Source organism: Lepisma saccharinum, chromosome 6, assembly GCF_977018435.1.
Source record: "Lepisma saccharinum chromosome 6, izLepSacc3.1, whole genome shotgun sequence".
In the NCBI taxonomy this organism is placed as follows: Eukaryota; Metazoa; Arthropoda; class Insecta; order Zygentoma; family Lepismatidae; genus Lepisma; species Lepisma saccharinum.
Window position 1 is genome coordinate 51,458,336 of NC_139234.1, and position 111,627 is coordinate 51,569,962.

General features: G+C 37.0%; 1 protein-coding gene across 2 annotated transcripts; it reads left to right on the forward strand.

Moving 5' to 3' along the window:
• Positions 1-11,271: 11,271 nt before the first annotated feature.
• Positions 11,272-83,897, forward strand: LOC145989386 (uncharacterized). 2 transcript variants are annotated; one of them, XM_083124728.1, is made up of 10 exons: positions 11,272-11,440; positions 12,330-12,422; positions 15,535-15,592; positions 27,269-27,366; positions 46,359-46,439; positions 56,613-56,748; positions 61,954-62,141; positions 76,003-76,128; positions 78,989-79,186; positions 83,352-83,897. In XM_083124728.1, the coding sequence occupies exons 4-10, from the start codon at positions 27,271-27,273 to the stop codon at positions 83,457-83,459; spliced, it is 933 nt and encodes a 310-aa protein (XP_082980854.1). In that variant the 5' UTR covers positions 11,272-11,440; positions 12,330-12,422; positions 15,535-15,592; positions 27,269-27,270; the 3' UTR covers positions 83,460-83,897. The 2 variants fall into 2 exon arrangements, with proteins under 2 accessions (XP_082980854.1, XP_082980853.1); XM_083124727.1 differs by having other exon boundaries at positions 15,535-15,583.
• Positions 83,898-111,627: the final 27,730 nt, after the last annotated feature.

Here is a 111,627-nt window from a genome sequence, read left to right on the forward strand (position 1 = left end):
ATCATAAAATTAAAACAAAAAGATTTCTCTTATCTAACATTTAATACTTCCATAACATTAACAACCATAATATTTTAATATAAGAGAAGATGGAAAATATTTTGCATAAACAAAAACCTACTCTATTAAATATTTACATTATTTATTGATTTTCAGGAACAGAAAAAATATTTTAAAATTCTCTGTGGTGTATTTCTACAGAGCTGTAAAGTTTGTTCACTTGTCCTTACAAATCTAAACTATTCTCGCATTTATTCTCAAAATTTTCACCTTCCCATACCCATTTATCAGAAGAGCACCAAAACATGCTTTTCACGCTTGATATATTTTCTGTCCCTCTTTTTAAGCTTTGTAGGCACCTAAAATAATAAAAATAACCCATGGTGCAACAGTCCTTGCGGGTCAGGGCCTACCTACTGACTGCCGGCCTCACTCCCACATACCTCAGCGTAGGTGTGAGATCATCCATTGAGTTACAGGCTGACATGTAACATGACCGTCTGATCATTGTTGTAGGTTTTCATGACCAGGTTACGCTACTTATTCATAGTTCCTTAATTTCCTCATGATGGTGGTTGGCCAATGGCCCCATACACTGGCTGAAATCTCAGGAGAAAAGTTGTGGGTCAGTGTGGTCTAGCGCAAAGTTAACGTTCCAAAACATCCCAGAGATGTTCTATGGGATTTAAATCAGGACTCTGTGCAGGCCAGTTCATTAGTGGGACGTTGTTGTCGTCAACCTCCCCCCCCTCAAGCTGTGCAGCATGGGCAGGTGCTCTGTCATGTTAAAAGACACAATGGTCATCCCAGAACTGGTCTTCGATGGTAGGCAACATGAAAGCAGTTAAAATGTCAACGTAAGCTTGTGCTGTGACATTGCCATGTAAAGCAACAAGGGGGTCAAGCCCCCTCCAGGAGAAACACGACTACACTTTAACCCCGTCACCTCCGAATTTCACTGTTCACTATGTTGAGTTTTGGGTTCTTTCTGTTCTTCGGTAAACCAGGTAATGGAGTAAAGAATACTACTGAAGTATGGACACAAACAAAAGTGTATAATTCACGAACACAAGAACAGAATTTGTACAACAACTTACATAATGGTATAAATCAGTGATCAGAACGCTACATTTTAAAAGTAGCTTCGCTACAGCTACAGCTACTCTTCCAAAATGTAGCTTCGCTACAGCTACAACTACATTTACCAAAAAGTAGCTCGCTACGCTACTCCTGTTCGCTACTCGCTACTTTGCTACTTTTTGCGCTACTTCTGCATAAAAAAAATGAAAACAAGCATATGGGTATTAAAAAAATCCCCTACTATAGATCCACCAACTCATCTGAAGCCCTAGCACGGGAGCAGTGGTGCTAGTGTCGCTAGTTAAAGCTACGGGGAAGCCTGTAGTTTGCATATTTTCCGAGGTTTCAGAAAGCTTGGTGGATCTATTCTGTTATTTATTATCATGATTCCAGTCATTCGATAATTTTGATAGCAGTGTTACTTCAGTTACTTATTTTTACTATAGTTTTTGAGAATACCATACCTATGCAAGTGGCATATCAATTCAAATTTGATATATGAATATTGCAATTAGGGTGTTACCCAAATTAATGATTACAACTATACACAAATAAAATTTGGTAGGATTACGTATTTATGTTCACATCAACATATTTTTCTTTAGAATAAATATTTCATTTTTTATAGACTGATATGAAGTCAGCATTTTGAATGAAAAGTACCTGGAGCCCTTTGACTACAAAAGGGCCCCAGGTTTGATACCCAGCGGAGGCACATAGTGGTTAGGATCCAGTCTCGATCAGCTTATCTATGCATAAAATGGACTCAAAACGAAAACTAGGAAAAACACCAAGTTGGGAGGATGAGATTCTCCATTCCCCACACTGCTCATCTTTCATCATTCTTCCTTGTTCTCACAATTTGCCGAAAGTGGCAGAAAGCGACTATAGATAAGAGAATAATTAAATAATTCATAATTGAGAGAAGTGGAAGAATAGATGAGGAGGTAAACAGAAGAGGACAAATGGGTGGTGGACTATATCAAAGCATTCGAAGAATAATATGGAACAGGGATGTACCTATGAAATGCAAGAAGGTAATATATAACACATACTATGTGCCAATAATTACATATGGAGCAGAGACTTGGACAATGCCATAGAGAGACAAAGAAAAGATGCAGGCAGTGAAGATTAAATTTTTAAGGAGTTTTTTGAGGAAGACTAGAAGGAATAGAATAAGGAATGAGGAGATCCGACAGACAGTGGGTGTGGTGAAGCTTCATGACAGGATAGATCAGACACAGATAAGGTGGTTCGGACACATGAAGAGGATGGATGCAGAAAGACTACCAGTAAGAACTTACCATGCACAAGGAGTGGGAATAAGGCCAAGGGGGAGACGAAGATGTCAATGGAAAGAGCAGATAGTGGAGAGTGTTAGGAAAAGAGGACAAGATTGGAACACTCTGGAAAGAGAGGAGTGGTGGGAGACCAGAAAAATGGAGAGGCTTGACTTCTATGCCGACCCAGCCAGAGGCAGGAAACGGCGAAGGATGATGATGTCATGATTAGCAAAAGTTACAGAAAAGTGACGCAAAAGTGGGAGAAATATATAAATTTGAAAACTATGTATATTAACTAAAGAAAGACCTCCCCGATGGAGCAGTGGTAGCGTCATCGCCTTGTATTCAAGGGGTCCTGGGTTCGATACCCAGTGGAGGCACATAGTGGTTCGGATCCCACTTTAAACTGTAGGTCCAGTCCGATTAACCTTACCGTGCATAAAGTGGACTTAAAACAATTTAAATTTGTGAACAAATACTATCGCGAAAATAATTGTAATTCCAGAATCTCTTATCATTCTTGTAACAATAATTTATTGCTGGTGAGATCCTATATACTGACGATGATCAATGCTGTTAACATACTGAGCCATTTATTGCTGGCACTATTCCCTTGTCAGTGCAGTGGAAAATTCATCGCTCGTTTCTGCACAGCAATTAATGACATTTTGGTGTCTCTTACACCATGGATATCCACAGGATTTGTTCTGGGGGTAACGCAAACGAGGCACTTTTTTCCGGTTGTGCAGCAAACGAGGCATGTTTCTCCCCAAAATAGCGATGCAGCTAAAAAAAACGTAGCTGTTAGCTGGAATATATTCATATATGTCAGTTAGTTATCTGGATATGTGAATTATTCAGATACTAATTAAATAAATTACGCAGATATCTATAATCTACAGTCTAGATAATCTGTATCTCCATGTAATAGACTGTCTTTATGAACCTCCTGCAAAATTAAGGGTTATTGTCGATTTTTTCTGACGCTGTTGCCACATTCAAAATGCTGAGAAAAAATGTAGCTGTAGCGAAATTTTCGCTGCAACTACAGGAATTTTGTAGCTTCGCAACCGCTACAACTACAATTTTCAAAATGTAGCGTCGCTACAGCTACAGCTACAAATTTTGTAGCTAGCTACAGTAGCGACGCTACAAGTAGCTCGCTACTTCTGACCACTGGTATAAATACACTGCCCTCCAGAAATTAAGCAACAACAAGAAAATGTGAGGTAAAAGAGAAAACAGTTGGAGAAAAGAGAAGAAGAGTGGTGGGCATGCTGAAAGAAAGCAAGGAATGCGTTAGGGAAAACAGGTGAGTCATAAAGTAGGAGAGGCAGGAACTCGTTACCATCCCTCCAATATTGTTGAAAGGGATAGATATGGTGGTGGAGGTGTGCTTGTATGGAAAAGGGGACACTGACTCAAGCCATAAATTTAGCTGGAAGTTTTTTTGAAGCAGGACAGCGGTGCCAACCCTAGCATAATAATGCTACACCTAGCAGTCTGTGATTGCATAATGGGAAAATCTAACATAATTTGCAAATTTCTATTTCTTTCCTTTTCTTTGTAAATACCAATAAATCTCTGCTCTACAGTACTTTTATATAATGTGATTTTTTCGACTGAGCATATTCTAGATTAGCATGTCGAATTCTGATAATGTAATCAACCACAAATTTACTTGTATGTGTGGAACATGTATATTTGTAGCTGTAACTTTTAAATGTAATTAGCCGGGACCTATAATTGGGCAGCTAAATGCCTGTTGGTCTCCCAAACTTCAATAAATAAATAAAACTTGCTCCTCTGGGAGGGAGAAATTAGCTTCAAAGAACGATATTTTGAGAATTAAAAATGAATAAAATGACATTTAGATCTTATTTCCGGTCATGCCGTTCCAACCACACCCTCTCCTCTTCATCTTTAATTCATTCTCCCGTTTACCTCGCGTCGCCAGGAACATTTCATGGCAAGAATCGGCAGAAAGTTGTGGGGCACAAATAAAACAAATATTCCGCTTTGTAGTCGACGAATGAATCATCTCAAACTTTCTCCAGCTTCAATGTTGAACTCATGTTGAAAAATTGATGCATAACTTAAAACTACAAGGCAGGGTCGCCGTTAGGGGTGTGCGACGCGTGCTCGCGCTTCGAAATATTTAATATTATTGACTCTTTTATTCACATTCATTTCTCGTCAAAAAATGATCAAATTAGAATAGATAAAATAAGAGAGAGGACGTTACATTAGGAATACAGCTTTATTTACAGTCATTCTATAGAAAAGCCAACCTCCCGATAAGAAAAAGCTGTTTAATCTGTGACTAGAGTTGCTAAAACCAGGCCCTGTTAACGTTAGCAGCGGCAGGCAGGTTGTTTTTAAGTTATGCATACTATTTTTCAAGCTGAGTTCAACATTGAGTTGATTCATTCGTCGACTACAAAGTGGAACATTTGTTTTATTTGTGCCCCACAATCATAATAATAAATTATTGTTACTAATTATCAATAACAATAATTCATTGTTATTATTATTTAGATCCTAGCACAATTCATCAACATTTAGCATAATTTCACAGATTAAACAGCTTTTTATTATCGGGAGGTTGACAACGCAGGGCAGGAGCCATCAGGCTTTCCTGCCTTCCCTCCAAGGCCATGGCGAGAAACCAGTGTCCTGCACTGAGGAGTAGCTAGTCTAGCAAAGATAGATTAATCAATCTCACATCCATAATTATTTTCAAATCACAATATTTATTGTCTTGTTAAAGCCACAGTTCATATGCAACACTTTCTTTTTCACGCGCTTCTCGTCCCTCGGTGTGATCCGCGTGCAAAACTGGCCTAGCTCGCTCTTCTTCCGCCTTAGCAGTTCCAGGTAGAAACGGTCGCCCGAAGGAAAAGGGAAGATTTCTGCCTCTACCTCCCTTGCCCCCTCGCCCCCGCTGCAATGGTTGAAAGCCCGTGCTTTCAGGTCCCCCAGTCTATGTCCTATAGAACAGATAGGGGATTGGTTTCCCTTGATTCTTTGTAAATCCTCTAAAGAACTCAAGGGAAAATTTTCTGCAGTACTTACGTATGTTCTCTGTATTTACAGAACCTTATGGGATGTAGTTTCATTATTTATGAAATGGGAACGTGTTATGTGCAGACAATAATGTTATGCTTTCTTTCTTTCTTTTTTTTTCAAATATGGAATATATAATGATTAAATTACAAATATTTGCTTAGGCTCTCTCTCGCTCTCGTTTTAGTAGTGTTTTATTTAAATATACTAATCTTTTGGCCTCCAACGGATGTACGTATTTATCTGTTCAAGATAAATTTGGTTTGGTTTGGTTTATTTTACTTTGCTTTTCTGCCACATTTGGTTATCACGAAAATGAGGATGAGTGATGATAAGATGAAATTGATGAAGGGACCTCGAACAATCCAGGCCGGGATTCGAACCTGTGATGAGCGCGCATTCTTGTTCCTGTGTTGTACTCTGCAGTGAATAATGAAATAATTTGAAATGAAAAATGTATCTCAGAACTCAAGAAGCCAAATGAATATTATTGAAGAAACTACAAAAAAGTGTGTTTTTTTACCTGTTTTGTTTCTGTGCATAAAGTGGACTTAAAACACCAAATCAACCAACCGTGGGGGAGTGCTTATCACAGCGCGCTACAACACCAGGAGTTCCGGGTTCGAACCCCGACCTAGGCATGGGTGTTCTTTGTGTTTGTTCCTTCATTAATTTATCGTATCATCTTCGCAATTAACCAAATATGAGAAAAAGCTGCGCTAAGTAACAAAAATCAAGTCAAATCATTGATTGATTGCTTGATTTGGTTTATTTTACTTCGCTTCTCCGCCACTTTTGGCTAATCGCGAAGATGATACAATATAATTGATGAAGGGACACACTCAAAGAATACCCATGGTCAAGTCGAGATTCGAACCCAGGATCTCTGGCTTAGTAGTCAAATCAAATCTTTTTTATTTCCGAATGGGGTTGGAGGTTACGTGTACTTTTTTTAGTACTCATTCATCATTTTGCAATCTTTTCCTGTTATGACGTTCTATTTTTAGGAATACTGTGTTCTAAAGGGGGAGGGTAGGACCCACACCAACCCCACCACCTTGAGTACGCCACTGATTGCTACCCCAAGTGTCGACGTCACCGCACGTCACTGCGAGAACCCCTATTGTGTCGCTGCGTGTGAAAAACACGCTGTCGGTATCAGCGCTGTCGCGGAAAACTACCCCTGCAAAAGAACGGTGTGTGTGCAAACGCGCTTAGGGTTGATAATGACAGTTTCGCACCAGGTGTGCATTTATTAAAATTTCGTCGCTACTAAAAGGAAACCCGACTATATAAGAGAGTATGAATTTCTCCCCATGTCGCAAGTGGAAGCGATTTTTCAAGTTGATTATTAAGCTGAACACAATGTTTGAAAAATATGATAAATAAGATTTCTCAGATTCCCATGCATTCCCAATGGAGAAAGAAAACAACTTCAACTTCAAGTTACGGCTAATCAAACGGGAGCTTCCTACGATAAATCAAATCTTCAACGTGTCCTCTTTCCGTTCAAGTGATTTTCTACGCTATCGGAAGTTTGGTATTCCCAAGACAACAAGTAAAATAATATTCCCATAAGCGCAATGCTAAGTTTTCTGCTCCTTGCCACGACCATCCAGCGCACCTTTCCCCAGCTCGCCGCCGGGAATAGTCGGTGGGGGAGGAGCAGTTTCGGGTCCTCGCGTCTGGCTGGACACAAACTGTCCTGCACAGGGTTGCCTTAAACTAATATTTAACACGATTAACATGATTAGACACAGGATTTTAAAGGGAAAAAAATTACTCTAAAAATGACAAAAAATGGGAAAATTATTACCAAAAGAAAGATGAAAAAGGACTAGAATTTATTTTGGCATTCCACTAAAAATATTATTTTAAATGAAAGCACAATAACAATTCATGGATATAAAGGATACATTAAGTTTCATATGAAGTAAAGTAAAAACTGCAAGAAATGTTTTGTTTAGGGAAAATACAGTCGTACGTACCTTGTTACATTTGTACTTGGTACAGAGTCTGAAGAAGACCTTGCTAGAAGGTTGAAACGTTACGTTTAGTTTATGTTTTATAATAAAATAAATTTCTGCCTTGGTCAGCATATTGAGTTTTTCATATCATGGAAACAAGGCTTAATGGTGTTATAATTTACAACGATGATAATACTTTCTTTGTTCTCGTAATTTTACAACGAGAGTCGCTCGCGACGATGATGATTGACTAACCAACTTTCAAGCATGATTTTTATTTTCAAGTTTACAAGTAAAACGCAGTTAAATGTTCACGTTTGATTGAAAACGCTAGCTTCTTAGATTATCAAATGAGGGAAACGGCTTGTAGTCGATCTGCTTAGAATCAATTGTGATTATTTAAAAAGATTTTTGACTTGGCACACAATTCAATTATTCGTCCCAGAAAAATTAAAGATTGTTCTTATCGTATGCGTTATTCAATAATAAGCTATCTCCATGGCCGTCCGGAAGGGGGGGCAAGGGGGGCCGTGCCCCCCCCCTAAAAAATGAAAGTCAACTAAAAATTATATATTTGACACATATAATTTCATTTCAGCCACAATAATATGTGTTAATTAATGAACGAACACGATAAATTCAAATTTAAGCAATGTTTTTTGAGGGAACAACATTATTATTGGGGAAAATGTGGCTTTTTGGCCCCCCCTGGAAAAAATACCATCCTTGCCCCTCCCTGGAAAAAATCCTGCGGACGTCCATGGCTATGTCTTTTCGAGAGAGCGGAATTTGATTAACGAGTGACATTCGTATTAAAGTTCACACGTGGCACTACTTAAACACAGTTCACTTTTTCACTAATTCACAAGTTCAAAAGATCGCAACACATACATGTAGATACCTGTAATTTGTAGTGTAATAAACCATTTGGGATTATTGCGAAAACCTTTCCTGCTAATTCTGGGAAGGAATAGAAACGCTTATGCAGCAATTGTTTCTCCGGAACAATACAAATGGCGTGTTCCATTTTTCGCCATTCTCCCAGCTTGTACGTACAGTGGGATCCATGAGTATTACCGTGCAAATTGTCCATGACTATTTTCATTAATTTTTATCTTACATCCTGTGTGTTTTTGAGCGATTGATCTTTATGTATGCTGGTGCAGAAATTGTCAACAGCTTGTTTTGCGTTTTCTTTTAATTCTTGAAGATCTTAATGGGTCAAATAAAGTGCACGAACATGGTGATGGACAATTTGCACGGTAATACTCATGGATCCCACTGTACAACGGTCGTTGCAAGTCACGTAGGACACTGCGTTGCCTCTCGAAACATACGATGTTTTCTGGTATTCACCTTGGTGCCGAGTGGGTAGGGAAAGCGATGCAAAAAGCAGCAAGCGAGTTATTTTAAGATTTAGCCACCAGGAGGTAGCAATAACAAAGATATCCGACATGCCTGCCATCTGGCGGCGATACCAAGAACTAGTTCAAAATGCGGGAGATGCTTCACATTACAACTGTACGGAAAGGTGTATTTTTATAAATAACGCCCTTCCGTTACAAGCCTATCATTGATTCTTCATGACCAGCAGCTTCACCCCTGCCACCCCCAGAGGGTACAGGCAATGGGTTCGTCAGATTTTGTACCACGTGTCAATTACTGTGCGTGGTTTCTACACCGTTGTGCGAAAGTTCCAGAGTATCCTCGGTTTGTTCCTTTTACCGATGAAGCGCATTTCACCAGGGAAGGTGAACAGCCACATTTGGGATGACGAAAATCCTCGTGCCATACATTCTCATAGATTCCACCAACTGGTATCATCGATGGTTGTCTGATTCGGCCGTACCTTCTTCCGGGCCGCCTAACGGGTCCGGGGTACTTGACCTTCCTGCAAGAAGTGTTGGCTCAGACGATGTGCCGCTGCACATTCGCCAGCACATGTGGTTTCAACGTGATGGCGCACCAGCACACTTTTCCCATGACGTCCGACAACATGTCAATCAAACATACGGGGACAGGTGGATAGATCGTGGTGGACAAACTCCTTGGCCACCACGATCGCCGGATCTAACTCCTATTGACTTTTTCGTATGGGGCCATATGAAGAGTCTTGTTTATGAGACTCCTGTAGTGTCGGAGGAAGACCTGGTTGCACGAGTTCTGGCTGTAGCAGACACGATTCAGCACACAACAGGTATTTTTGAGCATGTGTATGCTAACATCCTTCGGAGGTACACTGTTTGCAACGAACTTCAGGGTCGCCACATCGAGCAGCTCTTGTAGTGACGCAGGTAGAGCGGGAGATGTAAAATTATGTGATCTTTTCATCTCCGTAGTAACAAAACGGTACGTTTCCGGACATGGGTTCCTTCTCAAAACTTGATCTACTAAGTCCCCTCTACAGCCCCTAGAAGTGTGTAATAGGAAATCTGAATCACCCTGTATATATGTGCGTTCACATGGAGAAATAATCCACACGCACCAGGAGTAGGAGGTGGGGTGTACAGGACAGCTTAAACTTAAAATCCCTTCTTAAATATCTCCATACTTCCATACGTGTGACTACACTGCAGTAAAGTGCAATAGCCAGTGGCGGCGATTGGGTTCCAAAAGTAGGGGCCAAAACCAAAACGGAAGTGGGGAGCAATGACAGTTAACTTACCCTTGGTAGATAAGGTTTAGCATAGAGCGGGGGTAAAAGTGGCAAAAAGTTGGGGGACAACTGTTCCCCCACGCCCCCCTGGGTGGGCACCGGAGCCGCTTGAACAGGTGGAAAACAATTCCTGTTCTCACCCGCCGGGGATCGGACCCGGGTCTCTCCTTTAATAGCCAGACGACCAGAGACAGAACATTTGCTGAATTGATGTTATAGTAGGCTATATATTTTTTTGTACAAAGAGAGGGAAAGTAGAAGTATAGAAAAAGAAGGATATACAGAGATAAGAGGAGACAAAAGTAAAATAAAGAGACGAGAAAGAGAGAGAGGAAGGAAAGAAGAGAAGGGAAAAATAAGTTCCTCATTTTATGGGGTGAGAGGGGCACAAAGCCCTCTCTTGACGCTCCCTGCAGGAGCCCGTGCACACGATACGTCGCTTTATATAGGACTAAAGTGAATGCATAGCTCATGATGCATGAGGTATCATTTGGTTATATTAAACGATGACGCAGAAAAACCGAAGGTGACACTTCATTTCTTCTCATTTCAAAAATTCAAAAAGGTTCTTAAAGCAGGAAGTAAGTCAATGAACGATTCAATTTCACATGTAACAGAATGAATTTGTAGTAAGTCCCGAAGCTTTGCTGGCGACGAATGATGAATACATTCTCTCGGGCTATCGACCACATGAGTTCTGGAAGGATTTCCAAGCTTTCGAGAGCTAATGTCACTCTCGTCTTCATCTTCAGGGTAGAAGATGAGAGTGACTTCTACCCTGAAGTGACGTTAGCTCTCGAAAGGTTGAAAATCTTTACAGAACTCACGTGATCGATCGACCGAGAAAATCTATTCAACAAAGTGTATATGTTTATAGAGCATCAGGATGCTACTGAATTACCTATATGTATACACCATCTGAATTTATCTGAACGTTCTGAGTAATATATAGTTTTGAATAAATTAAGGAAAAGAGATTTTGACGCAACCATAAAAAAGTTTTCTACATTTGCTATGCAAAATACTGTAAATGACCTGTCCAGACCAACATGTAAACAGAGTGTTTGCACAATCCTTGTTATGTAAGAAGACATGATCAGGTTAGTCATCAAATAGTGCTGAATATCGGGAATAGTTCCACCTGTAGAAAATTCACCTTGCTGTGAAACAATATCAATTCTTGACAACACGTTGCGATCAGAAAGAAACAGTAAGGTTAGGGGAAAAGTGAATGGCGAAATTTATGTGCGAGAAGAAATTTGGGCAACTCTCCCACAAAGATAACTTCATCATGCGGTGTTCGTGTTGGATTTTTTGTAACTTTAAATATAACCTCTACTAAGTAAACAGAAAATGTTACCATTTACATTTTATCTCATAAGTGGGTAAGTAAAAATAAGAACATTTTCCTACACATTATCAAATATTCAAAAAAAGAAGATTAAATTTGAATGAAAGAGAAATAGTGCAAAATATTTTTTCACTGCGTAGTTGTTCTAACTATAATGTTTTTTTTACGTGATAATGTAACTAGTACTGTAAGTGTATTTGAATTTTTAGGAAAATTATTAATTTTATATAATTAAATTGCAAACTTAACCTAAAAACTAAGATATTCCTGATTTGGCTCCTAAAATGTTTTGGTATTATGTTCTGAAAATCTAATTGTATTGTTAATATTTCAAATTAGGCCACCTTGAATATTCATTTTTTCGGAAAATGATGTTGGATAGTGTAGTATACAAATTTTAAAGATGGGTGCATATGGTGTTAAGGAATTTCTAAAAATATTTTGTTGTTGAGTATTTACCTACATGCAGACTATCTTCCAATTAATAATTCGTCCTTCCAATCAAATAAAAGTTAATTTTTATCAATTCAATTTGAATTTGATACAAATCTTGTCATATTAGATAGCATATGGTATAATTATATAGATAGCATATTAGATAGCAATGGTATAATTCTCTTATACCATTTAGATTTGGTTTCGGCATTTCCACATGTATTTTTTCAAACGAAATATATATTTTATCCCACTTTTATAATGTTGTTTATCCTATATGAATCAAGAATATATGACGCACAAAATAAGAAATACAATTTAAGTTTCAAATAGGCTAATAGTTTTTCCTATAGTAAGAGCAGCAGTAAAAGAATTCCATTTTCAGAGAGAGCACTGACAAGTTGTTTGTTGTTTCTATTAGTTGCTTCTAAATCTTAATTTCTAAAAATAAACCCTAAGTTCTAAAGCACTTTTTTTTTAAATTTCAGGTTTCCACTCTGTGTCAAGTTATGTACTTCTTCTTAGTGTTTGTTCCCTTGATGTCCATGTTCACTTTGTGTACAGCAACTATTAACGTGGTGGTATGTTTTATTACACTTAAATGCTATTTATAGTAAGAGATAAACTGTTACATTTTTCATACGATATCGTACAGAGAGTAAAGTCAACTCTTTCTCTTGTAGTTTAAGGTTCTAACAAGCACAAAAACACAATTTTCAATGTAATATTTCTGAAGAACACACGCTTCCTTCATTATACATTTATTCTTGTTTGTTTATATGCTTGTAAGAACCGTAAACTACAAGAACAATTAATCTACAATGCAAGCGATAGAGTACATGCAGGAAAAAGTCAAAGTTCGAATTTTGCTTAAGAGAGCTAATAGTTTCAAAATTTTTCACGTTTTTTGAATAAACAATTGAAATATTCACAATACTATATTATTACAATGATCATAGCAATAAGTAGTCTGATTTTCTGGTTAGCGAAGTTCAGCATTGTTATTCCTCCATGTAATAAGTACCTATTTTATAGTATACAGGATACTATAAAATATTTCATAATTTGAAACTAATAGCACCCATACAGCTTCGTGAATACGCAAGATATATATTTATGAAAGAACAATAAATATAAAGATGAACGTATTGAAGTTATATAACTATACGCTGTGTACATGGTGACCCAGGTACAGTCAGCGTCACTTCTGGGTTGTAATGAAGCTACTGACAAGTGCATGTGGTAATGACAACCCAAATGTGTCCGTGTATGTACATACACTTACTGCGATTATTAACCTGAAACAGACCATTTGCCGGTTTTGCGGTCTAATACATTTGATTTCAGAACAGTTTAAGCAGGATCTAGAGTTTCGCGTGAATTCCATACAGCTAAACCAATGATGATAATGTTTCCTTTGTTGTACTACGACGAAGAACTCATTATCATGCATCACTTTGAAGCAAAACATACTTTTATTTAATAGGTGGAACTTCATGATGATGATGATGAGTTAAAATTTTTGAATGCGTCGGCACGTATGGTCATTTTGCCCACTTCGAAGTATACAAGGAAAAATCCTCTTAAAACACTTATCTTAAAGTTAAATAGGAACTGCATGAAAATAGTATTTTTATTTCTGTTATTTAGCGTCACTTTTCTGTCACCTTTGGCTAATCGCGATGATACGGATGTGTGACGATATGAAGAAATCGATGAAGGGGCACTCACATAGAACACCCAAATCCAGACCGGGATTCGAATCTGGAACCCCTGGCGTCGTAGCGCGCTGTGATAACCACTCCGCCACAGATGTCGGTATGTGATGATGATGATAATAATAATAATAATAATAATAATAATAATAATAATGAAGTTTAACACCATTTGTCCTTCTACTAAATGCACTGCTACTTGCTGTTATTATTACGAATTATGTAATGAATTAAATTTCTCTGCCAACTTAGCCATATAACCCATTAGATTTTTAAGAATGAAGAAAATAGTTCTGTCAAAGGCAGCTCAAATTATTTTCATAATTCGATGCCGACGGGGTAGACGTCCACTTTGTGGAATATATGTTAACGTCGACCCTCATACTTTGAGTGAAAAAAAAAATAGGGGGAAGTGTACGAGTCCGCCTTTGAGGCAAGATACATGGAACCCATAGGGAGTCCATCGCAGATCGTCTGCAATGATCACGCAATCCTCCTTCCCTTGGGCTCACGAAGCAAAATGTTATAACACAGTCTTCTTATTAGCGTCCTTTTTTTTCTTGGGCGGTTTCTCTTAAAAACAGAAAGGTTCTTATTGGGATGATTATTTTAAGAAGACCGACTGCATAGAGAGGTTGGGGAGAAGAGGAGGGAGCAACTTTTACCCAATTCCTGGCTTTTTCCTTTTGTTCCGGCGAGTCCAAATTGTCGTGTCGGGGATTCCAGCATATCACGAAATTACAGGGGTATTTGACAAGTCACGGAAATGGAAGAAAAGACCTCGGTGCATCTGGCTAAGAGCGCCCCAGAGCTAGAAATTCCGACAGAATTATCATCGACAGAAATCGAGGTTCGTCACCCCTAAGGATAATGAACAGCCGCCTGTAACAGAAATCCAGGTGGAAAATTTTGATAATAGATAGAAAATATTTTTAAAAGACGCGCTTGAAAATATAATTTACTAATAATTTTAATATGATGCACTCACACACATACATATATACACACACAGATTATTTATATATACCGGGTGTTTCATTTGAGGAGTTACAGACATTTATTGCAAGTAAACTATTGAACTTACGTTAATGAAACCAGTCCAGAATGAACGAGGAACTCAAACAGTTTGTTCGTGTATGTTCTGTTAAGCTGAGGGTTCATATTCCTGCCGCTAGGTGACTCAAATCACCCACATCACTCACAGTGTTTTGTGCAATGTTTGGTCCCCAAGTTCACCGGACCTTACACCGTGTGACTTGTTTTTGTGGGATTTCATCAAACACAGGGCATTCGTCTCACCGATGCCGCGTGATATCGCAGCGATAGATACTATCGACAAGCCCATGTTGATGCGAGTGTGGCAAAAAGTAGACTAACGTGTCGATGTTGAACAACTTTTAATTACTACAATTTTCAAGCATCGGTATAGGTATCGGTAAGAGTTTTGGTATCCATATGTGTATCGGTTCAAAGGGGTATCGGCTCACTCCTTATTAAAACGTCTTACAATACGTCAACGAAACAGATTTCTTGAAACGTGGTCATTTCTTTCATTTAACTCCGTTCTCTATCTCTTCAAGTTGGTCGCAACGATAAGGATGAATGATGATTATATGATGATGAGGAATAGATAAAGATACATGTGGAATGGACCATACAAACCTCTTCGGGGATTCGAATCCAGAATCTTCGGAGACCATTATCGTGGATCAAGCAATAAAAATCCATCAAGAAACTTGAAATATTAACAATTGTATTATAAAATTCAATACTTATAACCAAAGAAATTCAGCTTTACAGATATGGTGAATACTTATAGAATTTATGTAAAAAGTAGTACCTCATTTCAATTATAATTATGAAGTTAATAATGCAGTGTGTATTTCTACAAATGGAAATATGCTTCTTTGTTTTCACATACTGTTCTTCACTTACATTTAGTTTTGAAGCGTGTATTATTTTTTCATTTTTTTTTCAGGATTTTGGAATTCAGCCTCCAAGGAAAGACGACGTTGGTTTGGTACTATGTAAGTGATGTATGTAAAATATGCGTTCAATTATAGCTCTTTGGATTTGTTCATCAATTGTTTTAAATGTATGTATAAACATGTATGATAATGTTATTCGTGTATTTAAGTGTAATTAATTTCTAGTGCAGTCCGTCGAGAACTCGCCTCCCCCCATCTAAATACTGTTTGAATTCGAAATTCTGTTATGCACTTACTTGTATTTTTTCAATCACTTATATACAAGGGGTTCCGGGTTCGATACCTGGTGGAGGAATATAGTGGTTCGGATCCCACTTTAAACTCTTTGTCCAGTCCCGATTAGCCTATTGTGCACAAAGTAGACTTAAAACAGAAACTCAATCATCTACAATCAGGGGCGTGCATTTAAACAATAAAAGCAATGTTAACTAATAAAATATACCTATATTACGCGCGTAATCCTAAAGAGTGAAATTTAGAGTATTCAAAACGTTAATCGGGCCTCCCCGATGGCGTAGTGGTAGCGTCGTCGCCTTGTAGTCAAGGGGTCCAGAGTTCGATACCCGGTGGAGGCACATAGTGGTTCGGATCCCACTTTAAACTGTAGGTCCAGTCCCAATTAGCCTTACTGTGCATAAAGTGGACTTAAAACTCCAAATCAATCACTCAATCAAAAATCAAAATGTTAATCAGCGTCGTCAGCATTTTGTCGGCCTAGTATTCAATAATGGCAACAGGTGCAGTGGCAAGATACATGTAAGCAAATCACTTGCTGCTTCTGACAGATACGATAGCGGTCTTAGCTCTCTACTAGCCATCACCAGGTGGCTCAGTGGCTGTAACCTGCTGTGTAAGCTACTGCAAAAATAATTATGCTCTGTCTGATTAATGTGTTCAATATTTCGACAATGTCTTCATCCTTGCGAATAGTCCTTATCAACCAAAAATGACTGTAATTATGCGATTGAAGACTTGTTGATGGTAAAATCTTTTAGTGTTCGAGTGATTTACGTACATTTATGGTTCCTTACTGTAATTTCATCATAAGAGAGTAAAGTTATTATTGAACCTGACTGTATTGAAGAATTATTTTCCTGTTGTTTATGGTTATTACAAGCATAAGAAAACAGTAAACTACAGGAAAATAATTCTACAATACAAGCAATGCGTAAGTAGTATCTGACCCCGCCAACGTCTGTCGCTATTTAATATTCGCAATTCATTTGCACGTACTTATAACTAATTTGCACGGGTTTTAATTAATTTGCACGTACTTAGAATTCATTAGCAAGTACTTAGAGTACTTTACATTTATGTATTTGCATGTTTATAACTTTTTATGAATATATATTTATTTATTTTATGAAAAATATGTATATAGAAGGTAATTAGAGGTACTAAAGGCTATGCATATGTTTTTATATTCATTACTGCAAAGTATGTAATGTATGAAACTATAATAATTAATGTTTATAATATTGAAAATAAGTTTTCTATGGTTTATGAACCGCTATGAACGGTGGTAATGGCTGTAGGTACAGGTTCAATTACGATTTAGGACGGTCCCCGTACTCGAACCCGCGATATGTAATATTATTAATTAGTACTATGTAATAATTGCATTATATTATGAAACACGATGGTTTCACACGCTAGACAGAATACTGTCTCCGAATCTCGACTCGGCTGTGAAGGTAGACAGAGAGAAAGAATTAATATTCCGCGCAGGTAGAGGAGAAAGGAATTTAGGGAGTGTGCGTTCAAGGTCAAATGACGTCAGAACGTCAGAACAAAGGAAGAACCTGATTGACCAATCAGAGAACGCGTCGGTAGGTTTTCAGAACCGGTTTTTTCAAGGTTAACCAGTACGCAAGAACAGGGGAAAGCTATGCAATACTGTAGGGCAGGGGAGGGATTCAATCAGACAACAAAGGATGTCTGAGAATGCGCAGCAAGGTTCAAATCTCTGAAGCTATGCGGTTTCCGCCGCCAATTAATATTCCGCTCAGGTTTGCCTCCAAGGCACAGGACGCTTTAGCGCAGGGTTTTTTATCTGTACTATGAAGAAGGGAGAGCTATTAGGGACGGGGCCTACAGTTTTCACCATTTGCTTTTATCACGGGGTAACGAACCTAGGACCCTTTGATTATTGATTTAGGTAGTAAATGTATGTTACTGTGTGCTATTTAACTTAATTTTGAGTTTATTTTTTACCAAACTTTGACTTTATGTCAAACATTTTCACAGCTTATCCTTATTTTTACAAAAATAACACTATTTGTACTATTCAGGCAACATTTTTTATTAAATTTTAGACTCGCAAAGACATTTTTTCAACTTTTAATTTATTATTTTACAATTTTATGTTAATTTTTTACCAAAATAACACTATTTATACTATTCAGGCAACATTTTTAGTTACATTTTCGATACATAAAGTGCGCTTAGTCAACTTTTAACTTATTATTTTACAATTTTATGTTAATTTTTTACCAAAATAACACTATTTATACTATTCAGGCAATATTTTTTATTAAATTTTGGACTCACAAAGACAATTTTTCAACTTTTAACTTATTATTTTACAACTTGATATTAATTTTTTTACAAAAATAACACTATTTGTACTATTCAGGAAAGACTTTTAGTTACATTTTCGACACACTAAGTGTTTGTTCTCAACTTCTATCTGTTTATTAGGCTTATTATTACTCAAATAACACAATTTCAGCTGTTCAGGCAACAATTTTTATTAAATTTTGGACTCACAAAGATATTTTTACAACTTTTTAACTTATTATTTTAAAATTTTATACCTATTTTTACCTAAATAACACTATTTATACTATTCAGGAAAGAGTTTTAGGTATATTTTCGACACACAAAGTGTGTGTTCTCAACTTTTATCTGTTTATTTCACAAGTTTATTCTAATATTTACTCAAATAACACGATTTGAACGTGTTTTTTATTACATTTTGGACACACACACACACTTACACACTTGCACAGACACACACACACACACACACACACACACACACACACACACACTTACACAGACACACACACACACATACACAGAGAGAGAGAGAGAGAGAGAGAGAGAGAGAGAGAGAGAGATTTTTTTCCAAGTTTACAGGATTATTCTCCACGTTTACTCAAATAACACAATTCAAATGTGTTTTCAATTAAATTTTGTACACACGAAGTGTGTTTCGTCAAGTTTTACCCTTTATTTTTCAATTTTATGCTTATTTTACCAAAGTAAGACCTCTTAGTCTATTCAAGAAAGAGTTTTCAATTATATTTTGGATGCAAAAGTATGTTTTGGCAAGTTCTACCCTTTTATTTTACAAGTTTAGGCTTATTATTACTCAAATAACAACGAAAGTTTGTTTATTTTAGAGTTTTCTGAGTATTTTGTTACTGTTGTACTAGGTAAAAGTTTTCTAAATATATCAGATAGGGCTCTGTATATTTTTGTTTTTGCTATTTTGGAGATGATGCGATGAGATCAGCACCACTCTTCCTTCATCTGCTTTTTTATTTTATGTACCCTAATATTATTTTGAGGCTTAGTGAATTCTAGAGCCTATTTATGCAGGAGAGAGGGCTTGAAAATTTTGATCTCAGATAACCCACAACTATTTGTCAGAGTATTTTAAAGGATATTTTATACTTATTATGGGCCACTAGAATATCTAAGCTTGCTTAATTTTAATGCCTGTAACGCTGTTATTGTATTTCTAGCTAAGGCTTACTGGATAAAGTACACGAAATGTTTAACATTTCGACTATTTGCCAAATTTTTAGTGTAACAAAAATTATTGTGTGTCTATAAAGACTGAAATCCTTTTACCGAGGGGTCCACAACTGGACGCTTACCAACATTGTTTATTTTCTTTTTTAAATATAACCATTTATCAATATATTGACAATTCACAGGACAAGACGAAGTTCACAGACGACTGACTATATGAACCATAGGTCCACTTGCTAAACTTTTTTCTATGCTAGAAGAATAATTTAGCCTTTTTCAAGGTATTTTTGAAGTATTACTGGTGTTTTGGGTGCATCAACACTTGGGTTATTTCCATTTGGTTTATTATACGAGACTACAATCACTATCTGAACACTGAAATCCTCAGATTGAAACTAAAAGCTTAGGCTGTAACTAGGGACTTAGTATGTATATCGACAATTTATAGGACAACACGAACCTTACAAAGGATTGTAGGTGACGTAGATATTTTACATAAAAAATTCAAAGTACATTGTTAAAGTCAAAGTGTTAAAATTCAATTTTTCAAAGTTAAAATTTTAAAAATACAATTTTCTAAAATTAAAAGTTATAATAGTATATTTTTGTTAGTAGAAGTTTTTATACTAGGGCAAATTATTTTGTTGTTAATGTAAAATTTGTTAGTTAATGTAAAATTAAAGTAATTAAAAATCAAGTTTTCAAAGTTAAAGTTTTAAAAATACAATTTTCTAAAATTAAAAGTTATAATAGTACATTTTTGTTAGAAGAAGTTTTTATACTAGACTAAATTCTTTTGTTGTTAAAGTAAAATATGTTAGTTAATGTAAAATTAAAATAATTAAAATTCAAACAAATAAAAAATACTGAACAAATAAACATATAAAGATCTAAGAAAAAAAGCAAACAACCTAAGTCAAATTCAAGCAGCAAGAGGAATACACAGAAACCAACATGGCATCCAGAAAGAGAAATCAATAGTCACACCCATAGCACAGTTTAAAAAACTACATAGCTGAAACCTTAGAGAAACATAAAACTACAAACACAATATATCTAGATTCTTCCAAGGCATAGGATAGAGTAAAAATATGGCTTGCTTATGGACAAACTCAACAACATAGGAATAAGATAGACAAGCAATCTTTTTTTCAGTAGTATATTTCCAATTACTCAAATAAGCTACATCATACGTAGTACATAAGAAGAGCAAATTAACATCATCAGCAGTAAACCGTCATGCAACTTCTACCTGCTGAAACAACTAAGTGAGTCTAATTTATCAGAAAAATGCCTACATTTCAGCCTAATTTACCTCTACATTAATAATACTACCAGAATACTAAGGCTTCAAAAGTGAACACTAAGAATAATGTTCAGACAAGTATAGGGCATCTTGCAAAGGATTATTACTCCCTACATCTACAAGTCAATAACAATTATTCTAAATACTACGAACTTGGACAAAATATAGTCAAATACAAAACACAAGAAGGAAAATAATTACAAGTAAAACAGCAGACACTCAATATCTCAAAACAATCCGGTAAAAATATTCTACAACAAACTGCCTCATAACATAAAACTGCTAAGTCCCCAAAACATATACAAATACAATCAATAAAAACTACTTGAAAAGGGAAAACTGTCTGCAGTCTCACAGACTTGATGTAAAATAACAGCAAAACTTAGAAGCATGCACAGTCAATAGTGGTCAATTTGAATACAGTTCACATGCAAACTCTCATGAAAAGGTTCAAAACAGTCTCTCAGCTCAGTTCTCATCTATACTTGGACAACAAAATCCTGCAACAAATTCTCAGAAATCCTACCTTTCCTACCCTTGCTTGAATAGCTAAAGTGCAATCTTCATACTAAAATATTGAAAAAAGGCATATCTATGTACATAAAAGTGTGTACACATGTGTTTGTCTGTGTGTACTCTTAGATAAATTGATAAAAAAGCAATATAGTTATAAATCAAAGACTATACCTAATAATATTAATTTCAAAATAAGCTGATAGAAAAAGATATAATAACTACAGTATAAGCTAGGAACATAAATTGAGAGTATTTGAAAATAAGATCCTTAGGAAAATATTTGGGCCTAAAACAGATGAGGAGGCAGATGAGTGGAGAAGATTACATAATTTAGAAGTACATAATTTGTATTCATGTCCAGATATTATTAGAATAATTAAATCAAGAAGACTTAGATGTGTAGATCATGTGGTACAAATGGGAGAGGAAAAAAAATATACAGGATTCTTGTTGGGAAACCTGATGGTAAAAGACCAATAGGAAGACCAAAACAAAATGTAGGGATAATGTAGAGATGGACCTAAAGGAAATTGGTAGGGATGGAAAGGAGTATATAGATCTTGCTTAGGACAGGAACAGATGAGAGGCATGTGTTGCTGCAGCCATGAACCTTCGGGTTTAAGAAGGCTAGAGAGTTAGTTAGTTATACATTAAATAAGCATAATATTTGAATTGTAAGTAGTGAATATAACAAATGTACAAAGGATTGTGCGAAAACTATGTCAACTTTCCATTATAAGCAGAAAATTAAACCAGTTTGCCTTAGAAATACATTTTAAGAATAGCACAAAATAGCATGCATAATAGAAAATTAAGAAAACTTTCTGATGCATAAAAGTACTGACTAGTGCTGAATGAATCAATTACTGTAAAATATTATTCTCTGATTCAAGTAATTTAACTGTAAACATTATCTTTTGTGTGTAAAATATAATTGTTAGTTGCGCTGATAAGTGCAAATATTAACTTTATACGCCTTCATACACTCTAAATAACATAACTTTGATATATAAATTAGTAACAATTTGTTAAAAATTAAGTTAAACTGTAGAATTGTTTTCTTAAATAAATATAAAGTAGTAAAAATACTAAACAAAAAATTCCTTATTTTCCTATTTAAAGGATGCCAAACAGTGTAAACCAGTTGTTAGTGGCTAAATAACATAAAATTTGAAGGCAGTAACAATATTTTTAAAAAAATACTGTTTTTTACCTAACTTTGTGAATTAAATACTAGTACATTTTGTCAAATTATAAATAAAATATACCTATTTCTTTGGTATTTGTACTAAAGTGAAGAAAATGTTACTAAAACTTGGCTAGTACAGTAAATCTGAGAGTTTTAGCTTTATTTGTCCGTAACTGGATATAATTGTAACTTGTTAATCTCGTCAAACACAATCTTTGCCTCAATTTTGGAAGCTAGCTGAACTTTAGCGTTTCGAATTACATATAGTGAAGGCCTCTATAGTGGAAAAATACACCCAGTCTGTAAAAATTTGGAAATGTTGTCTCCTTCTCTGTCGAACCAGACCAAGAGTGTTCTCAAATGTTTCAATATATTTCTTAACATAACTAACTTTTCAAAAAAGAATACCTTGTGCCCAGATAGCTTAGTTGGTATAGCGTTAGGCTTTTAACCTATCTGTCCAGGGTTCGAGTCCCTGTCTGGGCGATTACAATTTTTAAATTTTGTCATCGGATCTTGCGCAGAATGGATATAAAATATGTTTACAGTCTAACAGATTATTATTTATCTTAAAATTTTGCAAATAAGCTTTTAAGTTTCTCAAATATCAGCATCTTTAGCTAACAGTACAGCATAACCATTATTATTATGATAGAAAAGTTCTGGTGGTAGAACCTACACCTACTGTAATATCTCTGTGGTATTAACTTACATGCAGCCCATAACTTTTGGGACTGTTTCTCCTCCGTTACATTTCCTCGCCATTTACCCTTAGCGTCGCGATTAGCCTCAGAAGCAAAAAAAAGCGAAATCTTATATTTGTTTTTTTATATCTCTGAAACCACCTATACTATAGAACTACATTTAATGAATTTTGCAGTCGTCCTGTTTGATCTGTTAAATAATCCAGTCAATAAAAATATACTTACATAGAAAAATCTGTTTTTCAGATACTTTAATCGGGTAATCTGCTTTTGCGTACTTCCTCAGAAATATACACAATCATAGTTCTTTATAAATTTAGCACCTGATATAGAATAAGTCGAAGTCTAGTTAGAGTTGGCCTGTAAGTACTTCTGGTACATGTAGTTACTTGAAAAAGCAAATATTGGTTGTGTAAAAAATAGCCTCCTTGTGAAACAGTAAAAATCAACCTCATTTCCTCGTAATATTAGCTGTAAATGCTTCTTGAAGATTAACAAAGCTCTGGCGTCTGGTCCTACGTCACCTACAATCCTTTGTAAGGTTCGTGTTGTCCTATAAATTGTCGATATACATACTAAGTCCCTAGTTACAGCCTAAGCTTTTAGTTTCAATCTGAGGATTTCAGTGTTCAGATAGTGATTGTAGTCTCGTATAATAAACCAAATGGAAATAACCCAAGTGTTGATGCACCCAAAACACCAGTAATACTTCAAAAATACCTTGAAAAAGGCTAAATTATTCTTCTAGCATAGAAAAAAGTTTAGCAAGTGGACCTATGGTTCATATAGTCAGTCGTCTGTGAACTTCGTCTTGTCCTGTGAATTGTCAATATATTGATAAATGGTTATATTTAAAAAAGAAAATAAACAATGTTGGTAAGCGTCCAGTTGTGGACCCCTCGGTAAAAGGATTTCAGTCTTTATAGACACACAATAATTTTTGTTACACTAAAAATTTGGCAAATAGTCGAAATGTTAAACATTTCGTGTACTTTATCCAGTAAGCCTTAGCTAGAAATACAATAACAGCGTTACAGGCATTAAAATTAAGCAAGCTTAGATATTCTAGTGGCCCATAATAAGTATAAAATATCCTTTAAAATACTCTGACAAATAGTTGTGGGTTATCTGAGATCAAAATTTTCAAGCCCTCTCTCCTGCATAAATAGGCTCTAGAATTCACTAAGCCTCAAAATAATATTAGGGTACATAAAATAAAAAAGCAGATGAAGGAAGAGTGGTGCTGATCTCATCGCATCATCTCCAAAATAGCAAAAACAAAAATATACAGAGCCCTATCTGATATATTTAGAAAACTTTTACCTAGTACAACAGTAACAAAATACTCAGAAAACTCTAAAATAAACAAACTTTCGTTGTTATTTGAGTAATAATAAGCCTAAACTTGTAAAATAAAAGGGTAGAACTTGCCAAAACATACTTTTGCATCCAAAATATAATTGAAAACTCTTTCTTGAATAGACTAAGAGGTCTTACTTTGGTAAAATAAGCATAAAATTGAAAAATAAAGGGTAAAACTTGACGAAACACACTTCGTGTGTACAAAATTTAATTGAAAACACATTTGAATTGTGTTATTTGAGTAAACGTGGAGAATAATCCTGTAAACTTGGAAAAAAATCTCTCTCTCTCTCTCTCTCTCTCTCTCTCTCTCTCTCTCTGTGTATGTGTGTGTGTGTGTCTGTGTAAGTGTGTGTGTGTGTGTGTGTGTGTGTGTGTGTGTGTGTGTGTCTGTGCAAGTGTGTAAGTGTGTGTGTGTGTCCAAAATGTAATAAAAAACACGTTCAAATCGTGTTATTTGAGTAAATATTAGAATAAACTTGTGAAATAAACAGATAAAAGTTGAGAACACACACTTTGTGTGTCGAAAATATACCTAAAACTCTTTCCTGAATAGTATAAATAGTGTTATTTAGGTAAAAATAGGTATAAAATTTTAAAATAATAAGTTAAAAAGTTGTAAAAATATCTTTGTGAGTCCAAAATTTAATAAAAATTGTTGCCTGAACAGCTGAAATTGTGTTATTTGAGTAATAATAAGCCTAATAAACAGATAGAAGTTGAGAACAAACACTTAGTGTGTCGAAAATGTAACTAAAAGTCTTTCCTGAATAGTACAAATAGTGTTATTTTTGTAAAAAAATTAATATCAAGTTGTAAAATAATAAGTTAAAAGTTGAAAAATTGTCTTTGTGAGTCCAAAATTTAATAAAAAATATTGCCTGAATAGTATAAATAGTGTTATTTTGGTAAAAAATTAACATAAAATTGTAAAATAATAAGTTAAAAGTTGACTAAGCGCACTTTATGTATCGAAAATGTAACTAAAAATGTTGCCTGAATAGTATAAATAGTGTTATTTTGGTAAAAAATTAACATAAAATTGTAAAATAATAAATTAAAAGTTGAAAAAATGTCTTTGCGAGTCTAAAATTTAATAAAAAATGTTGCCTGAATAGTACAAATAGTGTTATTTTTGTAAAAATAAGGATAAGCTGTGAAAATGTTTGACATAAAGTCAAAGTTTGGTAAAAAATAAACTCAAAATTAAGTTAAATAGCACACAGTAACATACATTTACTACCTAAATCAATAATCAAAGGGTCCTAGGTTCGTTACCCCGTGATAAAAGCAAATGGTGAAAACTGTAGGCCCCGTCCCTAATAGCTCTCCCTTCTTCATAGTACAGATAAAAAACCCTGCGCTAAAGCGTCCTGTGCCTTGGAGGCAAACCTGAGCGGAATATTAATTGGCGGCGGAAACCGCATAGCTTCAGAGATTTGAACCTTGCTGCGCATTCTCAGACATCCTTTGTTGTCTGATTGAATCCCTCCCCTGCCCTACAGTATTGCATAGCTTTCCCCTGTTCTTGCGTACTGGTTAACCTTGAAAAAACCGGTTCTGAAAACCTACCGACGCGTTCTCTGATTGGTCAATCAGGTTCTTCCTTTGTTCTGACGTTCTGACGTCATTTGACCTTGAACGCACACTCCCTAAATTCCTTTCTCCTCTACCTGCGCGGAATATTAATTCTTTCTCTCTGTCTACCTTCACAGCCGAGTCGAGATTCGGAGACAGTATTCTGTCTAGCGTGTGAAACCATCGTGTTTCATAATATAATGCAATTATTACATAGTACTAATTATAATATTACATATCGCGGGTTCGAGTACGGGGACCGTCCTAAATCGTAATTGAACCTGTACCTACAGCCATTACCACCGTTCATAGCGGTTCATAAACCATAGAAAACTTATTTTCAATATTATAAACATTAATTATTATAGTTTCATACATTACATACTTTGCAGTAATGAATATAAAAACATATGCATAGCCTTTAGTACCTCTAATTACCTTCTATATACATATTTTTCATAAAATAAATAAATATATATTCATAAAAAGTTATAAACATGCAAATACATAAATGTAAAGTACTCTAAGTACTTGCTAATGAATTCTAAGTACGTGCAAATTAATTAAAACCCGTGCAAATTAGTTATAAGTACGTGCAAATGAATTGCGAATATTAAATAGCGACAGACGTTGGCGGGGTCAGATACTACTTGCGTACATACAAGAAAAACTGTTTTGAGAACCCGGTGAATCGCCAAAAATGAGAAATTGTGCATATTGTGTAAGAATTGTCATTTTCTTTATGTGACTCGAAGTCAGCTGAGACCTCTCCGATGGCGTAGTGGTAACGTCGTCGCCTTGTAATGAAGGGGTCCCGGGTTCGATACCCGGTGGAGGCTCATAGTGGTTCGGATCCCACTTTAAACTGTAGGTCCAGTCCCGATTAGCCTATCAATGCATAAAGTGGACTTAAAACAAGAAATCAATCAATCAATCAAAAATCAATCGAAGTCAGCTGATTTTGAAAGGAGTACATACTACGGTTCTAGACTATTACTCTATTTTCAGGTAAATATGGATATAGATCTACATAATTTTACCTGTAATGTAGACTTTTCTGAAATTAATTATTTTTGAACTGTTTTGGTAGTTGAGTTGATGAACAGGCACTGGTCAATTATGGAGTAATTACTGTGATTGCTTACATTTTCGAGAATGCAGCGACACGCCACTGCTTATAATAATTAATTAATACTACATAATAATTTTTTTGATTGACATTTACTTACCACGGGCGTGTGGGCCTGCTCCCTCTTCTTACCGGATGCTTACGTTCTATCTATTTTTTGAATCCCCATTATTTTCAGATATGACAATAGTAAACCGGGATCAGATTGACTACAAGATTTACGGACAGATGGTAGAGTGTTGCCAGTATATCACCCCGAACGACAGAGATTGTAAGGTGCGTACACTATTAATTTCAAAATTTGATTATTTTACATTTACCTGTGCCATTTTAAATAATATGTTATTTAATAATACAATAATAGGTTTATGTCAACAAGAAGAAGTGTTGAGAGATTTTTTTATATATATAGCTCTCGAATAAACACGGATTGTTTTATTTCTTACGTGACTTCACTGACCCTTAAGTAAATCGCGGCGATGAGGGTTAATGATGCTTAGATGGAATAGATGAAGTGAAGTGGCACAAATGAGCTCCCATACCCATGCCAGGATTTAAACCACAGTATCTGTGTTTCAACCTTGAATTTTCCATGCGACATCGTGAGTCCACCACTCAAATGCCCTGCCACTGGGATGGTGAAATAGACTATATTTTTAGAGCAAAATTTTCACTGGATAAACCAATCTAAAATACAAATAAAGTTCGTACGATAACCATTAGAATTATACGAGGTGGTTATAATTTAAGTGACGGTGTTCAGAGTGGTACAGCACGGGCTGTAATGAGAGTAGCAGTCTGAAACTTCGTAGATATGCTAATGAAGCAATGCGCTCGCGAATTATGCAAAAAAATATAAAATGTTCCAATTCTCGCCACCAGGGTAAAAAATGGCGCTGTAAGCAGTCAAAACGTGGAATTTTCCGTAACTCTGACGTCAAAGTCGGTGACATTGCCTAACCATTGTGTGAGATCCCTGATTGTTGTTGGTGACGCTTCTTGCTTCTTTTTTTTTAGTGATGTGAATGTTCGCCGAACATTAAAAGTTTGAATTTTTCCGTGTAAGAAGCAATTGCTATTGCAAAGAAAGACCGTGCACTTCTAGTGAAGTTGTTTTACCAGAATGGGAGCAACAGCAACGCTGCGCTGCGGAAATATCGCCAACAGAAAGGGCTGAGAAGAGGGCCCATGTCAATTAATGGGCTGAAGAAGATGATGAAGAAATTTGAGGAAACAGGTATATAAATCAACATTTTTTCACACTTATGGAACTTACCCCTATTCGTAAGATATAAGTCAATAGGTGAAATGTTTATCAAGTAATCACTATGCAATCACATTCTGGGATGTTGAAAGAAGGGAAGAAGAACAAACAACAAACGCTCAACCGAATGTCATCGTAGGATTTGAACTCAAAGAAAGCAAACACATCTAGGCCTTTATCTACAATACTGGATAAAATAATTAACTAACTCTCTAGCCTTCTTAAACCCGAAGGTTCATGGCTGCAGCAACACAGCTTCTGAATTCTAATTCCGATTTATGAAGACATATTCAGCCATCCGTTGGAGATTAGAAAATTAAATCAAAATTCTAGTATCTCGAAAGGAAACGTATACCCTAAAACCACAAAGAATGCAACAATCAAGCATTGTTCTCTGTCAAGGACAAAGAGTAGCACAGCAAGGCTGTGATTGCTATTCTTCAGACCAGACACATGGAAAAACATGTGAAAAGCATTACAGGGACGAGGTAATTATCCCTTCGTAAGGTTTTAAATGATTGTTTTTCCCATTCTGCTCAGCATAGACGTTCATACATCAAAGGATATCACCGTCTGTACCTCGAATACACCTGCATCCAGTAATTGGTCAGAAACAAGTATCGGTTGTTACTGTCCAACTCAATTATCTTGTAATACAACGGTAGTGGAGCATTACATGAGTCCAACTGCTCGCAGGTGGCAATGGAAAATATGGGAACACACTTGTCGAGTGAGAGGAAATATTAGAATAAAGCACATAACAGCGAGAAATACGAGATTACCCTTATTTATGCAGATGCCTGTGGGAAATTGTCCAATATTTTCCATTATAAATATGACTGGATAAATATTTGAAAATTCTATCGTTAGCAAGTTGATGTGGGAGATATTGAAGTACTCTCCCCATAGTCTCATAACATTCTCCTTATTGGTGGAAAAGATGATGGCAGATACCGTCAAGCAGTCGGAAATACTGGATCATTTCTCTAGACAGATGGTAACGCACTGTAAAAAGTTGGTTGAAGAAATGATCATCTAATACCGTCAATTTCAACTTTCATTCAACTATCTTAAAAAATAATGACCGCAACCGTTTCTAAATTATTAACGGCCATTACGCAGTTTACCTAACTAATGTAATTTTATGGATTTTTTAAAAAATATATTAATAGTGTCATTAATCTATTTTTATACCATTAACTATTTTATGCATGAGAAAATATTCAAATTTAAATTAAAAACGGTTGCGTGGAGTTTTTTGTAAATTAATAGGCAGACTGTTAAATTTTAACCGTAGAATATTGTAAATGTTACGGTAACTTCTATCTTCTGATGAGATGGGACATTGAAAAATTCTCCTGCTAGGCAGATGTTAATGAGAACTATTTGAACATTCTTTCAGAAACAAAATAGTGTAAAGGTTAAACGAATCTTGCTAATCACATAAATGTTGAATAGATTATTGTTAGGTAAACATCTAGGACAATAATATAAAAATATATAGCTTCTGGTAAAATATACACAGACAAAAGGAGGTGTGTAGACGCATTTATGGCTTGTACAAATAAATGACGCAGGAAGAGGGGGGAGCTGACTGGGTCACAGTCCCTCCTGAAATTTAAAAAAAAAAAAAAATTCAAATGAATGCATTAGAGAACTCGGAAAAAACCAACGTGGTAAATGCAAACACCCCTTAAAATGAGCAACGATTACTCATTTTTGTCTTTTTACTCTCGGTGGTAACTGGAAGTGGCTTACTCATCAATATACAGGGTGGCTCAATAAGTCACTTAACACCCCCAGTACACAGTATCTTGATGTCCGCCATCTTGAATTCAACTTCAGAATTTTAAATGGGAAGGGGGTCGTGTGACATATCAAAATGGGCTAGAATTTTACGAGAAATGCAATGGTGAAGGGTTTTTCGACGTATCTTTATGTTATGACTGAATTCTTGTACCAATTTGCTCCTTTTCGAGGTGTTAGAAAAATGCCTTAAAATTTGTTTAGCGCATCGGTAATGCATCGAGATCAAAGTGACGTCTAGGGAGAGAAGTTCGCATGCCATTGCACACGATTTTAATCGGATACATCCATGAAGAGCTGCGCATTATGAATGGTTGTTGCGAACAATTTACAGTGTGACGCTTCCATTGAATTAAAAGTCCTTCACAGTGACAAGGCTAATGTTTATGTTCATGAGGAAGTTCATAAACAGAATATGTGACCCTTGTCATCTGATAACTAACTTTGGACAGAAACTGCTTCACAACGTTCCCATAAGTGTTCTGGTGTTCTTCCCTATTGAAAAAACTCTGTAACAAGTACATTCTTCCATAATCAAGGATGAAAAAAACTGTTTATTTAACAAATCCAAGTAGCCCTAAGCATTTAAGGTTCCGTTGATGGAAAATTGACTAACCAATAGTGTTCCACACAGCACGCCACACCATTAACTTACCAGCACTAACCATTCAGCTTTGATCTGTCGAAAATGGGTTATAAGATAAAAAACATCGAATATTCTGTTTATAAACTTCCTTATGAACATAAACATTAGCCTTGTCACTGTGAAGGACTTTTAATTCAATGGAAGCGTCACACTGTAAATTGTTCGCGACAACCATTCATAATGCGCAGCTGTTCATGGATGTATCCGATTAAAATCGTGTGCAATGGCATGCGAACTTCTCTCCCTAGACGTCACTTTGATCTCGATGCATTACCGATGCGCTAAACAAATTTTAAGGCATTTTTCTAACACCTCGAAAAGGAGCAAATTGGTACAAGAATTCAGTCATAACTTTTTACTGGTTAAAGATACGTCGAAAAAACCTTCACCATTGCATTTCTCGTAAAATTTTAGCCCATTTTGATATTTCACACGACCCCCTTCCCATTTAAAATTCTGAAGTTGAATTCAAGATGGCGGACATCAAGATGGCCGCCGACCGTGGGGGTGGCGTCAATGTGGTTCCCCCTTGGCCAGGCAATGATTGGTCATCGCCAATTTCAAATTCCATGCCGCAGTGGCCTTGTACTGAGGGTGTTAAGTGACTTATTGAGCCACCCTGTATATACTGGAGACAAGGTTAGGTAAGCAATATTAAGTATTCTTCAGGCTTCCACGTAACCAAATGCTTAATGCTCTAGCCTTTGATGCAGGCGGTTCCTGTGGGAACACTCCCTCCCCCTCAAATTTCGACGTTGACTCAGCGTCGTGAGGACAATTGGAGAGCTACTTGAAAGGAAGAAGTAACCTGTTTCGGTCTCGAAAACAGAAGACAGTGACGATGGGACATGGTCTCCCAACGAAAAGACTGCGAGGCAAATCCTGGCTAGGGTGTTGCACGATGGAGTGAAAATATATCTTTGTGGAAAAATGTCCAAAATGTTTAGAAATCATAGAGTATTTTGTTATACAGGGTGTCCGGAATGGGACTGACAGTTTTTAAAAGTTTGTGGTTTTAATATGGATAGAAGTAGATAGAAAGAAAAAAACAAGCAGTTTGAAGATAAACTCAACAAGTTTTATTGGTAGCAGTTACAACTCAGGACAGCTCAGTATAGCTCCTTTTGTGATACGGAGGATGTCCAACCTGAATTCAATTTCTCTCCATGTAATCTGTAGCATCAGAGGCGTGACAGAAGCAATCGCCAGAATATACAATGTCTTTCACATAACCACAGAAAAAAAAGTCCAGAGGAGTAACACCAGGCGAGCATGGTGGCCAAGAAACATCACGGCCTATCCAACGATCAGAAAATTCTCTATCAAGATACTCTCTCACTTGTAGGCTCCAATGTGGCGGGGCACCATCTAGTTGGAATATCACTGTAGGTTGTAAATGACGTAATTGGGGAACTGCAAAGTTTTCGAGCATATCTAGGAACATATTTCCTGTTATTGTTTCCTCCACGAAAAAGAATGGGCCTATGTCTTCATTATGCGTTACAGCACACCAAACATTCAATTTGGGACTGCCTCGGACATGTTCCACGTGCGCATGACGAATCTCAGAATCCCATATTCTAACACTGTGTCTGTTAAAACAACCAGGCAAGTAAACACGGCGCAAGTTTCGTTGCACTTGCACAACACTGTCTCTGTATAGGGGCTATCCACCGGAAGGAAGTGCCTTCGCGCGGACGCCATAATTTTAGCACAACTTCCGGTTCGTAGGCTCACAACATTTCGCTCAAGGGAGTTAGATTTTGTCATGCAGGAAAGGAACGAATGGGTGTGTAGCAATAGGATTTAAACTATGATCGGCTAAATAATCTTGCACAGATTTCTCTTAATTCATTTCCTCGAGATCCATGGCACCAAAAATATTGCATTCAAGCTGTCGGGCGTGAAAATTGAAAGCCCATTAGTAGCAGTAGACTCCGCAGTAATCACAACACAACGTATGTGCAGGATCGCATAAAGTCGGGACCGGGAAAAAAATTCCGTCCCGATCCCGACTTCAGGAAAATCTAAATAAAAGTAGATATATAAATAAATATATGTATTGCACTATAAGTATCCGAAGTTTATTGAAATTAGCCGTTTTATTCCAGAAATTCAAAATCATTCATCACCTGAGGTCAAATTTGTTTGTATAATTACAATTTTTCAGTGTAGGGTAATTTTGAATATTTTCCGTCCCGAAAATCTCTCAATTTAGTCGGTAAATAAAATTTCTTTCCTATTTTGAGTCCCGCACCCTGAACTTCATTAAAAGTAAAAGTGAAATTCATTCAAATCTCGATTTTCTCTTTCAGTTTTAGTAATATGAGCAAAAATATTACTTCTCATTTCAAAAGATGCTCGGTCATAGTCAGCTAGGTTACACGTTACGTCTTGAAAAACACATGAACTGTATTAAATTTTTGTGTAACCAGAAAGAAATATTTCAGTGTAACAAGAAAGAATATTGTTGTGGAACTAGAAAACTAAATGGGTTGTATTATTATTAAATTTTGTCTTTAGCATGTTGATAGAGAAGGGGTCCTAGGTTTGAACACTGGTCAGGCAATGGTGTATCATTGTGTTTGTCCCATCATTAATTTTTCCAGTTTATTATTCATCTTCATAGTCATGATTAACACAAATTGCAGAAAATTGACTTAAAATAACAATGAGCTTTTTGTATTTCTGCGTTCAGACGGGAACGAAACAAGCACATGTGCTTTACCGCATCCCGCTGACTCACCCTGACTGAAGAAAAAGTTATATGCCTTAAGCCTTAGCTGTGTATGGAAAATTACTTTCTATTAAATATGTAGCTTACAAATATCGCCAAATGTAACGACGGTAAGCAAACAGACAGATCTTTTCCTGGAATAATCCCGTATTACTTCCTAGTTGGTCATCCAATGGATGTGGAAAACCTTCTACTTTGTCCAGATATCCCTTCTTCTCTTCGTCGTTAAGTGTTTATACATGATCCATTTCACCTGATAAACAAAGCACGCGCCGCAAGTACGCGCTTGAATACCCAGCGGCAGTGAACCGGAAGTTGTCGTGCTACAGTTCCACAATTGATTGTGCCATTCGATATGTTTTTGTTTACTCGTGGATAGCCTCTATACCACCACACGCAAGACGCTCTTTCGCGTACCGACGCCATTTTGGTTTCAGTGGCACCAGCGCCGACACCGCTAGTCGTACAAGTATGAACAATTGTGAAACGAAACTCGCAAATGTATACTTTCTTTGCAGTCCATTGTTAAAAACAAGCTCGGTTTGCAAAAAAAAGTTATAACTATTTAAAAACTGCCAGTCCCATTCCGGACACCCTGTATAACATCATTTTTCTATCTCACGATGCTGAAGATGAAATATTTAAAGAACAAACACAACGTTGCCAGGTCTCGAACCCAGAACTTTCGATTTATTGATAGAGTTTGTTTATTTTACTTCGCTTTTCTGCCATATTTGGCTAATCGCGAAGATAAGGACGAGTGATGATATGATGAAATTGATGAAGGGACACTCACAAAGATAGAACATCCATGTGTAGGCCGGGATTCGAACACTGGATCCTTGGCGTCGTAGCGCGCTGTGGTAACCACCAAGCCACGGAGGTCGGCTTCAGAACTTTCGAAGACGAGACCACGCAACGATCTCGGCCACTCGGCAGGGTTGATAAAAAAAATGGAAATTTTTATCGATCAGGTTTTGAACCGCAGACCTTCGAAGTAGAAGCCCCCTCATCTATAGTTCTTGGTAAACATTGTAAACTGTCATGCCCTACAAGCTATCAGACCAGCAAATGCTTTGGAGACTCAAAGTGTATGCTTATCATATGCTGAGAAATGCCATGTCTATCTTGTCACGTAACGTTACCCACCCCTTTCATCAATTACATGAATTCTGTTTCATGTTTCGCTGTTTTTCGAAACCTTTTTCCGAGGACAGGATATATCCTAAAGTATTGATACAAGCTGACGGGAAGGTCACTCTGTTACAGTGCACGTAAAGTTGCCCCCTTGCATGTTACAAGAACACACGGATTCTCTCAGACCCAGTCAGTCTATCTTCTTTTGATGGTGTGTCTTGTAGTTCGTGAAATAAAGGTGTCAATCTGTTCTACAATCGCGGTGTTTGCAATAAACTCTTGTTCATTTGTAATCATTTACAGTACAGTAAATGATTATTCAAAAACGTTTGGTGTGCAACATGCCTTGTATCGAGGAAGGTAAGTTTTAAACATTAATATTTATAATTTTGAAATTAATGCTTTTAGATAGTACTTTGCCTGACATATATTTGACCCATCCACAGGGGTCTCTCCGATGACGTAGTGGTGACGTCGTCGTCTACAGGGTTCGATACCTGTGGAGACACATGGTGGTTCGGATCCCACCTTGAACTGTAGGTCCAGTCCCGATTAGCCTAAATGTGTATAAAGTGGTCTTAAAACACAAACTCAATCAAACAAATCATACAGTAACAAAATTTGTTTTCGTTTAGTTCTTTCAGTCCATTTCTTTTAGTTCTAGGCAACACTGAACTGAAAATGTAACTAAGAAAGTCTCATTCGTGGTCTAAATATAATCTAGCTCACCTATTTCGTCTGTACAGTATGAAATATTTAAAATTTTAGCAGTAATCTTTAATCTTTATTTATTACGAGTTTTGGTTGAAAATTTATGAAAGTATATTCTCACAACAATATTCTTTAAATTAGCCCAGATTATTGAAATGTTTTTCATAACCCTATAATTTTGAGATTAGAAAATAAGCACTGTGTTTACAATGCATTATGATACTTAACAAAATTAACTTTCACCAACTGAATTCACATTAATCTTTCACTCATGTGAACTTAATCTTTCACTCATGTGAACTATATTTTAAATTAATAAATACCTGAAATTACATTTTTTAATTAATACGTCGGCCTAATCGAATTTTGAATTAAGAGATTCTAACACGTATCTCTTTTAATATTTCATTTTGACAGACAGGGTAATTTTTAGATATACGAATATGCAGCACGCACACAAACATGGACCACCGCTATTATTTATGATTGAAAAATGAAAGTAAAAATTTCATATATTTTTTCCACTCTGATATGTAATTGAGTGTTTTTGTACTGTTAAGTCATAATGGGGTACACAAGATGTCTAATTGACATCTCATTACAAAACATTGCACACAAAATTTTTTATTAGATTTTTATGCTGTGGTATACCAACATTTTTCTTCAAAGCTACAAACTGAATCATTATTCTGTACAAAAGTACTTATCCATTGACTATATTGCATGCCTTGCTTTGACATTTTGAAAAAAAGAAAAAAAATCATACCACATAAATGTTCCTAGCATTATTGATTCAAGATCCAAATATGTTTGTCATTCAGTTATTCTCATAGTTTTAAAAACAAGTGCACTATCAGCTTGTGAAATAAAACTCAACTTTATGAATATCTTCTTGTAATTAGCGTTAATTGGTATTAAGCTTTTTAAACAGTGGTACTATTCAGTAGCGGCGATTGGGTGGCAAAACGGGGGCGCAAGGACAGTTTACCTTTTCTTGGTAGACAAGGCTTAGCATTAAGAGGCCATAGTGTGGGGGCAAAAAGTGCTAATCGTAAAATGCTAATTCTTGAATGTGTGAAACGTGGACTAGGAGTTATTTACCCGATACCTCGGAAATATTCATCCATTTCAACACTTTACAACTGATACTCATCGTTGGTGGCTTACTAAAGACAGTATAACAAAAATACAATATAAATAAGTATTGTACAGCCGACGGCAAAGATAATAGTGGGCAAAATGTAAATCATCGAGTTCATTCATTCCGATGTTCTGCAATGTGAGGTTGAAGAATTGAAACAAAAGCAGCAGTAAACGGCGGACAACCTATGTGAAATTTTATTCATTATAAGAACATAGAATGTGGAAGAAAGCGACGATTATACGTTCTAACTTTGAATTACAAAGTAATATCATATTTTTAAGGGCCATTTCACCATTATTGACGTAACATTCAGAAGTGTTCTTGAGACATAGTTTTGCATTTTTTACTGCACGCGCATAACTTCATTCAATATTAACAATACATAAAAAGATTGTTCTTATGCAAATGATAATAGCCACTAAAATTTGGTTATTTATAATTTTGATTCCCACAACACAATATAAAATAGGCGTAATACAAAAAGGACGTAGTTTTTACAGTCCCATGCATACTGCAAAAATTCTGTAAGATATAAAGAAATAAAAACAATCTAAATACAAGTTATTTTTGTCATGCATATGTTGTTTAATTTATGCTCATTATGTTTTGTATATCTCAATTAACATATTTTTTAAAAAATTTACTGACGTCACCTCTCTGGAAAATATGGCAATAAACTTTAGCATTATAGTATCCACTACTTTAGCAATACAATTTTTAGGAGCATTCTGCAACATTACATGCAAAAATCTTACTTTTGGATTTCTGGCAACCACTCTAACTGTTTATTATTTGTGGTAGAAACTAGAATTTCTTGCTTAGTTTGTACACTTTTCACTCTACTTAAACCTACAGTTTAAAGTGGGTCCCAACCATTATGTGCCTTCACAGGCTATCGAATCCCGGACAGCTTTGATTACAAGGTGGAGACATCATTGGGGAGCCCAACTTTATATTTCTATTTTTGTATTTAACTCGTTTATCCTTCTCTTATTATGCTTTAATAATACTAAGAAACACACATATACAGGGTGTCCGGAAAAGATTGTAGCTTTTAGAAACATATATTCTCAGTCCCATGATGTTGTATGAGTATGCTCTTTACAAGAAAAGGAAGATAATCTCTCTAAGTTTTGTTAATATACGTTTCAAGTTTACAATTTATATTCAGTCGACGTTTATGGTTGAATGTTACTTCTGCATGTTCACACTCAAGACCAAGGGATATTCTTTATCTGGTTCAGTGAGTGTCTGCACAATTTACACTTGTAAGCCTTCAGTTGCAAATGCTTATAAAGCACATCCCATACCGTAGAGTGTGACATTTTCAATCTACGACCCTCTTTTTGAAACGAGTTCCTGGCTTACCACACACTATCCACTGCTTCCACCAAACATGGTGGGCGACCAGTGTTTTCCCCTTTGCGCTGGTAACCTTTCTCCATATATTGCGCATATCAACACTAAATGTAGTTCTTATCAGATGGATCAAACCAAAACTGGAGTCGAAAACTGCGTTGAACTGTGATCACAAATCCCTTTTTCTGCTGTTTGGTCAGCACCTTTTTGCACAAACAGTTCACATGTGCATGTGTTGCAATCAGTGTTTGTCTTGTCACATATCTCTCCGCACAGTGGTTGCTTAGAACAAAAGTGAAGAAATAGGTACAATCTTTACTAGACACCCTGTATATTCAATTCTTTATAAATATGCTTTTTATTTTTTCTGTTTCAAATCCTCTCCGCTGTTGATTCGGGTGGCATCTTGCTTCTCAGCTACAAAATAAAGTGAATACACCTTAAAAAGCAGTAGCCTAATATGAATTGAAGCATTTCTCGATGTATCGTTACTGACGCAACCGTGTTACGTCAGTAACGCTACTGCTGCTTTAGTGTAGAAATATGTGTAAACATTATATTGCTTTATTCGAATTTCTGTTCTTTAGAACATGCATTGACAGTTTCTCTATATAGCTAATAGTTTGCACATAATAACAATTTCACTACAGTTATGTTACTGACTTAACAACAAAAGTGGCCATGTTTAAAGGGAAAGTTGAACATGATGATGTCCTTGCAATGTTCAAATTTTTCGATGAAACTGAACATTCATCTTTGATTTTCACGAAGTGATATTTGCATTCAGTGTGTGTTGTACATTAAGCCTCTCAAACTCTTACTATAACCACCGCCAATAATGCTGATATATGTATAATACACATACATGTGTCCCAAAGAAGATAGTCTCCTGGGTCACCTGAGAGGAAGTAGGTCAAATAAGTATCTGAACTGAAAATTTAATACATTAAGAATTTTCCAGAAAATTCACTTTAATTTTTAATGTCCTATTTCCTGTGGAATTGCTTAAGGCTTCTTGTAAAATAAATAACGAAAACTTAAGATATAATGATGACAAGTGAAACGAAATTTCACACATATATACACATAACAAATGAAGTCGTGAAATATAAAGATATTTTACATTGAGAGATTTCAAAATGATGTCTGAATCAAGTACATGAATATCTCGTTAAATATCGGTGATACTCCTGAAGAGACGTGTGTACATATAGGCGTAACTTGACGGGATTGCGCCCAAATATTTTCAGGTTTATTAAAATTTACAAGTTAGGGGATCTGAGGAGCAAAGTAATATAGAATAATATTTGCTATTTCGCAAACGTCACAGTTATTGAGAAAATAATCCTGAACGCTATTCTTATGAAATGAAAATATTTTCGAATCTCTCCCCCACAGAGAATCTCTCCCTCCAGGCTTGATTCTGTACCCTCAACATTAGTCCCCAAATTTGATTCTGTCCCCTCAAAATTAGGACCAAGTTTGATTCTGCCCCCTCAGAATTAGGACCCAAGTTACGCCCCTGCGTGTTTATGCTCTTCAATACTAATTATACTGATTCACTATAATTTTTAACTCTATCGTTCTCCTGAGCACATTTTTTTTATATTTCATTCCTGTCTGTGTGTCACCTGGTCACTGGAAAAAGTGATGTTTTAATTTAAAACATTTTAGAATATTGGTAGAAAGTAATTCAGTACTTTTTTGATTAAATTGTCACAGATAAGATCACAGACTATAGATTCGCTCAATTCACTGTTTTAAAAAGGTATTTCAAAAAATTATAAACGTTTTCTTAAAGATGTTATTGAAATTTGATTCTTGACGATATTAGTTATCAGGTGTCCGTCGGTGTTTTGCATTCTTTTCTCACAAATTATTTCGTAATTTTTACTTGACATTTTTTTCCACAACAGTAAATCATCCAAGATTCAACTTAACTTCAAAATAGTGTAGAATGTACTATTATTAATATGGTAAAAATTCCAAATCTTCATTGTGAAAGTTGAATTTAAAAACAGAGTAAGAACTACTTATAAGAAAGGATTCAAAGTTTGTTGATATGACTTAATGTAAAAATAATGTAGTTTCGATTTCAGGGGAGTGCTCGAAAAAAAAAAATCGAGGTGGGTTTGACATAATTTTATAATAATATAATAAATGTCAGGATATATATTATATATCTGAGAGGCGGTTGTTATTATTATTTCATCACTGTACGACACTACTTTTAAATATAGTTTTATTCATTAGGAATTGTATGACACACTGCTGAAACAATTGCCATGTGCTTCTAAAACAAAGCATATAGTTGTGTTGGAACATGTCGGATATAGGTTTCGTTTTAGTACGTGTTTTGGCCACGATTCTGTCTCAGGAATTCTTTCCACAAGCTGACGTACTAAATTAATATCCAATGTAGAACGAAAAATTGTCCAGTTCGAAGTACTTTGCAAAAACGTTAAATAGAAGTGATAACACATTATCCATTACTTGCTAGAAAAAAAATAAAAGTTATCATTTATTGCGCAAATTATATTCTTAGTTTCTAATTTTTGAAGAATTTTCATTACATCACAGTGCGGTTAGTTGTTTGGACATTTCTTATACTTTCATTTTGTAGATAATAAATGACCAGCTTTGCGTTTAAAATGTTAAAAGAAGTAGACAAAGAACGCTATTTTTTCATGTATTCTACCCTGCTACCACTGTCTCAAGGATACTTGGGGAGTAATCGAAAACTTCAGCAGACCTCCCCATTCTTTTCAAAATATAACTAGAAATACATAATTGAAAATCGAGTGAACATGTGCCTCTACGGAAACAACAAAATATGTATCTTGAAGGTATTATAAATATACTGCAATAACTAACATTTATCTTAAACCTATTTGAAGCGAGAATTCCTTCAATTTACAGCATTTCCACGACCTAATCCATATAAAGAAAAAAAACTATTGAATAGCATAGTCTGCGTTTCACGTAAGTCTCGGATGATTTTTATATTCTTAATTCTCCACTGCCAATCTTTATTGTATTTTCGTCATTTTTCTTGGAAATGATTTGGATATATCTGAATGCATTCATACGATCCTAAGTCTATGACAGGGGAAAAGCGGCGATATGATACCGGGCATTGATCATGCGTCAACCGACTAAAAACCTCCTACAGACCCATCGAAAATGCTTCCGCGCATCTAACATTTATCAATACTGAGTTAATACATTGTGCAATGAAAGCAAAACGAAATCTTAGAAAGCCCATCCTCACTATAGTTATGAACATCAATTTAATTTATTTTAAAAAGTTGAGAAATAAACACAATATGAGAGTAAAAACCGAAAATTCATACCGAGACCGACAAGAAGAATTACATTTGGCTAGTTGCGATCCTCCCCGCCACTTTCTTTCTGCTCCATGAAATTTTCTGAGAAACTGTTCTTTGTTCTACATGTTCTAGGTAGCTCGTTTTGTCTCTGTGTGCGAATCTATAAATTTCCACGAATTCGTTACTTACCTGATAATTTTGCACAGTTGAAAATATTGCATTGAACGCACGCTTTTTCACCGGTTTGAAGCGTGCCGCTCGGATGAACCCTTAACAAGGATCAGACAATTTTCCTGCTCGGAAAATATTTAAAAGAGACTAATAAAATGTAATTCTTCTTAAAACTTTAATTTTATTTAAATATGAAAACAAGCAGATAAAATAACAAACAAATTTGGTCCCTTTCTGCTGATGGCTTGTTACATTTGAATTATTGTGAGCACGTAATTTCATATATACCGGTACATATTTTTTTTTTTTTACGGCCGAGCCGATACCAATCCTGATGTATCGGTATCGGCAGATACCAGTGGTATCAGTATCGGAAAAATAGGTTGGATTTTATTTGCCGATACCGGCCGATACTATTCCCGTGTTTCGACCGTTCGCGGGTTCCGCAAAAATGCCGCGCGACTCTTTCGCGGAGACTAATTTTTCTGGAAGTTATTCAAAATTCGAAGTGTCCATTGATATTGTGTGAAAAAACTGTCTTTTTTATTACTTGTCAAGTATTTTTATATTGGTGTAATTTTTTAATATTTTAAAGCAAAAGTCTGGCAAATTGATACTTCCAATTGGAGTGGAATACACACCCAATAATATTTTGAACGACTTTTAGTTGTTTAATCGGTTCAATGTGTTATCGGCTCAGTATTATTGGAGTGTCGTGTCAGCCCCTTCAGTGTCCGTCTCTCCCCCACCTGCGATGACATTCAAGTTATAGTTAGGAATTTTTTAATCAGACAGTTTAAATATATTTCTTAAAATTTTATTTGTTGGCCAACAATAAAAGTTCTTCTTAAATCAAAACTTTAAAAAATCTGGCAACTTATAAACAAAATATGGAAAACATCATCGCTTTACTTGCTTTAGTGCATCGTCATGTGTACCGCTTTAAATTTAAAACTAAAAACCTAAATATTTTCATAAAATATACTGTCAGTATTATTTGCTTCAACATTTACTTTTCAAATACTTGGCATATGATACGACAGATATACGAAAAATGTCACGAAATTAATATCGAGCTACATTTGATTCTATTAAAAGATTATTAATCCCTGAATGCTTATTACACTTTAACGTTCCAGTAAAACTAGAAAACCTCATCCAGATTACATTACAGAATATTAGAACCAAAGTGAAAATTAATAATGATCTTACTGATCAGTTTGAAGTAAAATCCGGAGTGAAACAAGGTGACCCTTTGTAGCAGTTCTATTGAGCATCGTAATGGATGTGATAATATCCAAACTTGAAATAAGAGGTAATATCTCTACCAGATTCAAACAGCTATCTGCCTATGCTGATGAAATATTGATAATGGCAAGAACAAAGCAGGCCAAAAATGAGGCAATAAAATATGGTCTAATAGTAAATGAAAGTAAAACAAAATATATGAAATGTGGGAGGAAACCAAACAAAGAAAATAAATTAATAACAGACACAATGAGTCTTGAATATGTTAAATCTTTTAAATACCTAGGCTTAGCTGTGAATACCAATAATTCAATAGAAGAAGAAATAAGAGAAAGAATTATAGCAGGAAACAAAGCTTTTTATGCAAATACAAAATTATTACAAAATAATCTCCTGTCAAAAAAATCAAAACTTAAGTTATATTGGACAATTATTAGACCTGTGACAACATATGCTTGTGAAACGTGGGTGCTGAAAGATAGCCTAATACAAAAACTACTAATATTTGAAAGGAGAATTTTAAGAAAAATATTTATCCCCACCAAAATGAGCGATGGCTCTTGGAGAATAAAAATAAACGACGAGCTGGACAAGTTGATTAAGCATAAGAATATAATTCGATTCATAAAAGCCCAAAGATTAAGCTGGTTAGGGCATATCGAACGATTGTCCGATGAAAAAAGTAAAAAATATATATAAATGGAAACCATTTGTCAAGAGACCAGTAGGTAGACCTAAAGTTAGATGGGAAGATGATGTTAGAAATGATATCAGAATAATGAAGATCTCAAATTGGAAGAAGGATGCCCAGGATAGAATGAAATGGAATAAAATTGTTGAGCAGGCCAAAACTCAAAGAGTTGTAGCGCCAAGCAAGAAGAAGAGGCTATGAACCCAGGCAATCATAGAATATGAGTAATTTTCTGTTATTAGTTATATACTATCCTCCTTAAGCTATAAAAATGTATGTCACATATTCTTTTATTGATTGTGCTTATTCAAATGCATTGAAATGTTTCCACTATTCATAGTCAAAGCAAACTTTTTCATGTAAATATTCAAGTAAATAATGTAATATTTGTTTTACTGTGAAGAAACGATATGCCGACAGCAGGTTGTTGTTGGCTTCCCTGATAGCAGAGCCATAACGGTTAACCAACGGGTCCTGTGTTCGATTTCCGATGTATACGATGGGAACAAATAGTGTTGTTAAAACGAACGTTTCCAAAAAATTGATAAATCTATTGCATGTATATTTTTACTTGGTTATTTAATATCCCCCTAATATGTAGGTTCATCGAAATGACACGATGAACAGATAAAAGTGGTGAATCAACAAGCACAACGGCTGCGAGATAATGAGTCATATATATGTATGTGTGTGGGGGGCGGGGGGGTGGGGGTGTAGGAATATAACGAATACTTATCATCTATTCGATACAGAGTTTCCGAGTATAAACCAATACTTATATATATGTATCTGCCTTCTGAAATTGGAGATTTTACCTCTTTTGAGGGCAGCAAATAAATAAATAAATAAATAAATAAATGAGGTGAAAAACATACAGGCTACGTCATAAAAGAGAAATACTCTACGGAAGCTCAAATATAATACTGATATATTACATATATGTACTATTACATCAGTATTATTAATATAACATAGTATAATATTTACATTAGAAATACTTGGGTGCAATTTTCCTTGACTGCAACATAATAATATAAGAGTAATTTGAGAAATTTGAGCTTTCATTCACATTGTTCTATACTTTCTAATGTTTAATGTACGTACGTATTTCGTTAACTTTTACTGAATATTAATTACATACATGGCATATTCTAAGCATATGTATTGTATAAATTGCGTATCTACGTAGGTATATTATATTTTCTATGTAATGAAACTGGTGTGGTAGAAATAAAATTATATTACAAGATCAACAGACCGATCAAACATAATAATAATAATAATAATAATAATAATAATAATTACGATTGAATTTTCTTTTTTTTAAATGTAAACTTGCAATAATTTATTATGCACCTACACCTACACGCAAAGAACAGCATTCACATGCACAAGGGAATATGCTTTATATTTACAAATTCGAATAGAACTAAAAATAGAGCAGCTTTGAAATAACGAAATATCAAAATATATATTAGAACTCAACCCTCAACATTCATCAGCTAATTCTCGCCATGCCATCAAAGACAAAGGATTATTATGCCATTCAGTTTGTTGATGAGAATAAAAAAAAATGAAACAATGGCCACTGCAGAGGACGCAATGCCAGTAAATTGTTATTTATGAACACACGACGTTGTCAAACGCCACTGCTAGGTTTCGCCCTGTGATTGACAGAAGTATGAAACAGAGATTGGTGCAGAGATAGCAACGGCGACAGACTGGCGCCACAGAACGAGTCTAGTGACCTGTGCATGAGCTGTCGTATTACCCTTTTCTTCTTTTTCCTCTACCCCTTCCCTTATTCCCGTTGACGTAACATGTATAATTGTAGAGTCCTTGTAAAATCAAGATTATCACCATGCAATTTGAGAGATTTTTTTTTCTTTAAGTTCTGTCCTTGAAGATAACACTTGATGTTATCGTACTATCTGTAGTCACGTTCTGTACCTGCCATTTTATTATTATTTTTCAAAAATTCCTAATTAAATTCATAATCCCATTGTGAGAGTAGAAGTTAGTCTCATTAATTTTTGGGTTGCATGAAAATAAATGGATAAATGCTAATGGAAAAAAGAGTCTTGGGTAGTTTCGCCATGGACCAGATATTCTCGAATAATAATTGAGTAAGCGGGAGCTTCGCAGAAAAGTTAGATTTTGTGGAAATGTTACGTTACCTACAAAAACTGCACATTTTCGCAACGGTTTTTGAGGTATTAGATCCGTGAACAACAACTGTGCTATTTTTATTCTGTTTTTACTAATAAACCATTTGCCAAAATAGTATTCTTAAGCGTTTTCTCTTTTCCATCGGGTAGGCTTGATGATTGTTACTTTAATACTATTGTTTTACGAACATATGAAGCACATATCCGATTATCTACATTCGATGCAGTGGTCTACATCCCCAGTAGATTTAATATGCTCAAGTAAAACTAGTATTATCCACCTAGGTGGCCAAGTGTGTTGTGTGTTGGACTCACGATCTAATCTCGGAAGATAATAAGTTTGACTCCCCAAGCAGTATTGTGTATATTTAATCTACTCAGAAGTCATCTTCATCGTCGCGAGTAACCTAAAGAGTTGGAAGAGCTACTTACTTAAGTAATCAAAACAAAAATAAAAATATATCATACTTCAAGACACATACAAAAAGTATTTTGTTTTGGTATTAATATGAAAATAAATGTTGGTTATACAGTATCCTTATCATCATGAAAATGTAAAATTTTGCAATTTAGTATTTATATTTGTGCATTAAAAAGAGTGTTCCATTACGTTTGTATCGACAGAATTAGTAACCCTATTAGACGAGATGTTATTTCTTCGTAGTCCAATGGAACACTTTCTTTTGTATTCAGATAGTACTCGTATATGATAAAAGACTGTTAAAACTATGATAGTAATATTTCCTATGTCTTGCAGCAATTTAATTGAATCTTTATAAGTAAATGTTCAATTTACAAATATTTACATTTATATAAATTTGGAATGTTATATTTAATGTAGATATTGTTTATTTCAGTCCATGAGACTTGTCGGAGGGCGACTGGGCTTTATCGAAGCAGGAGAAGGCAAGAAAGTGACGTTTGTGAATCCTAATCTTGTAAGTACAATGTTTATTCAAATTCAATAATATTGTGTTATCCACATGTAATATATATAATGATTATCAGTTTTGAGGATTACTGTTTATTAAATGCTGTTTCGAGATATTTTTAATACAGCTACTATATATACAGCACACTCACGCTTGTTTCTATTTTCCAATACTAATACCAATACTAATTTATTACTTTATTACGAAAGATAAACGACAATTTTGGAACACTTACTTTATGATTTGCACTTGCTTTCCTAGGAATATTGATTTCAGTGAAACTCTCTTTATTAGAAACCTCAAATTCCATGATTTACCAAATACATACGTTGAAAGTTTAAAACTGAATTTAATATTTTCTCCTTTCAATTTGGATTAGTTTGCAGCTTAAAGTTCAATCCGAACAAGTACGTGCCTCCAAGGGTATCTAATTTTGATTACAATGAGAAGACGTTACCACTACGCCATCGGGAAGGTTCTTAGGTTTTGTTTATAGCTAATAGCAATTAACAAGAAGTCATGTATTTCATATTTTTTTCATTTGTCAAAAACTGATTTTGAAACTTTAAATTAAACTTTTTAAAGCTTCTACTGTTATACCAATTTTACCCTCTGTGAATCTCAAATCAAACAATGTTCTCAAAGATTATTGGACTAAACTATATCGTTGCATAGTGAAATTTATGTAAAACCAATTACCGTGGTTTTATATTATACATTTTTAGTAAATTCATGTATTTTGATATAGATCACGTTTCCCCTTAATATGTTCTTTAAAAGGGAAGAAGGAAAGTGATTATAAACTATTTAATTCAAAATACAATAAACTTTACTAGATTTTCTTCAAATATTACTGCGGATTTAGAAAAGTTACTATATTTGCCATAATATGAATACTACCAATAACTATTATTCAAGGACCACAATATATTTCGACAAAACATAGTAAATACTTTCCTTGCAAACCGTTAGTAAAAATTTTTGTACGAAACCTACTTTAGGCACGGACAGGATAATCATAATTAGAGTCACAATTTCAAGAACCAGTAGCATGTACCTCCAGCGGGAATCGAGTCTGTAACTTCTTAAATTTCCTAGAGCCAGCCTCCTTGGGAGATGTAGTTAGTGTAGCGTGTTACGAATCCAGAGGTTCCAGCTTCGAATCTTGGCTAAGAAGCGAATGTGTTGTTCATTTCCCGTCATCCATCGTTGCGATTATTCCAAGAGGTAGAAAAGCGACGTAAAACATAAAGATGGAAGAAAGTATAGATGCTTCGTTGTGTTTTTTCTTGTTTATTTTATCAACGAGCTGTTCGTATTCATCGCCTACGTCATAGATGTATAGTAAATACAATAAAAGAAGAAAAATACAAAAAGTTTTCAGATAGAGAGTATTCATGTTTGTGAGGGCTAGAGAAACTGGGTGTATCAATAAATGCAATTGTTGAATCGGAGCCTTTGATATTTCGGGGGGTTAGATTTTGATGTATATCCGTAAGGTAAAGCACGTGAATAAGATATTTACATTTTCTCTGAAAAATGATCCTATCTCAGGTTCGGTGTGGGAAAAATATCAAGGCTGAAGATCTACGAAACAGAATAATCTACTCAGTCTTATCGCGAAACACAAGGCTCGCTACATTCCCTCACCATATCAAGATGGCTTATTAGGGACGCGTTGTGTGGGTTGCAGCCTACAAGGGGAAAACGATGTAGCGTGTGTGAAAACCGACTTCCACCTCGGCACCAGACAGTCTGAGGAGGCGGTGCTGTGTTAAGCAGTGGGCATGGCCTTAACAATACCTTACATTTGGACCAATTACACGCTAGCATGAGCTGTCCATTTACCAACTTTAATTTTGCCACGGCGGAGAGCTGTCATGGTTGCTTCGGCTGAAACTTGGAGGAGACATTTTCCTAGTTCGTCCGTACAAGCATTGTAACTTCTAAACGGCCGTGAAACATGCTGCCTTGCTTCTTTTATCTTAGGTAGGGTTTGGGGTGACAAAAAGGGGGGGGGGCAACAGTCTCTATTAAAAAGAAATCATAAACTTTATCAACCAAAACAGGCATATTTCTAGTAACTTATATTTTCCCCCGAAAACTTAAATTGCTACGGTTATTTCATACGTGACAAAACATGTATTTTTCCACCTCCGCCCCAATAAAAATTCTGAAACCTCCCTATACGAGTATGACATATCGGTAAAAATTACCGATAATATTATAGACGCTATAGTTTCTCATTGATTGATTTGCTGTTTTAAGTCCACTTTATGCACAGTAATGCTACTCGGGACTGGACCTACAGTTTAAAGTGGGATCCGAACCACTATGTGCCTCCACCGGGTATCGAACTCTGGACCCCTTGATTACAAGGCGACGACGTTACCACTGCGCCACCGATGAGGCTATAGATACTATAGGCCTAAACGATTCATGTAACCTGAAGATATTTTGAAGCATATAAATAATGTAAATTCATCATAAAAGGGACAATAGTACTACATAAGGCAAAATTCATATACATAGCGCAGGCTGCTGTCGCCACATCAATTAGCGATATCAACACTTTAAACAAATTAAACACGTATATCTATGACACGTGCATCCTTATCTCTGATGTTTAATTCATTGTCTAAATTCCATTGTGCTGAGATAAATGTATATCTTGATATTTGAAAAGAATATCCATTTACTGCGCATTGTATTTGCACTGGCAGCATGGTGCGCATGGCTTTTTACAAATTAATAAAGGCAAATTAAATAAATATATAGTGCTTACTAAAACTGCAGATATTCTTCTTGATTATACACATTGCATATTACTATCACTAATATTAATAATTCATTAGAAATAAAAGTAGCAAAAAGAGTTTAGTAGGAACGTTGCAGCTTTAGTTATTTGATGCATTCATCCAGCTAAATCCAACCTCATCAAAGTTTTCTAAATAAAGCTGGAAGTTTCTAGCAATACGTTATTAACCCTTAAATAATATGATCTACTAAAAAAAGAAATACTATGACGAGCAACGTATCGTTTTTTTCCCATCTGATATTTCAAAGCCTTCCTTGGGTACCAGAAATATTGAAAATATCTCATTAGAACACAACCAAAGCATGTATTTATAAATACTTCAAAATGTTTGGTTACGGGCACCTTTCCAATTTCATAAAATTTATTACGCCAGTCTCAATCTGTACAGTACAATCTGTCCTACAAAGTCTCAAAATGCAGTACCAAATTACTATTAGAAATTTAGATGAAAATCTAAATCTAATCTTTGAATTAACAACGTAAAATAGGGAAAAATAGGCTCAAAGTCTTTCCTATGAAATGCATCGATAGATTATGCTCAATTCAAATATTGATCAGCACTGCAAGATATCTAGCTGATGTGAGCATTTCAGCCGAAAAACTCTAAATGTATTATTATTTAGTGTGCCGATCTGTCTCCCTTCGCTGCCCCCCCCCCCACACACACACACAACCCACTCCATATATTAATTCTTATTACTAAATAGTAAATCAAGTGAAGCCCTAAAGTTTTTGTATTTCTCTCCACAAGTCCCAAAACTGTAAACATTTATTCCAGTCTCATTTCGAAAATATCGAAAATTTGCAAACGGAGTTTGCGTATGTTTGAGTGCGCATCTTTCCTAACTTCCAAAATTGAAACAGCTTAGTCTAGACATGTAAAAGAAATATAAAGCTAACCACTAGTGTTGGGTCATATATCGTCCAGACGATATATCGCGATATTGAAAAAATATCATTCAGGCGATATCAACTAGTCTATATAGAGTCACGATATTTTGGCGATATATATCGTGTCGGCGATATATCGTCACGATATTTGGTGATATATATCTAGTCAGCGATATATCGTCACGATATTTGGCGATATATCGTCACGATGTTTTGGCGATATATATCGAGTCACCGATATATCGTCACGATATTTGGCGATATATAGCGTGGAGACGGTATATCCCCGATATCACGATACGGAAAAAATGTCGTATCGTCTGTGACGATATATCGCGATATCAAATTTTCGATATCGTACATCCCTACTAACCACCTTGCCATTGAGGCATATACGGGTAGGAAAAGGCCTTACAATTTTTGGCCTCGGCCATAATGCAGATGATGTAATCAATAACACGATCCGCTCCGACCGCCTTCAAACCATACATACCTAGGTACAAGCACAGTCAAATATATATGGGGGGATGTTCAATCTTTAACTCATTTTCAATATTTACGAAACACTATATCTGTAAGTATTACCACGAGGTAAAGAGCATATCATATTTTTCTTTTGGGAAATTCACAAAAAATGCTTATTTAGAGTGTGATGTGTATGTATATAACTGTGTGTGTTTGATATTGACGTTCTGTCCTGCATCTGCCACAAATAAGAAGCAATTTCCAAGATAGGACTACAAGAACAGATGAAAGTTATAAATATAAATTGCCTGATGACAAAAATCCATCACGTCAATAATAAGGTTGTGGTGTTAGTTTACAATTCCACCAGGAATCCTTAATTGCGGTAGCATCTAGAAACAATATTACGATGCCTCCGTCGTGACTAACAATGGTCGTGAAATTGTTGTCTCATGTTCCACTTACGGGGTGTTCGGGGTTGTAATGGGGGTTATACAATAAAAAGCTTCCTCGTGCGACAGATGTTCTGAAGAAAATTAGGATGGATACGTGGGTAGGAGAGAATTCATAAACAAATGAAGGGTCGGGGAGGGGGGGGGGGAACAAGTAAGTCCATTTTCTGTCGTAAGAGAGGTAGTGGTGTCATTTTATGCCCTATGGATGCTGTGCTGGCTTTCTCTCGTTTCATATATTTGACACTCCAATTCATCAAAGCATAATGTTTGTACCGTTTCATTTACATGTCGAGTAACGTTTTGCAATGAAAATACCATACATATAGATATATATTTTTTTTTCTAAAGGAAGGCTTTTTTTAGTGAACGGGCTTGTAAAATATTTGAACAGTTTGATTAAAGCAAATAAAAAATATATGTAAATATGCATTTTTCTGTTTCTGATATGTATATATGAACTTACTATTGAAGTGTTTGTTGAGTGTGTTAATGAAACTGTAATAATTTCAGTAACATTTTCTTCCAGTGAAAATAAAACATTCTGGATGTACTCTATAATTCTAACTTAATATTTTTTATTGTCTTTGTAGCTGAATTTTGGATTTTTTGTAAATTATAGTTTGCAAAATATTACTGCCATGTTTATTTACAATTACATGATAATGATACTACTTACGGTTTAACATGATTAGAATTTTGTATATAGCTTATTTCTACACTAAATGTTTGCTGTTTTTGCCTATAAAAATTATTGAATTCTAAGTCAAGAAAAATTTAAGTGTGTTTATAGTTTACATATTACATTTCATTTCGTACATATATATTTTATATCTTTTCCTTTTCTTTCTTAGAACCTAATAAACACTATTACGAGATTAATATACTTTCACCAAAAGTGATTATGATACTTACAAAATCCTTATGTACATTATTCTATAAATTATTTCTTAATCGCGATTTAAATCATCCTCATTTATATCATTGAATGATATTGAATATGTTATAAAACATGCAAAATATCTTGCATACGCTGACGACATTAAATTATATCTACAAATTGATAATAATATTTCTCATGAGAAACTTCAGGATGATATTAACTCAGTTTATGATTGGGTCAATGCAAACCAATTGACCATACATTCATTAAATCATCTGTGCTAGCATTCTCTAGGAAAGAAAACTTCAAAATTTTTAATTATTTTATCAGTAATAATATCATCAAAATGTGAAATCCATTAAAGATCTGGGCATTATTTTGGACAGACGCTTAAAATTTGAAGACTATATTAATCACATCATAAATAAAGCAAGAAAGCAATGTACCTATGTTATAAAAAAATGGAGTTGTTCCAACAACTTACAATTTCTAATTTTAATGTTTACAACTTTTGTCAGACCTATAGTGGAATACAATATTCCGATTTGGTATTACGCATGTAGTGCTAAGATGAAACAATCAATAGAAAAAATACAAAACAGATTTATCACATTTATATATTACAAATTCAAGCTATTCAAATACTCTTATGAGTATGATAACCTGCTGAATCACATAGAAATAGACAGACTTGATGTCAAAGCTGAAAAGCTATTTTTAATATATATAGAAGGAATCTTGGAGGGAAAATATATCGTACCAAAACTCCTTCGTATGATATGGCTTAAGGTGAAATCATACAATTTGAGTGGAAATTGCGAATTATTATGTCTTGATAAGAACTACAAAAATAACAATTATGTTCTGTATCTCATAAACAGCTATAATTCGAATACTGTGAGATAGATAGTGATAATGTTGTTAAAACAATTTCAACTTCATATATAAGGATAATTATTTAAGAACTCTCTTATAGTTCTATAAATGAAATATAACAATTGTATATTTTTTTATGTATTTTTAAAATTCTAGTAGTTTTGGTTATGTTTTGCTAAATATTTTCAAATGTTCTCGGCAGTTTAAAAACACTTTTAAATAAAAATAAATAAATAAATAAATAATAAATCGATCCACCTTGAAAATGGAAACAGAGTATGCTATAAAAGACGTTTTTAGGGAGAGGGTCCAGGGGGTCCGGACCCCTCCCCGAAAGACTTAGAAAGTACATAAATTATATAATAAAAATGTACTTGTTTATCATTTGTTATATAATCCAGGGTTATTTATTTTGCCGAACTTACTGGAAGACAAAAATTATATTAGGATCATGCGCCTTTGATTGGCAGTACTAAAGAAGATTTATGCACAGTACTACTTCGGATAATATGCATAAAATATTAGTCAGGAACTTTACTTTTCGTCAACTAAATCTAACATCCTTCTTTCTTATTCAATAAATATTCAATTCTTTATCTATTTGACATTAATATCCTTGCCAGGGCAGTTGTTTTTATACAAACTTTGGTGATCTTGAATACACGTAAGCTAGATAACGAATAATGCTGTTATATCTCTATTCTTATACCGTCTTTTTACCTATTGATGCAATAATAATAGTACAATATTAAATAATTTAGGAATTTTATTAATACTTTAATGAATTTAATATAATTATAATTTAATTATTGTAATTTTAACATTTATATTATTATTATTTCTGAGACATTGGTTCGGACCCTGTCCGCAATATAATTCTAGGTACGTGACTACATGTATACTCTGTATGTTACGTTAGGAACAACTCTGTAACAATTGCTGGCCTATTTCCTGCCTTACTGGTTCAAGGTCAGTGCCACAACAGTTTGTAAATCTTTTACGAGTTAAGTGTATACTCGAGTCCTGCATTTCTACTGGACAACAGTATCAAAGAAACAACTTTTGCCTTTCTATACCTTTGCATGAAGTTCTACTTCTGAAACAAGAACGAAACATGTGTTCATGGTAAGATGAAGGTACCGAAGTTGCTTTGGGGCATTTCGCCGTACTGGTAAAGGCGACCTGACCAATTTACTTGTCAAAAAAGCCGTTTCTTGTAAGAACAAAGATGATAATCACGTGATGTTATCTAAGGGATTCCAACAAAAACTTAAAACATAGACTTGCGATTTCCCAGAACTGTACAAAGGGCGACAAATTTCATTGGCTTCACGAAAACTCTTTTACACATAAACTTCAAAAAATCCCTCTCAAAGAGTACTTTTCTCGCATTGAATTTATCTAGCTTAACGAATACATGAACTACATTTTTTTTTGTTGACCCATAGGAAGGGTAACGGGAGGATAAGGCAAAATTGCCTACTTATTCTTCTTTTCTCCATTTCATTTGTAACCCTTCATCACATTTTGTAATTTATTTCCAGGTCTCTTTCATTTTCTGTCTTAGTATCTCCTTACTTGGACTTATTCCCTCCCTTACTGATAATTTCTTTTCTGTTTTATTTTCCGTTTTGTTTCATTTTCTCTCTCTCTGACCCACTCATTATTTCTCTTTCTTCTTTTTTATCAATTTCGTTTCTTTATCTCCCTCTCTCTTTCCCACTCTCTCACTGTATATCCCATTTTATCTCTCTCTCTCTCTTTCTTTATTTCTTTTCCGTTCTCCGATTCTCTATTGCTTCTTTCCTACTTCTTCTTTTCCCTATTTCCTAAAACTTTCTATTCCGATGGCGACACTATAACTCGCTTAAGAAAAAAAATGTTGGTTTTGCGGTCTCCCATACCAACTCTTATACTTTCCGAAACACGAAAACTAAACTCAGTAAAAAGGAGTTATTTTCTGTTATTTACTGTGCAGTTGTTAGTATTTATCCTACATATACAACAGGTATCGGCATGTGTCACAATAGGAATGCGCATGCCCTCACGAAAATAACAGTTCCATCCCTTTACTTTTTAATTAACAGGCAGACTGTTACATTTTAAGTTAATATTGTAAATTTTACGTAACTTCTAACAGTGTAATTGAAAAACTATGTTGATGGTGGTCACAAGCAAAACGTTTACACACACATACAAGACACGAATAATTCTTGTAAAAAGTTACATAAATAGTAACCAACATGGATTCTTTCCTCATAGATCCACTGTAACAAATTTAGTAAATTTCATTCAAGATGTTTATAATGCAATTCATAATCGGTCAAGTGTTCACACTATTTACATGGATTTCTCCAAAGCTTTTGATAAATTAAATGACCATGTACATGTATTACTATGTAAACTTGCAAACTTCGATTTTACGAGTGACATGTTATCTCTTATTATTTCGTATCTTCACAATAGGAAACAATATGTGACTTACAGACAATCAAATTCACATCAATACGTTGTAAATTCTGGAGTCCCCCAAAGTTCGAACCTTGGTCCACTTCTGTTTATTATATTTATAAACGATTTGCCACATAAACTTCAGCACTCCAAACTTCTCATGTACGCAGACGATGTTAAACTGTATAAAGAAATTAATTGTACTCAAGATATGTTAGAACTTCAGAATGATATAAATGTACTCTATGATTGGAGTATGGATAAGGTTTAATATTAAAAAATGTAGCTTTATGGTATTTTCGATGAATGAACATCCATATGAGTATTCATACAGAATTAGTAATGAAATGCTGGAAAAAGTGTACTCTGTCAAAGATCTTGGTGTTGTTGTTGATTGTAATTTATCCTTTGAGGAACATATTTCGAATATTGTTAAGGATGCATATAGACGACTAGGATTTCTCATAAGAAGCTCAAAGAGCCTAAATAATTTAAATGTCAGTATTCTATTGTATAACAGTATGATAAGAAGTAAACTCGAATATGCGTCGGTTGTATGGTCTCCTGGGTATATATCTTATAAAAATAGAATAGAGCAAATTCAAAAAAGATTTGTACGGTACTTATACTACAAGAAGAATCCAGTATCTGCTTACGAAATGAAATTATCTTATAAGTATTTATTGAAAGAGTTTTGTTATGTAAGCCTCAGTAGTAGGAGAGAATTAGCACAACAAATATTTCTTTACAAAACAGTAAATGGAATTCTGGGTAATAGTAACTTTCTTCATCAGTTTAAATTTAATACTAGAAAATCTAATCTTCGGATGCGACATCTTTTCCTCTGTGATATTCCGAGAACCGAAAAATACAAATCATCAATTTTTATTCAGACTTTGTTCTGCATATAATAATATTTCTACAAAACATGAAAATCTGGATTTTAGTCTGCCACTTTCCTTGTATCTAAAAACACTAAAACCAATTTTTGAAAAAGACTAGATATACATATGTGAATCCATTCTACTGTGCATTTTCCCATTGTTCTGAAATTATTTTACCTTCTATGCTATTTTTATTATTTTTTTTCGTTCAATATTATGTAAAGGCTATGTTCTGAACAATGAATATTTATTTATATGGTTGGATGTATATATGTTTCTTTCCTGTATTACTTCACTTATTATCTTGTGTGTACAAATGCGTTTGTGTATATGTGTGTGTTTATATGTAATCTACAATCTTATATGTTTATTATTTGAATCATGTAAGCTTTCCTGTAATTGGAGATTCTCTCTGTAGGAATTAAATAAATAACAATGCAGTCTGGTCTAACTTTTCAGTATCTCCACGACCGACATGGGCACTGCGTAGTGCAACTCCTCTTCAGCCATGATGGGGTCCTGCGTGCCACGCTGGAGCATACAATCCCATTTAACACAACCCTAGGATATTCCAGCGTGCCACCGATTCTGAAACGTAAGTACTGAAGTTCTATGGAGATTCAAGTTTGTGTATATTTTGTAGAAAATGCAATGTGCCTTATGAACTTGCACCTGTGGGGAATTTACTGGGTTGCAATTGAACTTCACCCCAAAGTTATGCGAAATAACAGCAATAATCTACTAAATAATGATAATAGCCTCTTAATCGCCACCCTTGGGCACGACAGAGAGGGTACTTGTCTATTCAAAGGGTTCCGGGTTAGATACCCGATGGAGCACATAATGGTTCGTTCCCACTTACAGTACATTGTCCCAATTAGCCTGTGCATAAAGTGAACTTTAAACAAAAACCCAGATTGGTAAATTTCATTATCTCCCTTCACTTAATAGCAACATATTTGTGAGAAAAGGAGGGAAATAGCAAACAAAATTCCTTTGCATTGCATAACCATGATTTTATGAAAAATGTGTGGTGAAATGCTAAAAATATCCTAAATATGCATGACCTAAAATATACTTCTGCGCCATATTTTGGGCAAAACAACACCTAAAGATGACACCAAAAGTGAAACAAACATGTCAAATTTCCTGCTGACTGACTGTATGACACTATCTGATGTATTTGTATAAATGTTTGTTGTCAGCAGAAAATCAGGCGCTGTTGGCCCTAAGCGTACAAGAGCAGTGAACCCCCAGTAATATACAGCATTCAATTCGAGAATGAACAATAAGCAATGTCGTTACCTTTTCAATTTTTTTGCTAAAATTTATTCACAATCGTTTGTGTTTGTGGCCATAACACAACGAATTCTATTGCTAAGAAAAGAAACCGCGCTGCTGCAGTTTCTTGTTTGAACCTCCACAGGTCAACTCTTGCTATAGTGAAAGCAGCAAAGGGTACGTAGCAAAATACATGCAAACGGATACTGATGAACCTTCATCTCCAAGAAACAGACATGCGCAGATTGTGCTCTCGCAGAAGCTGCTGTAGAACGCACCGCCCTTGCAGCTTTTTATCTTACGTAGCTAAATTTGAAGCTAAAACTTTACATATGCAATCTTATCTTTGTATCACTTTTGTGCCACATTTCTCTGAATAATTGCAAGATTGTGGCAGAGATGCATGGGTAGCAATGAATGAAAGCTTGAATTAGAGACGATGAATTAAAATAAAAGAGATGCATTAGGAAAGTAACTCGTGCATGCATTCAGACGTTTAACCTTGAAGGTGGAAACACATCAGGTAAACAAAAATAAAAAGTACGATCTTAGACAAGAAGGGAAGACACGACTAACCCTGTCATTGTGTCAAGTTTGTTAGTTTCCGGAGTGCTTTCCTGGTTAGATGATGCGTTCAGTGAATCGAGGGTTGGACTATGATTAGGTTACATGATTTTACGCAATGTAAGCATTTCTGTCTGCGCAGGCAAGAAATGATCACTAGAAATGAATATAATTAAAGAAGAAAACTTTCTTCTCCATTGAAAACAAATTAGAGATAAAGCGTGTGCTGACCGACCCACCTCAAATTTGAACGAAGCTGTCGCGTATCAATCAGTCTCAAGTTCGATTTCTAGTGTGCACATGTCATTGGTTGCGATTCTTGTGTAAGAACTGTATGAGCAGTTCTGATTAGTCGCTTTTCTTAGTTGCAGGCATAGTTTACAATGGATATTTTACAACGGATTTAGGTCAGTGATTCATCCACACATCTCCACAATTTATTGTGGCAAATTTATTGTCATTTCGGCGATAAATTTGTTCGTACATCCCACCCTTACTATAAAACCATATACTTTCAGATGAAAAGGAAAGAATCTGGATAAGTATTTTTATCCTCCTTCCTCTATTGTTATGCAGAGAAAGTCTACTTGCGGAAAATAATATGTATCATAAGAGTCAGGTAAGCCCCCAGAAAACAATGCTCGAGCCGCGCCTGCAGAATACATCCGTAAAGTAAAAGTATTATGTCCGTAACCACGGCACATATTGTCAAAAATGCCGATTATTATATATTATAATGATTCAGGTTGAGTTTGTGTCTTGGACGGTAATGGTTCCCTTTAAATGCGGAGGCGGGGATTAAATACCTTGATATGTAACACTTTAATTCTACCTGAGACCTGTCGGCTCCAACAATAGAAACACAAATAGCATTGTACCTGAAACACCTGGTACCTGTAAACATAAATGACAACTCGTACAAACTCATTCGTCCATTCACTCACTCATTCATTCTCATGGGATTTTATCAACATGAAAATACTCGTACAAGGTTCGTATTTCATCAACGTACTCTTTCTTTTGTTTAACATGAACTTGAAATTAGGTCTTTAATCATTTGATCTTGTGATCATTTGGATATATATGTGCCAGCTCTGGAAAAACAATTATCGGAATGATAGGTCGGCGTGGTTGAACCTTTTGTTCACAAGAACATACGAACATACGCATGTATGGTATGCATGGTATGGAATTTACCAAATTTCTCGGACGGGGGTATTACAACAAGCCTCTCTCGTTCTTTGAAAAAAATTACACCTCTGCTGCGTGATGCAAGACTTAATTAGGCTCCAGCTGCCGGAATACTTCAATTAACCATCGGCTCGAGCAAACATTACCTTACCACTCTACAACAGAGAATAACATCACTTGCACGACCTGGGCAATTTAACATATATTACTCAACAAATAAAAGACTAAACAGTCAACCTTCGATAAGTTATTGAAATGACTGAGCGGTTGGTTACACTACAATGGACCACACTCTGACAAGTTACAATGAAATTTTACTTAAATAAGGAGATTTATCATTAGATGCAGACAATTAAAAGATTATGATTAAACATGAAACGACCAATTTATAACAATTACTCAAATACAAGACACGAAAGTTAGGTTCAGAATCCTGAGTCACGTTGAGAATCGCGAATCAATATGATTTCGACTTATGTGGTAGGGCATTGACAGAAAACAATACATTCGCACGTGGATGTGAATCGACAGAAGAATTCTGTACCAGACTTCCTACGTCGTCGGGTGGTGCATCTTTACTTGGTACGGTTAATCACACTTGGTTTCATTGTGGCCAAAAATGTTTCTTCGGTTAGCAACCGCGGCGATGGGCGTTCGTCGACCATACTTGACACTTTCGTTCCTCGGGTAGGGCTCCTGACCTGGCATTTTCACAGTCGGGCGTTCCTCTGGTTCTCCTCGAGCGTGAATCTGGTCCACTGCTTCCTCTAGCGGGCATCTCTCAAACGTTGGCTTGGAATCCTCTCAAGCGCCGGGTGTCGGTTAAGAATCCTCCCTCTCAGGTGTCGGGCGTCTCTTCGTCGTTACGATTGGGCGTTGGATGTTCGGCCTGTAGCATCGTGCAGCTGGTGTGGACGGCGTCGTTGGCTGGCTTCCATGGCATGGTGCGTCGTTGGTGTTGGCGTTGGCTGGTAGTGGCGGCGTTGTTAGAGACTAGGGAACCCGACGCCCCTCCTTCTCTTATCCGTCTAGCCGGCCATAGTTTTTGATAGTCCTCGTTTCACAAAACAAAGTAACTGTGTATGATCTCATCAAATCACAGTCTCACTTCGACGTCCTCTAGCGATTCATGTAAGTACACGTATCATGACTCACTGATAGCCACACGCTGGAGATTCCCGAAAAACACTAAGTCCACGGTAGACGTAGCTACACAGAGGCGCTCTCACAACGATATTCGCGACAAATTGTGTTGAAAATCCGGGTTCGCGCAGTTTTATACCACATTCGAAAATTTCAGTTGGAAAGGCCTTAAGACGAGCGTCGCTTCTCTTCCAGCAGGGTACATTCACCTTGGACCTATTGTGTTTCAACGCGGTCAAGGCGTGTTTCAAGTAGGTGCAGTAGAATTACTCCTCGCCTCTCTAACACCTGTCTTGGGGATTCGTAGTTGATCCATGAATCATCTTTTAAAAACCAATTCGCCCTTACGTCATGGATACTCAGTTGATCTCCATGAAATTAAATCCAGATATCATCTATAACGTGCCGCTTCAGTTGTCCAAATTTCATGTAGATCCGCCGAGGGAAACGGAGATGTTTCATAAGGTCGATTTTCGTACAGGTGCAACGTAAAGAATGAACTGTAGTTAGAATTTATAAAAAATGATCATTTAACATTGTTTGCATATCATATTGTCTGCCCGTTCATCTCACAGAAATATGAAAGTTATCAAGTGAAGGCGCATATTCTTATATTTTCTGAGTTACGTCAGTCAATATAAATAAAGCATAATCAAAGCCTAAGTCTCCAATATACATAACTGTGTAAAATACCTTTGTATATGTAATATATGTATTAACTTTGTAAATTAAAATTAGATTTCATATGATTCGTTTAAAGATTACACAATGTTAAAGTTTGAATATATTATGTACGAAATCAATATACAACTGTATTTCGCTCAAATGCAAATATTGATCAGTACTTTAAGGTATATAAACGTTTCAAATTATCTAACTTTACGGAAGTTATTCTGGTCGTTACCTTGGTAACTTCCGTTCTTGAAACTTATCATTAACAAGTGATGCCCTAAATTCTTGCTTTTTCTTTCCGAAATTTCAACACTATGGAAGTGTAATCTAGACAAGTTAAACAAGGTAAAACTATTCCCTACGCATTGCACCGTGCCATGAAGGTGCACATGGTCTGTGAAATTGGTTCACTTTCTAGGCTATAGTGGAGTTGTTGTGATCAGCACCACGCTCCTATCGCCTATATTATACAAGGTTTAAGTTTGATAATGTCGCCTACGTAACTGTGTTAACCACTTTATTCTTTGAATTGAAACCCTATAAGTGGTAGTTTCACCGCTTTTCTTTTCTTTCTTACATCAGTTTTCACTCAATTCTCTCATTTCTCATTCAAAACAAACACAATCACTCATGTCTTACCCGAGATTGTAACCGGGGACCCATGGCGTCGTAGCGCCCTGTGCTAACCACTCCACCACGGAGGTCGGCTAAAATAATGAAAGCATTGTTTTCAATATCAGCACCGTACATGTCACAAAGCCGTTTGGAAACATCTTCAATGCCCTGGTCAACAATTTAGCAAACTTTCCAAAGGGGCTTGTGCCCGCTGAACCCGTGACAGGCTACTCCAAGACCAAGAAAGTCATCCATGAGACAAGACGAGACCTTGTCAAATCTCATCTTGTCTTCGTGACATACCTAATTTTTCTTTTCCTTTTTTTCTATTCAGAGTATTACTCGTTGCATCGTATCCGAAGGTGTGCGAATGTTGATCTTGATCCTTTGGACGCCTGCCTCCCTGTGAACTGTCCAATCAAATACTCGGGATTCCGTAGCTACTTCAATTACAATGAAATGCGCTGCCGACGGGTACCAACCTGTTCGTCGCCTGGGACCTATGAAGAAATGCCGCCTTTGGTGAGTAAAGTGCCTGCCCTAGATTAATTTAACTTAGAGTAATTTTCTTGTACCGTAAAAGATAATCATTCCATAAGCATTGCCATGTAGTAAATATAAATAAAAAATAACTACTTGTTTGCCGTTTGTTGTGAATCAGTTTTGTATTGACAGACGGCGAAAATTAATACAAAATTAATACATGATTAATGATAATACGTAAATATCGAAAATTAAATTTTTTATTGCACATACAACTTAGAAGACGACGCGAATGTAAACAAATACATAGCATATTATCACTATTACATAATAGTATTCATAAAACAATAATCAGCGATTACACTTTAATTAGCTCGAATAACAATCTTTCTCTTATTCTATTCATCTTGCAGTTTTTCAGGCGCGTCGCCTGATGATATTCGCATGAGCACGTGAACACTAATGCATGTGTTTTAAATTACCTACATATTAAATGCACACACACACACACACACACACACACATATATATTTATTCGAAAAAATACTTTGTTTACTTTTGTAGATAGTTGGTAACATTGACTCCCACGGATTCAACGGAAGTCTTTGAACACAATTGCTGTGCGTGTTGCATACAACTGACAGCTAAGGGGCTGTTGGCCACTATACCCCGAAGATGTTCACTTTGCTGTGCGAACAGTATTGCAAGCGGCAATACTTTTTTCATTCGGCACCAGAGTGCGGCATATACAAGGCATGTCTAGGGGGACTCGAAAAGGTCTGCGCTACATAGTTGCAAACTTTAGCGAGAAGTCGCTAAACCTGGCGGATTTTAAGCAAATGAAAGTGCATGTCTAGTGTGTGTTCTTTAGCCACTAATTCGGGCAAATCAGCAAGTGGTCTTATTCGCAATAGATACATTTAAATAGTTTGGTGGACCAGCCATTACTAATTATAAATAACGTAATTAAAAGGGTGTTAGTTATATATAAAAAAACTTGTATTACTTCAAATATATCGTGACTTTTGGGGGGAATTTGTTGAAAATAAGTTGAACTGTTATTCTCACTTTTTCAATTGAATTCAGTATACATATTTTATTGTGAACACCCGTATATGAACCTCACGCAACGCCACTGAAGTTTTCTATTTATTTAGACATTAATTTCTTCGATAGGCTAGCTCATTTTTATACGAATTTTAGTGGTCTTACTTAAAAATAATTAATAGTACATATCAGTAGCGTCACCAGAAAATTACGTTCATGAATGGACGTAACATTTCAGCGAGTTCTTTATTTGCGTTTATGGCTGCTAAAATCACATTTCTCTTCTTTCTTCCCCTATATCATTTTCAATTGTTCTTACTTCCTTCGTTTCTCTCCTCCTTCTCTTCTATCAATTTTCTCCTTCTTTTTCATCTCTTCATTTTTCTCTCTCGTTTTCTTCTTTCCCTTTCCTCTTTCTTTCTCTTCTTTTCATTTCTCTTTCATTTTCTTATTTCTGTTTTTCTTCTTTTCTAATTTCCATTTTTTTCTTTCATTATCTTATTTTAATTTCTCTTTATTTTTCTTGTTTCCATTTTTCTTTCATTTTCTTGCTCTCTATCTATCTTCCCTCCCTTTATTTGTACTTGTTTTTCAGTCCATCTCCTTCTCTTCTTTCTATAGCCGGCCACTGTATTGGAGTGGTTAGCACATCGCGCTACGACGCCAGGGGTCCCGGGTTCGAATCCCGGCATGTTCGTGGATGTTTGTGAGTGTCCGTTCATAAATTTCATCATATCATCACTCATCCCCATCTTCGCAACTAGCCAAAAGAGCCAGAAAAGCGAAGTAAAATAAAGCAAATCATCAAATCTTCTTTCTATATATTTCTCTATGAATGTGTGATTCTTGGTCTGCTATAAATGATTCTGAAATATTTTAGTCAGCCTATGGATGAGCAGAAGTGTATATTTAAATGTGACGATACCCCTGCTACGTACATATATGCATTATACAGGGTGTTTCTAAAGGTCGTTTACAACACTTGGGAGGTGATTCCTCACACGAAAATAAGCAAAAAGTCTAAGTTCCATTTTTACGACTGAGGCTTCGTTTCCGAGATAGGAGCCTCGCAAAAGGTGACAAAGTGAACGTCACACCTGACTGGGACGAATACTATAACAGATAGAGAGGCGGTTCCAAGGGAATCATAAAGGAATCGTATGTGCTCAGTCCGGAAGTCACTATGAAAAGTTCACTGCACGCATGCGCAATGGAGTCCTCAAAGGAATTGGGGATTTCCAGCAAGAACAATACATGGAAAGGGTATGTAACGCAGCAAGAAGGACCGTGACAATGAGAAATGCGTTCAAGACAACACATCCCGACCTCAAACATCAAAACATGAGCACCGAACACAAAATCCGAAAAGTTGAGCACGGTTGCATACCCCAGTTACACGCGAGGAATGAACGAATCATGTCATGTGGCATACGAGAGACACATTACTCCACCAGGAGGAGGGAAAGAAAAACACAATATCAGATGATTGCGACAACGTGTATTTTTACACGCGACAACTACGTAATATCCCCCCCCCCCACACACACACAACAAACAGCAAATGCTACAATGTCTGATGCACAGACAGTGCGTGTCACTGTACACCAACTGAAGATGTCACTTTCACCACACAAAGGGGGTGGGGAGCAATACCAAAAGTGTTCGGACGCGATCATTGTGACGTAAAAGAGACCAGTTTTGGAAGCGCTGCACAGGCAAGTCTGGCTCTCGTAGTCTACGTTTGACTTTCATGACTGCTGTTCCCGCGAGTGGAGCTCGAAGGGTTGGTTCTCTCCGGCAGTCGTTCCAGTCGTGTTACATGTGCTGGGATATGATCAGCAGTTCGCTCTAGGTTGTCATACGCATTGAAGAGTACTAGTATGTTGTATTGAAAGAAGTTGACGTGGTGGAGTGGGCAAGTCAAGTATCGCTACAATTGGTCTGTGGTGTTCGTACGGTGATACGACCAATTTGTGCAGTGTGCCAGTGTTAAACAAAAACGATACTTTGCAGTTCCAGCTCCCTATTACACAGATGGCTGCGTATACGACCCAGCAGCTAGCAGACATGCATCTCATGTATGGGGAGGCACGTGGTAATAACCGTAAGGCAAGGCGTCTTTATGGAGAACGCTTTCCACATAGACGTTTACCGTCTCACACCTTCTTTCATGTAGTGGACAGTCGACTGCGTAAAACAGGGTCAGTGTTACCACCGCGGCAAGAAGTTGGAAGACCCCGAAGTGTACGCACACATCAGTTTACAGAAGATGTGTTAACAGCGGTCGCAGAACATCCTGGCACCAGTACGCGAGTGCTTGCTCGGGCACGAAACACGTCTCATGTGAATGTTTGGCGAGTGTTGTCAGAGGAAGGAATGCACCCTTTTAAACTTCAGAAAGTACAAGAACTGTTACCTCGTGACTTTCGACCTCGTATGGAGTTTTGCCAATGGTTGTTGCATCAGCTGGACCCAAACCCTCACTTCGGGGCAAACGTATTGTGGACAGATGAAGCCATTTTCACCAGGATGGATGTCTTCAATAGTAGAAACAGTCATGTATGGGACTTTGACAACCCACATGCACTTTTTGTGGCCCATCACCAGCACAGGTTTTCAGTGAATGTGTGTTGCGGGATAGTACATGATCATTTAATTGGACCATACATTCTCCCTGTTCGCCTGAATGGTCGCACGTATCATGCATTTCTTAGTTAGGTTCTGCCTGAACTGTTGGAGACCGTACCTTTGGCACTGCGGCAAGAAAGGTGGTACCAACAAGATGGGGCACCAGCTCATTTCGATCGTAATGTACGACATTTCCTGCATGACGTGTTTCGCAATAGGTTCATTGGTAGGGATGAGCCTGTGCCTTGGCCACCGAGGTTGCCAGATCTCAACCCTCTCGATTTTTTCTTATGGGGAGAAATGAAAACCCTCGTATACGACACACCTGTCACATCAGCTGAGGACCTCGTTGCTCGCTTCAACGTCGCCGCCGCGACTGTACAGATCGACCACAAGGAAAAAAACCTTGGGACGAAAAGTCCCCGCGGAGCTTTCCCTTCTTCCCTCCACCTCGGGCCATAAGGAAGCATGGTCCACTCTCCCACTCCTCTACTCGCGGGAGTACGGTGCACGGGAGTCGCGGGTCTGCGCAGGTTGTTTTGCTTGTGGTTCCACTATAGCAGATACACCTGGCTTGTTTGCTCGTACTCGACAATCCTTGATTCGTCGCTGTCATCTCTGCGTAGAAGTAAACGGCAGACATTTTGAAAACCGTCTGTGATTATTGCCCTCGGCAAATCTCAGTGAGAACACTCTTGGTATTGCTCCCCACCCCCTTTGTGTGGTGAAAGTGACATCTTCAGTTGGTGTACAGTGACAGGGACTGTCTGTGCGTAAGATATTGTAGCATTTGTTGTTTGTTGTGTGTGTGTGGGGGGGGGGATATTACGTAGTTGTCGCGTGTAAAAATACACGTTGTCGCAATCATCTGATATTGTGTTTTTCTTTCCCTCCTCCTGGTGGAGTAATGTGTCTCTCGTATGCCACATGACATGATTCGTTCATTCCTCGCGTGTAACTGGGGTATGCAACCGTGCTCAACTTTTCGGATTTTGTGTTCGGTGCTCATGTTTTGATGTTTGAGGTCGGGATGTGTTGTCTTGAACGCATTTCTCATTGTCACGGTCCTTCTTGCTGCGTTACATACCCTTTCCATGTATTGTTCTTGCTGGAAATCCCCAATTCCTTTGAGGACTCCATTGCGCATGCGTGCAGTGAACTTTTCATAGTGACTTCCGGACTGAGCACATACGATTCCTTTATGATTCCCTTGGAACCGCCTCTCTATCTGTTATAGTATTCGTCCCAGTCAGGTGTGACGTTCACTTTGTCACCTTTTGCGAGGCTTCTATCTCGGAAACGAAGCCTCAGTCGTAAAAATGGAACTTAGACTTTTTGCTTGTTTTCGTGTGAGGAATCTCCTCCCAAGCGTTGTAAACGACCTTTAGAAACACCCTGTATATGCACTATTGGTATACTTACTATGTAGTACTTTGATGTCATAATTTTGCTATTTTTAAGAGTACCGAAACAGCTTGCTTTTTTAATTATCGTGTTGGACTCTGTAAGTCGAAATTCTTGAAACCGTCTCTACATATCTTTTTCCGTGCGGGCCCTGGAAAGGTTGCACCCTCCACTTAGTCTGCAGCTAATTATTACAAGCAATTTCAAACTTGCGTAATGGATTCAAGGTTGTATTAATTATGAAATGTCGATATCACCGAAACAACAATTAGGCCTATATCTGAAGTTCAGCTGCTTCACGTAGTTCCACTCGAAGCCAAGGAGCGGCGCTGGTGTCTACAAACGGGGAGAGACATTTGAACATGTTATTATCCGCTGCTCAAAATATACTTTCAGTTGAAATCATCCAGTTTGACAGTCAGGTAAACTAGGAAATGGGATTTCATCGAAGCAGCCTGTTTTTCCTGTCAAATGAAACCGCAAATTCCCTAAACAATGGTTAAATGTCACTTTGCCGATCAATTCTGTTACAATTTTTTGACGTATGGTGGCGCCGGTGTTCACTTTTATGCTCTGTTCGCTGTATTGGTGGATTTGCATATAGATTTGAGCTTATCATTTAAATAGGAACAAAAGTACAGTTTGTAATTAATTAGAATGTTAAACAATATTGGATTTCTAAAACATTAAATGTCGAATTTAAAAATGTGATAACGTCAAGTATTTCCTGGCTTGATAGTAGATATGCTAAAATACAGGACTGTGCTGTAAACGACACAAAAAAGTGTTAAAGCGCCACGGACACTGCCAAGATTTCTATCCAACCAGAATCTTCAATAGGGGGAGAAAAGGTAACGTAAAAAATGAAAACATAATAAAACATTTTTACTGACCCGTATCCTTTTTTTACAGTGTTTGTAAAATATTTGTACTGTATCATTTATTTATACTTTATACTTGATAAATACATGGTTGCCGAAAAAAAAGGAATCGAAAGTACCTTTCTATGGCCCACCATGTACTTCAGAATTATTCATGACTGACATAAGTAAATATTTACATATACATTTTCATTCAAGTGCAATTTCTCATTCTAACTCCAGAAATTGAGTGGATGAGAAAGACTATGGACTCGGTTATTGTTGAGAATGATCCGTTCGTATATGCACGTGTGTGTCAGATACTTCAACTTCAGCAAATCGTCGTGTGAGAACCAGAGTGACGTAACTCAAATTTATCAAATTTAGAGGGGAGAGGAAGTAATGTATTCTTAGGAGTATGCCTGACTCTTAAAGAGAGTCAGTAAAATGGAGATACGTGTCTCTTGCTAATGATTAGAAGTGGAGATGTGTCGATATTTGTTGACTCCAAATAGAGCTCTTCAGAAGAGTTTACTTAAACCAAACTAAAACAGCTTTTTTTAGAGTTATATTCCTCTGGTTTTAATACAACAAAATGTAAATTTAAACGATTTCAATAATAAATAGTAATGTTACCAGCTGGTACACATTTCCGAAAGTAGAGAACCTCGAATACTACTGCACACAGAAAAGTAAATGCATCATATCGATTGATGCACCAGAATGCATCGATTGATGCACTAAAGTGTGTCTTATGGCTTCTTCAAAGAATCAGATTCACATTTGATGCATTTGGGTGCATGTTTGTATGTCGTGAAAGAAACACCAAAGTGCATCATTTGATTCAAGTGAGGATTTCTTTCAGTCGAAATGCGCTTCAGTGCATCAGTTGTTCCTTGATGCACTTTCCTGCATCTTTTTGGACGAAACGTTTAAGTGAATCATCAAAATAGATACAAGAAGGTGCATCAAAACGCATCAAGGTGCATCAAAACTCATCAACTGATGCATCGAAGTGCATCTCGACTAAAAGGAATCCTCACTTGAATCAAATGATGCACTTTGGTGTTTCTCTCACAAAATACAAAAATGCACCCAAATGCATCAAATGTGAATCTGATTCTTTGAAGAAGCCATAAGACACACTTTAGAGCATCAATCGATGCAATCTGGTGCATCAATCGATATGATGCATTTAGTTCTCTGAGTGTGGATTGATTGATTTGATTTATTTTACTTGGCTTTTCTGCCACTTTTGTCTAATCGCGAAGATGAGGAGGTGGTGATATGATGTAAATGATGAAGGGTCATTCACACCCATGCCCAGGCCGAGATTCAAACCCGGGATTCCTAGCGTCGTAGCGCACTATGCTAACCACTCCGACACGGAGGTCGGCGCAAATGCTATTGGAGTCCTGAGGAGCACTTGGTTGCCGAATAACCTATATCCCGGCAGGAATTTTTATAGAACAAGGTGCAGATGACGTCATAATTGGGGAGGGGTCCCGTAGGAAGAAGGCAAAGGTCATGGGAGAGACGCTCCGCTTTCCATCCCGTGGTCCTTGGGTGATGCTGGAACCGGTCTCTTCTTAAGAGTGTTGATTAATAACACGGCAGCTGGCGGTTCGGGGGGATTCGCTCAGCGGGGGAACTGTCGAAATACTCGGCCAGTGCTGTTAACAACTTTTTCTGTACATCTCGTATCCCTGCGAACGTGGAATGGATATTTAGTTTGGTTTGTATCAAATGTACACACAACGGTAAAGGAAATAGTAGGCGAATTGTAAATTACCATTTTCAGTCAGTTTGTTTCACAATGTGGTAGTCTTGAGTTGCTGTTTCAAGTCCATTTTATGAAGAGAGGCTAATCTGGACTGGACCTACAGTTTAACGTGGGATCCGAATCCACTATATGTCCCCACCTGTACCCGGTATCGAACCCGGGACCCCTTGATTACAAGACGACGGCGTTACCTCTACGCGTAGATTGAGGTTTGATCAGGTTCATTCTAGGTATAAATGTATGTATTGTTTATCATTAAATGTGCATTAGGATGTTTTCAATTTGGACATAATAGTCTATATTCTTTATGTATCAAAACTGGGCTAAGTTTCGAACTGTTTTACCTTCATTTTATAGTACATTTTTCTTATTCATTTATACACCTACCCTTGTTGTTTTTCGTATTTGTTAAATTTTACACATCTCTAAGAAAAAACACTACCAGTATCTTATATTCCAATTTCTATCCTTTAAACGTGTTAATTTTGCTTTTAAAAAAAACAACATGTTATCATGATTGATTGAGTTTGTGTTTTAAGTACACTTTATGCACAGTATGGCTAATCGGGACTGGACCTGCAGTTTAAAGTGCCTCCACCGGGTATCGAACCCGGGACCGAACCATGTTATCAAACACCGAAACAGGTCAATAACATTCCATTCTAACAGATATGTTTCTAAACGTCTAGACATTCACGCCACAATAACTTTATCGAAATAGTTACTCATTTGTGCACAGGCGACCTCAATGACGGAGTAGTCAGCACAGCGTGCTTCAACGCTAGGAGACCCGGGTTCGAATACTGGCATGGGTGTTTTCTGTGAGTGTCCCTTCATCATTTTCATCGCTTATCTTCACGATTATCCAAAAGTGGCAGAAAGGCGAAGTAAAATAAACCAAACCAATCACTTGTGCACTGGACCTACAGTTTAAAACGTCATCAGGGAGCAAATAGTTTCAATTCTTCAATGAGCCTAAGAAAAGGGCACGTGAAAGCAAATCAGGGTAGAGGAAGAGCTTTACGTGATATTTTGGAGAAATGTGACATTGTATTACATCATCTGCCTGTTGGTTTGTAGCCATGCGTGCGAGCTAAGTAGCTGCCTACCGTGTTGTATGTTGTCAATGTTTTTCGAAAGGACTTGGAATGCAGATAACAAATTAAGGAATATCGGAGGAATGCTTGTGTAAGGGTTGTCGGCATGCCTTCGTTTCAGGAAGAAAATATCCAAAGGCGTTGGATCTTGCAGCCATTTATAAAATTTATTGTAGTTGACTGGAAAGTGCTGTAGTTGCAACAGCGGCTTCTGAAAATAAACTTGTAAATTTTAACGTTCATAGAACTTATACTACAAAGGAAAGAAGTTTTTTTGAAAAAATGGTATTATTATTATTGTTATTATTATTGCATTCTTACAGCCTGTAGCGGATAGTGTTTCACTTATGTTATCTTGCCTAGGAGAGATTTTGTGTGAGTATCGCTCAGGAAAGGGTGTTACTTTATTCATCTATTTCTATTCATCATTCATTTTAATGAGCATCCACAGAAAATTTAAGAGGTGTGGGAGCAAAGATTGAATTCTTTTTTTTAAAGTGGGATCATCAGATAGAAAAGGTTTACGGGGAAGAGAAGAGAATAGATAGGAAAAAAGCGAATGAGCGAATGGAAGAGAATTAAAGAAACCAGATACATAGATGAAAAAGGTAAACGAGAAGACAAGTGAAGAGATAGGTAGAGAGAGAGAGAGAGAGAGAAAGAGAGAGAGAGAGGGAGAGGGAGAGAGAGAGGGAGAGTGAGAGAAGTAGAGAGAAGCAAGACAAAAGGAGATAGAATAAAAATACAGACAGAGACAGAGAAAGAGAGAGAGAGAGATAGAGGGAGGAGGCAGAGAGGAGAGAGAGACAGAGGGAGGAGGGAGAGAGAGGGAGAGAGAGAGAGAGAGATGTGTAGTTACATCAGAAATATTACCTTCGTCTAACATAGTTCTACGAAGTCAGGATTAAAGTTAGTTTTCCCTTCACTTCACTGTCCTAATTTTATGCACGTTTGAAGATGTTTTGCACAAATTATAGCTATGCATTTTTTCAGATTTCTAATAAGGTTGTATCATATTTTCATATTTTTTTACCACAGAGTTATTCTTCTTAGTTAAGTACCTTTTGTAGAGGAGATCGGAACCAAAGAACCCCCCTTCCTTATAAATCTTGTAGCTTGTTTGGGGGCTGTCGAAACCCCCGTGGCGGGGTTTTTATTTCTGCGTGCTACGACGCCAGGGATCCTGAGATTAAATCCTGAGCTTGGCATGGATGCTATTTGTGAGTGTCCATCAATTTTATCATGTCATCACTCATTCTCATTGTCGCGATTAGTCAATAGTGGCAGAAGAGCGACGCTAAATAACAAAAATCACACAAATCGAGACCTTAGCAGAACAACTTTCTCTGTATTAATGAGTAATGCTAGTAATGAGAAATTCACTCACTGCGAGGATGGTGGTGTTCGTTTCACACAACATTCTTATCTTACTGAACCGGTAGGTTCCATATCTCGCTGCAGTAATTTACTCGCATTGTTAGAGGCAGGCTTTAATAAAATGTTTTCATTATATTGAACGGTAGGCGTGTCAATATCCATTTAACATATACGGGGAACAATATTGTGGCTTGGCTGGCAACATCATTCCTATCTCCTCAAAGAAGCAAGCTTCCACTTTAAACAATGAACGAGGGCGTGCAATTTTGCAGCCTTGTAATACGGGTCGAAAACCGAGTATTGAAAGATGCATCCACGTTCTTTGTAAAGGATTCAATGCGTATATACCTGAAGCAAACAAGTCTATCTACTCAGCCATTCTACTGCGGCTGTATGGACAAGAACCTCCACCTACTCTAATGCTCTCAGAGTAGATATCGATCCTCACTTGTTAATAATAATACCTAGAGGGAGAGGAAGCGCATTGTGATGCCAAGGTTGATGATAGGGTTAGCTTCGCGCGAAAGGGATTGTGGGTACTGGATTCTCCCTTCCATTTAATATCCACTGCAGTCCTGTGTCCGTTCCAGTGGCCATTATTAGGCGGATAAATGCAGTTTCCAAGTGCTCGGGGGATTAGCCGCTGCTTTTCACCCCTCGCACACTCAGCAAGATAGCATCGGCCGTGGATTGTTGGTTTAGATGCAAGAAAAAGGGGTTGATACGCTTAATACTCCCCCATTCTGCCAGCAATTTCATTACGCTCTGCGAAAATGAGAGTGCCAAACGCCAAGCACTGTAATTTGTAAAGGCTGCAGCGGGGATAAATAGATCCAAATTGATAGCGAAAAGGCATCAAGTAATTGTTTCGGTCCATATCCGGTCCGTTTCTTGCTTACCCCTTGCAGCTCGAGGTTTATGGTGCACGAGCCGAGCCCACCGTCCATCTTCCAGAGTTCCAGGAGCATGCTGGGAGATTTTTGTGCGGTTTACTTTGGCGGCGGATCTTACTCGCGTGGTTGCCTTCCGCGGCCGCTTCAATTAGGGAACTCATATATCATAAGGGCCACCCACCTAATGCAATCTTAAGCCTCCCTACGCACGAACATACGAGAATGCATGGTGGTTAATGGCTGCTTCGTTGTGGTATGAAAGAAAATATTACGTCACAGAGCTCTCTCCTCGTCTATTATACGCTGTTGCAGTCGGAAGACTAACCCAAAGAGTTGCGAATTAGTGATGTTCGTATTTGTTCCATTGTCACCTTTCGCAGTTGCAATACATGTAGTTCTTCACGTGCATTGGAGCTGGGTAAATGTTTTCTATTTCCCTATTAAGATTGTAGCATGGGTGTAAATTGGGGTCTAACTTTGGGAGCTCGGAATCGAACTTGAGACTTAACTTTGGGGAGGAAGAGTAAAAAAGTTTTGCATCCACAAAAATAGCGTCCATGATTATTTGATAAATAACTGTTACATATGCAAAATCAAAATTATTACTCATTACTACTTTGCTCACCAGGTCCCAAGAGGTTAACAAAAGTTCCCTTAAAAAGCACACCATCCAAAAGCCCTCCAAGTTGTTAGCACAGGACGCTACAACAACGCCACTACTCGCGGGTTCGAATCCCGGTCCGGACATGGGTGTTCTTTTTAAGTGTCCCTTCATCAATTCCATCATATCATCACTCATCCTCATCGTCGCGATTAGCCAGAAGTGGAAGAAAAGCGAGGCTAAATAACAAAAAAAATCGGATTAATAGTGGAGTTAAGTACCTCGGGTGGGGGAAGACGTGTAGATTATAATGTATGAGAATTACACACGCGGCCCTTCTCCCTCCCCAGTAATCGACTCCCAACTTGGTGTCCGAGTGTGTTGAGTGCTCGATTCGCAATCTCGCCATGAAAGGTCCCGGGTTCAAGTCTTGACCTTGTCATTGGCGTTCCTTAGTGAGTCCCTTCAATTTCATTACAAGGTAAGGTTTCTTTTCAGCTAACGGTAACCTCTTATTTTTTAAAGTAAAGTGACTTGTAACACGCCCTATGTTTTTGTAATTTTCCAAATGCCTCGAAATGAAAACTTATCGGTCTTCTCCACTCAAATGTTCCATCCAATGTTGTCTCATCAGCGTTCACGTTTACAAACTATATTACCGTATTCCATTAATATATCATTAACCCAATCGATTTTTCTTCCACTGTAGTGTTCAAAACAATGATGCCCGTTTCATCAAATGAAACAGCCACGTAAAGAAATCACATGTACCACACCTTCACAACGCATCTCTTAAACAAATGAGGTGAACAGCCTATACGAAACATACCTTCATTAATATTGCTCCGATATTGGAAAGTGGGGTTGCTGGACATTGATCTGAGCGAAATCACATCAATCTTTCTGTTGTCGTCTATTCCCTGGAGAGGGCATTAGTAGTAATGATGAATCGAAACAATCTGAAAAGAATGAATCACGATATGAATTATTCTTGAGCACTATATTAATGTGTTGCAGTACAAACATTGCACAGCGCTATGTTTATCTGCATTTGGATAATGAACGTAAACATACTTCTGGAAATAGTTAAAAGCATTGTTGACAAATGAGCTTAGTGATTAGTCAAAAGTGACAGAAAAGCGAAAAAAAAAAAGATAAGGAAACAAGTTGTTCTGCACATTCTTTTATTAACAATGAAAATCTTACACTAAAGGAAACAATTCTTTCGTTTGGTTGAATCTACCTGCATTGTTCCTTGTTAAAAGTCTTTTCTACTGTTACGGCGGCCGATCCTAATGCTGGCAAGGGAAGTGGGGAGCGGGGAAGCGACCAATCCAACATGATAAGAAACGCAGCAGCCAGTAGAACGAGGTTCACGTAGTACTTCTTCCCGCCGCGTCGTGTCTCTCAGCGCTACTGCCGTTGTGTGGTTGGTCTGCCGCGTAATCCCAGCTCACCACTTCCCATGCCAGAACTAGTACTGGCCGACGTAAGAGTAGAAAAGACCTATAGTAACATCAGTCTTATACTTTTATCACTTGTATGGTATTTGTCTTATAATTTCTCACAATCCTCTCGTAATAATTTTTATAACCAAAAAAACTTGCGTGTCCTTTATTTTTGCAGATATCTTTTGCATTGTTGTAGAAAAAATCTAAAAGAATATTTGTTTTCTCCCACAACTAATATTCATTGTCTAGGGTGACTATGTAGAGAGAAACATGCTAAATAAAATGTTTTGGTGACCCTCGAATGTGAATATCAATATGTTATATTATGTGTGGTACTGCTTCATCTTTAAATATTTCTTAACATTAGTAATTGGAGACCTAGTATTGTCACAAAATGTAACAAAAACCATAACTATAATTCCTAGACCCAGGTTATTAACGAGTCCAGTTGAACCTAGTTGTTTGAACGAATTGAATATTCGATTCACGCCATTGACAACTAGCTAGCCGTTTCAGTGTGTTTGTATTTTTTCCATCAATCTCGTCTTATCATCATTCATCTGCATCGTCGCGATTATGCTAAGGATGTATAGAAGCAATGTAAAGTAAGAGGCACGATGAAAATTATCGGGTGGTGTGCTACAGCAAATTTTAGTTATCGAAATATAAATATAAGTTGGTGAGAAAGTAATCTAATCACTTCTAAATATGCTATGATTGAATACTATTTCATTTTCTTGCACATCTATTCACTTACAGGTGTACATTCCTCAAAGCAACACCTGTAGAAACCTTAGACAAGTTTTGACATCGCAAGATATTGTAATGATGAGAGAAGGTCTATCGAATGTGCCAAAAACAAGTCAACCAATGTCTCATTTTACGGTGAGTATTTAGGAATTATATTTCTTCAAAAAATTCACGAGTGGTGAGTGAATCGAATTTACAATAAGGAGTTCAGCATATAAACTGTAGTTACAATTATTTTAGTTAGTAAGTTTTTAGTTGCATTTATATGGAAAATACAGTATATTTGTCTTTGGTAAGAATATTTAGGTAAGTAGTAGATTACTGGACCAGTTTATCTTTAACAAAACTTGCCTCTATAGTCAGGTTGTTGCAAAATGGACAATTTACGTTAAAAGTTATATTTTATAGAATTGCAGTAAATTGATTTGCGCTTTATTTACTTCCGTATAGATATTGGTATTCTAGATCATAACTTGGGATTTTAAGGCATTTTTGTTTAGAATTAGCATTTTTGGGGGAAGATATTTTCGGAATCGTCGCGATTAGCCAAAAGTGGAAGGAAAGCTACGCTAAATAATATAAGAATTTAACTACATGTTGATATTGTCTGTTTCTTACCCTCATTCTTCTTGTATTATTTTCTTTTCTACGTTTTTATTTCTCTCAAATCTATCTATCTATCCACCTATTTCACTCTTTGGTTCTATTTCCCCTCGTAGTAGCCTTCCTTTCTTATGCTCTATCAGATACTCCCTCTCCCGCTCTCTCTTCCTTCTACTTAGGCCAGTCTCTGTTTCTCTAACATTTCCATTTGTCTCTCCTTCCGTATGTTCCTCTCGTTTGACACCCTTATCCCTGTTTATCTAGGCTCTGTTCCTTCATCAAGCTAACACAGCAATAATTCGACCCAGGCAATAGGCTAATGCCACTACCACTAACAATTCTAACACCTCGTAATACTTTTTGCGAGACACCCTCCGAGGTATCCAGGAATTCCCATTGATCTGGCCTCCAGGAGGTTCTTCTCGTGCTGATGTCCTCTAGTACCCAACTTCTTCCTTCCTTTTTAGTTTTATTCGTCTCGAATTCACTAATCTCTGCCCCCTCTACAAACTCTTGCATTGTAGAACTTCGAATAGTTATAAATTAAGAACTACGTAGCAGTGGCGGCGATTAGGGGGAGCGAGGGGGGCAGTTGCCCCCCACTTTTCGCCACTTTAATCCCCTCACTATGTTAAACCTTATTTACTAAGGTAAATATACTCTCTTTGCCCCACCTTATTTTTGGCACCTTGCCACTCCGGTTTTGGAACCCAATCGCCGTCACTGCTACGTAGGCTTATAAAATACCTATCAAACAAAATTAGTAAACTTTATATTACCCTTCAACACCTAACCAAGTATCTTTTATTTAATATTATATACTCAACACTCAAATTAACGTTATTTTTACTAACTCATAATGATTAATAAAATTTAGACAAAATACTTCCAAGCTTTAGTCTCGGTTACACAGTAACCAAGAGTTAATGCAAAAATCGTAACCCTACTCATACTTTTCTTTGTAAACCAATGAAGATTCTGGATACCGAATAATCATTGGACCTCTTTCTGGTATGATATTAAATCATACCATCATGAATAAAAAATAGAAATTACAAATAAAGGATAAAATGAACAAGAAAACGGGGAATCCGGTAAACATTTCGCGTAATTGACGTTCCGGTACAGTTTAATGCACCGGGACATTGGAGTGGTGGATGAGGAGGAGGAGGAGGAGGCCATTTTTCGGGGGTTCCCCGCTCTTCTCTGTTCCTTCATCATACCCAAAAGTTCGAGAACTAAGTGAAATTCTTCAAGAAGTCTAAAGAGAAACAAGGAGGCAAATGTTATGGCGTACTGCACAAGGGTAGACAATTCGCAATTAAGTCATAAAAAAGAGGCGCCAGTAGAGCATGGAACGTCTGGAAGAATTTTGTTCTGTATTGTGGAGATCGTAAATAGCACGTGTTCTTCGATTGCTCTAACGACAAAATGTACCGATACAAACACTACTCTTACCGGCCTCGACAGAGGTTATAGCAGCACGCTACGAAGGTCCTAAGTTCGAATCCTGGTTAAAACATGTTCGGAGAAAGATGGGAAAATACTCAAATATGTAAAAAGCTGTGTACTTGCAAGTAAACCATTCACTGGACGGAATTTCGAGTTTTATCCGGTTATTTCCTTCTTTCGTTCTGTTTCTGTTATCTTGTGTCACTCTTCTACCCCTTGGGTTAATCGTGACGACGAGGAAGAATAAAAAAGTAATGAAATGGATGCAGTGGCGGCGATTAATATTTGTTCCCGCACAATGGGCCCTTAATGCTACACTTTGTCATACCAAGAAAAAGTAAACAGTCCTTGCCCTCACAGTTTTGGCACCGCTACTGAATGTATAACATGAAAAATGTTACTTAGGGTTCCAATCTGGGACCTCTGCCTTCGTAGCACGATATGTTGATCCCTACACAAAAGACGTCTGCTTATTTTCAGTTTCATTTCCACTTAATAATAATGATAAGAAACGTTCCAAATGACAAGCTTCAAAGTGCATGAGTATGAGGATACCTTTATAATTAGTATATTTGTATTTGTTTTTTTATTAAAAAAAAATACTCCTCTCGTCTGATAGTTGAAATATAAAATGGCCATTGGTAACAAACTCCCTTTGTCACCAATAGCGTTTTGTGGTCGACTCACCACCTCGACACCCACGATTCCGAGTTGGAGTCTTAGTTTAATATGAGTGACGCTTTGTGCCTGTCCCTTCATCAATGTCAACTAATCGCCATCCTCGCGATTAGCCTCGAGGGGAAGAAAAGTGAAGTAAAATAAGAACAAAAAAACAGACTAATAAACACAGGAATGCAATGAATATTAGTGAACATCAAACTCGTTTTCTCAAACTGATTGGACGATGTAATTTCATAATTGTCGTTCCGTTTGCTTACAGGCTACAGTGAGCTGCCACCACGGGAAACTCGACAACTCCACAGGGATTTGTACCTGTAACAGAGGATGGACGTCGGCTCCGTTTGATCACAACACGTACGGGCCAGGCACCGATGTTTATCACATGTGTACGGTTAAAGAGTTATCACTGAAGGAACAAATCGTAAGGAAGCACATCAATAGGACAATTATTTACTATGTATCCTTAGATGCGGTTCTAGTTTTATTTTATTTCATATACTCAGTATTAAGTCAAAAGTATGTTTCGTATTATATATGATTGGACATTCATTCAGTTTTGTATTCATATATTTAATATTAAGTATGGATTACACACACGATACAATGTGTTAAGTACAAAGGAAGATACACGATGCTTTAAAAGTTATTAATAGCGTTCGGACATTGATGACATAAAAAGATTTAAAAAATAACCAACCAAACTATCTTAGCATTATTTTAAATTCACATATGATTAGTTATTAATATGCAAGCCTGAACTTTTCATAAAAAATACTTGCGTGATTGAAAAATTCGACATAACCATGCCTGGCGATTTAAACTGCCGAAGCAAATTTTTGTTTTTAACGATGTGCATATCTCGTGGTAATTTTACTTCATAAAGCCTACAAAAATGTCATGTTATCTAAACAATCATATATTTCTTGAATTGACGACGTTTCAATTCATGTGGTATTTTCATGATGTATTTGTTACAAGTAACAATATTTATGTACATCTATTAACAATACAATTTGGTAGCAATAGTTGAAATATAAAATGGTCCTTGGTAACAATTAAAAAAATGTTTCGGTATTATAATATTGTTTTTTGCAAGAAAAATAAGTTCAATATTAATATAGAAAATATATATAAGATGTAAATTTCTGTAAAATCAGTTTTCATGTTCATCGTATTTTAAATATAGATTTGGGCCTCCCAGATGGTGTAGTTGTAACGTCGTCGCCTTGTAATCAAGGGGTTCGGGGTTCGATACCCGGCAGAGGCACATTGCACAGTGGTTCGGATCCCAATTTAAACTGTAGGTCCAGTTCCGATTAGCCTATTTGTGCATAAAGTGGACTTAAAACAACAATTCAAATTATAGATTTCAAAATTTAAAATGTTTGCTTCATAAAAATACCGTAACTCGGTATTGACAAGACGCCGAATAAGAAATATATGCTTGTTGGTGTAACGTATATGATTTAATTACATTGGAATATTCGCTTTAAGCGTAGTTGCCTCTAATGTTTATTCTTGGATTCTTTCTTGAAGTAAAATATAAATTTTCTTGAAGAATTTTGGGAACTAAAATGCAGTTAGAGACCTAAAGAAATTGCAAATTTCGTTCAAAACCTGCAAATATACCGAGAAATAGCCAATGCCCCCCCCCCAAAGATTTTTAAAATGTAATTTTAAAAACGCTATCCTGTTATAATTAAAGTGACACGGATAACTTTCATGTGTAGCAACGTCAAGGTCCATGGGCTTAGCCAAGGTTGGGAAACAGTGGCCCACGGCCCATCCAAAATTAGTTTTTCCCATCCCGTTAGGCTGTAATCAGCAAATTTTGCATTAAATTTAATGAAAGTGGAATCATAATTATGAATATACATTTTTGTTATTGAAGATGGGCTGCACCTTAATCTATGATAGTCATTCACTGGCTCCACCACTGTCAAGACCTGGAAAGAAATAACTTTCCATCAATTCCCGAGCGCCGATGGTCAATGTGGTTTGATATATTCCAGTAACTGTACATTGACGCAGAATTATGCGTAATGATCTTATCATAATATTATAGCATTTACTATTTAGTACTAGTACTATTTACTATAGTACTATGATTTTGAATGCCGCCCACCATCACTCCACAGCACGAATTCTTTACAAGGGCGTCGCTACGGAAGGTGTAAGGGTGGACTCAGGTCAGGTCACTCTCCTGCCCACCTCAGAAGACTATGAGAAATTTTCATAATCATATATTTTTTTCATAATTATTTGATTAATTAATTTGATTTACTTTACTTGGATTTTATGCCACTTTTGGCTAACCGCGAAGATGAGGATGGGTGATGATGATGAAGGAAGATTCACAAAGAACACCCATGCCCAGGCCGGGATTCAAACCCAGGACCCCTGTCGTCGTACCGCGCTGTGCTTACCATTCCGCCACGGTGGTCGGCAAGACAGAAAGAGAGTGTGATAAATAAAATGAAGACACGAGAAGGAAATAAATATAATCTTAGGAAGCCGTGACCACTGACGCAGGTGAAAATATCTCGTTCTGGTTTCAGTTTAAGTTTTAATTTTTAAGTCCACTTTATGCACAGATAGGCTAATCGGGACTGGACCTACAGTTTGAAGTGCAATCCGAACCACTGTGTGCCTCCACCGGACATCGAAACCCTTTGATTACGAGGTGACGTGGTTACCACTACGCCATCTCGGAGGTCCCGCTCCCGTTCACACTTTGTCACTGGCGACGCCGCTATCCTTCAATGTCTCGCCTTCATTGGAGCAAGGTTGTGCGTAACTTTAGAGTTCTGTCTCTTCTTATCGACGTAATGCTACCCCTTCTAGACCCGACAGCTTTATTGCAGATACGAGACTGATAGGACTAACTATTTTTAGAAGGTTGTTCATAAATACATTTTTACACTTTGCTGTTGTTTGTTGGTAGAACGACGACGCCAGGGGGCATGCCTGTCTGGTCCCCTCCTTTACTGTCATCTGAAAACAAGTAACACTAGATAAATAAATCCACTTTTACCAAAAAATACGTTTATTTATACTGACTTTGAAGATATTACACTTGATTGCTTTCCAAAAAAAAAAAAATATTTCGCACCCCTACCCTAACTGCCACCACACTTATTTTGTCTGGCATCTTTACTTTATTTTATAATATTTATTTAATGATTCCTATATTATACGACTTATACTTGATTTGAAGTCCTATTAATTTTTTGAAACATTAAATGTAGTTAACTTCATTATACTGAATTTGAAAATCGCAGTTAATATTGTCGAAGTCATGAATATACATACATATCGCAAAAAATTAACTAAACCGCGTTTCAGATTACGTTTAAATAGTTGCGGTTAGAACCTTCTACTTGTTATTAATTTGTATCTAAAACGAAGGAAAATTTCTCCCCCCTTCTCTCTCGCTCTACTTGTCTACCTCTCTTTTTCTCTTAAATCTCAGCTTGTCTCGAATTTCGAGACGAGACCAAGATCGATACAGGCCGATACTTTAGTATACGTATGGTACTAATACTGAAATATTTGAAGGCAATAGTGAGCCTGTGCTACGTGGTTGCGTTTATTCAGGATAAAAATTTCGTTTCTTCTAGAGCTCGTAGCGTCGGAACGAAGCGTCAAACAAAAAATATCATAAACAAAAATTGTTTGCCCTAATGACCTCCATACGCTGTGAACATTTTGCAGTGACAAGCTATTTATGCTTGCTTTGCCTTTGTTGCTTACAAGGTTGTTGAGTTGCTGTTCTAAGTCCACTTTATGCACAGTAAGGCTAATCGGGACTATTGCTTACAAGCGGGACACAAAATAATGAAACAGTAAGGAGAATGGAAAAGAACGATTTTCGTGACCTCCACAAAAGGTATCACACCAGCTTTTTACTTTCCTGAGGAAAAAACATGACCATTCTAAACATGGTTGACAACCTCTCGAATATTACATTGAAATTTGTGCATGCTATTTTCCTGTGTATACGTAGATACAAGGTAGCGCAAAAGTCATCACCTGATTTTCTTAGACTAGAGCTTGGTTTTTTAAATTAAACAAAGTAGCTTTTTTCGTGTTAAACTTTTGTTGATACTTGTAAGTTTTATATCCTCAATTTTTAAAGATAACACCCAATAAATGACCACCATTCGAATTGATTCAAATTTGGTCTCATTTTATTGCGTTTTCCATGGTGTTGGAAATCTGCGGGGAAATGTTTTCAATTTCATGCTGAATATTGCCCTTTAGTTGCTGTAACGCATCTGGCTTATTCACATAAACAAATGACTTCAAATATCCCCAAAGGAAAAATTCTGGAGCGGTTCAAATCGGGGGACCTGGCCGGCCATGGCAAATCACCAAAACGGGATATTACTCTGCCCGGAAAAGTGTCATGCAAAACTGTCACAATTTTTCCACGTTCTTATGGGGTATAATTATTCATTTTCGCACACAATAAATTTCGTGAGTATCTTCTATTTAACTGACAAAACACTACTGATATAAACAACAAGATGCCAAAATAGAGGTCAGTTCAAATAGGATGATGACTTTTGCACCACCCTTTACTAGTGTTCAGTTGTGGAATCCTTAACTCGTATAACTAGAGACTTCACTGGGTGCTGATGTTGTTCCTAGTGCCACCAGCACTGATAGCCTTGACTCAGAGGTTCAGCCGTGCAGTGAAATCTAAAAAGGAAGATTTAATGGTATAGACTTGGCACATTCCAGCAGTCAACTGGAAGATTTCCAGCGCCGGGGTTATCCTTGAGCTTCCAGTAATGGCTGACGAGATTGCGAACGCTGGAAATCACATCATCGTCTTCCGTTTTGCTACAGCACTTGACGATGCAGAAAGCGGAAAGATCACATTTAGATTCGTTTACAGGTTCATCGGCATTCATCAATGAGAGTAGCGTGTGTGATCACGTGTTCAAACGTGTGAGGATGGTTGGTCAAGTTACTGGAAGCCTTATGCTGGAAAGAAATGATTGGTAAGGTGTGGTAATTATTTTGCTATAATGTTGGTTAGGTCCAAACATGCAAATTTGTATCTTGTTTTGATGTACTGCATTGAATGAAGAATGATTTGTACGTTTTACTTTTTTTGAATGTATTTTTTGAAATTTTTTACATTAAAATATGTAAGTAGATTTGAACATAATTTTGTATTATTCACTATATAATTCCACTTTTCTCGTTTTTAAGATTCTTGTTGTGTCATTACTACTTACAGGTGAATCAATAGGGTGTTCAAGGGTGTGGGTAGGGTAAAGTGTAATTAGAACCATTGAAATGTGCACTGGGAATCGAACCCAGTATTGTTCTTTTTCTGAATTTCTCTGTTTCGCCTTTCTTATTTCAGTCTTCTTTCCCGTTTCTCTGTTATTCTTTCTTATGTCACTGAATCTGTGGGTCTGTGCGCTTACAGGACTAGTGGACGTATTTTTGTTTAAGTTATTTTACGTCGTATTTCTATCTCTTGGGTTAATCGCGACGTGGAAACAATTAATCGTTATGATAACATGTTTATTGGAGTTTGAAATTTTCCAACGTAAGCTATTTGGATAGCTTGAACCCACACCTCGGTGGATGAGCGCGATGAGTGTTCGAATTTCGATCTCGCATCGAAAGTTCCTGGGTCTAAAACCCCCGGGTTTGGGCGCGTGGGTGTTCTGTGTGAGTATCCCTTCATCAATTTCATCATATCACGGCTCATCCTCACCGTCACGACTAACCAACAGGAAGAAAAGCGACGCTAAATAACAAAGTGCAAACATAATACATGAGTCAAATGAAAACTTTAATTTGTTTTTGTTCTTAAACTAGTCGGTTTCTGCTGATCCACATAGGTATATTTTCGAGTATGAGTTAGTGCCTGTAGAAGAAGAATATTTGAAATCCATGTGCAGTAGGGTGGAACGAAAAAAAATTAAAAAATAAATTCTAATAGTGTGGAAAAGTTGCGTTTTGATGTAAAAACGACAAAAATAAGATTTGTTGGTAATCGGAGCATGTCTTGAGGTGCCGCAAGTACGATAAAGTTTCATAAATTTGAATTTGTTTTGCTCTATTTCAACCTTTTCCTCCAGTTTATTTGCGCCATAAAAGCCCAAATCAAAAAGTTCGTACTTTTTATGCCTTTTTATTAATAAAACAAACGTTTTAGGAAGGGTTTTAAATTTAATATTTTAATAATTTTTATTTTTATCCTCACCATAAAATTAACCCCCCCTCCTAAAAACGTTTGTTCTATTAATAAAAAGGTATAGAAAGTAAGAATTTTTTGATTTGGGCTTTTATAGCGCAAATAAACTGGAGAAAAAGGTTAAAAAATAGCAAAACAAATTCAAATTTATGAAACTTTATCGTACTTGCGGCACCTCAAGACATGCTCCGATTACCAACAAATCTTATTTTTGTCGTTTTTACATCAAAACGCAACTTTTCCACACTATTAGAATATTTTTTTTTAAAAAAATATTTTTTTCGTTCCACCCTAATGTGCAGTCACCTATGAGGACTTTCTACCCATCTGCTTTCGGACTCACGCCATTCTAGAAATTCCTCCTCTATTTGTAAACTTGCGGGTGTGGTAAGCATGCATAGAGACATTGAATTTTCATTTGCCGTAGAATATCTATATAGGTTTTAGGCTTCCAGAAGGCAAGAAACCACGTCTCTTCGCTGGTGCATGCGTATGCAGGAGGCGACATGTTTAAAATGACAAAAATGGTGTAGTGAAGCTTACTTGATCAGTGTTGCAGCCTTGATGACGTTTAGTAAATAACAGTCGATACCTCATGTAACTTTGAGCTGATTGTAGTCTGCCCTGTAATTTTTGCCTGACTTTTTAAAGTTTTCGTTTGACTCTCCCAGAACCCACATTGTAGCTTTTTCTTTGGTCTTAAGCCTACTTTATGTTCAGAAAGGCAAATTGGCACCGGGCCTACAGTTTAAAGTGGGATCCGAATCACTATGTGATTCACCTGGTTTCGAACCATGAACCTTTTGATAAGAAGGCGACGTCGTTGCCACTACGCCATCGGAGAAACCTTGCCCTCCCCCCACCCACATATTTGCAACATTCCTTACGATTACATCTATTTGTGTATTCTAAGTGTATAAAATGTATTTGATTTGTTTATTTCTCTGCACCACACAGAATTTACCGGTACGCAGTACATTCACGGTGTTATATACATGAAATGGATTGAATTGATATATTTTACTTCGCTTTTCTGCCACTGTTTTCTAATATTGTGAAGATAAGAATGAATAGTGATAAGATGAAACGGGTGCAATGATCATCACAAACACACAAGGACAGCGGCAGACCTCCGTGGCGGAGTGGTTAGCACGGAGCTTTACGACACCAGGAGTCCCGTGTTCTATTCCAGGCCTGGGCATGGTTATTCTTTGTGAGTGTCCCTTCATCAATTTCATCATTACGTCTCATCCTCATCTTCAAGATAATTCAAAAGTGTCAGAAAAGCGAAGTAAAATAAACCAATACACAAGGACAACACACAATACAGGTCCTTCGGAGGATTATACTGGCTGTGAGTCTAGACGCCAGAGCCTCGTTGGCTTGTAAAATGCAGTCCAGGGTCAGGCACGTATTTAGAAATTTATTTCGGGGGTGGGGGGTTCGATCCAAGTGTCACAGAAATAATAATAAATATAAACGTTTAAATTAAAATAATTATATTGTAATTATATTAAATTAAAATAATAATAAATATTAATTTAATTGTATTGTTGTTATTACATTAATAGGTAAAACGGTATAAGAATAAGGATATAGAAGCATGTATGAATTTATTATCTAGCGTGTAGTTAAGATTGCTAATATTTGTATTAAAGCAACTGCCCTGGCAAGGAAATCAGTGCCAAATGGATAAAGAATTGAATTTTTATTAAAGAACATGAAAGAATATTAGATCCGTTGACCGTTTGACGAAATATAAAGTGTCAGATTAATATATTTGGTACTGTCATTCAAAGTTCGGCGGAAGTAGATAACCCTCGAGTATACAGCAAATGCTAAACACGTATATTTCCATTGTAATGTTAGCACTTGGTAAGTCTTTCGGGGGTTCGGAACCTTGGGCTTCGCCCCTAAATACGTCCTTGACAGTGCGGTAGGATAGTTTAGAGTCAAGCGTCTCCCAATAATATAATTGTGCTATTGTTATGCAGTCATTGTACTACGTTAACTTTTGTTTAGACACACACACACATATCAAATTAATGCTAATTATAAAGGACTTATAAAAACTAAAATTTACTGCCTTCAAATAAATTGAAACAAATAACCCTCTTTCGGGAGGGGGGGATCCGGACCCCCTATACCACCTATAAATACGTCCTTGTTCAGGGTGTACTACGTGGAAGGGATGTTGACATTTGGGTGCCTTACACCCCCATATGTCTGAAATAAATATATGTTTTAGAAAAGAAGAGAACTTTCGATGTACCCAGTAAACTTTATCTAGGCCCTTCTATTATTAGATTTCCCTACAAGTTTTGAACGATATTCGTAACCCAATTTCAAACTTAATCCTACCCCAGCTCTGAACAATTGAACACCCAGAGAAACCCTTGCTGGAAATCCATTATCTTTGTAGCAGATCGCGAGATAATTTTCTTTAAAAAAAAAAGTTTCCTGATAGTGACAAGGGTGGCGTCAAGATGGCCAGGGCGATATGCTTACCAGAATTTCCAATTCTTTTTTGTTTTCCACAATCACGCCAAGACTTCGGAACATTGGTTAAACGAAAACGCGAGAACATGATCAATGAAAGTTTGTGTAAAAAGACGGAGTTTGTGTTCCTGAAAGTGGAATCTTGAGAAAAATTCTTCTCTCTCTCTCTCTCTCTCTCTCTCTCTCTCTCTCTCTCTCTCTCTCTCTCTCTCTCTCTCTCTCTGTTATTCAGAATCCAGAGCGAAATGAGAGAGAAAGAGAAGAAAAAACTTTTTCTGAGAGCTTTCTAGGAACTTCAGATGAGAAGGAAAACGTATTCTTATCTGATCACGAAACAGACTCACAGGCGTCTCATTCATCACCCACCAAACGGTTTGATCGCTTATTTTACTCCACATTGTGCACGTCCGTTTTCATAAACTTGTTCCACAGCACAGAAAAAAAAAATTCCATCTTGTTAGATCGTGTGACAGAAATATCCGTTATACTTCCCACTGTTCTTATGGAAGAATCTAGAATTTTTTTTCCATGGACGTCTTGGTGGCTGTTACGTACCCAATAGGACCAAGTAATGTAAATAGTTTGCCAATGAGGAATAGAGATGGCAGCACCAGGCGTGCAAGATTAAGAATTAGCATAATACATGTGCATAACTTTATAAATAAGAACAAAGCAAATTGGAAAGATGAAAAACAATAGAATCTACTATAAGAAGAGAAAGAACAAACATAAAAGAAATAAATGAATATATATATTTGATAAATCAAATCAGTGATCATATGTAAGTTAATACGAAAATTAAAGGAGTCAAAACACTGATATAAGTTTGAACAGATTGTGTGTGATTGATCCAGTAGTGTCATTAGAGAAATTCGTTCGGTAGGGCTCAACTGTGAAAGAAGCATTTTTCAAGTGAACTCTGCTATCATAATCATATGTACGTACGTATATGTGTGTTTTTCTGTGTTAATCTCTTTCTTTCTTTTTCTCTGTCTTTCTTCTTATCTGGTTTCTTTAGCCTTTTCTTTCTCTGCTTTCCTTTGTTTATCTCATTCTTTCCATCCTTCTCTATTCCTTTTATTTCTGTTATTAATTTTTCTCTTTCCTGCTTTCTCTGTTTCTCAGCGCCTCCTTGATGGCGTAGTGATAAGGTCGACGCCTTGTAATCAAAGGATCTCGGGTAGGATACCCGGTGGAGGCACATAGTGGTTGGGATCCCACTTTAAACTGTAGGTTCACTCCCGATTAGTCTAACTGTACATAAAGTAGACCTCAAACAAAAACTCTGACTCAAGCATGAAGTAATGTGGGTATATATTAAAGAATTCCATGGATTTCACAACGAAAACTTGATCCAAAGGATTGGAGAGCACAAAACAAACAGAATGCAGTTGAACGGAAAACATTGGTATTTAACACATGAAGGTAAAATATAGTAATAGCAGGAACGTGGAATACATGTCCAAAAATGTTCGAAAATATGGAAATTATATGTAAATATAAATTATGTGCTAAAAGCTAATATGTGTCAGAACATGGAAAATAAAAAATAGCATTTTTCGATGTTATATACACCACGATTCGCAAAGATAATACAAAATAAATTTGATTCTAGCATCATATGAAGCGATGTATTTGTAAATAAATCCGTTCTCGGTAATCGCTTTCGCCTCATGCCTATGGCTTCAAGAGATTTCTGTCAATTTTATCACTTTCTGCTTACTGCGTTCAGGCAACAGTATTATTTATTAAATTGTGAATAATTTATTATTTATCATTTACAACTTCAGAATGAGAAAAACATCTCTGATTTTTTTCAGATTTCCTGAATTCACATGAACAATTTGGTTGCAGGCCATGTGTTGCTAAAGTAATTACCTTTTCGACCGCCAGATGGCCTTGAGTGTCATCAAAATGACTGCGAATTCCCCAAAATGATCGTACACTCTTACATGTAATTCCCATAAACCGCACAAGATGGCCGCACAGAAGGAACCCAACCATTACGAATTTCCACGTCTGGGTCTTTTGCTCAAAAAGCAACAATTGTAGCAGAAATAAAGGAGATTTTTGTCCAAAAAGTCTGGAGGCACGATCATGAGCACAAAGCTGAGTTAACCACAGAGACTGTGTTTGTAGACTGGTTCTCTCTCATTTTTTGTTCCCTTTCTCTTTATATCAGACAATGTTTCTGATGGGTAATTATCGACGCCGAGCCGAATTGCTCCTAAATTACATGCGCTGTCATGGCGGCTCGTCATTGAGTGACAGGTCGTCAAACGTAACCAGCTTTTCCCCCCCAGTTCGGTGATGGCGATTATCAACAAGGCGCTGGGGCAATTTGCCCCGTTCGAACTCTCTCTCTCAGACACACACACTACATGTCTGAGGCTCAACTTCTCTCGACCATAACGAACCGAAACGTTTTGTGCAGCCTCGCTCACGGACAGATAGTTCTTGCTTTCAGTTCGCTCGGAGACTTGGGAACTCGTGCGGAGGTCAAATTGGAACTTAGGAATGCAAGATTCAATGACCTCAAGTGACCAACGTGTGCGGGACTTTTTTCGAATTGGTTCTCAGTAGTTTTATTGTATGGCTCAAAACTGCGCTTCTACACAAAAGTTTTTAAAGAAAGGAGAGAGAGACAATTTTTTAAAGAAAACGGTATGACGTCGTGGTTACAGAGAAATAAAAGAAGCGAGAAAAAATATATATGTAGATAGGGAGAGGGGTGGGGGTGAGTGTTTACGAAAAGGAATAGAAATAAAAGACTTATTTTATATACTTCGCAATTCTGTCACTTTCGGCTAATCGCAAGGTGAGCATGAGTGATGACATGATGAATGATTGATTAATTGAGTTGTTTTTAAGTCTACTTTATGCACAGTAAGGCTAATTGGGACTGGACAGTTTAAAGTGGGATCTGAAGCACTATGTGCCTCCCCCGGGTATCGAACCCGGGACCCATTGATTACAAGGCGATTGACGTGATAAAGGGTCACTCACCAAGATCACCCTTGCGCAGGCCAGGATTCGGTCCCGATACCCCTGATGTCGTAGCGTGCTGTGCCACTCTGCCACGATGGGGTGGTCGGCTGCAGAGCAAGCAAGATACGTAGATGGGAGGAGGGGAAGGGCTCAGTGAATAATAGAAAGGAATAGAACTAAATGGTGTGAGCGAAAGAATATAACTAATAGAAATGAGAAAAAGACCGACGATGTAAAGAGAAGTGGTAAGGTATACAGATAAATGAAGCGAGAAAAGGAAAGGGTGATAAAAGAAACGAACATAAATAAAAGAGAGCGAGCCAGCTAGACAGACACATACACACACATATATATATACATAATACATATATATATGTATATAAAGAGAGAGAGGAAGGAACGCGAAAATCTCACAAGAAAAACACAAAACTAACAGAAAGGGGGAAAATGGGACAAAAGGATGAATGTAGAAAAAATAACCATGTTAGGCAAGTGCTGAGAATAACGAATTCATATGCTGATTTGATTAACGTTACGTATATTTGTAAACGGGAAATGCAATAGCAGTCGAATCATCTATCTTTTTATTTCAGATTCTGTGTTTCTAACAGAAAGGCTTCGAGAAGACGCTGTCCTTCGCTTTATTTATATTCTATTGCTGAATTTAGCATTTCATGAAACAACGCGTGTTACTGGACAATTACCTTCAATTGCGTTTGTCACCGGCATAATCATTAAAATAACCAAGGTTAGAAGGCGAGAAGACGATGCAGGAAGTATAAGGGAACATTCGTGGTCTTTAATAAAGATACCATACAGGAATTTGCGTGCAAAGGCGGAGAAAAACGACGAAAAAATCTCACGATCTCTGACTGCAGAATTTGAACGCGTGACCTCCCGAATGTGAATCTAGCACCGTAATTTCTGTTCAAAATTCCAACTTAAAGATTTTCAAGTCCAACTGATGCAAAGTAAAATTCCTGGTCATTACGTTTATGCGTATTATTATTATCAGTTGAACGCACACATTTTAGGAGGCATTGTCAACGCAGTGTAAGTTCTGCGGATGTAAATTAAGTTCATATTATACAAAGGGCCTCCCCGATGGCGCAGTGGTAGCGTCGTCGCCTTGTAATCAAGGGGTCCTGGGTTCGATACCCGGTGGAGGCACAAGTGGTTCGGATCCCACTTTAAACTGTAGGTCCAGTCCCAATTAGCCTTTCTGTGCATAAAGTAGACTTAAAACAACAAATCAATCAATCATATTATACAACAGTAAACAAGTATTTTGCTTATTTTAATTTGGACTTTGCAAGACTTTCGCGGGTTTCGGACCCCCTGGACCAGGTCCGTACCCAAGGGAGGGGCCAAGGGGGTCAAGCCCCATCTCTCGAACCATGAAATATTTAAATATGAAGCTACGAAAATAACATCGTGGCCGAGTGGTTAGCAAGCGCGCTACGACGCCAATGGATAATTTCGTTCAAATATCAGCCTGGGTATAAGTGTTCTTTGTGAGTGTGTACCTTCATCAACTTCATCATATCATCGCTCATCCTCGTCGTTGGGATTAGACAAACTTGGCAGAAAAGCAACCTAAAATAACCTAATTCAATCAACCTCACGGCATTTCTGATAATCACTTTGTTCCACGTATTCGGATCTACTCCCCTCCCCCTTAAAGAAATTATGGGTACGGACCTTAGCAACATGAACAAAATAAAGATAAAACGCGAATGCAAGACTGATATTAGTATGAAATATTTTGATAATTATTAACATTTCATTTACACACACACACACACACACACACACACACACATATATATATATATATATATATATATATATATATATATATATATATATATATATATACATATATATAAACATTTTCGGATCTGGCCCCTCCCTCAAACAAATCCTGGGTACGGGCCTGCCCTGAAATGAAATCGAAAATGATATCAAAAAGTTAAAACCAAAGAAGTCCGCTGGACCTGATAAAATCCCACCATACATTTTCAAAGGTTGCGCTGATGTTTTAAAGGTTCATCTGTCTATCATCTTCAAATCTGTCCTATCATCTAAGCAGTTTCCTGATAGATGGAAAGTGACTGCTATATGTCCAATACAAAAGTCGGGCGAAAACAGTACGATACAAAACTACCGTTCTATTTCTATTTTATCCACTCCTGCGAAAATACTAGAACAATACTATACATGCATATTTTTAACCATGTGAAAAATTCCATATCCGAATTTCAACATGGATTCCTACCTAACGGCTCAATTGAAACAAATCTTGGAGAGAAATTGCATTATACAAGTACAGTATTAGACGAAGGAGGGCAAGTAGATGTGATATATTAACTGATTTCTCAAAAGCTTTCGACACAGTAGACCATGACCTACTACTGAGTAAACTAGGTAGCTTTAATTTGTCACACTCCCTAAGAAAACTCATGAACAGGCGACAGTATGTCACCTACAAAGGCTCCTCATCCGATGAATTTTTGGTGAGCTCGGGCGTCCCTCAGGGATCCAATATAGGGCCTCTTCTATTGTTGTTGTTAATTAATGATTTACCCGAACATCTGATTGATTCTCGCAAACTCTTGTTTGCTGACGATTTAAAGTTCTACAAAAGAATAACAAGTGCAGACGATTGTGCCTCCTTACAACGCGACATAAATAGGTTGAGTGCGTGGTGTTCGTATAACAAACTTTCCCTAAATGTTAAAAAATGCTTCTCTGTTACATACACCAAGCAAAAGACGCCTATCGATTATCAGTATAAAATAAATCATGTTAACCTTAAGAAAGCGGAAAATGCAAGAGATCTAGGAATACTTTTTGATTCTAAAGTAACGTTCGCCTATCATCTGGACAAAGTAATAAGCGAAGCGTACAAGCTTGTTGGATTTATTATTCGCACGGGCATGGGCTTCAGAAGTACACAAACACTAAAAATATTGTATTATTCTCTAGTGCGTACAAAACTCGAATTTGGCTCTGTCACAGGGGCGCCGACTTGTCAAAATTATTGGGGGGCTCTGATCACTGAAATAAATGAATGAGTGACTCACTCCCTCCCTTTTTTAAAATAAAAATTACGTCTTCGTATAGGAATTTTTAAGCAGCTATTATATTCCTCATGCAAATGAAATGTAACATGAAAAACGTTTAGAAAATGTTTCAAAGTCTCTTGATGTCTTTTGAGTCTGCTCTATTGTTTTTCAGATAATTCATATTTTTATTGAAAAGTATGTATTTACATTATGAGGCCAACGTAACAGTTTTATGCTGGCCTCGGTAGCCGAGCGTGTTGGGTGGTCGACTCAACTCGCTTTGATCCAGAGGTCTCGGGTTCGAGTCCCGGCAAGGGCATGGGTGTGTTTTAATGTCCGCAACATACATGTGACGGGTTGAAAATAACCTTAGTGTTGACGTGCCCATAAAGTAATGAATATTTACAATATTTAACAGTTTTATTTAATTATTTACATAAATGCTAACACACATCGCAGGAAAATAGTTTTACTTTTTTGTTCTTGCTACAATATTTTACTTTTTAATTTATTTTTGCAATAATAAAAAAAATAGCATGTACACTAAGATATAAAGTGACATACACAACAAAAACATATGAACATGATTTAAAAATAAAGCAAAAGTTGCTCTACGCACTGGGTTATTTTTATGAACTCATTAACGAGTGGTCTCAGGTCCAAATTATCAAGCACAGTTTGATGTATGTGGAGTACCGCTAAGCTGCTTAGTCTCTTCTGCCCCATTGTAGATCTCAAATATGTCTTTAGTCGGCGAATAGCACTAAATGACATTTCGGCTGTGGCTGTCGTCACTGGCAACAGTGCGGAGGACCATCATGAATTTGGCAACTTCAGGCAGAAGCTCCTGGAAGGTGCTGTCTTCCAAAAGAAACTTCCTTATGTCACACATGGTAGTTAGAATCACTTTCTTCTGTTTGGCGATATCACCAGGCATGGACATGTAAGGAGAGCCTATCGGCATCCAAATCTTGGTGAAAGAATTCTCGCGTTTGCTCAAAGTTTGTTGTGCAACTGTTCACAGCTGAGATGCACTCTTTCTCTACGGCTGTTACTTTTTGTAGTCCTGTAGATTCATGTCCTTGTTTAACACATGATTTTGCTGTGTCACAGACGTCAGTGTATATTGATTTATAATGCTGTTTTGGAGTGTAGAACTTGTGAGTTTTGGCAGTATCAGGATTTTCAACTCTCTTAAAGACGTGACATTGCCGGGGCGGGCCAATTCTGGATCAACGAGGCTGGGTTTACCCTCTGTGTATTTCTGCCAGAACTGTTCAAAACCCATTCGCTTTTCTTGAAAGATGTCAGTCAAGTATTTTAGTGTTGATTCCACTTCTGTAGCACCAATGCGTGCTTACAGTTTACCTCTTCTATTGGACCCATCACATGGCAGTAGAGGGAGAGAAAGAAAAATGTCTTGAAGTGAAGCATTGTCTCCGGGTATCCAGCACATTTTGATGCTGTGTCAGTAGAATCTTCTTCAAAAAATTTCGGCCAGCCTTCTCATTCACATCAAAAATATTCCTAAATATTTGCATTCTTTTAGGGGATTCCCAAACAGTCTTTAACAAGTCGTTGGCTAAATTCATTATGTCTCTGATTAATATATGTATAATAGTAAATAATAATTATATACTTAGTATATAGTAATAAGTCATGTGTTTTGCTGTCTCCGGTCATAGCCCCCCAAAGTTGATGATTTAGCAGTCTCAGCCCCCCAAAGTTGATGGTCTAGAACATTTCAAATATGTATTTAAAGTTTAGTTCATGTGGCACAATTCAGAGTAAACTTTACAAGAGAAGCAAAATAATACATTAGATCCTCTTAAGCAAAATTATTTGGGGGCTCTGCCCCCACATCGTTAACATTGGGGGGCTCGAGCCCCCCCCCCCCCCAAGTCCCATGTGGTCGGCGCCTATGCTTTGTCATATGGAACACAGAAGTTCAAAAACATACCGCTATTTTGAACGTGTACACTCAAAATTATTGCGATACATGAAATTCAAACTGGAAGGTGAATACCCCAGGTTCGAATCATATACCAACTTAATAGAGCAATTCCATATGGACAGACTTGACCACAGAAGGACGGCCCGAGACATTCTGCTACTTTGGAAAATTTTTAACGGCAAACTTCGATCTCCTCTGTGGATTTCAGAATTCAAAATACGCATTCCGAACATTAAAACGCGACCCAAGCATGGAACCTTCTATGTGAGCAAAGCGCGAACAAATATCATGAAAAGGTTACCTATTTGGAGAATGATTACGGTCTACAATGCTATGGAGAAAGATAATAAAAGTGTTGATTTGTTCACAATGTCATATTCACAATTCAAGAAAACAGTTATGAATACATTGGTTAGAAAAATAGATTGAAATATGTTATGAAACTCTACAGTATTGTTATTCTATGTATTGTATAAGAAATTGTACTATTACAATATGAACTCTGTAAATTGGTGTAAACCTGTTGAGTTCAATAATAATAAATAAATAAATAAATAAATAAACCCTCCTTCTAAATGGGTTCTTGGTGCGCAGCAAATGTTTCTGGTCTCAAATCTAGGTTTATGTATGTATGAATATATGAATCTTCTTTGCATTTATTCTTCTATCACTCTCAGAAAAACACGAATCAAAATTCAACACAAAAGTAGGAATGTAAAAATTCTGAGTCACACAACTTGCTTTACCTGCTAGTAACTCTTTCCCCCAACAGGTGGCAGGCGAATTCGCATGAAAGGAGAAACAGAGCACTTTTTTTCGTAAGTCAATGTTGACGTGAAGGGTGACGTCACTAGTTCATTAATGCGCGCGCATTCCTTGTGTTTTTCTTAGAAGAAAAAGAGATCAACAATCTAGTCTCCCAGACTAAAGCCATTTTGATTAAAAATATTACTTCTCCGTTTCTCTTTAATGGAGTGGTCTAAGCTAGTTAATGTAAGCGCACAGAGTGAAGTAAAGTGTTTCTCTCTATTTTCATTGTAGCAGGACACATTACATCGTGTCCTTTCTTAAAAACTAAGACACTGTTACTGATAAATTTAAAATAAAACATGAAATAATAGCAAGTCAATTTCTCCATTAACTTTAGGATCTATTTCCGTAATTTCTCCATAGTAGCACGCTGCATCGAAAAATAATTTATTGATTTAATTATCTTACGTCGCATTTCTACCACTTTCGCCTAATCACGACGATTAGAACGAGTGATGATATGATGAAATTGATACACTCTCACAAAGAACACCCAGACTGGGAATCGCACTGTGCTAACCACTTCGCCACGGAGGTCCTCACATCACAAAATAAAAACAGAACAAAGCTTTGCAATGGGACGATTTACTTGCAACGGGAGTCTCTGAAATTTCGCCATTTCGAGAGCTATTTTTATTACATAGACTTAAAAACTTTAACCGTAAAAAATTCAATTTTTCTACCAGCAAAACCTAACAAGTATATTTGTAGCTAGAAATTTAATGAAAATAAGAAATCGCTTTCCTTCGGCGTCCTCCTCCTCTAAAGCAGCCCAAATACTACCGTGCAAATCAGCGACGTAAATACGCTGCGAATTTAGGCAAGTACTTTACGCGCGCTTTCGGCCCATACACTATGACGTACATTTGTATCTGCACGCTCTTCTCTTCGAGCCCTGTTCTTCCAAGCACGAGCGGACTCTGGTGGTTGAGCCAAGAAACAAAAGCAGCAGTGGAATGGGTTACGTGGATGGAAGATCACTAAATGTGAATCTTCCAAACGAAGATGGTCTAGGTTTTGGAGTTGTGTATATGATTCGCAATAACGTTGGACTCCGATTGCGGGACGACATGGGTCCGCAAAAAATGTCTGCCAAGTCGAGGGGCGAAGGTATTACGTCTGATTCTTTGTATGACACGTTTGTCCGAATTGGTGCCATTGTAAACAAGTGTACAATTCAAAAGTATTGTAGAAAAAACGATTCGATATTACTTTCATACTTAAAATTGTATTTCCACTGTTGCAAAATTGAAGGTGTTATTGGATTCGTTGCCACTATAGGTGGACCACTGTGGGATCTAACATAACGTAATAATAAAAAAATAACCCATGGTGCAACAGCCCGTGAGGGCAAGGGCCTACCTACCGACTGGCAGGTGGGAGATCATCCAACCAGTTACGGGGTGACGCGTGGTCAGCATGACGAACCCCGAGTCATTGCTGTAGGTTTCCATACACAGGCTGAATTAAATCTCAGGATATAAGTTGTTACGCCTCCCCGAGGAGACTCGAACCTGCGCACGTCCAGTACCCGGAAGCCAAAGCTTGGGCCTTAGCCGCGGCATTAATATTAACGATATTTAAATTTTACTATCCTCAGGTAGCTAAACACCTCCCATTATATAGATCCTACCCTATAAATACGCCCGTGTTCATATGAAAGAACTGTATATCCATATTGTAGGGATCGGAAGTTGACCTAAAAAATATAAAAAAATGACCTGTAGAATGACCTTAAAATTATTTTAAAATGAACTCAAAATTTCAAAAAATAACCTAAAAATATTTTTCGCTCTTAAAAAGAAGCTTGTTTTTTTTCTTCATAAATTACAAGAGACTATCACACAAGACCCAAACCGTGTCAATTGACACATATTTTGACTTCAATAACACATTAACGTGCATATACTGCAAATGATGCACATTTTAGTATGTCAAAATACGCATAGAAATGTATAAAAGGGTATGCAAAGATAACAAACTTTCACTTTTAATGCATCAATTGACACAGATAGATGTGTAAGTTTGTTATCTTTGAAACGATCTTGTCTGATCTTCCAAATTGATGCATTTTAGTGCATTACACGGAACTTCATCTGATAAAAATACATTTCAAGCATTTCTATGTGTATTTTGACAGACTAAAATGTGCATCATTTGCAGTTTATTCTCGTTAACGTGTTATTGAAGTCAAAATATGTCAATTGACAAGTTTTGGGTTCTGTGTGTATAGTGTCGCCGCTCTGGGAACCGGTGTGCAATCACAGCGCAGAACGGTTATTTTGACAAAATCCTGTTTTCCTGCTGGTTGCTTCGGGGAGGGGTGTTTGAAAGGTTGCTGTTTGTTGCAGCGGTGGGTCTAATTGGCTGTTTGACCGCAAGTTCCGTCCTAGGTAAACAGAGGGGTCACTGCCAGAAAAGCTGGTCCCGCTCCGGGGTTAAATAATTTGATTAAATCTGTTGTTCGGTGGTTTAAACTGTCGAATCAAAGGGAAAAAAATCAATTATATGCTAATGTAGTTACTTTACATTTTTACTTCAAGTTACATAAAATACATCGCAAGGGAACCTCAGCCGGTCCCCGTGGCGGAGTGGCTAGCACATCGAGCTACATACAACACCAGGGGTCCCGGGTTCGAATCCCCGCCTGGGCATGGATGTTTCTGAGTGTCCATTCATCAATTTCATCACATCATCACTCATCCTCATCTTCGCAAATTAGCCAAAAGTGGCACAAAAAGCGAAGTAAAATAAAGCAAATCAATCAATCAATCAAAGCAAGGGAACTTCAGAGTATACACGTACCTCGGCCAAGCTATCTCCAGGACCAAATCACAGCGCTGAACGGTTATTTTGACAAAATCCTGTTTACCTGTTGGCTGCTTCGAGGAGGGGGGGATTCTAAGGTTGCCGCTTTTTGCCTAAATAGGGGGCAGCGGTAGGCCTAATTTGCTGTTTGACAACACGTTTCCCCGTAGCTAAACGCGGCAACAGAGGGTCACTGCCGTATAAGTGAACCCCGCGCTGCGAATTAGCTTGGCCGCACTTCTATAGAAGCCTATAGGCTTCACCAAAAATATTCTAATAATAATATGCTTTTGTATAGACGCAATTATCGTTTAATGGCGTACATGCTAAAGAGACAATGGTAGGAAATTTAAATATGTAAGTTATGTTAGTAATGCATTTAAAATTCACGAAACAAGTGAGGAGAAAAATAAAACTATTCTAAAACACAATCGTTGCAAGGGCTAGATATTACTAACACTCTGGAGGGAAGGTAAGGTAGAATGCACTTGTGCTTTCCTTCCTCTAAGCTGCACCAAATACACAATTGTTGAATGTTTTGTTTAAGGAAGAAAACAGTCGTACAAAATATTTGATATGTTATCAATAAAGGGACCAATGAAGATTTTTTCTAGAAAGGGAAAAATGGAATGTAGTAGCTATGTTGAAAAACTAGTCGATAAAGGAACCAGAAAGGAAAATGTTTTTAAAAGGGGGGGGGGATGTGGGCTGAAAATGGGAGAAAAATGGGAAGTCAAAACCATGTAATCTTGTTGGTGGAAGATAATTATCAACGCTGTTGTTATTTATTCCATGATCCGTTTTGAAAAATAAAAAAGGACTTCCCTTTAAAATCCGGTCTCTAATAATAAGGAATACAATAAGAATTTTTGAGAGGAATTCTAGAGAAACTAATTTTTCAGAGTTTGGAATATTTCATGGACGAGACAGTTCTCAGATCCAACGTTAAATCATAATAGCTAAGTTGCATACAACTGATTGACACAGTTTGGTCTTAATAGACGCAGAAAAGAATTTGCCATAATTACCCATAATTGCGTACATAAATGTATCGACCAAGCCAGGAAGGTCCCTTTCCTTTTAGCCTTTTTTCTCATCCATAGTTAAGGCGTTTATAACCCAGCGGACCAATTACAGGCAAAAGATAAAGAGCTTTATTGCATTCTTACATAATTATGCGCAACTGATAAAAAAAAATCATTAATGAAGGGGGGACAAAAGCCAGATATGAGGGCGTTTGCATGGACTTATCGCGGCCTACAATACCCTCCTGGATTTCGAAACCCCCTGACAAAAAAGGAAAAAAAAAGTTTGAAAGAAACGGGATAGACACCTGACCGTTCAAATGCTATGTTTAGGTTCTCAAAATCGCTCCACTGCGTCATGCAAACGTCACCACGTGGAAAAGCGTTTACCTACTTTCTCTCCCACGTTCCTCCGCGAATAAAATAGGGCAGAGTGAACGATTGGGTTGCCTAATTTCGTTTACGGAAGAGGTCAACAGCCTGTTTCAGTGATCTAGGGATTAGCTTAACTCATTGGAAACACAATGGTTGTTAGTATTATTTTTATCAGCCAACTCGCAGTAGAGGAAGAATTTACTATTTTTTTGGGTGTGTTTTGCCCAGTGTCTTAAAAATGCTATCCAAGTCTAAGGTTTTAGGAAGTTATTATGAGGATAAGATATCAGTTATTTAGTTCTGGCGTCCGCACGATTTCTTTTTTCGGGAGGGGCTGGATTTGTAAAGGTGGATAGCTCTCTAGGGGGCGGCATGCACAAGATATTTCTAATATTAAAAAACCTTTCCACTCTCCAAAATGGCAATCGGAGGTTGTTTTAAGGTGAGTTTGCATTTACCACTGTCATTTTTTTTTCGAGTTCTTCACTGCTTTTGATTTTCTCAAAAATTCTGAGATGGCTGTAGCCACTTCATCCTCCAATATGGGTACGCCAGTGGTGGCAGGTGATATTGATACTGCAGGACCAGTGGCAAATTACGAATCTATTGTCATTATACCAGTTGGAAAAGGAAAATTATATCCGTTGCCGTTTGGTTTTTGTTTTAACTTCACTTTATGCACTAATCGGGACTACAGTCTAAAGTGTGATCAACCATTATGTACCTCTACCGGATATCGAAGTCGATACCCCTTGACAACGTTACCACTACGCCATCGGGAAGACCCGGTTGTCCTCTGTGTATTGCACCGTAACATGAAGGCGTAAAGGAGGTATGGAGATAGGCCTCGCGGGGTTACCCTCAGGTACAGTACAGTCAACGGCAAAGGTAATGATAGTCAAATTGTCCATCGTTATATTCATTATTTTTTATTCTACATCCTGTGTTGTTTTAAGGAATGCTGCGAGACAGGCACTACCCTCTGCTTATTGACGTCTTTATTTCAATTCATTATCATCATATTGTGCAATACAGACCGAATAAAAATGCTCAAAATGGTGATGGACAATTCGGCTACTGTTTCTTTTGACGTTGGGCGTACCACTAATAAATGGCTATAGCGTGTCCCACAGCCGCTTTATGTATAGGATATGCCGGATAAATTATTATCAAGTAAGATCACTCTTCCCAGGAATCACAGTCAAACGTCCACCGGCTGGCATTTTATAAATATGATATGATTTACAGTTGTAACAACTTCGACACGTCAACTTAAGGATAATCCTGGGCACTTTATTGACAGGTGTTGGTCAATATATAAATAAAAAAAATGAATGAAATTTTTGTATAAGATGTTGAACACACATATGTAAATTTGTACAAGTAATTGTCAAATCGTACGAATATTTATAAGAAAAGAAGCACCGAGTTTTGGATGAAGGGTTTCTCCTCAAGTTGCAGTTTTAAGCGGATTTTTAAGTCGAGTGTTAGTCTAGAAAAGGATTATTGAAAATATAATTAATAAATATGTTTCGACTCCTTTGTTTCTTATGGAGAATCAGAACGCTTACTCTTCAACTTAAAGATTTCACTAAACAGCCAGTTTTTCTTCAACCGTTCTTCTTTCTGTTCATGTGATTTGTGGAGTTATAAGTAACGTCTTCTTAAAGTACTTAACAAAGTAATACTTCCATAAGCGTCTACGGAAACTTCTACCTTCCGTCCAACCGCTAGATATCTCTCACGTTCGACTCCTCGCTCTTCCTGAAGGGAACTGTCACGTCTTGAAGGCATTATCTTTGCTTTATTTGTAATCTTTTTGGAATCACAGCTTTTAATACTGTATATACGTGTATTGGCAGCAAACTGCCGGATCTCTTAATGTAAAGCGCCATTTTTATGACTTCAAACTTGGAAAGGAAACAAACGAACATCACAACAAGCCAAATCAAAATGGCTAACTCGTAACAACAAAATGGCTGCGGATTGCCAGACTCGCTTCAACAGAAAAGAAAATCATTTCAGCTTCGATGAACATTTCAAAAGAAGGTAAACTCCCCCAAGCCGGATTATAAATATAGACTTCATCTTGTCGGTAGATAACGGAAAACCGGGTCACCGATAAAAGAAGAAAAACCCGTTACACAGACTATCGCGGAACCATGTTTGAGGAAGAAACAAATTATGTTAATGAAGAGCGTGCAGCGACGTATAAAAGATTCCAAAAATCCTCTACATCAGCCATCTGTTTTGAGCTGCACAGGACACAAAAGCTCACAGGACTGCTGATACGAGAGATCGAAGAAGGAGAAGTTTTCTTCCTGTGGCTCGTTAGTAATCTTGACCGCTGCCTAAATGGCGAAAGGCCTTCAACGACAAGCAATCGGTTCGATCGGAAAGACTTGGCACGCACAAGGGCACTTAAAGCCTAGGCAGCGTCGCATTATAATGCAATTTAATGCGGGCTTTAATACTGCTTAACTCTGCTAGGGATCAGAATGTCGGTGGACGGACCGCGCAGTCAAAAGCTACGGGTTTGATACAGTGCCGCGGACGTAAGATATGGACATATAATTCCTGGAGCCCCGCCCTCCGCCATTCTGATAATGCAAGCTGGCCTGGTCATTGGCGGGAAATTCAGAAAAAGGAAGGGGAATTTTGTCGGTGAGAAAGTCAATGGAGAAAGGGAAATTTGTTGGTCGAAGCGCAGAGGAATGACAGTATTGTATTCTGTATAACTGGGCTGTGGAGTGGAACTTTCGGCAATTTTTGCCATAGGAAAATCAGCATGGATTTATTGGATGAAATGAAAATTTTCCTCAATAACTTGGAATATTTTGTACTAGCTTGCACAAATATGTCTCGATATGATACTGAACAATCGATATCTTGTTTCTTTATTTTCCTATATAATTTCAATACAAAACTATAGAGTACTTTATATACCAATAAATTCTCTCCATTGCTCCTTTATTTATTGCTCTCCTATTCTCATTCTTTCTACATCTTCCGTCCCTCTCTTTACACACTTCCTTTCTATCAAATTATATTTCTAAGTTGGATACTTTACTATTTCGCTTTCTACCTCTTAGTTTAATCGCGACGATGATGAACTTATGATGATGATAGGACAAACACGATTGATTAATTCTGGGCCTCTCCAATGGCGCAGTCGTAGCGTCATCGCCTTGTAATCAAGGGGTCCCGGGTTCGATAACCGCTGGAGGAACATAGTGGTTCGGATTCCACTTTAAACAGTAGGTCCAGTCCAGATTAGCCTTACTATGCATAAAGTTGCCTTAAAACATCAACTCAATCCAAACGATTGATTTAGTTTATTTTACTTATCTTTCCTGCCACTTTTGGCTAGTCACGAAGATGAGGATGTGTGATGATATGATGAAGATCATGAAGGGACACTCACAAATAACACCCATCCCCAGGCCGGGATTTGAAACCGAGACCACTTTCGTCGTAGTGTGCTGTGGAGAAGTTTCGAACCTGGGATCTCCGGATTCGTAGCATTTCACGTTGTCCATTCGCCTTCCTCTCTCTTTTTCTGTTCGCTCTTTCTCTCTCCAGCTCTCTTCATATAATTCATTCTATTTCTTTCCTCATTTCACAATTAATATCCCTTTCATTCTTTGGTGTAGCATTTCCCTTAATATTCTTTTTGTCATTTCATCTTCCGACAGCCTTTCTACACGTTCTGAATACCACATCCGTAGATTTTTTTGTTTTAACTACATGTGTAATATTCTTATTTTAAAAGTTTGTTTTAAGTCCTCTTTATGTTCAGATAGGCTAATCAGGACTGGACCTACAGTTTATAGCGCCTCCATTGGGAATCGACACTATCCAAATTGATGGCCATTGATTTAGTAAACATTTTGCACTAGTCGTGTAATCAAATAAGCAACATCTCAAAAGTGGTCAAAATCGCATTGGTTGATGATGATAAGGTATACAAGGTTATTTTAAGCCCAATTCTAACAACGTTAAATTTGAAACAAATATTTTTATGGTTAAAATAATGTACCTATATCAAGCTGATAATTACAACCAAATTTCTTGGAGAGAAAATTGTATTGGTAATAATTTAAGATTATTAATAATAATTAAATTATAAGGATTGGAATTCTACCATCCTTTTGTTGCATCTATTATTTCTGAATAAATACGGGCATGTCCAAAGTACATGTTATTCTCCGAAATACCGCCGCCTGTAACTGACCTAATTAAATGATTGGTTGATTTGCTTTATTTTATTTCTCTCTGCAGGGAAAGTCATGTTGACTTTATTCTGGGATAAGAAAGGTCCTATTCTGGAACACTACATGCCCCCACGTACGACAGTGACTAGTGTCACCTAACCCGACCTTCTCAAGAACCATTTGAGCCAGCGATACGCACAAAGCGAAGGGGATTGCTGAGTGCAGGTGTTTTGCTTCAACATGATAACGTCCGTCCTCATTCTGCTCGTGCAACCATGAAAATCATCGATGACCTACGCTTCAAGTGCCTACCACATCCGCCATACTCACCAGATTTCGCACCATCTGATTTCCACATCTTGGAGGGCAGAGGTTCAAGTTTGATGAAGACGTACAATTGGCGATACACAAGTGACTACACAGTCAACCGAAATAATTTTTCTCACGCGGTATCGAAGCACTACCTATCCGATGGCGTAAGTGCATTGAACTGGGAGGAAACTATATAGAAAAATAATGTACAATCGAACATTATCCCTGCATTAAAATAGTGGAAAAAAAATTAATTGCGGTTTTCATTTGATTCTCCCTCGTAGTTCCCTTTTGTGCCACTTTTGGCTAATTGCCAAGATTGGGGTGAGTGATGATATGATGAAATTGATGAATGGACACTCACAAACATCATTCCCAAGCCGGGATTCGAACCCGGGATACATGGAGACGTAATGTGCTGACCACTACGCCACGAGGGCCGGCACCTAATTAAATAATTGAAGAACAATTTAATAAGTATAAATGTAAGAGCTAATGCAGAAGGGATTGCTCTAATGTTTCTGTGTGTTCATGTATGTAAAATAGAATTAATTTTGTTGATCTTGTAGTAACTAGATTAGATTCCAATATAATGGCTTCCTAGGGTCGTACGCCGGCCTCTAGGCTACTTTTGACAAATTGTGATTACTTTTGGAGAAGAGGGGAAGGAAGGGAAAGGACATAACAATTAACAAGAGCAACGGAAACAATGAACGGAAGATTGCCCTTCTCGAATTATAGATGGGAAATAGCTTCCTAATATCTTCATTTTTTTGTGCTTCTTGTCTGCGAGAAGAAGAATTAATTCTCGTTCAAGATACGACGGGGGGATCCATCGAAAAGGCAATAACTGTATCGTGTGCCTATCAGGAGAGAACAAAAGGATTAAAGAATAACACGAGCCGGGCAGGAGGAGGAATATTCCCAACAGCTACCGGAATAACCCGTTTGGGAATATGCAGAGATAAGGCGAAATGCGTCTTGTGAACCAGTTCCCCAGCAGGTGTGAGTCGAGCAAGTTCGGCCGGAAGGGTTTTATAGAAGGATTCACCACCTTGCTTAACCCCCCCCCCTCTCACCTTCGTCTCCTCCCCGTTTTAGGAAGCGCATTCTGCCGCCTTCGCAAGTTTTCTTTCGAAATACCTTCTCTACTCCTCGCTCCCGCTGCTACCTATGGTGGATCTCCTTCATTACCAAACACCTGCTCCATACAGAAGTCATCTGCATATACGAAGAGAAGTGGCTGTAATAATAGCACAGAGCGGCTCCCGCCTATTCAGCTCACAACCCACATTGTCGACAATCAGTTTTAGCCACTTCCTTCTGGCAATGATATCATACGTTTTTCCATAGGGGTGTGGACGGAGGCAAAGGGAGAGGACCAGTTGTCCCCCCTTAATATTTTCACTTAGCTTGGTTGATTGAATTACGCTATTTCACGTCACTTTTCTGCCACTTTTGGCTAATCGCGACGATGACTGCTGATCAATGAAGGGATACTCGTAAAGAACAACCATCTCCAGTGAGAATTGTACGTAGCTTTCCTTGACGACACGGGTTACCAGCCAGTTGAATGATGAGAGGAATATATGTGCTCGAAACGTTGGAAGCTAATATCGATTTAACCTGGCTGATAACCGAGAACACTTGTTCGAACCATGTCCAGGCTGGAATTAGAACCCAGGACCTTGAAGTTGCTAACCTTTTTCACTTAGAAATTTAGCGTAGAGAGATTTTATCGCCGTTAATTAACATATTTATATTTATCCTCTCAAAGAAAGATGAAGAATTTTCAAGAAGAGAGCATTATTTCTTATGTATTTGAATATGTCAGTGACACAATGGAGGTGTTTAAAATTCTTGTACCAACTGAAAGAGGAATATATTCTCGCAAGACTGCAGAAGTTCGTTATTATGTCAGGCCAACAGTGTTTCATATGCTCTCCAATATTTGGACATATATGTGCATTCAATTCACAACCATGAGTGTAATGAAACTTTTAGTTTAGAAGGGGGCACGGCATTTGTTTCGAATCGGCTTTTCTTTACATGGAGTAAATATGTGTTCCATTTCCGCTTGAAATTACAATAAAATATACCTGTGGGGTTTTTCCCCTACTCTCTACATATTGGCGTCTTTATAGCGTCATATATCAGAGTGGTCAATTTTTCAGTAAAGCATGTTGGTATGTATTTCTATAATATATGCGGACCAACTTCAAGCCAAGCCAGATGATTTTTGTCACCTAATTATAACATTTTTTTCTTTTGTTTAAGAACATTTCAGATGACTTGAGTCTAGTACAAAATTAGTGTAAACTTATCCTTTTCATATTTACTTAGACGACATCTCTAAGTAATCTCTGAAACTTTTAGTTGATATATTTAATTATTATAAACTATGTCAGCAGGGATTTGAGAATCAATGTCTGATTAAATGTATTTGCTATTTTAGGATAAACCATTTGTTGCGACATCTACCATGATTCCGGCTAGCTTCTAATGAAGGTGAGCCCATATTTGCCATAAATGCCAATTATGTTCTCGAAAACAGATTTGTAGGTTTCCAGACAAGAAATACGAATGTCTCAGATTAAATTCTATTGTGCGTATTTCGACCGTTTTTGTAATTTTGCTTTCTTTACGTATTTGCAGAGGATATTAATGTGGCTACACTTCCTGACACGATGTATTTGAATTATAACGGGAGGAAATTTTACAAAATACTTTTATTTACGCTATATTTTAGTGAATTATTGTGTCCCCATTGGTACATATGCATATATGGATTTATACATTATTCCAGACAAACAATATTAAAGCTAATATATTTGAGAATATCTGAAGAGAAAATATACTTAGAGATCTACAGAAATTGCTACATTGAGTGAATTTTCTCTGAACATACAAAAAAAAATGGATAGGAAAAAAAAGATGCCACTGCCATAGAATAGCTTTGATGAATTGTAGATATACAACGTAAGTCTTCTATTATTTGAGTACGTTAGGAAATATTTTTTAAAAATATATCTTTTGAAAACCGATACATAATATATAAATATGTAGTAGGCTACTGTTTATGTTACTACAAAAATCGTATGATATTCTATCGGTAACTCGGTATTATTAAAATATTGGATTTTTGGGTTAAATTATTCACAAATAAAAAGTTAATGCTGAATAACGGGGGGGGGGGGGGAGTGGTGAAGTACCAAACTGTAGAATGTCCAGGGGGGATAACATACAGTAATTAAGACACATTGTGTTAAGTCTGTTTTTCTGCCATTTTTTGCAAACCGCGACGATGAGGATGAGGGATCATGAAATGAAATTGACGAAGGGACACTCACAAAGAACACTCATACCATGGCCGGAACTCGAACCCAGGAACGTCGGTGATGATATCGAAAATCGAACACTTAACGGTCTTTCACACTAAGCTGCCCTCAACTGACTAAAGCCCGCATGCTGCACTGGCTACCTATTTCCTAGTTTTCGCCTCACACGATACTTATCAGCGTACTTGTCGATAGACTTTAGTTCCCATACGAGGGACGTTGTAATGGCGGCCGCGTGAGATGTAAACAATGTATCACTTCACATTTTTAAAGGCCGATAACTATTCAACGGAGAGGAATAACGTGTCCTATAAAATGTTATTAGGTACAAAACAATGGCGTCGCTTAAATACATACTTTACAACGTTTACTGTACACGTATGGAAGAATATTTTAGTTGTTTCAAATGTAAACACCGTGCACTCATAGACGTGCCTTTCATGCTGTATACGTTATACATTGCTGTAGAGTCATTCCATGCGAAATCAACACAGCCCCCAACCTGACCATCTCCGATTTTCATGAAATTTGGGGAGTTGAAACTATGCATGAAACTTAGTAACTATGAAAAGTTTTAGTCTCGTCCGTCTTGTAATTGTTAAATTATTCAAGGTCAAATTTCGCATAAATTGCCCTTTTTGAGCCCGCTTAGCTATATTAAATGTGCTGTAACTCCGCCACTATTTCGTCTAGAAAGCTCAAATAAAGCTTATTGTACAGGGAATTGAACAAGCTTTCCAGTGATATATAACAAGCTCACCTTTCGATAAGAATATAATTTTGTCACTTGACTTTGACCTTTGACCTTGAATATCTCAAAACATGTCATCACCAAAAATCGTGAAAAAAATATATTTGGTCCCTCATGCCATACTATATAACATATCAAAAAATCATTCTGGGACTGCAATGGGATCAGAAGATACAAAATAATATGTGTAACTATGTGACTGATAAAAGCCTCATTACATGAACTATGACGAGTCAAAAGTCCTTTAACACCCCCTACAAAATGTAAAGGAGTTATCCTGGTCATGAAAGAAATAGGTCAGGCACAGGGAGATCCCTAGCTGTGTGTGTCAAGCGCAGGTCCGGGATATTGTTAAGCGCCATATTGAATTCAACGCAAAAATTTGAAAGGAAAGGGGGTGATGTGATATATCAAATCAGGCTAGAATTTCACGAGAAATGAAGCAGCGAAGGTTTTTCCAACTTATCTTTAGGCAGCAAAACGTTATAGGCATATCTTTCACTTACGATATATGCACATTATAGTGTTGTCAATATTCGTGTGAGCACACTCATTGACGTCTCTCACACTCACATAGAACATTTGGCAATGTAGCAGGTGCAACATTATCGCAAGCAGCAACTATGCCTTCTCTCAGATGGTCAATATCAGGGACTTTTAGTGCATGCACCATTCTCTTCACATTTTTCTGAAGGTAAAAGTCCTCCTAAGATGCTAGATCTGGGGAATGTGCAGGCCTTTTAATAGATCCCCGTCTGTCCATCAATCTACCTAGAAATTTACCATGAAGAAATTGGCAAAATGTTCACATAGTGTGGTCACACACTGTCCTGTTTCAAAACTCTGGAAAAGTGTCATATCCCGTAAGCAAGGATGAGAAACCTGTTCACTTAACACATCCAAGAAGCCCTCACCATTTAAGGTTCCGTTGTTGAATATGACCAACCATTCCCGTTCTCCATATACTATACCACATCATTAGCTTACCAGCAACAACCATTCGGCTGGGATCTGTCTACTGTAGATTATCAAATCACAGGTATTGCACAAATCGTGCAACATAAAAATTAGCCTCGTCACTGAAGGTTTTTTCATTCCAAAGGAAGTGTCACGTAATTGTTTGAGATACTTTTCCCAATATTCTACACTATTCAAGTATTTGGTGAATGTTGCTGATTAAAATCATATGCAATATTATGTATACTTCTTTCTCTCCCAAGATGTCAGCGTGATCTCGACAAGTTCCTAACATGTTAGGAGCATTCTTAATACTTTGTTTTTAACACCTCGAAAAGGAGAAAATGGTTACAAGCATGCAGTAATAACTTTTTGCTGGTTAAAGATACTTTGGAAAAACCTTCGTCGTTTCATTTCTCGTGAAGTTCTAGCCTGATTTGTATATCACTTCACACTCTTTCCTTTGACATCTTTGCGTTGAATTCAATATGGCGGTCAACAATATGCCGGACCTGCGCTTGACACACACAACTAGGGATCTCCCTGTGCCTGACCTATTTCTTTCATGACCAGGATAACTCCTTTACATTTTGTAGGGGGTGTTAAGGGAAATTTGACTCGTCTTAGTTCATGTAATGAGGCTTTTATCAGTCATATAGTTACACATATTATTTTGTATCTTCTGATACCATTGCAGTCCCAGAATCATATTTTGATATGTTTTAGAGTATGGCATGAGGGACCAAATATATTTTTTTCACGATTTTTGGTGATGACATGTTTTGAGATATTCAAGGTCAAAGGTCAAAGTCACGTGACAAAATTATATTTTTATCGAAAGGTGGGCTTGTTATATATCACTGGAAAGCTTGTTCAATTCCCTGTACAATAAGCTTTATTTGAGCTTTTTAGGCGAAATAGTGGCGGAGTTACAATAGATTTAGTATAACTAAGCGGGCTCAAAAAAGGCAATTTATGCGAAATTTGACCTTGAATAATTTAACAATTACAAGACGGACGAGACTTAAAATTTTCATAGTTACTACGTTCCATGCATAGTTTCAACTCCCCAAATTTCATGAAAATCGGAGATGGTCAGGTTGGAAATTGCACATATCTGTGTTGATTTGGCATGGAATGACTCTGTAGTAACACTCGGAAATCACAGACAAAAACGCTTCTTTGCACACTCACAGATTATCTTCACATGGCGAAACTTTTCTCGGATTGGCTGTTCCACAGAATCCAGTCGAGGAAAGCAAGTAGCAATTAGAACATGTCCTATTCCTCCAAACCAGTCAAGCAGCCAGCCAACCGGCCATGATTTCCACCTAGAATGTCAGTTCAGCGCCAACTAGGGCATTCCTATTAGAAATCCAGTTCCGTGTGATAGGGGCTATAATGTATTGTATTTTAGCTGGGGGATAATTTATTATTTGCGGGAGATCGTTTACCAGGACCGTGGGTGTCCGGAAAGGGTGAGCCGTTGCCCTCTCCCCCTCCTTTTGGGAAATGAATGTCAACCTAAAAATTATACGTTTCACATATATAAACTTTCATTTCATTCACAGTAATT

What these genes read in the sequence shown, in the direction of transcription:
- LOC145989386 (XM_083124727.1), top strand. Translation starts at nt 12,351, where the DNA reads ATGTACTTCTTCTTAGTGTTTGTTCCCTTGATGTCCATGTTCACTTTG. An exon ending in CGTGCCACCGATTCTGAAAC is followed by an intron (nt 56,749 to 61,953) that starts GTAAGTACTGAA and finishes TTTTCTATTCAG; the next exon opens with AGTATTACTCGTTGCATCGT. An exon ending in ATGAAGAAATGCCGCCTTTG is followed by an intron (nt 62,142 to 76,002) that starts GTGAGTAAAGTG and finishes ATTCACTTACAG; the next exon opens with GTGTACATTCCTCAAAGCAA.